This window comes from Medicago sativa, chromosome 4, assembly GCF_051527215.1.
Source record: "Medicago sativa cultivar Bolivia chromosome 4, Bolivia_mono, whole genome shotgun sequence".
Lineage (NCBI taxonomy): Eukaryota > Viridiplantae > Streptophyta > Magnoliopsida > Fabales > Fabaceae > Medicago > Medicago sativa.
Window position 1 is genome coordinate 18,562,947 of NC_140752.1, and position 144,179 is coordinate 18,707,125.

General features: G+C 34.0%; 6 protein-coding genes, 1 long non-coding RNA gene and 4 pseudogenes across 7 annotated transcripts; 7 read left to right on the forward strand and 4 right to left on the reverse strand.

Annotated features, from left to right (window-relative positions):
• The first annotated feature begins 8,586 nt into the window (after positions 1–8,586).
• Positions 8,587–9,972, forward strand: LOC146926927 (F-box/kelch-repeat protein At1g74510 pseudogene; annotated as a pseudogene).
• Positions 9,973–30,086: 20,114 nt separating this feature from the next.
• On the forward strand, positions 30,087–31,471 carry LOC146926928 (F-box/kelch-repeat protein SKIP11 pseudogene; annotated as a pseudogene).
• A 12,104-nt stretch (positions 31,472–43,575) lies between these two features.
• LOC146926929 (F-box/kelch-repeat protein SKIP11 pseudogene) lies at positions 43,576–45,130 on the forward strand (annotated as a pseudogene).
• Positions 45,131–57,968: 12,838 nt separating this feature from the next.
• LOC146926930 (uncharacterized) lies at positions 57,969–59,194 on the reverse strand. Its single transcript, XM_085706994.1, has one exon. The coding sequence runs from the start codon at positions 59,037–59,039 to the stop codon at positions 57,969–57,971; it is 1,071 nt and encodes a 356-aa protein (XP_085563120.1). The 5' UTR covers positions 59,040–59,194.
• Positions 59,195–60,132: 938 nt separating this feature from the next.
• Positions 60,133–61,545, reverse strand: LOC146926931 (uncharacterized). The gene has a single exon (XM_085706995.1). It carries the CDS (start codon positions 61,543–61,545, stop codon positions 60,133–60,135), a length of 1,413 nt encoding a protein of 470 aa, XP_085563121.1.
• Positions 61,546–67,737: 6,192 nt separating this feature from the next.
• On the reverse strand, positions 67,738–69,100 carry LOC146926932 (uncharacterized). The gene is made up of 6 exons (XM_085706996.1): positions 68,951–69,100; positions 68,582–68,846; positions 68,363–68,459; positions 68,198–68,271; positions 67,957–68,041; positions 67,738–67,867 (listed from the first exon to the last, which is right to left on the reverse strand). Exons 1-6 carry the CDS (start codon positions 69,098–69,100, stop codon positions 67,738–67,740), a joined length of 801 nt encoding a protein of 266 aa, XP_085563122.1.
• A 4,989-nt stretch (positions 69,101–74,089) lies between these two features.
• On the forward strand, positions 74,090–83,572 carry LOC146926933 (Core-2/I-branching beta-1,6-N-acetylglucosaminyltransferase family protein). Its single transcript, XM_085700362.1, has 5 exons — positions 74,090–74,205; positions 74,829–78,105; positions 82,041–82,116; positions 82,225–82,340; positions 82,947–83,572. The coding sequence occupies exons 2-5, from the start codon at positions 77,556–77,558 to the stop codon at positions 83,459–83,461; spliced, it is 1,257 nt and encodes a 418-aa protein (XP_085556488.1). The 5' UTR covers positions 74,090–74,205; positions 74,829–77,555; the 3' UTR covers positions 83,462–83,572.
• Positions 83,573–86,981: 3,409 nt separating this feature from the next.
• Positions 86,982–87,446, reverse strand: LOC146926934 (uncharacterized). The gene is made up of 2 exons (XM_085706997.1): positions 87,330–87,446; positions 86,982–87,233 (listed from the first exon to the last, which is right to left on the reverse strand). Exons 1-2 carry the CDS (start codon positions 87,444–87,446, stop codon positions 86,982–86,984), a joined length of 369 nt encoding a protein of 122 aa, XP_085563123.1.
• Positions 87,447–95,979: 8,533 nt separating this feature from the next.
• Positions 95,980–98,052, forward strand: DOF2.4 (DNA binding with one finger 2.4). Its single transcript, XM_085700363.1, has 2 exons — positions 95,980–96,449; positions 96,696–98,052. Exons 1-2 carry the CDS (start codon positions 96,393–96,395, stop codon positions 97,737–97,739), a joined length of 1,101 nt encoding a protein of 366 aa, XP_085556489.1. The 5' UTR covers positions 95,980–96,392; the 3' UTR covers positions 97,740–98,052.
• A 10,892-nt stretch (positions 98,053–108,944) lies between these two features.
• Positions 108,945–114,388, forward strand: LOC146926936 (uncharacterized; annotated as a pseudogene).
• Positions 114,389–119,526: 5,138 nt separating this feature from the next.
• Positions 119,527–122,464, forward strand: LOC146926937 (uncharacterized). The gene is made up of 2 exons (XR_015008154.1): positions 119,527–121,298; positions 121,340–122,464. It is a non-coding gene; the product is annotated as an uncharacterized LOC146926937 (long non-coding RNA).
• The last annotated feature ends 21,715 nt before the right edge of the window (positions 122,465–144,179 follow it).

Genomic DNA, 144,179 nt, shown 5'->3' on the forward strand with positions numbered 1-144,179 from the left:
ATCAAACAAAGTGTGACCCTAACCGCGACCTGCCAGTAGAACCAACACTATAAAAGTTCTTGACACATGAACAAAGGAAAAGCTCTCACAATGGAGAAAACTCTAATACATTAATCTTCCAATTGTGATTTGTGAATTACATGAGCTTCTTATTTATAGCCTAGGCTTGGAATACTAAAGATAAATTCCCACTACCATGCATTTACCAAATACATTGATAAGTGCATGTTTATTACCTAGAAAATGGGCACTAACATGCTTAAAATTCCCACTAGCCATTATAATAACTTAGAGCACTACTTTGAAGCATTTGGAGAGGCTAGGAGAATACAAAAGACCATCTAAAAATTCACCCAAAATAAAAAACGAAAATTACATATTAAAATGATGAAAATTGGACTTTTAATGCTTCTTGTCATGTGAATTTTTTATAGGTTTCCTTCCACATGCTTAGTGAACTCTTGATCTCATCATTAATCAAGAGTTAAATTGCATGCGCATATGCATGTGTCAATTGCATGCGCATCATCATTATGAAATATGCTTATAATTCACCCTTATATGGAAAGTCTTGACATCTTGTAAAAGCAAGGAAAATCTGAGATGTTATATATACATCTAAGCCAACTTACACCTCTAGTTAAAACATATAGCATGTGCCTCTAGAATGAGCCATACCTTTATAATTATTTTCCATTCAGAAGTTTTCATTTCAAACACAAGTCAAGCCTTCAATGGTACCAATGAATTTGATTTCTTCACCCTCTGGTAAGAGTAGTCAGCTTCATCATGCATTGGATACTTTGCATGTAACTTATCTAATCACTGGACTTAAAAGAAATATTATTTTGTGACTCATCATTCTCAGTTGATTCAATTCCTCTAATACAACATGACCAAACCAGAAGAATTAAAAGAATACTATTGCTAGATTAAGTCATTATCTGTAGTGAGGCATAATATCTCTGTTTGGGAAGGACTAGATGTAGCAACAAGTTGTTGCGAACTAGTATAAAAATTACTTTGCATATTTTTCTTCTCTTTATTCTCTTGATTTTGTTTAACTTCACTATGGTTTAACTTCAGCCTCTCATAAACTACTTTAAATAGAAGTTAAATGTTTTGATTGGAAGTAAATTTTAATTTAATTATTATTTTTTTAAAATGGTCAACACAATTAAAAATCTCTTTTTTGTATTTATAAAAAAAATCTCTTTAAATTCATATATATATTTATATTTTATTTTACTGTGAGGTGGCTTTATCTAGAACAATTCTGGAGACCACCATTAATGTACTATTATGTTAGCATTATTATATAATTTATATTATATCTAGATTTGCAATATAAGAGTGTTACAATGCCAATGAAACATAAACAATCTTTCACAAAAAATAAGTAATGTATATAGAAAAACATAATGAGTAACTTTAAAAAAAACTATATATAGAATCAAAATTCACTTGGAAAATAAAAACTATATCGTCAAAGTATAGATTTTGCACTGATGTCATGTGCTCTAAACCAAGCATGAAATCCAAGTACGATTGCACACCAATGAAATATCAGCAAACTACCACAAAGAAAATACACCATATGCATGAATTTGAAGTGAACCCATACACCAATGAAACATTGACAACAAAATGCAACCACATATCAATAGATAACTCTAAAGTTAGAAATATAAGACAAGTGTACCTACACAACTCATTAATAGACCAAACATTGACAACACTTGTATAAAAATAAAAATAAAAAATAAAAAAAGGCCAAACATGAGAACGAAATGTACTTACATACAAGTGAAACACAAATAATCACATTAAAAGAAGGGTTAATTATGTTTCTAGTCCCTATAAAATAGCGACCTTGTAAGTTTAGTCTCTACTTAATTTTAATAGCATTTTTAGTCCCTAATTTTGTTTTTCTGCACTGAGTATTAGTCCCTACTCAATTCAAATTTGTTTAATTTATGCTTAAACTCTTAAATTTTTGAACAATTTTTAGCAGACATGTTTAGAACATTACTAAAAGTTCGTCCGCAAAAAATTATTGCAAAATTTGATTTCTACATCCAGATTTTATTACTTTTTATCTTTAACTTTTGTCGTTTTAAAAAATTCATATTTAATTCATTTCATGTCAGAAAATTCTAAATTTCAGTAAATGAACCTTTCATAGTGTTCTAATCTTGTCTCAAAAAAATCGTTCAAAAATTTAAGAGTTTAAGGATAATTAATCAAACTTTGTTTTAGCAGGGACTAAAATTATAAGTAAATTTTTTTTTATAGGGACTAAAAATGCTATTAAAATTAAGTAGGGACTAAACTTACAAGGTCGCTATTTTATAGGGACTAGAAACATAATTAACCCTTAAAAGAAATATAGATCAAGAAAAACTCATCTGTTTATGAAAAACATCGCATAGAAAACAAATGGATTTCGAACCCATCACTTAAAAATATTTATACATGAACTAAAAGTGAATATTTTAGATAGTTAGGGAATAAAAGCGAGAAAATGAATAAAGAAATAAAACTAAAATTTTTTAATACTGCATTTACCAAAAAAAGTTTTTTTTTTTTTTGAAACTACACAAAAAAAGTTGTTAAAAAATATCATAGAACTTCACACAGTTTAATAGGTTTTGTCACTTTAAATTTTCCTCTTAGCATGTACCTCTGTTTATGCTCCATTTAAAAATAAAAAAATTGGGGAAGGAGGAATTTTTACTAATTAACATGGAACTAATGGTCATTTTACAACCATCGTCAATGAGGTTTAAAATTTGTGGCTTGAGATTACAAGATTAAGCTCTTACCATTGGGCTAACATCTCAAGTGTAGTTTATGCTCTTTATTTTAATTCACTAATATTATTTACATATTTAAGCAATTTACGTTATAAGTGTAGTTTATGCTCTTTACGTTTGCAAAACAAAATTAGCTCCTATTTATTTTTTGTTTTTAAAGTTCAATGTAATATTAGCTATTTTTTTTCATTAATAACATCCTTAATTATTTATTACAGGGAAAAATAAGTGGAATGGTATAAGATAAGCGTGTTAGAGACAAATAATTTTCTGAAAAGTATCAAAATTTAGTAATTTCATTATATTTGTAAATAATCTTAAAATGAAACTAAAAATGTATAGAGTAGTAGTTATCAACTAGTGTGGTTAAAATAATTTTTTTATATGATATCTTTTTAATAAAATTTTCAATACAAAATATTACATGGATTATGACTTAAATTGAAATATTTTTTTTCTTGAAAATATTTTATTTTTTATTTATTAAAAAATAAAGAATCATACGATAATTTAGTCATAATTACATTAATGTTTCATATATACATCATACAGTTTATTATAGGAGATTTTAACGAAATTATGCTCCCAAGTGAACAAAAGGGGGGAAATTTTAATCAAACCAGGGCTGATGTTCTGCTTCGAACTATGGATACGTGCAATGACTGAATGTTTTTACAACTGGTGGAAAGTTCACATGGTACAAGGAATTGTGTAGGCCAAAGAAGAGTGTTGAAGCAGCTTGATAGAGGTGTGGCGAATATGTCATGGCGGCTTGCTTTTCCAGATGCTTATATTGAAGTGCTAAATAAGTTTCATTCGGATCATCATCCTCTGTTCCTACGGTGCAGCTTTATGAATCCAAGGTCTGGCCGAAGGCCCTTCAGATTTGAAGCCCCCTGGATCACTCATCCAGATTATCAAACTGTGGTGGAAAGAGCCTGGAATAATAACAATCCTTGTCCAGTTACGGCTTTGATTCATGTAAGAAATGACTCCTTAATATTTTATTCGTAAGCATTTGGGAATATACAAACGAGGAAGATTATTCTTGAGAAAAGAATTAAAGAAATTCAATTATCTCTTGAGATGGTTGATTCTGCCAGATTAGCGTACCTTGAGCAGGAACTTCAACAAGAATATGATAGAGTAGTTTTCCAAGAGAAACTCCATTGGTACCAACGGTCTAAGGAAAAATGGATCAAGTGTGAGGATTAAAATACCAAATATTTTCACGCTCAGACGGTTATTTGAAGAAAACGTAATAGAATTCATGTGCTTCACCTTCCTAACGACATATGGTGTCCGGATGATGATTTGCTGAAAGATGAGGCGTAGAAATATTTCAAGCAATTGTTTTGCAGATCTTCACAACAGACAAATAGTGTTCGACCTAGTGATGGATTGCATGTTCCCAAACTTTCTAAGGAAGCTACTAGTATTTTGACTAAAGTGGTATCTAGAGAAGAGGCAACAAAGGCAATCAATCATATACATGTGTATAAGACCCCGGGACCAGATGGATTTCAATGTATTTTCTTCCAACAATATTGGCATATAGTGGGGGGAGATGTGACTACTGTTGTGACTCAAGCATTTGCTGCAGGTACTTTTGATATCCAGTTATTGCAGAAACTCTAATAGTTCTTATCCTTATAGTTGATTGTCCACAAAGCTTTAATGAGTTTCAACCAATAAGTTTATGCGATACCATATACAAACTTATCACAAAAGTGTTGGTGAACAAATTGAGGCCTTTCCTACACCGAATTGTTGGGTCGTATCAGAGTAGTTTTCTTCCTGGTATGGGTACAATGGATAATGCTATTATTTTGCAAGAAGTTATCCATTTGATGCGCAAATCGAAGAAAAAGAAGGCAAATGTGGTATATAACATTGATTTGGAGAAAGCTTATGACCATGTGAGTAGGTCTTTCCTACGGAGCTGTCTCCAACGATTTGGTTTTCCATCTATTACCATTGATTTAGTTATGCATTGTGTGTCTGCTTCAAGCCTCTCACTCATTTGGAATGACACAACATTACCTGCTTTTATTCCTACTTCTGGACTGCGTCAAGGAGATCCTCTCTCCCCTTATCTTTTTGTGATTTGTATGGAGTTTTTGTCCCATGATATTTTGAAGGCAATGTAGTTGAATCATTAGAAGGTGGTGAGCATATCTCGCAATGGGCCGACTCTATCCCACTTATTTTTTTGTGGATGATGTTCTTTTGTTTACTAAGGCTACGAGATCTCAAGTTTTCATGGTGGAAGGGAATTTGACAAATTTTGTAAATATGTTTGGGGTGAAAGTTAATATCTCAAAATCGAGAGCCTTTTTTTTTTCTTCAGCTACCACTATAAGAAGTAGGATTGAATCGTTGGTTGCTACAATTGGAATACGACAATCCTCTTGGCTGGAGAAGTATATTGGATTCCCTATGGTTCATGGGCGGTTGACTAAGAGTGGCTATGAGTTTTCCATTGATAAAATTCAAAGAAGATTAGCTTCCTAGAAGAACAGGCTCCTTAAAAAGGTGGGAATATTGGCCTTAGTACCGCCGATGTTGACTTCAATTCCAAGCTATTACATGCAAATTGCTTGGTTACCCTATTCTATTTGTGAGCAAATAGATAAGTATATGCACATAGTTTTGTGGAATAGGAACAAGGACCAGGGTGTCCATCTGGTGGGATGGTATAAGATCCTTAGGTCGCAGAAAGTTTGTGGCTTGGGTATTCGAAGGGCTTACAAATCAAATACGGTTATGCTGGGGAAGCAAGTTTGGAACATTAATTGTAATTCAAATAAGTTATGGGTCTGTCTGCTTCGACACAAGTTTGGTATGACAATTTCTTTCTTGAAATGCCCACAACCCTAGGTTCCACTGTATGGAATTCTATTATGAAAGCAAAGGCAACACTTTGAAATGGGTTCAATTATAGACTGGGAGATGGGTCTCTTCCTTTTGGTATGCGCCATGGACCAAATTTCGAAAGCTGCGTGAGAAAGTTTTTTATGGATGGCTTCACTTGGAAGGGTAATCTGGATGGTGTGTATTCAGTGAAAGTTGGGTATAAGTGGCTTATTAAGTGGAATTCTCACGTGAATGAGATAGGATTGTGGAAGTGGATTTGGCGTTTAGCTACTCCTGAAAAGATTAAGTTTCTATATTGGACAGTTTGCCTTGATGTATTCCTACGATGTTGTTGCTGTATAACAGAGGTATGCAAAACACTAACAACTGTCTGAGTTGCCTCAATAGTGATGAGAGTATCATGCATTATTTTTGAGACTGTACGTTTGTTAAGAATCTCTGACTTGCTCTTAGATTTGACAATATTAACTTCTATTGGGAGAATTCTATAGTCACATGGCTCAGACAAGGCGTGTTTAGTGCAACTCTTTGGTGGATTTGGTGCGCACTAAACTCACTTTGTATGGAGAATGAGATAATTTCTATTTTTTCCTTGAAGGTAAAAATTTACAATTTTGCAACCCTTCTCCGTTATGTTTTCTCCCTGGCTTTATCCACGAATATTTGAGGTCTTTATATGACTTGGCACTCAGATGAAAGTATGGTCGTTGTCGTTGGGAAAGAGGATATATGGAGGTGAATCCTTGGCACCATTATGCATCAATCATCAGTAATGTGCAAGATTTGCCGCAAAGGAGATGGAGCGTTCAGTTACAACATTCTGTGAGGGAGTCGAATTCGTCTGCCGATTTCATGGCTAAACTAGGAGTTGCAAGTCCTGAGATTTGGCGTGAGTTTTTGAAGCCACGAGAGGGTTTGCTTCCACTGCTGCAAGCTGATGCCCGGCGAGAGATGTATCAAAGAAACTAGTTTTTAACTGATTTTTGTTTTGTTTTCTTTTTGTTAGCTTCTTATCCAAGAAAAAAAAAACATTAATCCCAATTTTGGTCGAATATTTTCTACTTTTGTTGCCATAAGTTTTTTTTTTTTTTTTTTTGCTGAATGGATTGCTATTACTTGTATGGTCAAAATTTATATTAAAGTAGTCAAAGGTTTTTGTTAACATAAAGTTAACTTATTATATTTAAATAATTTTTATAATATAATTATCTTAATTATATATAAAGAGGAAAATAGAGTTACTCCACGAATAACTATAAGTAAAATTACACTATATAATCACTCACTATTTTTTCTAAATTACCATACGAAGGAGTCAAGGATGATCATCTACTTAAGATGACCAAATCCTTTCACATTTAGACCAATTCATTTTTGAAGTAATATCTCTCTTTATAGTTTCTAGAATAACTTGATTTCTCATCACATAAAAAACTATACTAAATTCAATAACATATTAATTACGTATTATCTTTCGAATTAATAAATACACCTTCAGTTCTATCTCAATTCTCGATTTTCAGAAGAAAAAAAATTAATATTTGTTTGTCATTTTCAACATTCTATTAAACATTAACAAAGTCTACCCATAGAAAATTGTCGAATTAATAAAAAAAAATCATATTTGTATGTCATTTTCACACAATAAATGTAAATTTAAAGGTAAAATTAAATTTAATGGGATTTGAACAAAGTCTACCCATAGAAAACTTCAGTTTTTAAACTTCATAATTACTCTTATGTATATATAGTTGAAATTTTAAAATGAAACACCGACATGGTGTTGGGATTTGCTAAAAAAAAAAGCATAGTTTCGAGAGAGTTGGTAAATAGCACTTCCCAATGAAAAAAATCATTTAATAGGTAGTCTATCCCATGTGAAAAAGTGGATGTTCAATTGTCACCTCGAGGATTAGCCGCATAAAGGGATTTTACTGTTGGATACCTTAGACCACCTACTAGAGGTCAAAGATCCAAATTACGTTGGGTTAGGAAAAAGAAGTAGAAGGCGAGAAAAAGACAACAGTCTAAATAAAGTGAAACGAGATGATGTGGTGGAAAAGAAAGAAAAAACAAAAAATAAAGTAAATTAAAAGTGAAAAATTTCTATACAATGAACCAAGTTCACAATATTTTCAAGTAACGGACGTCAGTGGTTTGCACTATGTGGTTTTCGTACACCATAGGTGCATACGTTTCTTTGAAATATAACATAATATTATTTTTACTATAAATAGAGAATAATATCGACACATAAACAATATGATCTCTCATACACTCAGAAGAATAGAGAAGTTGTAGATAGAGAACTAACTTTCCAGTTCTTCCAAATTTGTAAGTTTTTCTTCTTGTGCTCTCATTTTAGTTTGATCTGATTTTCTTCAAGCGGCTTTTCCTTTTCCTACTTGGTAATCCTTTTGTTTCAATTTTTTAGTACAAATAATCTTGTACCAATAAGGGAGTGAGATTCATGCAAATTCTACTTACAAGGGATCCTTTCTCAAGATTTTTTTTGTTGATGGCCTTTTTTTTAAAGACTGTAGATGGAATCGTGTAGATCTTAAATTTGGATATGCTACATTTTAATTTATTTTAATTTATATTATAAGGTAACCAATGCGTATTTGACTTTGAAAATCATAAGTTTTTAGGACATTAAATCTTTATTTTTTATTATCATCTTTTATTAGATGGTATCATAAACTGGATACTCACTTCCACGTCTGTGATACTTGTGTCAAATTTTTGTATCCATAAAGCATCAATTTATGATTCAACATAAAATTTCTTCTTCATTTGAATTACAAACTGTTTGTTGATGGAAATTGTTTAGTATTTTTTGTTGATTGTACTTTACTATTTGACATTTGTATGCATGTTTACTCAGGTTTCTGTGTGGGCTTGTGTGTGTTTAATGCCAAGCTCATATAAGTAAGTGAACCAATTGGATTTTGAGGCTCATCATTTGATGGATCTTCCAAGCAATAATCAACTAGATGTAGCAGAAAAGCAAGCCATGTCAAAAAAGTTAGAAAATCAAGTACATGATCCCAAGGAAGAGGAAAATTCGAAGAAAGAAGAAGAGGATATGCAAAATAATGCCATTTTTTCTGTCCATTCCATAGACAACGGGAATGGAAAAAGGTATGCCATTATGGTTTCTGACTCAAATTTGCTTAGTGAGCATCTCGGTCGAGATATATCAATCCACTGTCTTCTTCGATTGGCAAGATCTGATTACGGTTCAATTGCTGCGTTGAACAAGAGCTTTCAATCACTAATTAGATCAGGAGAACTATATAAGTTAAGAAGAAAAGCGGGCATAGTAGAACATTGGGTGTACTTCTCTTGTGAAGCCCTTAAATGGGAGGCTTTTGATCCAAATCGTAATCGATGGATACATTTGCCTATAATGACTTGTGATCCATGTTTTATGTTGTCAGATAGGGAATCGCTGGCTGTTGGTACTGAGCTTCTAGTCTTTGGAAAGGAATTAATGGCTCCTATGATTCATAAGTATAGCCTTCTGACAAATATGTGGTCAGTTGGAAACATGATGAATACTCCGAGATTCTTGTTTGGTTCGGCCAGTCTTGGAGAAATTGCAATACTAGCTGGTGGTTGTGATCCATGTGGCAACATATTGAGCTCTGCTGAGCTCTATAACGCAGATACTGGAAATTGGGAGACCCTTCCAAACATGAATAAAGCAAGAAAAATGTGTTCAAGTGTATTTATGGATGGAAAATTTTATGTCCTTGGTGGGATAGCAGCTGACAAAAAAACACAGCTTACATGTGGTGAGGAGTTTGATATGAAGACGAAAAACTGGCGTGAAATACCGAACATGCTCCCAGTACAAACTGGAGAGACACCACCTTCTTTTGGTTCCCCTCCCTTGATTGCAGTTGTAAAAAATATATTGTATGCTGCAGATTATGGACAACAAGAAGTAAAGAAGTATGATAAAGACAATAACTCTTGGGCCATCATTGGAAGCTTTCCTGAGCAAGCTACCTCGGTGAATGGTTGGGGACTAGCATTTCGAGCATGTGGAGATAAATTATTATTTCTTGGAGGTCGCATGATGGAAATCAATGCTTGGATCCCAAAGGAAGGAAAACCACAATGGAATCGGCTTGCAGGAAAGGAATCCGGGAGCTATGTGCGTAACTGCACTGTAATGGGGTGTTGATGGAAGTAATTTTACTTATTTAGGTTATTTCATGTTTTCAATTTAGCTCAAAATATTGTTGTATAATAACTTTTGGTTTGTTGATGTGGGTGTTGCTTTTATAATATTGGATTTATGTGGTTTTTATTATATATTGTTGCTGTTGTTTTTAATTTCCATTTTCTTATCGGTGTTAGTGAGAAAGTATTTAGCTAGTTATTATTATGTAGGGTTGTCAAATGTTTTTATTTGATGGAATGAGAGATATACATTGGAATAGGGGTTTTATGTTTTGAAGACTAAAGCGGAAGTTTCACAAAAACAAGGGTTTAGATTTTAACATTTTTTTATTTATAACCTATAACTCAAAATGTTTGATGAAGTTAATAAGGTCAATTTGACACTAATGATAGCTTCTTGTGTTAGAAAGATTAAGTCATAATATGAAACTTATGAAATTTGATAATAAAATATGCAATAGGTTTTAGTCCTATATTTACATAGTTAAATGTGCATAATTTCTTACAAGTAAAATTCACCTGAAATAAGATACCTTTTTTTAGGCTAAAGTGCACTTTTTCCCCCGTAAGTTATAAAAAGTTGCGATTTTGGTCCCTTATGTACAAAAACTACAATTTTAGCCCTCTAAGATTTAACCCCTTGGCATCTTTGGTTTTTTTGACCAATTTTGACCGGTCAATGTCTACGTGGCACGCCACGTGTGTAATTATTGAATTAAAAAAAATTAAGATAAAAATAACCACAGATGACCTGTCATCATCAGATCGTTTAAATGGTAATAATAAATGCATGCTAACTTAATTGCACCTAGTAAGACTGTGGTTATATCTTGCATATAAAGAATGATGTAATTTATTTCAACTCCTAAGTTTGCATGTGTCAGTATCGAATTTAGTGTGACCAAGAGTATACGCATATGTCAATTGCATTCAAATCATCATTATGAAATATGCTTATAATTCACCCTTATTTGGAAAGTCTTAACATCTTGTAAAAGGTAGAAAAATCTAAGATGTTTTATATACATCTAAGCCAACTTACACCTTTAGATAAAACATATTGCATGTGCCTCTAGAATGAAGCCTTCAATCAGGCATAAACCATACCTTTATAATTATTTTCCATTCAGAAGCTTCCATTTCAACACAAGTCAAGCCTTCAATGTTAGGTGAGTTACATCTGGTTGTTCCCTTTGGTACCAATGAATTTGATTTCTTCACCCTCTGGTTATAAAGTAGTCAACTTCAACATGCATTGGATACTTTGCATGTAATTTATCTAATCACTGGACTTTACTCAAATTAAATCTTCACCATCCTCCAAGTCTAATATGGTTGACAAACTCAGAAAATAGATCATCTGTTTAGTGCCTCTGTTGTTTACAATAACCAAAATATTATCTTGCGACTCATCATTCTCAGTTGATTCAATTCCTTCTTCGCTGCAGCGAAGAGATAATATAATGCATCCTATGAGTAAAGTGCTCATAGTAATTTAGGATGATCATTGTTTGCTGCAACGAAGAGATAATGCACCATATTAGTAAAATTCTCATAGTAATTTAGGATGATCATCGTTCGTTGCAACGAAGAGATAATGCAACCTATGAGTAAAGTTTTCATAGTAATTTAACATGGTTACCGTTCACTACAAGAAAGATATAATGCAGTCTACACGCTAAATGCCCGTAGTCTCTTTAAGACTGTTTGCTGCAATGAAGAGATAACACAGTCTACATGCTAAATGCTCATAGCCCCTTTAAGACCATTGGCCACAATGAAGAGATAATATTGTGGTCTATATGCACATAGTAGGATTGGTAAATTATATTGATATGAAAAGCTAACTAATATTAATTGTAGATGTGTTTGAAAATTTAAGTGTATGACTAACTATTGGTTCATGTTGTGCATTTTATCGAACAATGTTATCTTGAATGGTGGTCATTGTTTGATGTCAATATGATGCAACTATATAAGTGAGAAATGTTTTTCTCTTCTTAGTGGTCCAAACGAGAATATAGATTTTATATATTTTTTTGATAATTAAATTGCATTATGAGATTTAACCAAAAAAAAAAAAAATTGCATTATGAGACACCGTCAAATTTCAACGGCTTTGTATTTTTAGAAGAGGGTCTTGTTTTAGTGGATTAGGATTGCCAGACCAAATATATGATGAGTTGCTGTTAGTCTGTTCGCCGATCATGATTTGAAATTGGGTCGTGACAAAGATGGTATGTGTCCAACACAACCTAAGTTTAACTTATTATTTCTAACAAATATTTGTACAAACTGCAAATATGGAATGAAACTTCCAACAACTATAATTTCTTTTCCAGTATAAAAATAAGTTCACTTGAATTGAAGAAGTTAACAATCCCGTTGTGGAGGTCCATACAAGCAGACTGGCATTATTCACCATGAGATGGTTCTTATGAACATTCATGGAAGATAGAAAATAAAAAGAGATATTTAAATAAAATGGCTTATTCTCAAATAAAAAGAAATATTCTGAAGAAGAAAAAAAAACTGTGAACACATCTACAGCTTATATGTATATCCTCTCAGTATGAGAGTTATTAGATATTTTGTAATTCAACAAAGTTGCATTTATACACTTGAGTTTATATGAAACTTACTCAAATATCCTCTTTATGAAAGTAACTTTGCTCGACTTTGTATAAATTCATATACAAGTTACTTGATATACACCACCCAGTAGTGGCACCCTTCCTTTTGCTATAAGGAAAGTGTAGAGAAATACTATTGGTAAATTAAGTCATTATCTATAGTGAAGCATAATATCTCTGTTTGGGAAGGACTAGATGTAACCACAAGTTGTTGCAAACTAATATAAAAATAACATTGTATATTCTTGTTCTCTTTATTCTCTTGATTTTGTTTATGTTCACTATGGTTTAACTTCAGCCTCTCATAAACTACTTTAAATAGAAGTTAAATGTTTTGATTGAAAGTATATTTTAATTTAAAAGAATTTTTTTTTTAAAATGGTCAACACAATTCAAACTCTCTTTTTTGTATCTAATATACTTTCAAGAATATTGCATGTAAATTCATATATGTACGTATACCTTATTATATTATTATATCTAGATTTGCAATATAAGAGTGTTACAATGCCAATGAAACATAAACAATCTTTCACAAAAAATAAGTGATGTATATAGGAAAACATAATGAGTAACTTTAAAAAAAACCATATATAGAATCAAAATTCACTTGGAAAATAAAAACTATATCGTCAAAGTATAGATTTTGCACTGATGTCATGTGCTCTAAACCAAGCATGAAATCCAAGTACGATTGCACACCAATGAAATATCAGCAAACTACCACAATGAAAATACACCATGCATGAATTTGAAGTGAACCCATACACCAATGAAACATTGACAACAAAATGCAACCACATATCAATAGATAACTCTAAATTAGAAATATAAGACAAGGGCACCTACACAACTCATTAATTAATAGACCAAACATTGACAACACTTGTATAAAAATAAAAATAAAAAATAAAAAAAAGACCAAACATGAGAACGAAATGTACCTACATACAAATGAAACACAAATAATCACATTAAAAGAAATATAAATCAAGAAAGCTCATCTGTTTATGAAAAACATCGCATAGAAAACAAATGGATTTTCGAACCCATCACTTAAAAATATTTATACATGAACTAAAACTGAATATTTTACATAGTTAGGGAATAAAAGCGAGAAAATGATTAAAGAAATAAAACTAAAATGTTTTAATACTGCATTTACCAAAAAAAGTTGTTTTTTTTAAACTACACAAAAAAAAGTTGTTAAAAAATATCATAGAACTTCACACAGTTTAATAGGTTTTGTCACTTTAAATTTTCCTCTTAGCATGTACCTCTGTTTATGCTCCATTTAAAAATAAAAAAATTGGGGAAGGAGGAATTTTTACTAATTAACATGGAACTAATGGTCATTTTACAACCATCGTCAATGAGGTTTAAAATTTGTGGCTTGAGATTACAAGATTAAGCTCTTACCATTGGGCTAACATCTCAAGTGTAGTTTATGCTCTTTATTTTAATTCACTAATATTATTTAAATATTTAAGCAGTATTTATGTTATAAGTGTAGTTTATGCTCTTTACGTTTGCAAAACAAAATTAGCTCCTATTTATTTTTTGTTTTTAAAGTTCAATGTAATATTAGCTATTTTTTTTCATTAATAACATCCTTAATTATTTATTACAGGGAAAAATAAGTGGAATGGTATAAGATAAGCGTGTTAGAGACAAATAATATTCTGAAAAGTATCAAAATTTAGTAATTTCATTATATTTGTAAATAATCTTAAAATGAAACTAAAAATGTATAGAGTAGTAGTTATCAACTAGTGTGGTTAAAATAAATTTTTTATATGATATCTTTTTAATAAAATTTTTAATGCAAAATATTACATGGATTATGACTTAAATTGAAATATCTTTTTTTTCTTGAAAATATTTTATTTTTTATTTATTAAAAAATAAAGAATCATACGATAATTTAGTCATAATTACATTAATGTTTCATATATACATCATACAGTTTATTATAGGAGATTTTAACGAAAGTATGCTCCCAAGTGAACAAAGGGGAGGAAATTTTAATCAAACCAATGGCTGATGTTCTGCTTCGAACTGTGGATACGTGTCAATGACTGAATGTTTCTACAACTGGTGGAAAGTTCGCATGGTACAAGGAATTGTGTAGGCCAAAGAAGAGTGTTGAAGCAGCTTGATAGAGGTGTGGCGAATATGTCATGGCGGCTTGCTTTTCCAAATGCTTATATTGAAGTGCTAAATAAGTTTCATTCGGATCATCATCCTCTGTTCCTACGGTGCAGCTCTTTGAATCCAAGGTCTGGCCGAAGGCCCTTCAGATTTGAAGCCCCCTGGATCACTCATCCAGATTATCAAACTGTGGTGGAAAGAGCCTGGAATAATAACAATCCTTGTCCAGTTACGGCTTTGATTCAAGTAAGAAATGACTCCTTAATATTTTATTCGTAAGCGTTTGGGAATATACAAACGAGGAAGATTATTCTTGAGAAAAGAATTAAAGAAATTCAATTATCTCTTGAGATGGTTGATTCTGCCAGATTAGTGTACCTTGAGCAGGAACTTCAACAAGAATATGATAGAGTAGTTTTCCAAGAGAAACTCCATTGGTACCAACGGTCTAAGGAAAAATGGATCAAGTGTGAGGATTAAAATACCAAATATTTTCACGCTCAGACGGTTATTTGAAGAAAACGTAATAGAATCCACGTGCTTCACCTTCCTAACGACATATGGTGTCTGGATGATGATTTGCTGAAAGATGAGGCGTAGAAATATTACAAGCAATTGTTTTGCAGATCTTCACAACAGAAAAATAGTGTTCCACCTAGTGATGGATTGCATGTTCCCAAACTTTCTAAGGAAGCTACTAGTATTTTGACTAAAGTGGTATCTAGAGAAGAGGTAACAAAGGCAATCAATCATATGCATGTGTATAAGACCCTGGGACCAGATGGATTTCATTGTATTTTCTTCCAACAATATTGGCATATAGTGGGGGGAGATGTGACTACTGTTGTGACTCAAGCATTTGCTGCAGGTACTTTTGATATCCAGTTATTGCAGAAACTCTAATAGTTCTTATCCTTATAGTTGATTGTCCACAAAGCTTTAATGAGTTTCAACCAATAAGTTTATGCAATACCATATACAAACTTATCACAAAAGTGTTGGTGAACAAATTGAGGCCTTTCCTACACCGAATTGTTGGGTCGTATCAGAGTAGTTTTCTTCCTAGTATGGGTTCAATGGATAATGCTATTATTTTGCAAGAAGTTATTCATTTGATGCGCAAATCGAAGAAAAAGAAGGCAAATGTGGTATATGACATTGATTTGGAGAAAGCTTATGACCATGTGAGTAGGTTTTTCCTACGGAGCTGTCTCCAACGATTTGGTTTTCCATCTATTACCATTGATTTAGTTATGCATTGTGTGTCTACTTCAAGCCTCTCACTCATTTGGAATGGCACAACGTTACCTGCTTTTATTCCTACTTCTGGACTGCGTCAAGGAGATCCTCTCTCCCCTTATCTTTTTGTGATTTGTATGGAGTTTTTGTCCCATGATATTTTGAAGGCAATGGAGTTGAATCATTAGAAGGTGGTGAGCATATCTCGCAATGGGCCGACTCTATCCCACTTATTTTTTATGGATGATGTTCTTTTGTTTACTAAGGCTACGAGATCTCAAGTTTTCATGGTGGAAGGAAATTTGACAAATTTTGTAAATATGTTAGGGTTGAAAGTTAATATCTCAAAATCGAGAGCCTTTTTTTTTTCTTCAGCTACCACTATAAGAAGTAGGATTGAATCGTTGGTTGCTACAATTGGAATACGACAATCCTCTTGGCTGGAGAAGTATATTGGATTCCCTATGGTTCATGGGTGGTTGACTAAGAGTGGCTATGAGTTTTCCATTGATAAAATTCAAAGAAAATTAGCTTCCTAGAAGAACAGGCTCCTTAAAAAGGTGGGAATATTGGCCTTAGTACCGCTGATGTTGACTTCAATTCGAAGCTATTACATGCAAGTTGCTTGGTTACCCTATTCAATTTGTGAGCAAATAGATAAATATATGCACATAGTTTTGTGGAATAGGAACAAGGACCAGGGTGTCCATCTGGTGGGATGGTATAAGATCCTTAGGTCGCGGAATGTTTGTGGCTTGGGTATTCGAAGGGCTTACAAATCAAATACGGTTATGCTGGGGAAGCAAGTTTGGAACATTAATTGTAATTCAGATAAGTTATGGGTCTGTCTGCTTCGACACAAGTTTGGTATGACAAGTTCTTTCTTGAAATGCCCACAACCCTAGGTTCCACTGTATGGAATTCTATTATGAAAGCAAAGGCAACACTTTGAAATGGGTTCAATTATAGACTGGGAGATGGGTCTCTTCCTTTTGGTATGCGCCATGTGTAACAGCCCGATTTTTCGCTAGATTTATTTTATTTATTATTTATGTGTGCTATACGTGCTGATGTGTGATTATTTTCCTCTGTGTGTATTTTTGGTTGGGATTCGTAGAATTCGGTGTTAGAAGGGTATTTTAGACATTTTGGACTTAGGGGTATTTTGGTCATTTTGAGGGCAGGGGTAATTTTGTAATTTTTGGTGAAAGTTATTTTTAGTGCTTAGTGAGGGTTTTATTTTACTAAGTGTTGGAGAGTGTAGTAATTATTTTAATAACCATTAAGTGACCGTTAGTGTTATAATTTACCATTAAGTGAGTAGTGACATTTTGAGTGTTAGAATAGAAATGGGTTAGGCCCATTAAGGTTTAAGAGATAAGCCCAATTGAGTAGAGCTAGTATATAAACTCTAGTTGTTGGTGAAACTAGGTTTTACAAACATTTATCATTTCATTTCATTTGAGAGAAGAGATAGAGATAGAGAGAAGAAAGGGTTTGAAGAGATTGAAGAGGAAGGTTAGAGCTAGAAGAGGGATTCATCATCTAGGAGCTAAATTGAAGCTTGGGTTAGAGATTCTTGGTGTTAGAGGTAAGAGGGTTAGATTTCAACCATAATTCATATCTTTTTCTCTTTACCCATTTTGTTAAATTGATGAATTGAATCTAATTGTTGTAAAATTCATGCATAATTGTTGTTGTTATGTTTGGGAACATGATTTATATGATAATTGCATGTTAGTATGTGAATTAACATGTTTAAATGCATAGTTGTTGGTGCTTTGTGTTCTTGAGCAAGTTTGATGAGAAATGAAGTTGTGATAATGAATTGTGCATGAATTTGTGTTCATTAGTTGTTGTTATTGATTTGAAACATGTTGTTGTTGGATTGGTGCTTTGGGTATTAAGATTGATGATTTGATGAAGAGATTTTGGGTTGTTGTTGAAAGTTGAGGAAGTGATGATATTTTGGTGAATTTGGTTATGTTGATGAATTTGATGTGTTGATGTGTTAATATCAAAACTTATGCAAGTTTAAGTGCTTTGAAGTGTATGTGACCTATGAACATCTTTGGGATTGAGTTTTGGGGTTGGGATGATCAAAATTGGGATTTTGGGGTAAAAAGGGGTTGGAACCGTCACATTTTGAACTGCTGCAAAGCCCAGAATCGGCCACCGATTTCTGGGTTTATTTTCCAGTTTTGACTCCGGAAAAATCGGCCACCGATTTCCCAAAATCGGCCACCGATTTTGTCAGGCAAATCTGGGAAATATTCACGTTTTTCACCCTTTTTCGTTTTGAATTGGCTTTTGGTGTAAACATGAAAGTTGTAGATAATTTTGTTAGCTTTCCAATGGCTTTGGTTAGACTTGAAAATGATTTTTGGTTTTTGAGTTATGATGAAAATACTCCAAGGAGGTCTTAGAGACATTTTACGAAAAATCCGCATAACTATTTCTAAGTCGACCCAAACCTTATGGATTGCTTCTAAACTTCGAAACTTGAGTTTTATGAGTTCAATAAAGGTGTTTAATGGTATTTAAACTATGATGTGGTGAATCTAACTTGTTTTGATTTGAAAATGGAAATTTTTTTGAAAAGTGATAAAGGGAGACGAACCTTGTGATTTTCGTGAATTAATCGTATTTGGCCGATGAAATGCTTATGTAACCTCTACTGCACACATATGTGAATTGTGAGAATACAAGGCATAGGCAATTGAGCTTGTTTACTTGGTTTTGACTCAAATGTTCAATTAATTCATTGTTGCGATTTTGAGAGACGAACTTGACTAAAGATGACTTTTGTGAATCAATTGATCGTGAATCCTTTATGGAGAGTTATTATATGTTGATTTATGTGGAGATGATTGATGATGTATATATGTGACAATTATATGTTGGTTGGATTGTGGATGTTGTTGGTGATTGTATAAATGTCAAGTGGTGGTGAATTGTTGTCGATGCATATATACTAATTGAATGGTGATGAACATGTTTATGTTATATTGTTTGTTGAACATGTTAAATATTGATTGTTGGTGGTATAATTATGTGACAACTTCATGTTGTGTGATTTTTGATGATTGTTGGTGATTGTATATATATTAAATTGGTGGTGACTTGTTGATGATTGCATATATACATGTATTGGTGATGGTGAGGTGATTATTGTTTGTGTGAACATATGCATTTGTAGTTGAGTCATATGTTCATGCATTCATGACTGATGGTGGTGGATTTTATATCCAAGACTGATGGTGGCGGATTTTATATCCAATTGAGGTGAGTACGATGTTTTTGTTGCATCGAAGGTGACGACCTTGAGGTGTTTTGGTACCACATGCATCTAGAGAAGAGTCTAGAACATTGCATGCATTTGAATAATTGATGAGTTGTGTCATAATTGAATATATGACTTGGTGAATTTGTGTATTGGTGAAATTTGGCGAATGTTGTGATTATGTGGATTGGTGTATATGTACATTGGTGAATTTTGTGGATGGTTGTGACTAATTGTATTATGCTCTAATTGCATGTCTTAATTGTTTGTGCTTATACACTTGGTGAATCAATTGATGATGGTTATTTTAATAATAATGATGAGGTGAGATTTGTATATGTATATATACATATATGATGTGGTGATGTTCTTTGATAATGATGATGGCTTGCGTATAACTTCGATATGATGAATTGTACTTGTTGAGATAAGCATGCTAGATGAGTAATGAAGTGAGTAATGTTTTCATTGATTGATGTTGATAAATGATGAGCTTTTGTTGATGACTTGATTAGAGGTTGAATATGCATGCTATGCTATGATAATTATGTGATAGCTTGAAATGTAAGTGATGAGGGATAATAATGATCATGTGATGCTAGTGTTCTAGGAGGGAGGGTTATGTATATGTGATACGTGTATGATACACTTGTTGATATGAACTTGGAATGATTGTATGGAATGGTTTGAATGGTATGAGAATCATGAATACTTGTGAATACATGTATGATTTGTTATTCTGTATTCTTGAATATATCTTTCATTTCCAATGTTCTTGTTTAAATCTTTTATGGATTATGATGATGTAATGCTAATCCTCAGTGGTCTGTGGTGGACCGCCTACCTTTCTGTATGGACGGGCAGACGGCGTGCAGGATGCTTAGTTGTTGCTTGTTGATGCCGAGGAGTGGAGTTCCTCTTTTTCATGCAAGTGTCTAGATTAGGGCTCTGATCTAGGATAGTCTTTGCATGATGTTTATTTGACTTGGTATTTCGGAGTTGTTGAGATATTCTGTTATTTGAGATTTGGATGATACATTTGTATTTAGTTTGGAGATCCAGAGATTGTTTATGAATTATATGTTGTCCGCTGCTATGTTGTGTAACATGATCTTTATGCATGTATTGTATTTTTGTGGTTTATTCGAAGACGTAGCATCTATTTCTAGAATATGTTATATATATATTCGCGCGTTTTACCGCTTATTAGAAATAGGGTGTTACAAGTTGGTATCAGAGCCCTGGTCGGTCTTGTCCAGACCAAAACCCGTTGATTTTCCTGTTTGTATGCGACATGTATGGAAGTACTGTCGGTACTTGTTGTGTTGTTCCGTTTTTTTAGGTGGGCTTGAGCTTAGTGGGGGAGTAGCAGGTTGCTTAAGGTTTGTTGGTTTGGCAAGGGAAGGTATCTTTGGCTGCAGAGGCTCAGTTGGTTGTGATTTGTGTTAAGGTTCTTGTTGATTTTGAGTTGAATCTTGTGTGTCTTCTGTTGAAGCATATGGACGTTATTTTTGGTATGGATTGGATGTTGACTTTTGGTGTTAACATCAATTGTTTGACCAAGAGTGTAACGTTTTTTAAGCCGGTAGCTGAGGAAGGTAGGAAGTTCTTGACCGCGGAGCAAGGGAAGAAGTCCTTGGATGGCGAAGCTAGTGTGTTCATGATGTTTGCTTCCTTGAAGGAAAATAGTGAGAAAGGAGTTGGTGATTTGCCGGTAGTGCAAGAGTTTCCAGAAGTTTTTCCGGACGACATTACCGAATTACCGCCGGAGAGGGAAGTTGAGTTTGCAATTGATTTGGTTCTGGGAACGAGTCCTATTTCGATTGCGCCTTATCGGATGTCTGCATTAGAGTTGGGGGAGTTGAAGAAGCAGTTGGAAGAGTTGCTCGAGAAACAGTTTATCAGGCCGGGTGTTTCTCCGTGGGGTGCTCCTGTGTTGTTGGTAAAGAAGAAAGATGGAAGCATGAGGTTGTGCGTGGATTATCGACAATTGAACAAGGTGACAATCAAGAATCGGTATCCGCTTCCGAGGATTGATGATTTGATGGATCAGTTGGTTGGTGCAGAAGTGTTCAGTAAGATTGATTTGAGGTCAGGATATCATCATATTAGAGTAAAGGCGGAAGATATATCCAAAGCTACGTTCAGAACGAGGTATGGACACTATGAGTATTCTGTGATGCCATTTGGAGTATCTAATGCGCCAGGTGTCTTCATGGAGTATATGAATAGAATATTTCATCCTTTTTTGGATCGTTTTGTGGTGGTGTTTATAGATGATATTTTGGTGTATTCTAAGTCTGAAGAAGAGCATGCTGAGCATTTGAGGATTGTGTTGGGAGTTTTGAAAGAGAATAAGCTGTTTGCTAAGTTGTCGAAGTGTGAGTTTTGGTTGCGGGAAGTGAGTTTCCTTGGTCATGTGATTTCTAAAGGTGGCATTGTCGTGGATCCGTCGAAGGTTGATGCAGTGTTGCAGTGGGAATCACCTAAGTCCGTATTTGAGGTTAGAAGCTTTCTTGGATTGGCAGGTTACTATCGGAGGTTCATTGAGGGATTCTCTAAGTTGGCGTTGCCATTGACGCAGTTGACTCGGAAAGGACAAGCTTATGTTTGGGATGCTAAGTGTGAGAAGAGTTTCCAAGAGTTGAAGAAGAGGTTGACTTCAGCCCCAGTGTTGATTTTGCCGAATCCGAAGGAATCTTTTGTTGTGTATTGTGATGCTTCTAATATGGGTCTTGGTGGTGTGCTTATGCAGAATCGTCAGGTTGTGGCTTATGCTTCCAGGCAGTTGAAAGTGCATGAGAAGAATTATCCAACTCATGACTTAGAATTAGCGGTTGTCGTGTATGTGTTGAAGATTTGGAGGCATTATATGTATGGTTCTAAGTTTGAGGTGATCAGTGATCACAAGAGTTTGAAGTATTTGTTTGACCAGAAGGAGTTGAATATGAGGCAGAGGAGATGGTTGGAGTATCTTAAGGATTTTGATTTCCAGTTGAGTTATCATCCTGGAAAGGCCAATGTTGTTGCTGATGCTTTGAGTAGGAAGTCGTTGCATATGTCTGCTTTGATGGTGAAAGAGTTAGAGTTGATTGAGCAGTTTCGAGATTTGAGCTTGGTTAGTGAATTGACACCAGATGGTGTGAGGTAGGGAATGTTGAAACTGACGAGTAATATTCTGGAAGAGATCAAGAATGGTTAGAAGGGAGATTTGGAACTTGTAGATCGAGTAGTGTTGGTTAACCAAGGCAAAGGTGGGGATTTCAGGTTGGATGAGAACGGTGTTTTGATGTTTCGTGATCGTGTTCGTGTACCAAGTGTTCTTGAGCTTAAGAGGCAGATTTTGGAAGAAGGTCACAGAAGTAGTTTGAGTATTCATCCCGGAGCGACTAAGATGTATCAGGATTTGAAGAAGTTGTTTTGGTGGCCTGGAATGAAGAAGGAGATTGCAGAGTTTGTGTATGCTTGTTTGGTTTGTCAGAAGTCTAAGATTGAACATCAGAAGCCATCAGGTTTGATGCAACCGTTGTTTGTGCCAGAGTGGAAGTGGGACAGTATCTCTATGGACTTTGTTGGAGCGTTACCGAAGAATGTTAAGGGTTTTGATTCGATTTGGGTGATTGTTGATCGGTTGACGAAGTCGGCACATTTTATTCCTATCAAGACCGGTATGTCTGTGGCGAAGTTGGCCGAGGTCTAAATTGAGCAGATTGTTAGATTGCATGGTGTTCCTTCTAGTATTGTATCGGATCGGGATCCGAGGTTTACTTCTAAGTTTTGGGAGAGTTTGCAAGTTGCTTTGGGAACTAAGTTGAGGTTGAGTTCTGCTTATCATCCTCAGACTGATGGTCAGACGGAGAGGACTATTCAGAGTTTGGAAGATTTGTTGAGAGCTTGTGTGTTGGAGCAAGGTGTCAGTTGGATTGAATGTTTACCGTTGATTGAGTTTACTTACAACAACAATTTTCATTCTAGTATTGGAATGGCACCGTTCGAAGCTTTGTATGGTCGAAGATGTAGGACGCCGTTGTGTTGGTATGAGTCAGGAGAGAGTGCTTTGTTAGGACCGGAAGTTGTGCAAGAGACGACCGAGAAGGTTAAGATGATTCAAGAGAAGATGAAAGCGTCTCAGAGTAGACAGAAGAGTTATCATGATAAGAGGAAGAAGGATATTGAGTTTCAGGTTGGTGATCATGTGTTTTTGAGAGTGAATCCTGTAACTGGTGTTGGACGTGCTTTGAAGTGTCGGAAGTTGACTCCTCGTTTTGTTGGACCTTTTGAGATTGTTGAGAAGGTTGGGGTTGTAGCGTATAGGATTGCGTTACCGCCATCTTTGTCGAATCTTCATGATGTGTTTCATGTGTCTCAGTTGCGGAAGTATGTTTATGATGCGTCCCATGTGATTCAAGTGGATGATTTGGAAGTAAGGGATAATTTGACCGTTGAGACTTGGCCAGTTAGGATTGAGGATCGTGAAGTGAAGCGTTTGCGTGGCAAGGAGGTCGTTTTGGTTAAAGTGATTTGGGTTGGACCAACCGGTGAGAGTGCCACTTGGGAATCGAAAAGTAGGATGAAGGTTTCGTATCCGGAGTTGTTTCCTTCAGGTAATTTTCGAGGGCGAAAATTCTTTTTAGTGGGGGAGAGTTGTAACAGCCCGATTTTTCGCTAGATTTATTTTATTTATTATTTATGTGTGCTATACGTGCTGATGTATGATTATTTGCCTCTGTGTGTATTTTTGGTTGGGATTCGTAGAATTCGATGTTAGAAGGGTATTTTAGACATTTTGGACTTAGGGGTATTTTGGGCATTTTGAGGGCAGGGGTAATTTTGTAATTTTTTGTGAAAGTTATTTTTAGTGCTTAGTGAGGGTTTTATTTTACTAAGTGTTGGAGAGTGTAGTAATTATTTTAATAACCATTAAGTGACCGTTAGTGTTATAATTTACCATTAAGTGAGTAGTGACATTTTGAGTGTTAGAATAGAAATGGGTTAGGCCCATTAAGGTTTAAGAGATAAGCCCAATTGAGTAGAGCTAGTATATAAACTCTAGTTGTTGGTGAAACTAGGTTTTACAAACATTTATCATTTCATTTCATTTGAGAGAAGAGATAGAGATAGAGAGAAGAAAGGGTTTGAAGAGATTGAAGAGGAAGGTTAGAGCTAGAAGAGGGGTTCATCATCTAGGAGCTAAATTGAAGCTTGGGTTAGAGATTCTTGGTGTTAGAGGTAAGAGGGTTAGATTTCAACCATAATTCATATCTTTTTCTCTTTACCCATTTTGTTAAATTGATGAATTGAATCTAATTGTTGTAAAATTCGTGCATAATTGTTGTTGTTATGTTTGGGAACATGATTTATATGATAATTGCATGTTAGATGTGAATTAACATGTTTAAATGCATAGTTGTTGGTGCTTTGTGTTCTTGAGCAAGTTTGATGAGAAATGAAGTTGTGATAATGAATTGTGCATGAATTTGTGTTCATTAGTTGTTGTTATTGATTTGAAACATGTTGTTGTTGGATTGGTGCTTTGGGTATTAAGATTGATGATTTGATGAAGAGATTTTGGGTTGTTGTTGAAAGTTGAGGAAGTGATGATATTTTGGTGAATTTGGTTATGTTGATGAATTTGATGTGTTGATGTGTTAATCTCAAAACTTATGCAAGTTTAAGTGCTTTGAAGTGTATGTGACCTATGAACATCTTTGGGATTGAGTTTTGGGGTTGGGATGATCAAAATTGGGATTTTGGGGTAAAAAGGGGAAGGAACCGTCACATTTTGAACTGCTGCGAAGCCCAGAATCGGCCACCGATTTGCCAAAATCGGCCACCGATTTCTGGGTTGATTTTCCAGTTTTGACTCGGGAAAAATCTGCCACCGATTTCCCAAAATTGGCCACCGATTTTGTCAGGCAAATCTGGGAAATATTCACGTTTTTCACCCTTTTTCGTTTTGAATTGGCTTTTGGTGTAAACATGAAAGTTGTAGATAATTTTGTTAGCTTTCCAATGGCTTTGGTTTGACTTGAAAATGATTTTTGGTTTTTGAGTTATGATGAAAATACTCCAAGGAGGTCTTAGAGACATTTTACTAAAAATCCGCATAACTATTTCTAAGTCGACCCAAACCTTATGGATTGCTTCTAAACTTCGAAACTTGAGTTTTATGAGTTCAATAAAGGTGTTTAATGGTATTTAAACTATGATGTGGTGAATCTAACTTGTTTTGATTTGAAAATGGAAATTTTTGTGAAAAGTGATAAAGGGAGACGAACCTTGTGATTTTCGTAAATTAATCGTATTTGGCCGATGAAATGCTTATGTAACCTCTACTGCACACATATGTGAATTGTGAGAATACAAGGCATAGGCAATTGAGCTTGTTTACTTGGTTTTGACTCAAATGTTCAATTAATTCATTGTTGCGATTTTAAGAGACGAACTTGACTAAAGATGACTTTTGTGAATCAATTGATCGTGAATCCTTTATGGAGAGTTATTATATGTTGATTTATGTGGAGATGATTGATGATGTATATATGTGACAATTATATGTTGATTGAATTGTGGATGTTGTTGGTGATTGTATAAATGTCAAGTGGTGGTGAATTGTTGTCGATGCATATATACTAATTGAATGGTGATGAACATGTTTATGTTATGTTGTTTGTTGAACATGTTAAATGTTGATTGTTGGTGGTATAATTATGTGACAACTTCATGTTGTGTGATTTTTGATGATTGTTGGTGATTGTATATATATTAAATTGGTGGTGACTTGTTGATGATTGCATATATACATGTATTGGTGATGGTGAGGTGATTATTGTTTGTGTGAACATATGCATTTGTAGTTGAGTCATATGTTCATGCATTCATGACTGATGGTGGTGGATTTTATATCCAAGACTGATGGTGGCGGATTTTATATCCAATTGAGGTGAGTACGATGTTTTTGTTGCATCGAAGGTGACGACCTTGAGGTGTTTTGGTACCACATGCATCTAGAGAAGAGTCTAGAACATTGCATGCATTTGAATAATTGATGAGTTGTGTCATAATTGAATATATGACTTGGTGAATTTGTGTATTGGTGAAATTTGGCGAATGTTGTGATTATGTGGATTGGTGTATATGTACATTGGTGAATTTTGTGGATGGTTGTGACTAATTGTATTATGCTCTAATTGCATGTCTTAATTGTTTGTGCTTATACACTTGGTGAATCAATTGATGATGGTTATTTTAATAATAATGATGAGGTGAGATTTGTATATGTATATATACATATATGATGTGGTGATGTTCTTTGATAATGATGATGGCTTGCGTATAACTTCGATATGATGAATTGTACTTGTTGAGATAAGCATGCTAGATGAGTAATGAAGTGAGTAATGTTTTCATTGATTGATGTTGATAAATGATGAGCTTTTGTTGATGACTTGATTAGAGGTTGAATATGCATGTTATGCTATGATAATCATGTGACAGCTTGAAATGTAAGTGATGGGGGATAATAATGATCATGTGATGCTAGTGTTCTAGGAGGGAGGGTTATGTATATGTGATACGTGTATGATACACTTGTTGATATGAACTTGGAATGATTGTATGGAATGGTTTGAATGGTATGAGAATCATGAATACTTGTGAATACATGTATGATTTGTTATTCTGTATTCTTGAATATATCTTTCATTTCCAATGTTCTTGTTTAAATCTTTTATGGATTATGATGATGTAATGCTAACCCTCAGTGGTCTGTGGTGGACCGCCTACCTTTCTGTATGGACGGGTAGACGGCGTGCAGGATGCTTAGTTGTTGCTTGTTGATGCCGAGGAGTGGAGTTCCTCTTTTTCATGCAAGTGTCTAGATTAGGGCTCTGATCTAGGATAGTCTTTGCATGATGTTTATTTGACTTGGTATTTCGGAGTTGTTGAGATATTCTGTTATTTGAGATTTGGATGATACATTTGTATTTAGTTTGGAGATCCAGAGATTGTTTATGAATTATATGTTGTCCGCTGCTATGTTGTGTAACATGATCTTTATGCATGTATTGTATTTTTGTGGTTTATTCGAAGACGTAGCATCTATTTCTAGAATATGTTATATATATATTCGCGCGTTTTACCGCTTATTAGAAATAGGGTGTTACACCATGGACCAAATTTCGGAAGCTGCGTGAGAAAGTTTTTTATGGAGGGCTTCACTTGGAAGGGTAATCTGGATGGTGTGTATTCAATGAAAGTTGGGTATAAGTGGCTTATTAAGTGGAATTCTCACGTGAATGAGATAGGATTATGGAAGTGGATTTGGTGTTTAGCTACTCCTGAAAAGATTAAGTTTCTATATTGGACAGTTTGCCATGATGTATTCCTATGATGTTGCTGCTGTATAACAGAGGTATGCAAAACACTAACAACTGTCTGAGTTGCCTCAATAGTGATGAGAGTATCATGCATTATTTTTGAGACTGTGCGTTTGTTAAGAATCTCTAACTTGCTCTTAGATTTGACAATATTAACTTCTATTGGGAGAATTCTATAGTCACATGGCTCAGACAAGGCGTGTTTAGTGCAACTCTTTGATGGATTTGGTGCGCACTAAACTCACTTTGTATGGAGAATGAGATAATTTCTATTTTTTCCTTGAAGGTAAAAATTTACAATTTTGCAGCCCTTATCCGTTATGTTTTCTCCCTGGCTTTATCCACGAATATTGGAGGTCGTTATATGACTTGGCACTCAGATGAAAGTATGGTCGTTGTCGTTGGGAAAGAGGATATATGGAGGTGAATCCTTGGCACCATTATGCATCAATCATCAGTAATGTGCAGGATTTGCTGCAAAGGAGATGGAGCGTTCAGTTACAACATTCTGTGAGGGAGTCGAATTCGTCTGCCGATTTCATGGCTAAACTAGGAGCTGCAAGTCCTGAGATTTGGCGTGAGTTTTTGGAGCCATGAGAGAGTTTGCTTCCACTGCTGCAAGCTGATGCCCGGCGAGAGATGTATCGAAGAGACTAGTTTTTAACTGATTTTTGTTTTGTTTTCTTTTTGTTAGCTTCTTATCCAAGAAAAAAAAACATTAATCCCAATTTTGGTCGAACATTTTCGACTTTTGTTGCCATAAGTTTTTTTTTTTTTGTTGAATGGATTGCTATTACTTGTATGGTCAAAATTTATATTAAAGTAGTCAAAGGTTTTTGTTAACATAAAGTTAACTTATTATATTTAAATAATTTTTATAATATAATTATCTTAATTATATATAAAGAGGAAAATAGAGTACTCCACGAATAACTATAAGTAAAATTACACTATATAATCACTCACTATTTTTTCTAAAGTCAACTTGATTTCTCATCACATAAAAAAATATAATAAATTCAATAACATATTAATTACGTATTATCTTTCGAATTAATAAATACTCCTTCAGTTCTATCTTAATTCTCGATTTTTAGAAGAAAAAAAATTAATATTTGTTTGTCATTTTCAACATTCTATTAAACATTAACAAAGTCTACCCATAGAAAATTGTCGAATTAATAAAAAGATATCATATTTGTATGTCATTTTCACACAATAAATGTAAATTTAAAGGTAAAATTAAATTTAATGGGATTTGAACAAAGTCTACCCATAGAAAATTTCAGTTTTTAAACTTCATAATTACTCTTATGTATATATGGTTGAAATTTTAAAATGAAACACCGACATGGTGTTGGGATTTGCTAAAAAAAAAAAGCATAGTTTCGAGAGAGTTGGTAAATAGCACTTCCCAATAAAAAAAATCATTTAATAGGTAGTCTATCCCATGTGAAAAAGTGGATGTTCAATTGTCACCTCGAGGATTAGCCGCATAAAGGGATTTTACTGTAGGATACCTTAGACCACCTACTAGAGGTCAAAGATCCAAATTACGTTGGGTTAGGAAAAAGAAGTAGAAGGCGAGAAAAAGACAACAGTCTAAATAAAGTGAAACGAGATGATGTGGTGGAAAAGAAAGAAAAAACAAAAAATAAAGTAAATTAAAAGTGAAAAATTTCTATACAATGAACCAAGTTCACAATATTTTCAAGTAACGGACGTCAGTGGTTTGCACTATGTGGTTTTCGTACACCATAGGTGCATACGTTTCTTTGAAATATAACATAATATTATTTTTAGTATAAATAAAGAATAATATCGACACATAAACAATATGATCTCTCATACACTCAGAAGAATAGAGAAGTTGTAGATAGAGAACTAACTTTCCAGTTCTTCCAAATTTGTAAGTTTTTCTTCTTGTGCTCTCATTTTAGTTTGATCTGATTTTCTTCAAGCGACTTTTCCTTTTCCTACTTGGTAATCCTTTTGTTTCAATTTTTTAGTACAAATAATCTTGTACCAATAGGGGAGTGAGATTCATGCAAATTCTACTTACAAGGGATCCTTTCTCAAGAGTTTTTTTGTTGATGGACTTTTTTTTTAAAGACTGTAGATGGAATCGTGTAGATCTTAAATTTGGATATGCTACATTTTAATTTATTTTAATTTATATTATAAGGTAACCAATGCGTATTTGACTTTGAAAATCATAAGTTTTTAGGACATTAAATCTTTATTTTTTATTATCATCTTTTATAAGATGGTATCATAAACTGGATATTCACTTCCAAGTCTGTGATCCTTGTGTCAAATTTTTGTATCCATAAAGCATCAATTTATGATTCAACATAAAATTTCTTCTTCATTTGAATTACAAACTGTTTGTTGATGGAAATTGTTTAGTATTTTTTGTTGATTGTACTTTACTATTTGACATTTGTATGCATGTTTACTCAGGTTTCTGTGTGGGCTTGTGTGTGTTTAATGCCAAACTCATATAAGTAAGTGAACCAGTTGGATTTTGAGGCTCATCATTTGATGGATCTTCCAAGCAACAATCAACTAGATGTAGCAGAAAAGCAAGCCATGTCAAAAAAGTTAGAAAATCAAGTACATGATCCCAAGGAAGAGGAAAATTCGAAGAATGAAGAAGAGGATATGCAAAATAATGTCATTTTTCCTGTCCATTCCATAGACAACGGGAATGGAAAAAGTTATGCCATTATGGTTTCTGACTCAAATTTGCTTAGTGAGCATCTCGGTCGAGATATATCAATCCATTGTCTTCTTCGATTGTCAAGATCTGATTACGGTTCAATTGCTGCGTTGAACAAGAGCTTTCAATCGCTAATTAGATCAGGAGAACTATATAAGTTAAGAAGAAAAGCAGGCATAGTAGAACAGTGGGTGTACTTCTCTTGTGAAGCCCTTAAATGGGAGGCTTTTGATCCAAATCGTAATCGATGGATACATTTGCCTATAATGACTTGTGATCCATGTTTTATGTTGTCAGATAGGGAATCGCTGGCTGTTGGTACTGAGCTTCTAGTCTTTGGAAAGGAATTAATGGCTCCTATGATTCATAAGTATAGCCTTCTGAAAAATATGTGGTCAGATGGAAACATGATGAATACTCCAAGATTCTTGTTTGGTTCGGCTAGTCTTGGAGAAATTGCAATACTAGCTGGTGGTTGTGATCCATGTGGCAACATATTGAGCTCTGCTGAGCTCTATAACGCAGATACTGAAAATTGGGAGACCCTTCCAAACATGAATAAAGCAAGAAAAATGTGTTCAAGTGTATTTATGGATGGAAAATTTTATGTCCTTGGTGGGATAGCAGCTGACAAAAAAACACAGCTTACATGTGGTGAGGAGTTTGATATGAAGACAAAAAAATGGAGTGAAATACCCAACATGCTCCCAGTACAAACTGGAGAGACACCACCTTCTTTTGGGTCCCCTCCCTTGATTGCAGTTGTAAAAAATATTTTGTATGCTGCAGATTATGGACAACAAGAAGTAAAGAAGTATGATAAAGACAATAACTCTTGGGCCATCATTGGAAGCTTTCCTGAGCAAGCTACCTCGGTGAATGGTTGGGGACTAGCATTTCGAGCATGTGGAGATAAATTATTATTTCTTGGAGGTCGCACGATGGAAATCAATGCTTGGATCCCAAATGAAGGAGAAGCACAATGGAATCGGCTTGCAGGAAAGGAATCCGGGAGCTATGTGCGTAACTGCACTGTAATGGGGTGTTGATGGAAGTAATTTTACTTATTTAGGTTATTTCATGTTTTCAATTTAGCTCAAAATATTGTTGTATAATAACTTTTGGTTTGTTGATGTGGGTGTTGCTTTTATAATATTGGATTTATGTGGTTTTTATTATATATTGTTGTTGTTGTTGTTTTTAATTTCCATTTTCTTATCGATGTTAGTGAGAATGTATTTAGCTAGTTATTATTATGTAGGGTTGTCAAATGTTTTTATTTGATGGAATGAGAGATATACATTGCAATAGGGGTTTTATGTTTTGAAGACTAAAGCGGAAGTTTCACAAAAACAAGGGTTTAGATTTTAACATTTTTTTATTTATAACCTATAACTCAAAATGTTTGATGAAGTTAATAAGGTCAATTTGACACTAATGATAGCTTCTTGTGTTAGAAAGATTAAGTCATAATATGAAACTTATGAAATTTGATAATAAAATATGCAATAGGTTTTAGTCCTATATTTACATAGTTAAATGTGCATAATTTCTTACAAGTAAAATTCACCTGAAATAAGATACCTTTTTTTAGGCTAAAGTGCACTTTTCCCCCGTAAGTTATAAAAAGTTGCGATTTTTGTCCCTTATGTACAAAAACTACAATTTTAGCCCCCTAAGATTTAGCCCCTTGACATCTTTGGTTCTTTTGACCAATTTTGACCGGTCAATGTCTACGTGGCACGTCACGTGTGTAATTATTGAATTAAAAAAATTAAGATAAAAATAACCACAGATGACCAATTTTGCATGCTAACTTAATTGCACCTAGTAAGACTGTGGTTATATCTTTTGCATATAAAGAATGATGTAATCTATTTCAACTCCTAAGTTTGCATGTGTCAGTATCGAATTTAGTGTGACCAAGAGTATACGCATATGTCAATTGCATTCAAATCATCATTATGAAATATGCTTACAATTCACCCTTATTTGGAAAGTCTTAACATCTTGTAAAAGGTAGAAAAATCTAAGATGTTTTATATACATCTAAGCCAACTTACACCTTTAGATAAAACATATTGCATGTGCCTCTAGAATGAAGCCTTCAATCAGGCATAAACCATACCTTTATAATTATTTTCCATTCAGAAGCTTCCATTTCAACACAAGTCAAGCCTTCAATGTTAGATGAGTTAAGTGCACATCTGGTTGTTCCCTTTGGTACCAATGAATTTGATTTCTTCACCCTCTGGTTATAAAGTAGTCAACTTCAACATGCATTGGATACTTTGCATGTAATTTATCTAATCACTGGACTTTACTCAAATTAAATCTTCACCATCCTCCAAGTCTAATATGGTTGACAAACTCAGAAAATAGATCATCTGTTTAGTGCCTCTGTTGTTTATAATAACCAAAATATTATCTTGCGACTCATCATTCTCAGTTGATTCAATTCCTTCTTCGCTGCAGTGAAGAGATAATATAATGCATCCTATGAGTAAAGTGCTCATAGTAATTTAGGATGATCATTGTTCGCTGCAACGAAGAGATAATGCACCATATTAGTAAAATTCTCATAGTAATTTAGGATGATCATCGTTCGTTGCAACGAAGAGATAATGCAACCTATGAGTAAAGTTTTCATAGTAATTTAGCATGGTTACCGTTCACTACAAGAAAGATATAATGCAGTCTACACGCTAAATGCTCGTAGTCCCTTTAAGACTGTTTGCTGCAATGAAGAGATAACACAGTCTACATGCTAAATGCTCATAGCCCCTTTAAGACCGTTAGCCACAATGAAGAGATAATATTGTGGTCTATTTTTTTTTTTTGAGAGAATAATATTGTGGTCTATATGCACATAGTAGGATTGGTAAATTATATTGATATGAAAAGCTAACTAATATTAATTGTAGATGTGTTTGAAAATTTCAGTGTATGACTAACTATTGGTTCATGTTGTGCATTTTATCGAACAATGTTATCTTGAATGGTGGTCATTGTTTGATGTCAATATGATGCAACTATATAAGTGAGAAATGTTTTTCTCTTCTTAGTGGTCCAAACGAGAATATAGATTTTATATATTTTTTTGATAATTAAATTGCATTATGAGATTTAACCAAAAAAAAAATTGCATTATGAGACACCGTCAAATTTCAACGGCTTTGTATTTTTAGAAGAGGGTCTTGTTTTAGTGGATTAGGATTGCCAGACCAAATATATGATGAGTTGCTGTTAGTCTGTTCGCCGATCATGATTTGAAATTGGGTCGTGACAAAGATGGTATGTGTCCAACACAACCTAAGTTTAACTTATTATTTCTAACAAATATTTGTACAAACTGCAAATATGGAATGAAACTTCCAACAACTATAATTTCTTTCCAGTATAAAAATAAGTTCACTTGAATTGAAGAAGTTAACAATCCCGTTGTGGAGGTCCATACAAGCAGACTGGCATTATTCACCATGAGATGGTTCTTATGAACATTCATGGAAGATAGAAAATAAAAAGAGATATTTAAATAAAATGGCTTATTCTCAAATAAAAAGAAATATTCTGAAGAAGAAAAAAAAACTGTGAACACATCTAGAGAATTTTTTTTAATTTAAAAGAATTTAAAAGATTTTTTTTTTAAAATGGTCAACACAATTCAAACTCTCTTTTTTGTATCTAACATACCTTCAAGAATATTGCATGTAAACTCATATATGTACGTATACCTTATTTTACTGTGAGGTGGCTTTATCTAGAACAATTATGGAGACCACCATTGATGTACTATTATTTCTTTATTTATTTTTTTTAAAGATGATGTACTATTATGTTAACATTGTTATATTATATCAAGATTTGCAATATAAGAGTACAATGCCAATGCCAATGAAACATTAACATTCTATCACAAAAATAAGTAATGAATATAGAAAAACTCAATGACTAACTTTAAAAAATAAAAAATAAAAAACATATGTAGAATCAAAATTCACTGGGAAAATAAAAACTATGTTGTCAAAGTATAGATCTGGCACTGATGTCATGTGCTCTAAACCAAGCATATAATCCAAGTACGATTGCACACCAATGAAATATCTACAAACTACCACAAAGAAAATACACCATGCATGAAGTTGAAGTGAACCCATACACCAATGAAAACATTGACAACAAAATGAAACTACATAACTCAAAAGTTAGAAATATAAGACAAGTGCACCTACAAAACTCATTAATAGAACACTTACTAGGAAAAGCAAAATTAGGGAGGGAAACTAGTGACAGAAAAAATAAAATCCCTCACAAATTCCTTGGTCGCAAAATTTAGTGATGGAATTAGAGAGGGATTTCATGTTTTCCCTCGCTAAATTTTCCTCACTAATTTTTGTTTTTTTAGTAATGATATAAAAGTACAAAAAAAGAAAATATAAATCAAAAAAAAAGTGCACCTATAAAAATACAAAAAAAAAAAAAAAACACACATGAGAACGAAAAGTACCTACATACAAGTGAAACGCTATCAACAAATCACATCAAAAGAAATATAAATCAAGATCCACAAGTCCTAGCTCAACTGGCAAATTGCCGAAATTTTTAGGCCGGATGCCATGATCGGGGTTCGAACCCCGGTACCTCCACTTGTGTGTGTGAGTTTATAATGGCTTTGCCATTTCGTCTACCTACCTAAAAAAATATATATAAATCAAGAAAAACTCATCTGTTTAAGAAAAACATCGCATAAAAAACAAATGGATTTTCGAACTCATCACTTAAAAATAGTTATACATGAACTAAAAGTGAATATTTTAGATATTAGGGAATAAAAGCGAGAAAATGATTTAAGGAATAAAACTAAATTTTTCTAATACTACATTGGCCAAAAAAGCCATTAAAAAAAAATAGCATAGAACTTCACACAGTTTAATAGGTTTTGTGACTTTAAATCTTTCTCTTAGCATATATCTCCGTTTATGGTCCACTTAAAAAAAAATGGGGAAGGAGGAATTTTTACTAATTAAAATGGTACTAATGGTCATTTTACAACTTGTTAAGGGGGTTTAAAATTTGTGGCTTGAGATTACAAGATAAGATCTTACCATTGGGCTAACATCTCAAGTGTAGTTTATGCTCTTTATTTTAATTCATTAATATTATTTAAATATTTAAGCAGTATTTTCTCTCAATAATATTATTCCAACTTTTTCCTTTTGAAAAACAAAATTAGCTCTTATTTATTTTTTGCTTTTAAATTTCAATGTAAGATTAGCTTTTTTTTTAATGAACAACATCCTTAATTATTTATTACAGGGAAAAATAAGTGGAATGGGATAAGATAAGCGTGTTAGAGACAAATAATTTTCTGAAAAGTATCAAAATTTTTAATTTCATAATATATGTAAATAATCTTAAAATGAAAATAAAAATGTATAGAGTAGTAGTTATCAACTATTGCGGTTAAAATAAATCTTTTATATGATATCTTTATAATAAAATATTTAATACAGAATATTACATGGATTATGACTTAAATTGAAATATCTTTTTTTCTTGAAAATATTTTATTTTTTATTTATTAAAAAATAAAGATTCATACGATAATTTAGTTTAGTCATAATTACATTAATGTTTTATATATACATCATACGGTTTATTATAGGCGATTTTAACGAAATTATCCTCCCAAGTAAACAAAGGAGAGGAAATTTTAATCAAACCAGGACTGATGTTATGCTTCGAACTATGTGTCAGTTACTAGATGTCTCTACGACTGGTGGAAAGTTCACGTGGGCGTGGAATTGTGTAGGCCAAAGAAGTGTGATGAAGCGGCTTGATAGAGGTGTGGTGAATAAGTCCTAGCAGCTTGCTCTCCAGATGCTTCTATTGAAGTGCTAAATAAATTCCATTCGGATCATCATCCTCTGTTCCTACGGTTCAACTCTTTGATTCCAAGGTCTGACCCAAGACCCTTCATATTTGAAGCCTCCTGGATCACTCATCCAGGATATCAAAGTGTGGTGGAAAGAGCCTGGGAGAATAACAATCCTTGTCCAGTTAAGACTTTCAATCAGGTAAGAAATGACTTCTTAATATTTAATTTGGAAGTGTTTCAGAATATACAAAAGAGGAAGACTATTCTTGAGAAAATAATCAAAGGAATTCAATTATCTCTTGAGATGGTTGATTCTTCCAGATTAGTGTACCTTTCGCAGGAACTTCAACAAAAATATGATAGAGTACTTTTCCAAGAGAAACTCCATTGGTACCAACGATCTAAGGAAAAATGGATCAAGTGTGAGGATAGAAATACCAAATATTTTCATACTCAGAAGGTTATTCGAAGAAAACGTAATGGAATCCATGGGCTTCACCTTCCTAACTACATATAGTGTACAAATTATAATTTGCTGAAAGATGAGACGCAAAGATATTTCAAGCAATTGTTTTGTAGCTCTTCACATAAGATAGCTCTTCAAATAAGATAAATAGTGTTCCACCTAGTGATGGATTGCATGTTCCCAAACTTTGTGAGGAAGCTACTAGTATTTTGACTCAAGTGGTAACCAGAGAAGAGGCAACTAAGGCACTCAATCAGATGCATGTATATAAGTCTCCGGGACCAGATGTGTAACGCCCACTTTGATAGTGTCTAGAATAATCAAAAGTGCGTTAAAACTGATATTATATACATTAATTTTTACAATACGACATTGTCATCAAGACAAAAGTTCAACAACTACAACAACCAAAGTCTTATGATACATTATTCCACATAGAGATTTGTCGTACAAGTCTACATAAACAACCATTGCTACTACATCTATAATTATACATATGCATCAACTACTTCCACACCAAGATGAAGTCCTTGCAAGCATAATCAATCCAGAACCTTTTCTTTACCTTTACCACGTGAAACCTGAGAACCTGAACAAATAAGGAGAGGAATGAGACATAATGCCTAAGTGAGTTCTATCTAACCCTAGCTAGTGATAACCTGGGGGAACACCTATGGTTACCACGTGTCTACAATACAACCTGACGGTTGATTATACGTGTGTGGTCATGATGCATAGACGTCAGTGCATGCTAGATCCGTCTTGGATTTCTTCAAAACTTGTTATAGGCTTAATATCTCTATGTGTGACATCGCGGTTAAGGGAAAAGTCTAAGGCCGCTATACCAAGACACACTCTAAGTATTGAGGTCTACACATATGTCACATTACTAAGTCGGACGATTAGGGGAAAACCTAAGATCGTCATCGACATGACTATCCTTAACTATTCTAATCATAAGCTTGAACGTATCTAACGTCGTTGCATAACCAGAAATAATTAAGTTAGGAGTTAGCGTTGAACAATAACCATATCTGAATTCATTTTACGGAAAGCCCCGGGGTGGAGTAAACCCGAGCGCAAACCCTATCTAACCGATGGGAACCTTACTAAGGTAAACCAATGGAACTCCCTAAGTGATGTGTGGGTCCCTTACGGCTAATCTCGTTTCACCTAATGGAAACCTCTTGAGACCAACCTAGTGTGATCGCAAGAGACACAACACTTATGTGTTGTTAAAATATTCTTAGTGAAAAGATATCTAATCATATCACATTCTATCATACATCGCCTCTAAGATGTTATTCTATTCTCGACAAACTATGTCGAGTCTCTATGTTTCTTCCCTTGATGAAAATATTACTTTCCTCTTCACATTTAAGTGAAACTCTCATAAGTCGTTCTTGATGATTATGTTATGATTGCCATGATTTTTAATTCAAGAATCGTTACGTGTTTTGTTCATTTCCTAGATGTCGTTTTGGGGTTATAAAGTTGTAAAACGATGAAAGAAAAGCTTCGAAACGCACCACCGATCCTAGAATGGGCCAACAGGCCAAAAGCACATTGGCAAGGTCAGAGGCCTGCGCTATTAGCGCACCTGGGGCGTGGCCTGCCTGAAGAATTTCGCTATTAGCGAAATTTTCGCTAATAGCGTGATTCTTCGGGTCTGTGGTACCAAATCTGCAATTTTGACCCCAAAACACATCTTAATGGTTCCTGCAATGCACCAAAACATCCAGTAACATACAAGAGCAATAATCAACATATTCCATGGCAATTTTATCGAATAATCATCATGAATTAGCTTTAGAGTACCATAAGCACAACTAGCAAAAACTAGCACAATTCATAGCTTACACACTAAGAAAGCTCAAACCAAAGGAAGGTTTTCTATCTAAGAACTCACCTTGCACCAAGGAAGTATTACACAAGTATTCTTAAGCTCTAACCAAAACCCTAAAGATGAAAAGATCAAAAGGAGAAGCTTGCATCCAAGAATACTAAGTTGTTTCCTTCACTAGCTTATCATTCCTTTCATGTTTGCTTGCTTGCTTGAAAGAAAATCACTTGTTGATGATGGTTAAGGGAGGATGGGCATCGATTTTCTAGAGAGGGAAGAGAGCAAAGTTTGTAAGAAAAACCTAGAGAGAGAAAGTTGCAAGACAAATGAATATTTTGGGACCTTTTGTCCTTAAATACCCCTAAAGCTCAAATTCCAAATTCGCCCCTGAACTCAAACGCGCGCATTCTATTGTTAACTGATATTATTCACAACATAAACGAACGGGGTATTACCAGATGAATTTCAATGTATCTTCTTCAAACAATATTGGCATATAGCGGGGGGAGATGTGACTAATCTTGTGACTCAAGCATTTGTTACAGGTACTTTTGATTCATTTATTACAGAAACTTTAATAACTTTTATCCCTAAAGTTGACTGTCCACAAAGCTTTAAGGAGTTACGACCAATAAGTTTATGCAATACCATATACAAACTAATAACAAAAGTGTTGGTGAACAAATTGAGGCCTTTCCAAGATCAAATAGTTGGAAGTATCAGAGTAGTTTTCTCCCTGGTATGGGTACAACGGATAATATGCTATTATTTTGAAAGAAGTTGTTCATTCAATGCGCAAATCGAAGTAGAAGAAGGGAGATGTGGTATATAAAATTGATTTAGAGAAATATCTTACTCATTGATTTAGATAAGGTCTTTCCTACGGATTTGTCTCCAACAATTTGGTTTCCCATCCATTACTATTGATTTAGTTATTCATTGTGTGACTGCTTCAAGCCTCTTACTCATTTGGAATGGCACAATGTTACCTGATTTTACTCCTACTCATGGATTGCGTTAAGGGGATCCTCTCTCCCCTTATCTTTTTGTGATTTGTATGGAGTTTTTATCCCATGATATTTTGAAGGTAGTGGAGTTGAATCATTGGAAGGCGGTGAGCATATCTCGCAATGGGTCGACTCTATCCCACTTATTTTTTGCGGATGATGTTCTTTTGTTTACCAAGGCTACAAGATCTCAAGTTATCACGGTGGAAGGATTTTAACAAATTTTGCGAATATGTTGCGGTTGAAAGTTAATATCTTAAAACCGAGAGCCTTTTTTTCAGCTACCACTAGAAGAAGTAGGGTTAAATCAATGGTTCCTACAACTAGAATACGGTAAATCTCTTCGCTAGAAAAGTATCTTGGATTCCTTATGGTTCGTGGGTGGTTGACTATGAGTGGCTATGAGTTTTTGAATGATAAAATTCAAAGGAGATTAGCTTCCTGGAAGAACAAGCTCCTTAACAAGGCGGGAATATTAGCCTTAGCCGGTGTTGACTTCAATTCCCAGCTATTACATGAAGATTTCTTGGTTACCCTCTTCTATTTGTGAGGAAATAGATAAGTATGCACATAGTTTTTGTGGAAAGGGAACAAGGACAAGGTTGTCAATCTGGTGGGATGGGATAAGATCCCTATGCCATGGAAAGTTGGTGGTTGGGTATTCCAAGGGCTCGTGAATAAAATATAGCTATGCTGGGGAAGCTGGTTTGGGAAATTCATTGTAATTCAGATAAGTTATGGGTCTCTTTGCTTTGACACTGATTTTTTTAATGACAAGTTCTTTCTTTATATGCCACAACTCTAGGTTCCTCTGTATCGAATTCTATTATGAAAGAAAAAGCAGTTCTTCGAAATGGGTTCAACTAGAAGATGGGTTTTCTTCCTTTTGGTATGCGTCATGGACCAAATTTGGCTGTGTGAGAAAGTTTTATATATTGATACTCATGATGTCCACTTGACAATAGTTGATGTAGTTCAAGATGATACTTTAGTGTTGGATTGTTTGTCCACCCAACTTCATTCTCTTGTATCTGAGGCTATTTGTGGCATCCTAGCGTGTTTGAATGATCGGATTATGGATGACTTCACTTGGAAGGGTAATCTGGATGATGTGTATTCAGTGAAAGTTGAGTATAAGTTACAAGTGGAATGCTCATAAGGATGAGATCGGATTGTGGAAGTGGATTTGGCGTTTAGCTGCTCCTGAAAATATTAAGTTTCTATGTTGGACGGTTTGCCGAGTTGCCTCAATAGTGGTGAAAGTATCATGCACTATTTTCGAAACTATACGTTTGTTAAGAATCTCTGGCTTGCTCTCGGATTTAACAATATCAACTTATATTGGGAGCATTTTATAGTCACATGACTTAGACAAGGCGCGTTTAGTGAATCATTTAATCTATGCAGCTCTTTGGTGGATTTGGTGCACACTAAACTCACTTTGTATGGAGAATGAGATAATTTTTAATTTCTCCTTGAAGGTAAAAATTTACAATTTGACAGCCCTTCTCCATTCTGTTTCTCCCTGGCTTTATCCACGAAATTTAGGAGGTCGTTTTGTAACTTGGCACCCCGATGAAAGTAAGATCGTTGTCTTGAATTTGAATGCCAGCAGTCTTGAAAATCCCGAAATATCTAGTTTTTGTGGTGTTATTCGTAGGAGTGATGGCATGGCTTTATGGGTTTGCAGGTAATGTTGGTATTTCTACCATCATACACGTAGAGCTATTATTTATGTATCATGGCTTGAAAGCATTTTGGGAAAGAGGATATATGGAGGTGACTTGCTACTCTTATTCGACGTTGGCTCTTCAGTCGGTTTCAACCATGGTGAATCCTTGGCACCATTATGCGGCAATCATTAGTAATGTGCGAGATTTGCCGCATAGAAGCTAGAGCGTTCAACTACAACATTATGTGAGGGAGTTGAATTCATCCGTGGATTTCATGGCTAAACTAGGAGCTGCAAGTTCTGAGATTTGGCGTGAGTTTTTGGAGCCACCAGATAGTTTAATTCCGCTGCTGCAGGTTGATGCCTGACGTGAGATGTATCACAAAGACTAGTTTTTAACTGATTTTTGTTTTCTTTTCTTTTTGTTAGCTTCTTATCCCAAAAAAATACATTAATGTCCAGTTTTGGTCGAATATTTTATATTTTTATTGCTATAAGTTTTTTTTAATGGATTGCTATTATTTGTATGGTCAAAATTTATATTGAAGTAGTCAAAGGTTTTTTATAAATTAAAATTAACTTATTACATCTAAGTAATTTTTATAATATAATTATCTTAATTATGTATAAAGAGGAAAATAGAGTTACTCCACGAGTAACTATAAGTAAAGTTACACTATATAATGCCTCACTATTTTTTTAAAATTACCATACGCATGAGTCAAGGATCAAATATCTGATCATTTACTTAAGTTGACAAAATCTATTCACATTTAGTCCAATTCATTTTTGAAGTAATAACTCTCTTTATAGTTTCTAGAATAACTTGATTCAACACATAAAGAATATACTAAATTCTATAACAATATTAATTAAGTATTATCTTTTGAATTAATAAATACTCCCTCTGTTATATCTTAATTGACAATTTTCAGAAGAAAATAAAATCATATTCGTTTGTCATTTTCAACATTCTATTAAACATTAACAAAGTCTACACATAGAAATTAAAGTTGTCAAATTAATAAATAAAAAAATCATATTTGTTTATCATTTTCACACAATAAATGTAAATTTCAAGGTAAAATTAAAATTAATGGGATTTGATCAAAGTCTACCTATAGAAAACTTCAGTTTTTAAACTTCATAATTACTCTTATTTTTTTATAGTTTAAATTTAAAAACAAAACACCGACATGGTGTTGGAAGTTGCTCAAAAAAAGTATAGTTTCGAGAGAGTTGGTAAAATAGCACTTCCCAATGAAAAAAAATCATTTAATAGGTTGTCTATCCCATGTGAAAAAAGTGGATATTCCTTTGTCACATCGCAGATTAGTCGCATAAAGGGATTTTACTATTGGATACCTTAGACCACCTACTAGAGGTCAAATATTCAAATTACGGTGGGTTAGGGAAAAAAAGTAGAGGGCGAGAAAAAGACAAAAAAGTTTTAATAAAATTAAAAGAGATGATATGGTGGAAAAGAAAAAAAAACAACAAATAAAGTAAATTAAAGGAGAAATTTTTTTATACAATGAACCAAGTTCACAATATTTTCAAGTAACGAACATTAGGGGTTTGACTTTACTTAGACTCCAAACTCAAGTTGACAGTATTTTCAAGTAACGGACTTCAGTGGTTTGCACTATGTGGTTTTCGTACACCATAGGTGCACACATTTCTTTGAAATATAACTTAATATTATTTTCTCTATAAATAAAGAATAATATTGACCACAAACAATATGATCTCTCAAATATAAAATATTAACGAGAGAGTATATACACTCTGGACAATAGAGAAATTGTAGATATAGAACTAACTTTCCAATCCTTCCAAATTTGTAAGTTTTTCTTCTTGTTCTCTCCTTTTATTTTGATCTGATTTTTTTTCATGTGGTTTTTCTTTTTCCTACTTGGTAACCCTTTTGTTTCAATTTTTTAGCACAAATAATCGTGTAGCAAAAGGGGATTGAGATTCATGCAAATTCTACTTATAAGGGATCCTTTCTCAAAAGTTATTTTGTTGATGGATTATTTTTAAGGATTGTTGATAGAATGGTGTGGACCATAAATTTGGATATGCTACATTTTTATTTTATTATTTTATATTATAAGGTAACTTGTGCGTGTTTGACTTTGAAAATCATAAGTTTTTAGGACAATAAATCTTTATTTTTTATTATCATTTTTTATAAGATGGTATCGTAAACTGGATACTCACTTCCATGTTTGTGATCCTTGTGTGAAATTTTTGTTTCCATAAAGTATCAATTTATGATTCAACATGAAATTTCTTCTTCATTTGAATTAAAAACTTTTTATTGATGGAAATTGTTTAATATTTTTTATTGATTTTACTTTACTATTTGACATTTGTATGCATGTTTACTTAGGTATCTGTGTGGGCTTGTGTGTGTTTAATTTCAAACTCATATAAGTAAGAGAACCAGTGGGATATTGAGGCCCATCACTTGATGGATCTTCCAAGCAATAATCATCAACTAGATGTAGAGGAAAAGCAGACTGTGTCAAAAAAGTTAGAAAAGCAAGTAGTTGATCCAAAGGGAAAGGAAAAATTGAAGGATGAGGAAGAGGATATGCAAAATAATGTCATTGTTCCTGTCCATTCCATAGACAACGGGAATGGAAAAAAGTATGCCATTATGGTTTCTGACTCAAATTTGCTTAGTGAACATCTTGGTCGAGATATATCAATCCAGTGTCTTCTTTGGTTGTCAAGATCTGATTACGGTTCAATTGTTTCATTGAACAAGAGCTTTCAATCGCTAATTAGATCAGGAGAACTATATAAGTTAAGGAGAAAAGTGGGCATAGTAGAACATTGGGTGTACTTCTCTTGTGAAGCCCTTAAATGGGAGGCTTTTGATCCAAATCGTAATCGATGGATACATTTGCCTATAATGACCTGTGATGCATCTTTTATGTTGGCAGACAGGGAATCATTGGCTGTTGGTACTGAGCTTCTAGTCATTGGAAAGGAATTAATGGCTCCTATAATTCATAAGTATAGCCTTCTGACAACTATGTGGTCAGTTGGAAGAATGATGAATACTCCGAGATGCTTGTTTAGTTCGGCTAGTCTTGGAGAAATTGCAATACTAGGTGGTGGTTGTGATCCATGTGGCAACATATTGAGTTCTGCTGAGCTCTATAACGCAGACACTGGAAATTGGGAGATCCTTCCAAACATGAATAAAGCAAGAAAAATGTGTTCAAGTGTATTCATGGATGGAAAATTTTATGTCCTTGCTGGGATAGCAGCTGACAAAAAAACACAGCTTACATGTGGTGAGGAGTTTGATATGAAGACAAAAAAATGGCGTGAAATACCCAACATGTTCCCGGTACGAACTGGAGTTTTTGAGACACCGCCTTCTTTTGGGTCAACTCCTTTGATTGCAGTTGTAAAAAATGTATTGTATGCTGCAGATTATGGACAACAAGAAGTAAAGAAGTATGATAGAGACAACAACTGTTGGGTCATCATTGGAAGCTTTCCCGAGCAAGCTACTTCGATGAATGGTTGGGGATTAGCCTTTAAAGCATGTGGAGATCATCTATTATAACTTGGAGGTCCTGTTCTTCATGGTGGAAGCATGATGGAAATAAATGCTTGGATCCCAAATGAAGGAGAACCACAATGGAATCGGCTTGCAGGAAAGCAATCAGGGGGTTTTGTGCATAACTGCACTGTGATGGGGTGTTGATGGTAGTACTTTTACCTTTTTTTATTATTATTTTATGTTTTTAATTTAGCTCAAAATATTGTAGTATAATAACTTTTGGTTTGTTGTTATCATGTTGTTTTTATAATATTGGATTTTTCTGGTTTTTATTATATATTGTTGTTGTTGTTTTTTATTTCCATTTTCTTATTGGTGTTAGTGAGAAAATATTTAGCTAGTTGTTATGATGGGTTGTCAAAGGTTTTTATTTGATGGAATGATAGCTATATATATCAATAGGGTTTTTTGTTTTGAAGACTAAAGCAAAAGTGTCACAAAATGAAGGGCTGATATTTTAACACTTTTTAATTTACAACGTATAATTCAAAATGCTTAATGAAATTAGTAAGGTCAGTTTGACACTAATGAAAGCTTCTCATGTTGGGAAGATTAAGTCATAATATAAATCTTATGAAATTTGATAATAGAATATGCAATAGGTTTTGGCCTTATATTTACATTTAATTGTGCATAACATAAATTTTTTTAATAAAACTTCTTCATGTTTTTAATAATATGTCAGAAATTTTTTAATATGTCAGAAATAAGATACATTTTTTTAATAAAACTTCTTCATGTTTTACAACAACATGACCTTCTGATTCATAACATAATTTTTTCACTATGAACATCACTTGGGCTATGCAAAAATTAATTTATGTATAAAGCATACACAAGATAGAATAGTATTACACAATAATTTTATTGAATATACTTATTTATGTATCTATATTGATATGTGGCTTTTTAGAGATTAATATATGTTAGATTCTTGAATGGAAGTAAATATATGGAAACATAACATCAGTCCAAATGAAACTTTACAAAAACCACTAATGTTTAATAAATAATGATGTTTATTTAACATCATTTAAATTAGAGAAGAAGGTCTAGATATGACAGTATGAAGATAAGGATTTTATTTCTTGATCAAAATGTTAAAACAAATACCTTATTATATTTATAACTTTGTCAAACCAGAGATCAAGCATATGTGGGAGTCAACTTCACTAATAAACGGATACATCACATCAATCCCAACCTTTCACAATATAGTCCTCCTATAGCAATGAAACCTAAAGCACAAAAAATTTCAATAGACCTCCTATAATTAACACATCGCACATGTAACGCCTCTACTTGGTGGGCATGTAACGCTCGAGGCTGATGAGGGCAGAGAGTGGTCCGACTCCTGGCATGTATAAATATAAATAAATTTTAATTTGTGTATAAATATATTCGATATCAATTTTTCATAGTCAAATACAAATTAATTATAAATAAATTTGAAAAAATGTATTAAATACGTCCGGAAATTTTAAATAATAATTCTATTTGTACAATTTTGTTTCTTAAAAAATATGCTTATATATAAATATGAAGGAAGTATATGCATGCAATATTTTTTTGTATGAAATTTTGACATTAGTACATCAACATGATTAATGTTGTAGCTACCCCAACTTTTCTCTACTTTCCTCACAAAGTGAATCATTTTACAAAGTTATTTATAGTGTAGTTTATAAATTGACATATAATTTGAAGAAATAAACATTCTAGTTAAGAGGCTAAAGCGAGGGTAGAAGGTAGTGAATTATATAGGAGGTTGACTTCATCTTAGTTTCTAAAACAAATTAAAATTAGAAAAGTATTTTCATACAAAAGACATGAGAAAGATGAATCCTTAAAGGTAAGTATTGACATAGCACTATATAATTAAATCAATATATAGTTTTGGTATTAATTTTAATGTTTAGGCATTAAACTCATTTGATAAAATGGAAAAAATCAAATTATTATTTTATTAGATTAACTGGAAGAAAAAAAATTAACAAAAATATTTTATTGTTGTGTTTTTATTACTACTAATTCACTTTTGCAGGAGTGTAATCCTTCATATTTTGATATCTTAAAGAAGTGATGTTCATCATTGACATGGTGACATGATCGTTTGTGGTGAAACACAAGAGTTTTTTTTTTTTTTGAAGAGGATAAAATGAAATATATTACCGCTGCAAAAGGTCCTCCCTAGCACAAGGAATGCCAGTGAAGAACGCCAAAAGTTACATCAGTATTTACAACGAAAAATAAAAAGTAGCACAAAATAAAAACATGAGTTAAAGTGATAAAGATATCATATATTCAACTACCCACACGTCGACAAGAAGATTGTGTATCAAACTTCTAATTTAACGATGTGAGAGATGCATCAAAGTTGTTATATGAAAGTTTTATAGATTGAATTGATAGTCCTTTATAAATTACTTTGAGTCCATAATAAATGTTTTTGAGTAATATAAAATATTAACTTAAAACTACTCACCAATTAAATATATCTTTTAAGAATATCTACCATTAAATTATGAAGCAAAAAATATCTTTTAATTTTATGAACAACAATTTTATAATGCTTATATTTCATACGACATATTATCTTAATTAGTGACATTGCAACATTTCCTACACTAAAAGCAAAATACTTTTCAAAAAATAATTAGCATGATAATGTGAAAAACTGTAGCATTTTAAATGGTGCGGAACTTGGTAGCCGAAAATCCAACTTTTTACTGCAACATTTCATGAAAATTTAGGAACTAATATGTTTTAATTAAATATTTCATTTATATTCCTATGTTTTGTTTAAAAATGTTAAAAAGTTAGGTTTGGGTCCATTAATAAGTAGATAATACTTGATAATCATATAAAACATACTTATGAAAACTTCAATCCAAGCATGAGTTGTTTGTTCTAAACAAGTATATGAGACATAAAAATTATGTGAAAATATCATTTGAAACCTTCTATTGAACTAATAATTTAGCTCTTAGTATGACATGCATTTTCACTTAGCAAAGACATAATTTTGTAGCAATGTTTTAAACTATTTAATGTTATTCAGCACTACAACCTAAATTTCATTAATAAGCATGAATGTGTTAAACAAATTATCTCAACAAACATTGCAGAATGAAAGAAGTGTTTGTTTATTATAATATTTATTCAACAATTTAACATCCTTCAAGTGCGCAAATGGAATAATAAGGAAAAAGCAAACTCATTGTATTCTCAATCTATGTAGGCTAAACAAATTTCCACTATAAATGCTCATAAAAACTCAAATATAAGCATTTCGGGTATTATGTGTGCATTGAAACTATTATATTGTAATGTTATATATAGTGTTGTAACATGTGTCACAATTAAATTTAGTAATTTAATAAATATTGATTGTATTAAAGATATGTCTAGGACATAAATTAAATGAGTGGAGAAAATAGGCTTCTTGAAAAGATATTCCAATTGGTTGAGATATTACAAGTACATGAAGAGCCGTAAGACTAAGTGCCAATAACAATGAATATAGGCATTCACTCATAGGAGTTAAGGAACATAGAAAGCCTTAGGGAAATGGACATCCACATCATATTAATATTATTCATAACACTCCCCCTTGGATATCCATGAAGGATACGCCTCATTAAAACCTTACTAAGAAAAAAACCCAATGGAAGAAAATCTCAGTGAAGAAAAAAGATTACAATATCCGATATATCTGCCTCGTTAAAATCTTACTAGGTAAACCCAATGGGACAAAACCATGGTGAAGGGAAAAAGAGTGCATCATATATTTATTTCTCCCCCTCAACCAAACAATCATCTTTGATACGATGAACACTGTCGCGTCATTTTTCGGACGGTCAAAGGTCATTTGATTGGCGTTTGACCCACTAATTTTATTTCATGACTGAACATTTAATTCTTTTCAAAAGAAAGTGGAAAAAGGTTCAAATACCACATTTCTAGGGATTAAGGGTTCGGGGGTTGGTTATATTTAGGGAAGGTGTTAAGCACCCTAAATATTCGTAGTACTCTACGAGAACCTCTTGATTTTATTTAACTTTTGTGCTATAAACTTGCTTGCTTAAAAAATGGAATTTGAAATGATAAAAGAAAAGAAAGACCTAATTTATCTACATTTTTATTGATTTGGAAGGACGCGTGTCTTTTGCCTACGCACCCGTGAAGAATCAAAACCTCGTAGTTCGGGGTAGAAATTGACGTTTGATTTGTTTTGTGTTTTTTAATAGTTTTTTGAAAAGGTTTTAAAATGTAAAGCCAAGTGGCAAATTGGAATTTGTTTGTATTTTTGATATTTGAAAGAAAAGATGACTCAAAGTAGAATTAAATTGATTGATGATTTGATTAAGAAAGAAAATAAAATGAACGATCACTTGATTTAAGATCAAGGTTTGTTTATGAAAATATTTTTGTGATTTTTTTGTTATTTGAATGTTTTTGTTATTTTGAATATTGATATGAAAATTATATAAGCAGAATGAGAAAAATAATGTTAAGCTGAAATATGAAATTATTTTAACACGGACCAGAATACTCTGGAGAACAATTATATAAGCAGAAATATTAACAGTTGATTTAAGACCAGAGCACTCTGGATTAATTTAATTAACAAGGACCAGATCGTTCTGGAGAATAATATAATATTAACAGTTAATTTACGACCAGAGCACTCAGGATTAATTTAATTAACAAGGACCAGATCGTTCTAGAGAATAATATAATATTAACAGTTGATTTAGGACCAGAGCACTCTGGATTGAGGTGTGTATTTATTGACGAAATGTAAATATGCATATGATAATAGTAGATAATAAAATGTAATGCAAAATAAAATAAAATAAAAAGCATGAGAAGAAGATAAAAGAGATTAGACGAATAAAATAAATGCATCAGCAAGCAAAAATAAGATGATAAACGGAATTGAAATGCATGAATAAAATAAAATGCGATGCAGGGAAAGGGTGCAATAAATAAACAGGGGGGTGCAGGAATAAAATGAAGAGGATTGGGCCTGACAGGAAAGAGAGGCGCGTTGGGCCTCATGGGTCTGGTTCAGACTGGTTCAAGGGTTGAACCGGTTCGACCTGGTAATATATATATATATATATATATATATATATATATATGTATGTGGTGCTGGTTTTTTTCATCATTTTAACCACAAGTTTCTCTCTCTTCTCCCTCTATGCTCTCGTCTCTCTCTATCTTCTCTTGTCACCGGAGTGGCCTCCGGCGTGGTGGCCAACCACCGCAGGTGGTGGCGCCGCCGCTAGGGCCACTCCTCTTTTATTTATTTTTTTGCTTTTCTTCTTCTATTTCACTTCCTCTACTCGTTTTCAGACTAAAAAATCACGAAAGCTAAATCAAACAACCTAGATCTAAGAATTATAATACTACCTTTTGAAAGTTTCTTTTTCGGATTTGGTTTGTATATGTTATTTGTTTGAGTCTGCTGTGTCGGTTTAGGTGCTGGCCGATTGTAGTATTGGTTGTGACTGTTGCGTGAATTCATTCTTTGTGACTATGTCTGGATCGATTTTGAAAGGTGTTTTGGATGGTTTAATGGAACTGTTTGTTTGTGTTTGGGCTTGTTGGATCGATGGTTGTATGGTTTGACGGTTCACTGTTATGTATATATGGGTTTGATGCGTGATGATGGTGTAGGCTTGTGAGTATGGAAATAATGTGTAAACTTATGTGTTTGATAGTGGCGATAGGTTTGGTTTGATGAACAAAGGGTGATGTGTTTTGATTCTGTTACTGACTTTATAGTTTTGCAGATTCTTTTTGTGCGTTGAAATGATTATGCAGGTTTCTTGTGAATTTCGGCCTGTTTGTGTGTTGGCTGGAAAAATTGTTGTGTTGGATCGAAATTTGCCTCTTTGCTGGAAATTTTTCCTCTTCTGTTGGTTGCAGGTGTGCTTGTATTTATAGATTTGATTGAGACATTATGTCTGAACAAAGGGGCGACAGAAATTGGTTTAGGGAACATGACAGCTGCTTGGTGCTGGACCTTGGATATTTTTGGACAGATTTTGGACTTAAAATAAATAATAATAATAATAATAATAATAATAATAATAATAATAATAATAATAATAATAATAAATAAACTAAAAGTAATAATAAATAAACTAAAAGTAATAATAAATAAAAATTGAGAGAAGAGGGCCCGACTCGGAACCAAATATGAGGTATTTAAAATACCTCGCTGCCGAATTTTTCGCTGAAAATTCAAAGACTGATCAGGGTTAGAGGACACGTGTCGGTGTATGAATGGAGGATCCTTAGGTCAAAAATTGGGGTATGACAGATGCCCCTATTTAAGTTTTCTTCGTCCAGAGATTTGAAGATGGAATCTTTGATTTGACGGGCCGAAGAGACTTAAATACAAAAGTGCACCAATTTTGACCTAAGATGTTATGAATGCTCGTGATGTAATTATGAATGCAGGACGACAAAGATGATTTGACTGAGACGAGAAAACACAACGGGATACCCAAATTTATTGAAGAGAGGGATCCGACTCTGCTAGGGGAGTGTAGTTTCAGTGGGGAAGGAGATTGTACGTTATCGTATTAGTTTGAAACGATAGTTTAAAGGGGACAAAACTTTTTAGTGACACCTCTCGACCAGACACACTGGGGGATGACACTTTCGAGAATTTAAAATGTGATCTCAACCTGTTCATTGGTTGGAACTGGCTGTTTGAAATGTGATGAAAGGTAAACTCAAGCGGTCCGTTGGTGGACTGGTGGCCTGAAATGAGATAGAAAGGTAAACTCAAGCGGCCTGTTGGTGGACTGGTAGCTTGAAATGAGATAAAAAGGTAATTCAAGCGGTCCGTTGGTGGGTTAGCAGCTTGATACAGGACAGGTGACAATCTCTTGACCAGACATACTGGGGATGACACCTTCGAAAGGGTTCAAGTTGTTCGTTGGTTAGAACTTGTCACTTGAGATTGATTGATTGATTAGTGACATCTCTCAACCAGACACACTGGGGATGACACTTTTGAAAAGGGTTCAAGTTGTTCATTGGTTAGAACTTGCCACTTGAAAAGATGGATTAGTGACATCTCTTGACCAGACACACTGGGGATGACGCCATTTGAAATTGAAATTGATTAGTGACACCACTTGAACAGCTAAACTGGGGATGACACTTTTGAAATTGAAATTGATTGATTTGACTCAAGTTGTCCTTTTGTCGAAACTAGCCCCTTGAAATTGATTGAAGGCAGACTCAAGCTGTCCTTTTGTCGGAAACTAGCCACTTGAAACTGATTAATTTGACTCAGGTTGTCCTTTTGTCGGAACTAGCCACTTGAAATGATGAAATGATGACCGAATTGAAAGAATATTGTTAAACCAGACTTTGGATGACTGATGTAATCAATGTATGAATGATGCGATGTATATGATGTGTACTAATATGCGAAAATGTCGATGCATGGATGTATGGATGCATGAATGTATGAATGTGACTCCTTGTATGTGATAGATGGACTCAATGAAATGAGACAGGATTGGTAGGGAGGGAAGTGGACCGACGTTGCAGTACTGCACACTCGGCAAGCTTCCTTGGGGACAAAGTAACAACAGACGTCTTCTGGGGAGAGAAACCATTAAAAATATGGAAGAAGTCGCCATTTGTAAGCCTACACAGAATGTTCTTTCATCGACACACTTTAGTCGTCGTGTTTTTCCTTTGTTATTTTCTTTGCAGTGTTTAGCCATGCTTGTTTGACAAGGTTTAACCATTATTGAGGACAATGTTGAGGCATGCTTCTTTTACTCTCGAGTCCCAAAATGTGCTTGTTTGTTTATGCTTTTAAAAAGACATGAAAAAAAAAGTGTTATGAATTTTGCTTCAAAATATCATCATCAAAAAATATAAAGATTTTGGAAAATAGAACAAATGAGAATTTCAAGTAAAAGGGGCAAAGGCTCAAATTTTATTATTTGAATGGTGGCCTGCCAATGGCGCGACTCCATAGATTTACCAAGTTTGAAAAAATGGTAATTTGAAATGGAGAGGTATATTGAACTTCATAACCCTATCCTCCCTAACAACTTTGAATTCCACTGCTTTTTGATGCTTCGGATTGGAGATTCTTTGATAGCAGGTATGCCCCAAGTGGATGTGCCTGACTGAACGCAGTTACTTTGTCTTTTTCTTTTAATCCTTCATTTTTGCATAGACCGCCCTTTTGGGTTATGATGATTTCTGTTTAAATGTCTCTAATTTTTGCCTGGACCGCCCTTTCGGGTTTTCAGCCCACCGAGACGCTCATTTTTGCCTAAGCCGCCCTTTTCGGGTTTTCGACTTATCGAGCTGTTCTTATAATTTTTAGACAAAGTATTTCTTGACTGCATCTGTGTTTATAGGACGTGGAAGTTCTTCACCATCCATGGTTTGAAGAGTCATGGCACCGCCTGAGAAGGTTCTCTTGACAACATACGGGCCTTCATAGTTAGGCGTCCACTTGCCCCTGGAGTCTGGTTGGAAAGTTAGGATCTTTTTGAGCACAAGATCCCCTTCTTTGAATTCACGGGGACGAACTTTCTTGTCAAAAGCCTGTTTCATCCTCTTCTGATATAGTTGTCCATGACACAAGGCAGTCATGCGCTTCTCTTCAATCAGATTCAACTGGTCATATCTACTTTGAACCCATTCAGCCTCTGACAATTCAGCCTCCATTAAAACTCTCATCGAAGGAATCTCAACTTCTACGGGAAGTACCGCCTCCATGCCATATACCAAAGAGAAAGGGGTTGCCCCCGTTGATGTGCGTACCGAAGTACGATATCCGTGTAATGCGAATGGAAGCATCTCATGCCAATCTTTGTAAGTCACTACCATCTTCTGGACGATCTTCTTTATGTTCTTATTTGCGGCTTCGACAGCACCATTCATCTGAGTTCTGTAAGGCGAAGAATTACGATGCTCGATCTTGAAATCATCACATAGCTCTTTCATCATCTTGTTGTTCAGATTCGTCCCGTTGTCCGTAATGATCCGGTTAGGGACACCGTAGCGGCAGATAATTTGATTCTTGATAAACCTGACCACCACTTGCTTGGTCACATTAGCATAGGATGCGGCTTCAACCCACTTGGTGAAATAGTCAACAGCCACTAGAATGAAGCGGTGCCCATTTGAAGCTTTGGGTTCAATCCTTCCAATCATGTCAATGCCCCACATAGAGAACGGCCACGGAGAGGAAAGAACATTGAGTGCAGTTGGCGGCACATGAATCTTATCGGCATAGATCTGACACTTGTGACATTTTCTGGCGTGCTTATAACAATCAGCTTCCATTGTCATCCAGTAATAGCCTGCTCTTAATATCTTTTTAGCCATTGTATGTCCACTAGAATGAGTTCCGAAGGATCCTTCGCGTATTTCATGCATCAATAGATCCACTTCGTGCTTGTCTACACATCTGAGTAACATCATGTCAAAGTTTCTTTTATACAAAATGTCCCTGTTCAGGAAGTAATTGCCTGACAATCTTCTTAGAGTCTTCTTGTCTTTATTGGATGCTCCGAGTGGATACTCTTGACTTTGAAGAAAACACTTGATGTCATGGAACCATGGCTTGTCATCAGCAACTTCTTCAGTAGTGAATACACGAGCATGCCTCTCGAGACGTCTGATATGGATCAATGGCACTTCATTCCAACGATTTACTTGGTACATTGAAGACAAAGTAGCTAGAGCATCTGCCATTTGGTTCTCATCACGAGGTATGTGGTACAACTCAACTTTGTTGAAGAAGGTCAGTAATCGTCTTGCATAGTCTTTGTAGGGGATCAAGCCGGGGTGGCGAGTTTCCCATTCTCCTTTGATTTGATTGATTACGAGAGCTGAGTCACCGTAAATGTCGAGGTTCTTGATTCTCAGATCGATGGCTTCTTTGATACCCATAATACATGCTTCGTACTCTGCCATGTTGTTTGTACAGTCGAACGTTAGCCTGGCAGTGAAGGGGATGTGTGCACCCTTAGGAGTAATGATGATTGCCCCAATTCCGCTACCATAAGCATTAACAGCTCCGTCGAATATCAGACCCCATCTTGATTAAGGATCTGGACCTTCTTCGAGAAGTGGTTCATCACAATCCTTCATTTTCAAATACATAATCTCTTCATCGGGAAAGTCGAACTTGATTGGCTGATAATCTTCAATCGGTTGGTGAGCCAAGTGATCTGCAAGGATGCTACCTTTGATTGCCTTTTGAGAGTGGTACTCAATATCGTATTCAGATAATAACATCTTCCACCGGGCAATCCTTCCTGTCAAGGCGGGCTTCTCGAAGATGTACTTGATCGGATCCATTTTAGATATCAACCAAGTAGTATGACTAATCATATAGTGACGGAGGCGTTTGGCAGCCCAGGCTAGAGCACAACAAGTCTTCTCAAGCATGGAATATCGAGATTCGCAATCAGTAAACTTCTTGCTCAAATAATAGATGGCGTGCTCCTTTCTTCCGGTTTCATCTTGTTGTCCAAGCACACAACCCATGGAATCTTCTAACACAGTTAGGTACATAATCAGTGGTCTTCCTTCAACTGGAGGGATGAGAATCGGAGGTTCTAGCAAGTATTCTTTGATGTTGTCAAAGGCTTTCTGGCAATCTTCTGTCCATACAATACTTTGTTCTTTGTGGAGTAGCTTGAATATTGGTCCACATGTTGCAGTCATGTGAGAAATGAACCTAGAAATGTAGTTTAGTCGTCCGAGAAACCCTCTTACTTGCTTTTCCGTTTGTGGAGCGGGCATCTCTCTGATAGCTCTGACTTTGTCGGGATCGACTTCAATACCTTTATGACTGACAATGAAACCCAAAAGCTTTCCGGATCTGACACCAAAGGTGAACTTGTTAGGATTCAGACGAAGTTGATACTTCCTCAGTCGTTGGAACATCTTCAGCAAATACTCGACATGTTCCTCTTCAGTAATCGACTTGATGATCATATCATCCACATAAACCTCAATTTCTTCGTGCATCATGTCGTGGAATAGAGTAGTCATATCTCCTTGATAGGTAGCACCTGCATTGATCAAGCCGAACGGCATGACTCTGTAACAGAAAGTGCCCCAAGGTGTAATGAAAGATGTTTTCTCTCTGTCTTCTGGTGCCATCTTGATCTGATTGTAACCGGAGAAACCATCCATGAAGGAGAAAACCTTGGACTTTGCAGTACTGTCAACCAGTACATCAATATGAGGCAATGGGAAATCATCTTTGGGACTAGCTTTTTTTAAGTCACGGTAATCAACACACATTCTGACTTTACCATCCTTCTTTGGAACAGGCACTATGTTGGCAAGCCACTGAGGGTATTCTGATGTAACAAGGAAACCTGTATCAATCTGTTTCTGTACTTCCTCTTTAATCTTGAGGGCCATATCAGGGCGGGATCTTCTTAACTTCTGCTTAACCGGCGGGCATTCCGGCTTCAAAGGTAAATGGTGCACCACAATATCAGTATCTAGACCCGGCATATCTCGGTACGACCAAGCAAACACATCAACATATTCTTTGAGAAGTCATATCACTCGTTTCTTGACACTTGTTTCAAGTGATGCCCCAATCTTGATCTCTTTCTTGTCCTCTTCGGTACCCAAGTTGATTACCTCTGTGGCTTCCCCATAAGGTTGAATGGTCTTTTTTTCTCATTCAAGCAACCGAGAGATCTCGTCGGGAATCTCTTCATTCTCTTCTTCTTCCGCCTCGTACACAAAGGATTCAAAGTTGGGAGAGATCATAGGGTTATATTGTTCAACATGTTCATTGATGTTTAATCTGCACATATGATTGATGATTTTAGAAAATGAGTGAAATGCATATTTTTCGAAGGTGATTATATATTTTTTTTGGGTTTTTTGGTATTACCATTTTTTCATAAAATGCACAAAAGAAAAATAAAGCAAAAGTCGGGAACAAAACGACATTTTTATTTGATTGATGATAATTTCTTGAAACAAAAAGCCCTAGATAGATTCACTTTCACTTGGGGCGGGGCGAAAGGATTTTTTTGTTTTTTTTTTGAAAAAGCATAAAAAACAAGCAGATGCATTACTTGGACAAATGAGCAATAAAAGGAACGTCGACGGCCACCCAATTATGGCTAGTCCCTCCTTGTGTGACGAAAATAAGCGACACCTCTTCAGGATTGTCTTCAATAATAGCATTGGTCTCTGACGGGGGATGAATGAACCCGACACTGTCGAAAGCACCCTTGATAGTACTTTTGGCTGGCTAGATGACGACCCTTGTCTTGGGAACCTCTGTTGATGGAGAGAAACCGAGACCTTCTCGACGCTTGTTCTCTGGCAGGTTCAAAACTTGTCCCCAGCCTGCGGAGTCACCCTCTTGAACAACCCTTTGCGCATCCTTGAAGGAAGAGATGGATGCCCCAGGCTTCTTTGTCCTCTGATCTTCTATGGTTAGCCCTTGGAATGACGTTCCATCTGTAGTATCAGCGCCAATAAAAGAGAAAGACGACAAATGGCTCACTAGCAAAGCCTCCTCTCCTCTAACAGTCACTAGTTTCCCGTTCTTCACAAACTTTAGCCTCTGATGCAGCGTAGATGTTACTGCCCCAGCCGCATGAATCCAAGGCCGACCCAGTAGGCAACTGTATGCAGCCTGAATATCCATCACTTGGAAAGTAATCTGGAACACTTCTGGCCCAATTGTAACAGGCAAGTCTACTTCTCCTCGAACCGTCTTCTTCGAACCATCGAAAGCTTTTACCATCACCGAGCTTAGTCTCAGAGGTGTACCCTGGAGGAGAGTCGATCAAACGTTGTTTTGGACATCACATTCAGTGATGAGCCAGTGTCTATCAGCACATTTGTCAAAGCATCAACCCCACAATTCACGGATATATGCAGTGCCAAGCTATGATTCTTTCCTTGTTCTGGGAGCTCTTCGTCGTTGAAACTCAAATTGTGACATGCAGTGATATTCCCCACTTTCCCGCTGAACTGATCAATAGACACATCGTAATCCACAAAAGCTTGTTCTAACACTCTCATCAAAGCACCTCTATGAGCTTCAGAATTTAGCAATAAAGACAACCCCGTGGATTTAGGAGGCACACTTTGCAGACATCGTGATCATGTTCAAAGAGGTTTGCTTCGCATAACTTGGCATGTAGTGGGACCAAAGGTGTTCGGATGTGTTAAACGTCCAGAATGAGGTCAGTCTTTTGGCAATCTTCGACCATGTTGACTGCTGCAGCACCATGATTTGGCAATGGATTGTTTTGAACATTTGGCGCTGAGTCTGTAAAGGTTAATCTTTTGTCATTGATCAGCCTCTGGACCGCGTTCTTAAAGCCATAGCAGTTTTCAATATTATGTCCTCGGCCCCCCTGATGAATAGTACAAGTTTGGTCAAGTCTATACCATGTTGGTAGTTTTTCTGGTACTGGGGAAGGTGCTCTGGTTTGGACCAAATTCTTTCTGAGTAAACCTGGAAGTAACTCTGCATAGGTGATGGGGATCGGGTCAATTTGCAATCTTTGTCGAGGTTGTTGTTGTTGGTAGGGTTGTGGGAGATTTTGTTGATATGGTTGTTGTTGATATGGACGTTGTTGGTATGGTTGTTGGGGATATTGTTGAGGGTATTGTTGTTGGGGATATTGTGGGAATTGAGGCTGGCTATTTGGTGGTTGAATAGTATTGGCAGTAGGTGTGATGGCAGCAACATGTTGATATGCCGGATAGTGTTGTCGGGTTCTCTCGTTGGTCACCATATCGACTTCCTGTTCATTCCTCCTTGGGAAATTGTTACCATATTTCTTCGTACCATTAGTAGACGCACCATCTTTCACTATTCGTCCTTCTCGGACACCTTCCTCTACACTTACACCCACACCGACCATCTCCGCGAAGCTCCTGGATGCGTTCCCTACCATTTTTCCGTAGTAGAATGGACTGAGAGTTCTCAAGAATAACTTGGTCATCTCTTTTTCTTCCAACTGTGGGCTAACCTGTGCGGCAATATTCCTCCATCGATGAGCGTACTCCTTAAATGTTTCTCTATCCTTTTGAGTTTCAACCTGGAGGTCACCTCGATCTGGCGCCATGTCTACATTGTAATCATATTGTTGCACAAAGGCGTCACATAAATCCTGGAAACTTTGGATGGTTGTTTTGTCCAGGTTCATGTACCACTTCGAAGCGGGGTTAGCCAAACTTTCTTGGAAAAAGTAGATGAGGAACTTATCATCTTTAGCATACGCAGACATTTACCTTACGTACATCGTCAGGTGGTCCTTCGGGCAGGAGTCTCCCTTATACTTTTCAAAGTCAGGTACCTTGAATTTATGGGGTATCTGGACATCCGGTACCAAACAGAGGTCGTAAGCAGATCTCCTGTAAGCTTCTTTTCCCTTTAGGGCTCTCATTTCCCGATGCATCTCTTCATATTTTCTTGTAAGTCTTCAACCCTGTCATGCCCCCCCCCCCCACACTCTCGGAATAGAAGATGGGTTCTTCTTCTTGTGGTGTAGTATGAACAGCGGGTGCTGAATAAGTTACAGCAGTGGGAGGAACCATAGTAACTTGCTGAGGACCATGAACTGCATGTTGAAAAGTGGGCATTTGTACTTCACAGGCAATGGGGCGGAGGATTTCGTCAGCAGTCAGAGGTTGAAACCATGGTGTGGAACGTTGTGGAGCAGAGTATGTTGGAGTTTCAACACATACCGTCCAATCCGGGATAGCAGAGGTAGTAGCTTCGGCTTCGGTCCTGATAGGAGGAGGAGGTGGTGGAGTCTGTGCTACTGCCAACAGTTTTACCAGATTGGTTAATTCTTCCATCTTTGTTTTCATGTCAGCCAACTCATCCAATTTGGTGTTCATGGCTGTTACCTCTTCACGGAGTGCTAGATTCTCTTGCTCGAGAAGATCCATCTTTCTCTTTACGGTTGCTCGAGTGTAATGAGTACGCGTAGACTGGTGGAGAATACGTCGGGCCACTTTTGTAACGAGCTTACCTTTATGGAAAAGAAAAATTTGTGTGAGACTTTGAATTTTGAGACTATGAAATGCAAAATGATGCATGATATGTTTATACAAAAATAGACATGATTTTTTTTTATTTATCGAAGGACTTATAAAAGTAATTTTGGTAAACGTCATAATTGAAAATTTTATTGAATAGTTAAAGTATTACGAGATAATTCCCTTTCTAAACACAAAGCCAAGGGATAGACTTACAAATTGAAACAAGATAATTCCCTTTTTAACAAAACTGAGCCAAGGGATAGACTTCAAAGTATATAACAGAAAGCATAAAAAGATAAAACAACTGGGAAACTCTTGAGCTCCTGAAGCAGACTACCCCCCAAAGTCTGGGTGTGCCCCTGCGAAGAAATCCATGCATTCTTTCTTGCTGATAAATTGTGCAAGCCTCGCACTTTGAGCTTGAATATGAGCGTTTTTCTCGATCAATTGTCGCTCTTTGTTGAGGAGCTCATGCTTGGTCTGTAGTATTTCCACATCTTTATCCCCCACTATGGACATAGCTCCCTCGTACTTCCTTTTCCAGACTGCACACACACGGTTTAAATCAGCCACTTTCTTCTGGTACTTTTCTTGGGTACAAAAGGGTAGGGGTGAATGTATCGTTGGAGTGGTTGAGGATAGGCACCTCGGTAGAGTGTAGGGCATCCTATTCTGAACGGCTTTGGCAATGACCCATTGAGTGTAGGTTTCATAAGTGAGGTCCAATTTATCCCCCAATTGATTGTTGTTTTTCTTATGGATGGTATGCCAAGCTTTCACAAATTGTTCTCTCATGCCTTTGATGTCGGCATGCTTGTGATAGAATATGCTTCCGATCTCAATGTTGAGAGGTTTTTCTTTAAGGGGATACCCGAACTGGCGCCTAACAAGGATAGGGTTATAACTAATTCCTCCATGAATACCGAGGAGGGGTACATTACTGAATTCCCCACATTTGTCAATGATGGTTCCAGTGTCGTAAGCCGGGTTATACCAAACTACATTATCTGGGGCAAGGGACATGATTTTTTTTGAGTATGGATCTTTGTCTTTGGAGAGGTAGAATTGGGGTAAGTGTAAAACGTACCACTTATATAGTAAAGGTGCACAGCAAAGGATGGTTCCATCACCTTTCTTTGTCCTATGATGGATGGAGTGGTAAGTATTAGCAAGGAGGGTAGGGACCGGGTTATTGGTGAGGAAAATTTGGATGGCATTAGTATCGACAAAACCACTAATGTTGGGAAAAAGCACAAGGCCATAGATGAGCAGGGTTAGGATAGACTTGAAAGCGAGGGTATTTTTTGAGGCGGCGAAGATGTTGGCTTTGTTGATTAGGAATTTGGAAGTTAACCCCAGGATTTGCTCTTTCCCTTTGGTAGTGAGGTTATCAGTTATGTCGGATATCTTGAGATGAAGGGCAGTTGCGATGACTGATGCCCTGGGGTCCTCCTCGAGACCACTAAAAGGTACTCTATCAAGTATGGGTAGACCAATCAAATAGGAATACTCTTCAAGGGTGGGGACAAGCTGGTAGTCCGGGAAGGTGAAGCGGTGGAGGCGAGGATTGTAGAATTGGACCAAAGTCTTGAGGATCCCTTCGTCGAACTTTGCATTGAGAATCTTGAGCAACTTCCCACGGCGAGACTGAAAACCCGTCGGATCAGTAATGACATTTCCTAAACTCCTCAAACTTTCCAAATTTTGGCTTTGGAAGCTATACCTCTTAATACTTCTAGTAGCCATATCTACAATGTTTACAACAAAAACTTGTTTAAGTCCTTCGATATTTTTTTTTATGAGAAAAAGAGTTTGTTTATGAATGAATGCATGTATGCATGATTATGCAACACAAACGGTGAAAACATGGCGACGTTTAAGGTCCATGATGATGGAGTCAAGGGCGTGTATGCCATTTGGTAAGGACTATGGTTTTCATTTGCACATGTAACAAGGTTCTACCAAGTTCCCAAATTGCAACCCCCTTGTGAATATATTGGTGTATAGGAATGCTCCTAGTCCAATAACATCCATAAGGTAGTCTAGTTTGAGTGTAGTATCGTGTATCAACTAAAGACAAGAATGCTCTTGGTTTAGCCACCGCACTACATCCTAAAAAGACCAAGATGGGTTCAGGGTTACTAAGGTCCACGGGTTCGACGGACACTCACATTGAAAGTAATAACGTCAACACGAATGCTCATGTTAACAAGATTACTACCTTCTGTGAGGCCTCCACCGAGTAGGGTTATCACTTGTAAACATGGTCCAAGAATGCTCTTGGTATGTCACTATGATTTTACCCCATCCTATCTTATATTTCCCTCAAGTCCGGGTATATGACTTACTTTCTCACCACTCACGTTTAAGAAATGATAAAGAAGAAAAGAGAACAAATATACACGTAATTTCCATAAAAATTTAAGCAAGTTTATCGCACAAATTTTAAATAATGCCAAGTTAGGCTTAACCCTCTTACTTTTATCCCCAGTGAAGTCGCCATTTCTGTCGCGTCATTTTTTGGACGGTCAAAGGCCATTTGATTGGCGTTTGACCCACTAATTTTATTTCACGACTGAACATTTAATTCTTTTCAAAAGAAAGTGAAAAAAGGTTCAAATACCACATTTCTAGGGATTAAGGGTTCGGGGATTGGTTATATTTAGGGAAGGTGTTAAGCACCCTAAATATTCGTAGTACTCTACGAGAACCTCTTGATTTTATTTAGCTTTTGTGCTATAAACTTGCTTGCTTAAAAAATGGAATTTGAAATGATAAAAGAAAAGAAAGACCTAATTTATCTACATTTATATTGATTTGGAAGGACGCGTGTCCTTTGCCTACGTACCCGTGAAGGATCAAAACCTCGTAGTTCGGGGTAGAAATTGACGTTTGATTTGTTTTGTGTTTTTTAATAGTTTTTTGAAAAGGTTTTAAAATGTAAAGCCAAGTGGCAAATTGGAATTTGTTTGTATTTTTGATATTTGAAAGAAAAGATGACTCAAAGTAGAATTAAATTGATTGATGATTTGATTAAGAAAGAAAATAAAATGAACGATCACTTGATTTAAGATCAAGGTTTGTTTATGAAAATATTTTTGTGATTTTTTTGTTATTTGAATGTTTTTGTTATTTTGAATATTGATATGAAAATTATATAAGCAGAATGAGAAAAATAATGTTAAGCTGAAATATGAAATTATTTTAACACGGACCAAAATACTCTGGATAACAATTATATAAGCAGAAATATTAACAGTTGATTTAGGACCAGAGCACTCTGGATTAATTTAATTAACAAGGACCAGATCGTTCTGGAGAATAATATAATATTAACAGTTAATTTAGGACCAGAGCACTCTGGATTAATTTAATTAACAAGGACCAGATCGTTTTGGAGAATAATATAATATTAACAGTTGATTTAGGACCAGAGCACTCTGGATTGAGGTGTGTATTTAATGACGAAATGTAAATATGCATATGATAATAGTAGATAATAAAATGTAATGCAAAAAAAAAATGCATGAGAAGAAGATAAAAGAGATTAGACGAATAAAATAAATGCATGAGCAAGCAAAAATAAGACGATAAACGGAATTGAAATGCATGAATAAAATAAAATGCGATGCAGGGAAAGGGTGCAATAAATAAACAGGGGGTGCAGGAATAAAATGAAGAGGATTGGGCCTGACAGGAAAGAGAGGCGCGTTGGGCCTCATGGGTCTGGTTCAGACCGGTTCAAGGGTTGAACCGGTTCGGCCTGGTAATATATATATGTGGTGCTAGTTTTTTTCATCATTTTAACCACAAGTTTATCTCTCTTCTCCCTCTATGCTCTCGTCTCTCTCTATCTTCTCTTGTCACCGGAGTGGCCTCCGGCGAGGTGGCCAACCACCGCAGGTGGTGGCGCCGCCGCTAGGGCCACTCCTCTTTTATTTTTTTTTGCTTTTCTTCTTCTATTTCACTTCCTCTACTCGTTTTCAGACTAAAAAATCACGAAAGCTAAATCAAACAACCTAGATCTAAGAATTATAATACTACCTTTTGAAAGTTTCTTTTTCGAATTTGGTTTGTATATGTTATTTGTTTGAGTCTGCTGTGTCGGTTTAGGTGCTGGCCGATTGTAGTATTGGTTGTGACTGTTGTGTGAATTGATTCTTTGTGACTATGTCTGGATCGATTTTGAAAGGTGTTTTGGATGGTTTAATGGAACTGTTTGTTTGTGTTTGGGCTTGTTGGATCGATGGTTGTATGGTTTGACGGTTCACTGTTATGTATATATGGGTTTGATGCGTGATGATGGTGTAGGCTTGTGAGTATGGAAATAATGTGTAAACTTATGTGTCTGATAGTGGCGATAGGTTTGGTTTGATGAACAGAGGGTGATGTGTTTTGATTCTGTTACTGACTTTATAGTTTTGCAGATTCTTTTTGTGCGTTGAAATGATTATGCAGGTTTCTTGTGAATTTCGGCCTGTTTGTGTGTTGGCTGGAAAAATTGTTGTGTTGGATCGAAATTTGCCGCTTTGCTGGAAATTTTTCCTCTTCTGTTGGTTGCAGGTGTGCTTGTATTTATAGATTTGATTGCAACATTATGTCTGAACAAGGGGGCGACAGAAATTGGTTTAGGGAACATGACAGCTGCTTGGGGCTGGACCTTGGATATTTTTGGACAGATTTTGGACTTAAAATAAATAATAATAATAATAATAATAATAATAATAATAATAATAATAATAATAATAAATAAACTAAAAGTAATAATAAATAAAAATTGAGAGAAGAGGGCCCGACTCGGAACCAAATATGAGGTATTTTAAAATACCTCTCTGCCGAATTTTTCGCTGAAAAGTCAAAGACTGATCAGGGTTAGAGGACACGTGTCGGTGTATGAATGGAGGATCCTTAGGTCAAAAATTGGGGTATGACAAACACCAATATTTTGTACCAGTTGCTCAAACATTTTACTTGGGAGTTACTTTGTACCATTCTTCTGAAGATCATATGAGAAAAAAATATGCTTTTGTTCTATCGCCCGTAATATATCATCCTTTATACTATGCAATGCTCATGATATTATATTCATAAATGATTGTTGTGTTTCTTCTTCTCGAAGACAAACCAAAAGTTTCTTCTATGTGTTCGGTAATAGACCTCAATCAAACCTAATTAATGTTGAGGATTAGACAATTAATAATCTGCATATCTAAAATAACAAATAATATATATCTATACTATATCTATACCTATTAATACCTACTAGCACCTACACGTCTGTCCGCTTTTTCTGTTGCGCTAACGTATATAACTCATAAACAATATGTTTTGTTTAATGTTTGTTTACTTTTTCTTGATATATCCTGGACAAAATTATTAGAACTAAAAGAAAGATCATAAATGTACTTGATATAAAAAATTGAATTTGGTAAAAAACCGTAAAGATGATACATGTCTAGTGTCGAACATAGTAGAAATACACTATTATTTTAAAGGACATTGTAATGATACACTATTGAATATGATTAATCAACACTAAAAATATAGTGATTGATCAACACTTTCAATATTTTTCAGTGATGTTAATCATACTTTTGGCATTTTACCATATTGTGTCATGATAAATTAGGTACCTAGAAAAAAAGAGATGAAGAGATGGGGAGAGAAAGGGTTTACCCTCTATCTTTATCTTCACCCTTTATTTAAATTTTTCAATTTTTTGTTTTGCGTGGTTACTACTTTAATGATCATATGAACTTACATTTTTTGAATAGAATCATTGTATGCAATTGCATATTAATGTGTTGCTGTAATTGGTGTCAGTAAAGGGTAACCAAAGAACCACAAAGAGTGAAATCATAGTCTATAATTTTTAGCCAACAAATAGATGAAGCACAAAATCAAAGGGGAAATGAAAATTAGAAAACATAGCAAGAGAAAGGAACAAACAACAAAAGAAGATAGAATGGCAAAATATAAAAATTGAACCATAAAAGTGAAGAGGACATTAGTCTCCTCTCCTCTCTGAAAGAAGAAAAAAATAACCTTGAACCATGATCATTGAATCATCTTGCATAAAATAGAATGAAAGTGACAATAATACTTGCATTTAAAACAGTTGTAGTGTAAAAAACTGAAAAAATTGATATTATGGCGAGGAAGCAATTGATTATTGTGACACCGACTTATAACCGCGCTTTTCAGTCGTATTTTTTGAATAGGTTAGGGAAGGTTTTGAGGTTGGTGTCGCCGTTGATTTTACGGTGTGGTGTATAGGCATTTGGTGTGTACAAAGAATTCAACGGATGTGAAGGATTGAGGAGTTCATCAGAGGAATAAAGCGTTGGAGCATATTGAACATCAGAAACTTGATGGAATTGTTTACTTTGCAATTGCCTTCTCACAGCTCTCATTCTTTTATATTTTCACACGGGCAGATTTTTTTCAAAGAGAAAGCCTGCAGTTATGTTTTGGTGTGTGATTAGTGGGTAAGGCAGATTTTTTCTTTAATAACTGCAAACACCGTGTGTGATTATTAGTGGGTAAGACAGTTTTTTTTAATAACTACCATCAAGTAAGGGCATTTTAGGATTAAAAAAAAGCTACACCAAAAAATAGTATTGCCTTTATTAATAGGTTAGTTCCATATGATTTTCCACTAGAATTTAGATATTATTTCATCGTAATTTGCTTTTGCATAAACTAGACTCTAACCCGTGCGATGCACGGGTTTTGTAAAATTTCGTATATAAATATCATATTGATTATACATTCAATACTATGCTATGAAACGACTACAAAAAGCAACAAAAAATTGCAAAAATTACACCAATTTAAACTATTAATAGGAGAAACAAAGAGACCGGCAAAATTACAGAAAAAAATGAAGTTTCTAATTATAAAATTATCATCTAGATCAGTCAAATCATCTACAATTTTAAAGATGCAACTTTAATATCGTATAACGTAGTAAGCGTACACCAAAAAAAATGAAAAAGAACTACTATCAATAAAGGTACCGCTAATAATAAAAAATAACTGCTATGAGAGAGGAAACCGTTAAGGTTGTTGGGGCTTTAAAAAAAATGTATTAGTCATGTATTTCAATTTTGGAAGCAACAATATTTCAACAAAAATAGAAGTGGCATAGTGGTTATAGTTGTAAAGTGTAAGCATAGGGTACTTGATTCGATTCCTTGCAAACTCTTTTTTTTCATCAAAGTTACTCAGATCCACCAAAAAAGGCGGGATTAATTAGGGCAAACTTTATCCGAACTGTTTAACATTTATATATACTAGAACCATGACTCGTGCTGACGCACGGGTCTTATTTTCATGTAGAATAAGTCATATTTATGATACATTCCAAGCCATGAATCATAGGAATAGTATAACTTTAATTTTGGTAAATAATAGAAAGTACACAACCTAGGGAAAATTGACAGACATAAATAGTTTATCTCACATATACTAACATTTTCCATTTCATCAATTAGATCTTGCACATTACGCCCGACAATCTGAGTAACAATTCTATCAAACAACACAAAAGTTGTGGAGCCTGTATCGTCCTTGACTATAACATGCAGCTTGAACCTAAAATACAAAGACCATATTAACGCTTGCAATATTAATGATTTTATAAATTCAAATTCAGTTTAAATTACTAATGTATACCTCGGAACAGCGCTCTTGCACACACTACATTTTTTACAGCAGAGCTTCCCATCTACAACTGAGACTAACGAAGCACACTGGGTACAAGAACGAAAGTACCATTCCAAACTGGTCTCAGGTTCACATATAGTTGCAAGAACAAATCCTTGACATACCTGTATTATAATGACCATCAATTAGTAATGATCATTTGGTCCACTTGTTGAACTGTCTATAATAAATTGAAACTTATTAACAAATGAGCGGCATAAATAAACCACTTCAGATGATTTCAATCAAGTTTTCAATCGTCATCCTTTTCGTCTTAAGCAAATCCTTAGACAACGACACAGTGTTATGTGTGGACATCTGGCTCACACCTTGGCTTATATCTATATCAACAGATTTCAACCTTCAATAAAAAAACAATATGATCACTCCATGATCGATATTAAAATAAGACAATAGGAATAATCACTTAAGATTAAGGCAGAAAAATACTTTGTCATGTAAGCTTCCACCTCAGGTAGCTTGCCATTCAAAATAACATTTGTGTCGTAGAAGCAATTGGTAACACCCATAACACCTGATTTAAAATAGACGTTGGCTATAAGATGTTTTATTTTTTACTGGTTGTAATAATATATCTCAATTCCTAATACAATTGTTACATAATAGATATGCATACGCATGTATTTCCGTGTCTTGCAAAACTGAGGAAGGAGTATCACAGCGGACGTACCCTCATGAGCATTAAAAAAGCTAGTCACTTTGTCAGCAAACTCAGTACAAAGAGAGACGTGAATATGACTGCTCCTGTTAACAAAAGGTATTAACATTAATAACAACGATTATAGCGTAATGTAAACATAAAATTTGAACTAATAGCAAAACAACCAAACATTACTCTATATCTTCAAGAGCTAAATCAATGACCCTGCTCTTCTTGCCATTTTTCTCTGTTTCCTTTAAAGTATCCTTTGCAATTACATGACCAATGACATCTGATGGAAGAAGGAAAATTTCCAAGTAACTATGTAGACAAAACGTGGAAATTTGACGCTGACAGGAAATAGGTAGAAATATAACAATGTTTTATAATTTAATTAAAATTAAAAATCCCTACCAATAACCTTCTCCTCCTCTGTGCAACTCAATACGTCCTTGAGTGTCATGAACTCAAACACATTCATCGAAATTTCCGGAGCGTTGATTTTGGTGAATTTTGAGTGACCCATCATTGTCAACTTGTGCTTATGACTTATAAGCTTAAAAGGGCCATCATTGAAACCAACAACAGCACTGTCAAGAACGCATGCACATCCTTTTGTCACCATTTTCTGGAATTTGGACACCAAATCTCTTCGTACAGTTGCCTGCATCCGACCACCCTAGAAAAAACGAAAAAAACAAATTAAAGCACACTTAGCAAAAATGCTTATTGCAACAATTCAGGAGCGGTTTCATAACACTTGTAAGGAGACACAAAACTAACCTTGTCATCAACCAATAGGATGTTCATGAAAGTGATGTCGTTAGGATCCTTCTTAGATGGTATACACCATACATGAGCGACACGCACTTTCATCTTGAGATCTCTTTTCCCACCAGTTACAGCCAAAAGGTTTGTGTAAGCGTTGGCCATAGCTGCAGCAGACAAAAACAATATACTATTTCTTAATCTATAGAATGTTGCAATAGAGAATTCAGAAACAGAAGTTATTACTTATAGGAAATCAGCCACAACAATCACGTGAAAAATGAGAAGCAGCCAATAAATACAGGTTTCCTGAATTTGTAATGTTGACTTTGCATAATCAATGAAAATCGAAGGTGGCAGCATCAGTGGCGCATCAGAAGGGGAATGTGGAGTGTGTTATTTCAGGAAACAGATTTCGATGCACACAATGAAAATGTGTTATAGTGGCTTACAAAATATCTCTTATGGTGGGAGAATTATTTCAAACGATAAATTAATGAAAAATTAGGTACGTTGGAAATTTCCTCAAGAAATATGTTAGGATTAAATATGTTGAGTTAAACGGTAATTCCATTTAAATCATGGTCCCATCGAAAAAAAAGAAAATTGTGTTACAGTGCGAAGCCAATAATTCTTACAGTGGTATATTTATTTTTAAAGTTAACCATTATGAAAAATTACTTGCTCTTAAATTTAATTTAACACAGTGCTGTTTTTTTTTTATTATGCAATCTTGTGGCCTTTTTTTTTCTAAATAAATTTTCAACCGTGTGGTTTTAATACTATTTAATGTACAATTGATTGGTTTTAATACTAAAGAAATTGTGTTATAATGCTAATAAATATACAATTGATTGTGTGTTATTTTATTTCCATTATACAATTTTCTGTGTTATTTATTCACATTTCAAATTTGGGATGACAATTAATATGCAATCTTGTGTTATTCTATTTCAAAAATTAAATTAATATGCAATCGTCTTATAAATGGAAGTTTTCAGCCGTGTGTTTTTATAGCTAATAAATATACAATTGATTGTGTGTTATTTTATTTTCATTATACAATCAAAAATTAAATTAATATGCAATCGTCTTATAAATGGAAGTTTTCAACCGTGTGTTTTTATAGCTAATAAATATACAATTGATTTTTTGTTATTTTATTTCCATTATACAATTTTGTACGTAATTCACGGGTCTAATTTTCAAGCTCTTTTTTTTTCGTTTTAATGGTATCGTGTGTTATATTATTTTCAATGTACCTAATTCACATTTCAAATTTGGGATGACAATTAATATACAATCGTGTGTTATTTTTATAGACTAAAATTAAAATAATATGCAATCGTGTTATAAATGGCAGTTAAAATTTCCTACAATGAAATAAAATAATATGCAATTGTGTTATAATGGCGTGTATTAAGGGTGAGGAGGTCAAACCTACACATAAATGCTTGAGAAAGAGCGGGAAAAATCTAGGTTAGTTTTAGGGTTAGGGTTAGCTTGACCTGACAAGCTTTAGTAAGTAAGATTAAGATTAAGATAAGATTAAGATTAAGATTGTATTTGATATAATTTTTTATTTATTCAGTGATAGGGATTTTTTATGGTGTATTTTGTTGCTTAGAAATTCTTCAACAACCCTAAAATAAGACGTCATAGTAAATGGTTACTTAAAATTGTAGACATGGTTTTTTGAGATAGTTAATTTTGACTGAGAGAAAAGTGGACGTTTGATAGATATGAGATATTGACTACCCTTTAAACAAATTGAGGAACGGGTTGGTCAAATACATTTTTGGCTTTTTTATTTTCTTTTCTTCCTGTTGCAGTATGTAGCAGTTGGCGAGAACATGGAAGGGGCTGGAGGAAAGGTTATGCCAACGGCAAATAGAGATACAACGGTTTCCTTATTAGTTTCATGTAATTGTGCACAATTGTTTGGAAAGAAGTTGTGAATTTCTAATTCAAGTCTGCAATATTTTCAATGCAGGTTATTATATTTTTTTTTGGTTTAATGTGATTGATGGCTTAGGCATCACTAGATCTCATTAAATTAACCTACAATTAATAAAGCCTTTCAAAAGCATGCTAGTGGCAATACAGATTTTTTAAGATCGTTGTTTGAGAGATGTTTGCTTGTGATTTTGCCAAACGGGGGCTAGTTTTGATTATTACAAGCGAGATCGAACTAGAAATCTCAAGACCTTTGTGCAAAGGTTTTTATAGGAAAAAGAGTTTAAAAAAAAAGGCCATTAAATGCACTCAGGTTGCTTAGAGAGCAGAACAGGTTTGATAGTAAAAGGCACTGTCTCTCGACAGGTTTGAGATTGCAATTAAAAGCTTAAAACAAAGCAAATAAAAGAAAGACAAAAGTAAGTTTACTCACGTAAACTCAAAGAAAAGGGAAAATGCATTGCATTAAAATAAAAGGGGTGGTCTACAAATCAGTCTACATACATTATGTATAACTCGTTTCCCTAGACACTGGTAGTTTGAGTGTTGTAGAATTTTGTATATGATTTGCAACCCATTTTCCGGCTTGGAAACTCTTAATTATACTAAAACCTAGATGGCAAACCACTAACTCCATGATCAGCACTTCCTTCATCTTGGACAACTGCCTGTCCAACGTCTCCACTACATGGAAACCGCTTCAATGCTTGAAATCGTGCTTTTCCCGCCTTTTACTTGACTTCGACTCGAGATTGCTCTTTCAGCCTTGCTTCGTCGAAATTCCGACTACGCGCCTTAGGCTTAACGTTTCGTCGAGATCTTCCAATTGAAATGAGAAAGTTATTCGATTCCTGCAAAGAGATGGATTTTTGAAAAAAGTTTTTGATTTTGAAAAAGTTTTTGAAAATCAATTGCACAAACTGGATCTCACTGGGCGTACCAATTTATTTGCCTGTGATTTTGGCAAACGGGGGCTAGTTCTGATTACTACAAGCGAGATCAAACTAGACATCTCAAGACTGTTGTGAAAAGGTTTTTATAGGAAAAAGAGTTTAAGAAAAAGTCCACGAAATGCACTCAGGTTGCTTAGAGAGAAGAACGAGTTTGATAGTAAAAGGTATTGTCTCTCAACAAGTTTGAGATTGCAATTAAAAGATTAAAACAAAGCAAATAAAAGAAAGATAAAAGTAAGTTTACGCACGCAAACTCAAAGAAAAGGTAAAATGCATTGCATTAAAATAAAAGGGATTGTTTACAAATCAGTCTACATACATTCTGTATAACTCGTTTCCCTAGACGCCGGTAGTTTGAGTGTTGTAGAATTTTGTATATGATTTGCGACCCATTTTCCGGCTTGGAAACTCTTATTTATACTAAAACCTAGATGAACCACTAACTCCATGATCAGCAATTCCTCCATCTTGGACAACTGCCTGTCCCACGTCACCACTACATGGAAACCGCTTCAATGCTTGAAATCGTGCTTTTCCCGCCTTTTACTTGACTTTGACGCGAGATTTCTCTTTCAGCCTTGCTTCGTCGAAATTCCGACTATGCGCCTTAGGCTTAACGTTTCGTCGAGATCTTCCAATTGAAATGAGAAAGATCTTCGATTCTTGCAAAGTAAAAAGATCTAACAAATGTTGACCATATTAAATGAGTCTGTCAAATTTACAGGCTAACAAGAGAATAGAAGAAGAAGACCAACTTGTGCAATACATTAAAGAAAGGAATTCTGCAGTAGTTAACTGCTGACGTGTCCTCAACGATAGTTAACTACCGTCAAGGGTATTTTAGGAATTTTCATGTGTTATTAGGAAATTATTGATGTCAGAAAAGCAATTTTCTAATTAAAAAGTTACTACTCACTTAACTCTTTAAACACCTCATTAATTACCATCTCGAAATAATTACCTCAAGTTACTTCTATCTTAGTAAAAAATAACTATTCACACTAAAAACACCAAAATACCCTTCCTTCTAAAATTACTAGTTTACCCTTGCTCCTCAAATGACCAAAATACCCTTAGTCCTAAAAATGACTAAAATACCCTTCTCTCCTCGAAATCCATTAATCCCAAGTCAATCACACAAACAAGCAAATAAACATATTTAATAAATAAATAAAATAACCCTAACGAAAAATGAGCTATTACAGGAGTAATATTTATGATGGATTTACCCACCATGAGAATAGTGCATAGTATGTTATGAAGATGTTATAAGCTATTACAAAAATGAATAAGTAACCGCCATCAAGGGTTTGACCAAAACAGTGTGTTTATTATTATTTTTGCGCTATAAATGAAGATTACTATTGCACAAGTAACATGGTCTCTCATATATAAAATATTAACGAGATGATATATATACTCAAAAACACAAAAGTTGTAGATATATAAAAATAGATGTTTCACTGGCAATTCGAGATTAGTCTCAAAACGGCCCTAAACTGTGCATATCTTGGGGCACCTAGATATTAAAGACTAATTATGAAAGGTCAGTACCACAATATTATTTAAAACAAAATATAAGTAAGGAAAGAAAAAGACAAATAACGTTAAATAAAATGACATACGATGATGAGGTAGGAAACTAAGAAAAAACAAAATATAAAGTAAATTAAAAAGATAAGAACAGTGATGCAATGAATCAAGATCACAAAAATGAATAAGTAACCGCAATCAAGGGTTTGACCAAAATAGTGTATTTATTATAATTTTTGCACTATAAATAAAGATTACCTTTGACACACAAGTAACATGGTCTCTCATCAAATATAAAATAGTAACGAGAGAATATATATACTCGAGAGCATAGAAGTTGTAGATGTATAAAAATATATGTTTTACTGGGAATTTGAGATTAGTCTCAAAACGGCCCTAAACTGTGGCATATCTTGGGGCACCTAGATATTAAAGACTAATTATGACAGGTCAGTACCACAATATTTTAAAAAAAAAATATAAGTAAGGAAAGAAAAAGACAAAAAACGTTAAATAAAATGACATACAATAATGAGGTGGGAAACTAAGAAAAAAACAAAATATAAAGTAAATTAAAAAGATAAGAACAGTGATGCAATGAATCAAGATCACAAAAATGAATAAGTAACCGCCATCAAGGGTTTGACCCAAATAGTGTGTTTATTATTATTTTTGCACTATAAATAAAGATTACCATTGACACACAAGTAATATGGTCTCTCAAATATAAAATATTAAGGAAAGGATATATATACTCAAGAGAGCATAGGAATTGTAGATAGAGAACTAACTTTGTAGTTATAATTCATATTTCTCTGTTCTAAATTTGTAAGTTTTTCTTCTTGTTCTCTCATTTATTTTGATATTTTTTTTTCTACTTGGGCATATTTTTCTACCTGAACATCATTTCCCCCAATTTCTTGGTAGAAATGATTGTGTAAAAAAAGGTATATGGTTTCGTGCAAATTCAAATTATTATTGTTTTATTTTTTTCAAAAACTATTTTATTGATGGAATGTTGCAGATCTTGAATTTGGATATGCATGTATTTCATTATTTTGACTTAATTCAACCTAAAAAAAAGACTAAATTTTTATTTATGTGATTAACTCTAGAAAAATCCTCACTTTTTTAATATGAATTTCTACTCTCTCGTAACATACGAGTATCTGTTTGAAATTATATTTTTTTAGGAAATTGACTCTTGATTTTTTATTATCTTTCGTGATACGATGATATTGACAATTGGATTTTTTTCATTATTATGTTTTGTGATCTTTGTGTTGATGTGGTGTATCCATAAAATTATTATGTGTGTGATTTTTCATCAAATTTCCGCCTCATATAAAATTTGTTAATTGACCGAAACTGTTCAATATTTTTTCTTCTTTTTTTAAAAAATAAAAATTCGCATGCACGTCTGATTATGATTTGATTGTTATATTTAACAGGAGTTTTGGATGACCAATTCAAAATAGGGGAACTGCATCAAATCAATTAAAAACTGGGTGGTGATGAGTTTGAAATGAAGGAGATTGGGAGTAGCCTTTTCGTGCATGTGGAGATCAACTAGTATTGTTTTGGAGGTTCTACTCTTCATGATGGAAGCATGATGAAAATTAATACTTGGTTCTATATGATGGCGCACCATAGTGGAACCGCTTGCGAGAAAGCAATTAGGAAGCTTTGTGCATAATTGCACTGTGCTGGGATGTTGACGTTGTTCTATATTGTATGACTTTTATTTATTGATGATATCATTTTAGTTCAAAATTTGTTGTTCGGTAACTTTATGATTTGTGGATGTGAATGTTGCTTTTACAATATTGAATTTCTTTTGTCAATGTAAAAGCAACACCCACATTAGCAAATCAAAAAGTCATTGTACAACAATATTTTAAGGTAAAATGAAAGCATTATAATAAATAATAGTCCTACAACATAGAAGAACAACATCAACACCCCATTACAGTGCAGTTATGCACAAAGCTCCGTGATTGCTTTCTTGCAAGCTGATTCCAATATGCTGCACCTTCATCTAGGACCTCAAACATTAATTTCCATCATGCTTCCACCATGAAGAGTGGAACCTCAAAGAACTAATAGTTGATCTCCACATGCTCGAAAAGCTAATCCTTATTCATGTATTGAAGTGGCTTGCTTAGGAAGTCTTCCAATGGTAAATACAAATAGAATTGTTCTCTAATAAGAGTGGTGGGTGGACTAGTTCTCCTCTTTGAGTTCATGGATTAGAATTTGTTTGAATTTTATCAATGAATATTTTTCCATTGTATTGATTTCTTATAGATTTATCAATCATCTTCTCTACCTGATTCATGTTTTTCTTTTTCATGTTATACTTTTTGACTTAACGTAATCCGAGACACACTCTAAAAATCTTAATCTTATCTTATTTTAATTATATATAAATAGGCTTAGGAAAATGGAATATTCTCTCAAGTCACAACCGCTTACAATCAAATCAACACAAAAGTAATATAAAAATATTAGGGTAAAATCTCTTTTTGATCCCTATAAAAATTCCAGCAATTCATTTTAGTTCCCTTAAACTTTTGCTTCCACTTTTAGTTTTTCAAAAGTATTTCATCATCATTTTTTTTGTCTCTACTTTTCTGTCAACTCACAAGTATCATTCGAAATTTCGAATGAATTTTTGCAAAAATTAAATATAAATTTTTAGAAAACTTGAATTAAATATAAAAAAAATTAAGCGTTAAAAACATACAAATTTATATTTAATCCAAAATCAACATTAAAATATTAATATTTTAATCTTAACGATATACAAATATCTTATCTTAATCTTGATCAAATACAATTAGAGCTCTCAAAAATCTTGTACCAAAAAAAAAAGTGCTCTCAAAAATCAAATCTCAATCTTATCTTTATTTAATTACATACAAATCGAGCTCACACTAACAACGTTTATATCTTAATCATAATCAAATCAAGCTAAAAAAAATTAATCTTAATCTCATCTTATCTAAATATATCGTAATAATACATATTAACCCCACAAAGAAAATTTGAATCGAATATCGTAATTATTCATCATAGATGTTTTTTTTATTCATCTTATCAATGCAAAAAGTAACATTAAAATAATTCCTCTAAAAAAGACATTAAAATATTCATCATGGATGTTTTTTTGCAATCAATATTATTTGTTAATATTTCTTTTGTTAATATTATTTTGGTGATATTATTTGTTAATATTAGTCTTCTGTTTTTTTTTTTTTATCTCTATGTAAATAAATAATTTTCAAATATCTCCTCATGCTTTGCAAGGATGAGAACAATGAAAATGAGTTTGAATTTGCTCCATTTATCCATCATCCATTTGAGCTAGATGGACACAAGTTTTAGATTAGTAGAACTCATTTAATAGTGGAATATATACTTGTGCCTCACTAATTTTCCACTTGTGTCTATCATAAGTGGACATTAAATAAAGGATGAATAAACATGTCAAACATGAATTCGTTGACAATCTTGACCATTGACCTCCACATTGTCAATGTTGAAGAACTATTATTGATTTTGACGATTAATAATTTAAAGATCAATCATCCAAATCCTCACATTATTTTCTCAAAGTTTTTTTTCCCCTTCAATGTAGAGAATCTTAATTTTTGCGATTTTACCAAACCGGATCATTCGGTTCAACCAATTGGTCCATGAACAGGCTGGTTTCGATCCAGATATCCTTAAATAATTAGTAATCACAAAAATTGAAAAAAATAACCGAACAACCCGGTCTTAATTTCTACAAACCGACATATCATAACCAAATTATCCGATTAAACCAGTTGAACCAAAACATGTAACTCTAACCAATTTGACCACCGATCGGGTTTTTAAAACATTAGATTGTACACCAAATCCCTATTCTCACGTTGAGATCTCTACTTCAACTGTCTATCCACAAGACACAAATATCAGTTAGCATGTTTTAATCAATATGTCTGTCAGTTACCAAAAATAAGGAAAGTTGTCGTTTCCCTCTTCACCTTCAATATGCAAAAAAAGTAACCCACAAAACAACATAACCAAACCAATCTCAAGAACAAACCAAAACCTTGTAACACCGACAACAACATAGGAAACTCAACAACAACGTTAACTAAATCAAATCTTAAAAAACATCACAAAATCCAATGAAACGAAACCATAGTTCCCACCACCACCAAAACCACCACAACAACCACCATAACCCACCAAGAAAATGGCTTATAATCCCAACCTTAACAATCTCACTTCTTCTCTTCTTCTTCATCATTCTTCTCCCTTATTCAAAACCATCTTCTTCATCTCTTTCTTCAGACAATCCAAGTTTCACAACTGATTTGATTCTTCCAAAACTACCAAAATTTGCATACTTGTTAACAGGGACAAAAGGTGAAGTTTCACAGCTCAAAAGGGTTCTTCAAGCAATATATCATCCAAGAAACTATTACCTGCTTCATCTTGATCTTGAAGCTTCTAGTGAAGAGAGGATTGAGTTGGCAAAGTATGTGAAATCTGAGAAGGTGTTTGGTGTTTTTGGGAATGTTATGGTTGTTGGTAAAGGTGATTTGGTTACTTATAAAGGTCCTACTATGATTGCTTCAACACTTCATTCTGTTGCTTTGTTTCTTAAAAGGGTTGGTGATTGGGATTGGTTTGTTAATCTTAGTGCTTCTGATTATCCTCTCTTCTCACAAGATGGTTAGTGTTTCTTTTATTCCTTTTTTAATTTATGTTTTTGAGTTTAATTAACCTCATTTAGGCTCAAATGTAGGCTTAATTAGATCAAGGTTTTAAATTACTGCCATGGTCTGGTCACAGATTTTAAAACGTAGTCATGATCTATGAATTATCGACATGGACACGAACACTAGACACGATATTGACATATAGACATTAGTAATAATTTGAGAAAATAGAAGTGGTTGAATGTAATTACATGTGTTGGTGTCGTGGTTGTGTTAGACACTAGACACACTTTCAAATTGAAGTATCGGTGCTAAATAGGTACAATTCTTGATATTCCTGAGAATTGCAGTTAAATGATTCTAATATTGTGGGGAGACATAAAAAAACTTTGATGTTGTGGCCCAGATCACACTTGCAGACATTTTTAGAAACCTTAGCTGTGGTTACACTGTGATCTTTGGTATTTTGCAAGAAGAAAAAAAAAAATAGAATACACATAGGGTTGATACGGCTGTAGTCACATTCGTTGACCTTAATTTGAAACACTTGGGAACTTCTTTGGCATATACTATGATCCATCGTTTTAAAAGAACTGTGCGCAGTGTGGTATTTAAAGTGATCCATTTTTCTAAAATCCATAGTCCCATCTGCTAATCCAGCCCCATTCTTTGGAACATTATCATCATAGAAATGCTTTCGAGGAATAGCCTTAAAAAAAATTGATTTCAGAACATACGGATATAAATATCAAAATCTCTAAAATGCAAAATGAATAAATAATGAAGTGACGGAAATCGGGTAGAGGAATCTTTGTTGTAATGATTAAATTACAATTGCATCTTCTGATCATATTATAGTACATTCGACGATTTCACTGTATTTTCTGCTGCATGGGGAACCTTGTCCTTCAATCGCTGCATTAGTCTTTGGTTTTCTTGCCAAGGCCTTTGGCAATGGCACCCTTGTGTACCCAAGAAACATGCCATTATTTTTAGCACTTCACCGTGTTATTGTATTGAACTGCATAGAGAGATTCAGTTTATATAGTTGTTTTGTTTTCAAAGTAGAACAGGACAGAAATGAATAAAAAGAAAAGATGATAGTTGTGGCGAATCTTCAATTCCCTTCATATCTGATATCAACATTGATTTCACCATGTTGAAAATTTATTTCTATTTGTGAATTTGCTTTCTATATTTGAGCAGGGGTACATATCGTAACCATAAAGGAGATATTTATAGATCTTTGTTTTCAGTATATGGATAGTTGGATACATCAGGAAGTTGGTATTTTTCAATTACATAAATATGTTGCAGAACTTTGAGGTTCTGCATCTCTTTTGTGCAAACGCCCCAGCTGTCTTAAATGACACTGATGTGATATCCTATCCCGTCACACTACCTGGGGCCAATAACTAACTAAGTTTATTGTAATCCAACAATACTCTGATGGGGACTTTGGTATTATGAGGTTCGCATGTCCCACATCGAGTAGTGTGGGATGCTTGGTGATGTAAAGTGGTTTGATTCTTCCTTATTGATAGTTAAGTTTTAAGGGAGGGTTCCAAAGTGCTTGGATACTTATCAATTGGTATAAGAGTTGGTTGCCAGTGAATCGGAAAGGACTACCTACAGAGGGGCTGGTTGGAAACGCCGAGTGAAGTATCGTAGAGGGCTGCTGTCGGGACATTGGCTCTAAGGGCAGGTGCTATGACAGGGAGTTGGGTATTATGGGGTGCCCAAATCCAACATCGAGTAGTATGGGATGATCCGTAGAGTATTTAAGTGGCTTAATTCTTCCCTATTGATAGCTATCTTTTAAGGGAGGGGTTCCCCGTGTGCTTAGATAACTTATTCGTAGAATTTGGGTTTGGCCTAACTCAACCGTTATAAAACGGACTTGTAAGGTGAGTGATATTCACCACTTATAAACATTTTTACAGGCCTTGTTGCACTTAAACAATTTAACAGTAATATAGATCTCACCATTTAACCAATCTGTAAAATTTTGTTTCTGTCCTAACACTTTTCTCCTCACCACCGGTGGTGCAACTTATATGAGGCGGTGAGCTGGTTATGCACCTATTTAGCAAACTGTTGCTTGTGTCTTAGTCATAGGGATCTCCTCAGCCACTACACCACAAGACGGGTCTGGAAGTTTTGTCGACGGAAGATGGGTCCACAAAAAAATTCAAATTTGGTGGCTTCGACGGTGGTGGTCAGGATCGTGATCTCTATGGCTTACACTTGACCTTTACCCATCTGTAGGAATGTATCAACCTAGTCTCTGACAAACGATATTTCAAAATGATCAACCTATGGCTTACACTGTAGGACTGTATCAACTTATGGCTTACACTTGACCTTTGCCCATCTGTAGGACTGTACCAACCTAGTCTCTGACATAAACAATATTTCAAAATGATCCTGAAATTGCGAAATGTTAATTAGATTCATTTCTCCGTTGGTATTTGTACGGACTATAGTAACATTAAATTTGTTATATTGAGGATGCATTTGAAACTAGTGAATAATGATGTTAGAGATGCATTTGATAATAGATTGAGACAAATGGATAAACTTGATTATCATTTTGCAATTCTAGTAATTATTTTGGAATATTGATAATGTAGAAGACTAGGTTGATACGATCCTACAATTTCAAAGACCAAGTGGGGTATTTACTTTTGTATTTTTTCTTTTTCTCTATTGTTGGGTGCTTTCTCTGCTTCTTCTCCACTGTAATGATTCTTGTTAGAAATTTTTTATGGGGAGGCCATATTTTCAGGATATAGATATGTTGTGTCGCAATAAATTATAACTAATGCTATAGATTAAGTTTAAGTGGTTCATTTGCTTTTATTTTGGTCCGCTAACCACGGTTCGATACTTGCGTTTTGCAATATTTTTTTGGCTTTTTTTGATTAAAAAATACAAAAAATACTAGTGAAATGTTAAAAATGAATTTCACATGATCAAAAGCTTGGAGGTGAGGCACTTAATCACTATGCTAGACTGTTAACGCATGATTTATAATGCAAGCGATATTCCATATAACATAACATTTAGCTAAAAATGTCGATATATACCTATTAAAAATGAAATTTTTGAGACTTTGGTGAGGCCATGGCCATCCCATGTCCCCCCGGCTCCGCCTCTGCTTGTTCTCCATTTTTGAAACTTCTTTGCTTTTGTTATTTGTATAACAATGAAGCACAAACACAGACACATACACCGGACACGACAGAAATACTGATACGTCAACACCGATAATAATTTAAGAAAGTAATATTATTCAGTGCAATCATAATTGTCGGTGTCCGACATCGACGTGAGTCCGACACCGGGACACGCCTAATCCGAGGAGTTTCTGTGCTTCATTACTCCCTTCTTGGGTTCTATTCCTAGATTTTTGCCTCTTTCAATTCTTGTTTCTCTTCTGTTTATGTAGGTTATTTACCCATCATCTTCATTACTTCCATTTTTTCTTCCCCTGAAAATTTCATATCAGCACCTCCATCATATCATTCAGAATTTTCAACCTGGATTATTGCATCTCGCGATCCCTTCACTTTTGGATTCTATCTTTTTCTTATCTCACCCAAGCTGCATACCCTGGTAAACGTCGTCTCTTTTGATTCTGTTATTCTTCCATGTTTTTCAACCAAGCTTCAAACCCTTTCTCCAGCCACTATATAGTTGCTTCCGTGCAGGTATTCACCATGATGAAAGTTTCAAAAATGATGTCAAATTGGTATATTATAAAAAAAAGGAGAAAACTACACCAACTACGTAGTGTTTTTATCATTCTCATTTAACATTGTGATTATATAAGTCAAATATAATACTTTCTTGTAGTTTTTTTTTATCCTAATAAACACTGTAATTTCATAAACATAGTTTTTTGTTTATTTTGCTGACTTTTTGCCATATACCTTCTTCCTTCAGATCTCTTGCATATATTTTCATTCATGCCTAGGGATATAAACTTCATTGAGCATACAAGCAATATGGGTTGGAAAGAGTGAGTATATTACTTATCCATTGATATCATTGTCTAAGTTTGTTACTGAACGTGAACAAATTCTATATATGATAATGATTTGTGTACTCTAATTGTGACTTTGATAAGGTTTCAAAGAGCCAGACCTATCATTATAGATCCAGGCTTGTATCATTCAAGGGTATCTAGTGTTTACTATGCTAAAGAGAGAAGATCCCTACCATCTTCGTTCAAGTTATTCACAGGTATTGGTTTTATGCTATCTATCACTTTTGTTTTCTTATTTACTCCTTAGTTGCTGGTCTATTCATGGTTCGGTTCTGGAAGAAAACCGAATCGAACTGAACCTCCAACTCAGTAAAACTGAACCAAACCGTTATATTTTTGTCCAGAAGCGAAATGGTATAAAGGTTCAGTGACCGGTTTTGTGATCTGAACCGAAGCAAAACTACCTTGACAGAAAACCAAGCTATACTTTTCGAACTGAAGTATACCAAAACAGAACCAAATAAAATATTTGGATTGTTTTAAAAAACAAAATACCAAAACAAATAGCACCAAACAAAACTGTGACAGATAGTTTATGAACTGAACCAAACGAACTTATTTAGTTCAGCTTGTGAATTTGTCATTCATAGTTCGGTTTTTTTGGGGGGCGGTTCAGTTTTTTAATTTTTAACAGCTGCAAGTATCTATACAGAAGTGACTCTTAGACTCTTACCTACCATTATTGTATAAGTTATAACCGAACATGTTCAAATTTCTGCTCTGTTGCTTGGTCCTTTACTTTACATGTACCATTTTCAAATGCTTTTCAAAATCATTTAGCTAACAACATTTTTGGTTTTCAGGCTCTGAATGGGTTGTCCTTACAAAACCGTTTCTCGAGTTCTGTGTATATGGTTGGGACAACCTTCCTCGAACTCTCCTCATGTACTACACGAACTTCCTTTCTTCGAACGAAGGCTATTTCCATACTGTCCTCTGCAATCACAAAGACTATCAAAACACAACTGTAAACCACGACTTGCGTTACTTAAGGTGGGACAACCCTCCAAAACAACAGCCTTTATCTTTGAAACTAGAACATTTCGAAGACATGGCGCATAGCGGCGCACCTTTTGCTCGTAGATTCGACAAGGACGATCCGGTTCTTGATAAAATTGACAAGGAACTGTTGGGAAGATTGGGTAGTCGCTTTACTCCTGGTGGTTGGTGTGTTGGTAGTCATCTTAAGGGAAATGATCCTTGTGATGTTTATGGAAATCCAGATGTTGTTAATCCTAGTGTAAGGTCTAAGATACTAGAGAAATTGATGTTGATACTATTGGATTCTGAAAATTTCAGACCAAAACAGTGTAAATAGTCTTTTTGTGGCATTTTTTGAATCTGTTCAAATTTAACATTATGAACAGTTGTTATTTCTTGTAACATTATATCTTCTTTTTTTATCAACCTCTTAATTTTAATGAGTTAATGAAATTGTAAATAGTTTAATGTTATTACTTAACCAAACAACTATATTAGGAAACAATGGAACATTTTTTATTATTTTCTTCATGTTTTTCACTGTTACTTAAATAATACACACTAGAAATAGTAATAAACAAATAAAAAAGGTGGTACTTTTTTAACTAAAAATAAAAGTAACAAATATTTTTCACCATGCAAACAAGTCATTATATTGGTTAAGACTTTACTTATCTTTCAACCGAACTCAGAATTACTAGAGTTCCCTTTTGATACGTTTATAATAAGTTTATCTAGGACATGAACCCTTAAGGTTCAGGATATACTGATATTTTATAGGTTGTTTGGTTCAACATCTAAACTTAATTTATCACGTCCCAATGCCTTTTTTACTGTGATTTGCTGAAGCTAGATATTCAAGTTTCTCACTAAACGTGCAACAACGTTCAAACAACCTCTAGTTCAAAAACATGCTTAGAAACATGAGATTCAAAACTAGGAGTTCAAAGCATGATATTTTTGCATAAGAAGGGTTCAAAGAATGTAAATATGCTATTTGGATCCTAAAATCCGAATGACTCGATATAATAATTCTCCCCATAATTTTTTGGTAGAAGAGGGGGTTCAAAATATGTAAAAAAGGTTCAGAGCATGTAAAAAGGGGTGTTTGGATTCTAAAATCCGAATTACTTTTGTTATGTTCGGATTCTAGAATCCAAAGGTGAAAAGTCCTAAAAAAACCGTTACCCGTGGTAGAACCATGGCTAAAACAATGGTGGCTAATCTTTTTCACTTTGTAAATAACAGAACACATTTTAGACTCTAGAATTCAAAAATCCATAGATGATTTTGGAGGGCGCGCAAGAAACATGGAGGTTACTATGAGAAATTATCAAATATGAGCTAGATTATTATGGGCCTTCATTTGAGTATCAATCCAAAGTAGTTTTGGAGCTACTTCCAGCACTTCGGTTGTTTCTAATACACCGCTAACTATTGAAGCCATAATTATCCTAAAATACTATTGTTCGAAAATAAACTTTCAATAGCAATATATTATCTTGTTGTTAATTTACCTTTTGAAAGTAAATTTTGAGGTTATACCTTTTATACATGTGGAATGCGTTATTAGTCTATAACTAGGTATTCAACCCGTGCATTGCACGGGTTTCATTAAAATACTGTTAAATATATTTATTTTTCATTACAATATTTTTATTGTTTGATTTTGTCACATAAACAATGATAAATCTCAATATTATTTCTTTATGAAATTGAAGAAAATTAACCTTTACATGCATCAACTTCTCACTATTAATCTCATATATCTTACTTAAGTTCTCGCATATTTATTCAAAATTTAATTTTGTGGCGATAATGTGGCGATAAATTTTCTTTTATGTTCCCTAAATAGTTGAAGTCATTTTCTTAATGACTTATATTTAGAGCTGATTGGTATAATTAAATATACTATTATTATATTTGGTTAATTTAAAAAAATATTGTTGAAGTCATTTTCTTAATAAATAATTGTGACATTTAGGTGTAATATACTATAAAGTTAGTTTTAGAATTTGAATAGTGGCTTTACATAAGGTACTCAACAAAATTTTAGTTAAAATATTTAGGTTTAATTGTAGTTTTAGTCCCTTATTTGTACTTAGTTTTAGTCCTTTAGTTTTAAAATCACTCAATTTGGTCTCACCTTAAGATTTTTGGATTTAAGTCCGCGATGTAGAATTGTTACCTTTAGATTATTGGATTTAAGTCAGCGATATAAAATTATTAAATGATAATAATGTCATAAAATTTCAAGAATATCTCCAAAAAAGTCAGACAATTATCAACAATCATTGAAGAATTATATTAGAAAATGCAAATCATACATTCAACGTAGATAGTTTAACATAAACTTCAATTCATTACTTCAACCGTTAACCGAATTTAACATAAAATCAATATGGGTTTGACTAAAATAATACTTGCAATATTTTTACAAATGAAGAAATAAAAAGTGTGATAAGTATTATCATATACAATTCAATGATTTATAATATTATTTTTTAAAGTAGTGTTATGATTACGTTCAGTATTAATTTATATTAAAATATGAGCGTTGTTTAAAAAATGAGAATTTGTATTGTAGGTTTATGTAATTACTCTAAGGACAATGAGTAAAAATATCACAACAAACTTAAAAAGTTGTTTTTTCCTTATAAATGTGATTGAAATGAGTATTTTTTGGTGTGCGCCCTATGATATTTTATAAGTTTAAAGACATGTCATATTTTATCCTAATAGTGTAATCATATAAGACCATTTCTTTTATTAGCTTTCATCTCGCTTGTCATAAGCTTTGCTAGCTGATGCTCTTGGGGTGTCCTTTGTAAAGATGTAATTCCCTTTTCATTTTTTTATTTTTTTTCTTTTCCTTTTCTGACCAAAAGAAATAGTGAGAATACAACACTATTATCTTATGATTAGATTTCTTTTAGCATTATTCAATCATATATAAATATTAATAGAATAAAAAAGGCGTTTACATGAGAGTGTAAGGAACAATTATATGTATATATAGGAGTATAAATGAATCATCATATGTTTAACTAAGACCAAGAAAAGGAAAAATTTCATACACAATTAAAGCAATACAATTAGAAATAAAGCTAAAAAATTAGACTAACAAATATTACATAAATAAATAACTGAGCTATAACATTTGGCCACTATTCTTAAATTTTACAAATCCCACATTAAATCCAGATAGTCTTTTTAACGGGTTTATATCTTGTTTTAATGTGGGATTTGTAAAATTTAACCATAGTTGTTTTGGATGTTTAATGAGAGATGAAAAATTTCTCTAAAGCATTAGTTAGAGATGAAATTAAGAGATTTGAGATATGATAGGAAGCTTTTCTAAAGTGCCACATCATCATAAAGCTTGCATAAGAACAACTCAAGTTTCCTTTACAAAGATGTTTATTAAAATATGCTTATAAGTATTTTTTTCATGCGCGTGAAAGTTATCAGAAAAACTGAAAATATGTGTATAGATTTCTCTTGTGTTATAATCCAAAACAAAAAACTTATCTTTATGAAAAGACATTTAAATGGATCAAAACACAATTCCTCGAATTCTCCAAACAATCGAATTTTTAAAATAAAATAATGTTGTCTCACAATGAGCGTAGAATAACTAAAACCATATTTAAACCATACATTCAATAGAAATAGTTTAACATAAACTTCAATTCATTAATTCAACTATTAACTAAATTTAACATAAAAAAAATTAAAATTTAACTTCAATAAACAGGACAATCATTTTTTTGATCAAACCTTCCACAACTTAAAATATTACATTAAAAATAGACAATCATACCAACAACCTTGAGCCACCACATTCGATCATAAAATTATCCCCAGTTAACGACGGTAGCATACATCCTATTAGGAGGATTATTGACGGTGAACAAAATAATGTCACCAACTTTTAGGCCCTTTTCAAGAACAAAGTCATACCATCCTCTCCCTATGTACTTCTGATGCATGCTTTTTGGCGCAATGTGAACATCACAGTCATAACATTTACCAGTTTCTTCGTCAAAAAGGAGAATTTTAGATTGATTGATATACAAAACATTCTCAGCAACACCTCGAGGAAAATGCTACAATAGATTTGTCAAGAAATCATAAAAATTATAATTAACCAACAACAACTTAACAACATAAAACAACAAAAATGCTTCGTAAATGGCACTAACCAAAACATTGTTTCCATCCAAAATAGAAGCAGTAACATTATACTTCCAATAATGAACATCGACATTTTGAACATTCCCTAATTTAGGATCATTGACTTCAACTCCAGTCTCATTCATTTTTCCTTCAATCCAAATGATATATATAACATAAACAAATAAATCATATTTTTCTGCCATTTAAAAAAAATAGGGACCAACAAAAAAGTTATGCAAAAACCCATGACATCTTTGTACTTATCTATACTTTACGAAAATTTTTGGTATTTATTTTTACAAAGCTTTTTATTCTCGAATTCCAGAATGAAAAACAAAGTAAACCGAAGCAATATATTGCTAGTTTGCCAAACACACCAATCAAAACATATAATTAAGACCAAACATAGTTCCTCTTGCAGCCTTGCACAAAGTACAATTATATATAATGAAATACACAACCAACACTAAATATTCCTCTCCAAACAAAATAAATACAAATTGTAACATACCTTGTATCATAAGTGTCAATTTTTACCTAAATCATTGAGTAAGAAACCATGTATAGTAGCAAGAGGTTGACTACACATCACATGCCACCGCAAAACAAAAGCTTGAAAAACAACCATATATATACACCATGAGCATGTGAAAATTCTTTGTTGAAAAGTTGTCAATTATGTCCTTATAAATATAGTGTAAATATATAGAAGATGAAGGATATGAAACCGATTGATAAAAGTAACCGTAGGATACTAAAAGGCTAGAGTTACAAATATTTGCAAATTTACTTTAAAAAATAAAAGAATACTTGCAAATTAATAAATTAAGAACTGCATTAGAGTTGACACGGTATTTTTGACATAGTAGTTCATATTATTTTACATTTAATAGTTGGTGGGCAAGGTAGCCATAATTTCATTTCTGATAAAATGAAGTTCCAAATTAATCATATTATGATTATGATATGATGATATGATAAATAAAAAATAATATTGCATCCCGATACAAAAATTGTATCCAAGTATATTTAATATTTTAATTTTTTTTTAGAAGGCTAGAACTTATTAATTAAAGTACCATTATCATTTTTAATATTAAAAATGGTGGGATTTAATTATCAATAACACTTGTACGTTTTTTTTCTTCTTATAAGTAGAAGGAGCCTTAAGTAGTTTAAGCAATTTGTCTAGAAATTTTGGAGTGGATATTAAATGAAGTTGTTATAGTTAAGAAACTCATGAATTTGAGATTTATTTAATTTAATTGTTATTGTAAGATAGAAAGCCAACTTGTTAATACTATGAGATGAGATGAGAAGCTTTTTTAGAAGTGCCACATAAGCACAATGGAAGCTTAAGAATAGTTCAAGTTTCTAATTCAAAGATATATAGATAGATGGTGAACTTTGGAAGAAAAAAAATAATTAATAAGCTTTAACTTGCAGCAAATAACACAAAGCGGCATACGCGAGTCACTTGTTTTTTGTTAAGCAGCTTAATTGGTAGAAATTCACATTTTTAAGGTGAATAACTCATGTACTTTTTCTTCAAAAAAAAAAAACTGATGTACTTTTGTTAAGTACCTAGTGCAAATAACACAAAAGAACAAAAATTCACATTTTTTTTGTTACCAACTCTTCGAATGGTGTTAGTGTATTGGATTAAGATTTTAAGGAATTTTAAAAGACTTTTTTATTATCAAAAAGTTTTGTGGTATTCAATCAAGACTCTTTGCAATTTAAAAAAAGTTTTGTGGTATTCAATCAAGACTCTTTGTCATTTAAAAAAAGTCTTGTGGTATTCAATCAAGACTCTTCATCACCTAAAAAAAGTCTTGTGGTATTCAAAATCATTCAAATTTATAAAGATTGTTTAACAAATTGGATTTTGATGGATTTTGTGGGATTTTCTAGTGAGCATAAAAAAGTCTCTCATAAAAACATGAGATTTCTTAGGATTTTTTTTTCTTTTAAGATTTTTTTATCTCTCTCCTCTATTCATCTCTCTCTCTCTCCCCCCTCTCCCTCTCTCTCTCTCTCTATCTCTTCTCTCTCTCTCTCTCTCTCTCTCCTATCTCTCTCCCCTCCTTCTCTCTTCTCTCTCTCTCCCTCCCCCCCACCCCCTCTCTGTAAAAGAGAGTGTGTTATAATCATTTCTTTCTAATGAATCCTTAAAAATCATAAATTCTTTTGAAATCTTATAAAATCCATAAAATCTTTTCAAATCCTTTAAAATCTTTTGATGTAAATCCGTTGAAATCCATTAAAATCATGAAAGTCATTAAAATCATGCAAAGTCTTTTAAAATCCTTAAAACTTTTTTAAACAAAAATTGTCTTTTAAAATCCTAATCCAATACATCCCATACTCCTGAGAGCAGATAAGTTGTAGATACAAAACAAACTTAAATTTTTGTTTCAAATTTGAAAGTTTTTCATTTCTTCTTGTTCACTCATTTTATTTTGATCATTTTTTTTTTCAATTTGGTCTTATATTTTTCTACCATGTCATAATTTTTTTTCTTCCAACTTCTAGGTAGAAATAATTGTGTAGATAAAGGTGAATGGGATTCATCAAATTCAAATTATAAGTGTTATTTTTTCAAAAACTATTTTATTGATGGAATCTTGCGACCTTGAATTTGGATATGCAAATTGGAAAGAGTCGTTGGGCCTAACCCAACCCTACAAAACCAAATTTTGAGGCGAGAATTTTCCTCACCTATAAATAAATACATGTTCATGCCATATTTTGTTTGATGTGGGACTCTTTAACACACCTCTCACGAACAACACTATTGAGCTTGGTTCGTGGACATAAATGATACATGAAATAGCGTCTGAAAATAAAGTTATAAACTCGTAAAATAAGCTATAAGCTCGTTATGAAACGAATGTTACCAAACAGAGCTTTTTTCATTAAATGAGCTTATAAGCTATCGCTTTCCGCTATAAGCTAACTTCTTGGTCTTACCAAACAGAGCATAAATCTAAATTTCAAGTTTAAAATATAAATTGTCCAACTTGTGCAGATGTAACTGAGTGCAATGTAGACACGTGCCCCACTTCACACAAACCTGATCACACTTCTCACCGTTGAGATCTATAATTTGTTGTCTATCAACATTGTAAGACACAAAAAGCAATCAACATGTTTGATGGTCGGATTAGACAAGTGTACCAAATCGTTTACCAAGTAATAAAGTGATAATTAGAGTATCATATCCACATGGATTGTCGTTTCGTCCTAACAATTTGTGTATCTTATTTGGGAACAAAATAAATTAACAAAGAGATAAGAGTTTAGATTTTTGCAATTTAATCTATTTGCGACAGAGCAAAGTTTACTTGTTTGATTGCAGAATGTTCATGTCGGTTAGGATTCTTTGAATCTCCTCTACTCATTTGTTGAAATTAATTAACAGTCAAGTCAAGTTCAATTATTCTAAGTAGACTATATAAGTACTGAGTTCATTGGGACGTGATAACCTAATCAGCTCTCAAGTTACATCTTCTGGTCGCACGATGATCCTTACGTTTGGGGTCTTACTCTCTCATAGATTTGGTCTATCCCTCTACCTATCAAGTTGCACCTGCTGATCCATGTGACGGTGCATGTCGGTCGTACTCGCTTAGGAGTAATTGAAACATAAACTTAAATTAGGGTTCCTAAATTTCCAAAGGTATGACTTCCCAGTGTTCATAAAGGTTCCCTCATCAATGAAACTTAGAAGTACATAACACACTCTCCCTCTCGATAGTTCTACAAGCGGACAGCCCTATCATCGTCTACCTTACCAAGGTGCAAAAAGAATGGAGTTACTAGGTTGATTTAAGTCGTGAAGTGACTTGTTTCCTTAATAACTAACTAGTTACTACCTGATTTCAGCAGATGTTCATCAATATTAGGTGTGTCACCTCCCTAAGTACTTACTATCAGGGTACACTTGCTTTCGGTTTGTTTCGCTAGTTACTAATTAATTACTTCCTGGTTAGACAGATATAAATATCATATATGAATATCAGCATTAGGCCCTGTCACTACCTATGCGCCTAAATCAGGGTTATGTTTCAAAGGTGACAAATCTTAAGCACTACAGTAAAATTAAAGAGCGAATAGAAAATAACTGAATAAAAAACTTTAAATTAAATAATTATCCAAAAAACAAATTAGAGGTTCAACTTAGAACCCTAGCCTAAAAAGATTTAGTTACCCGTGGTAACTAAAAACAAATTACAAAAGAAACAAAACATACCCTAGAAAAACCTTGTGTGAGGAGAGAGACTCCTCCCTTAAAGCTCTTAGTGATTGCCTTCCTCTTGATCCACTTCGTTCTAAATGAGAAATTGTGAATGAGAAATGCAGTAAAGTGAATAAACAGGGCTACGGCTAGAGCCGGCAAAATGGGCTAGCCATATGGGCTGGCTCGCTAACCCGAACAAAACATAGTTGACCTTAAAATTCTAGCAGAACCAAAAACCGTAACATATTATATATGTGGATTCTCTCACTTAAACTCACAACCACTTCTTCATCAAATGTGGGAGTCATACTTACACTTGAGCATACCAAGATGAATGGATGGACTCACAAGAAAAAGATTGTTATTATGTTAAGTGTGAGTAAGAATCTCACAATATTAGAAGAAAAACTAGATGTTGAACAATTATAAAAACGAAAATTATATTTAACCTTTCTAAATATTTAAATAATTTGTAATTAGGTTATTAACTTTAAATAAATTGTAATTAGATCTTTACATTCAAATCCTAATCACAAGTTTTCTTATAAGCAAATTTGTATTCAAACGAGTACATAGGTTACTCTAAACCCATTACAAAAGAATCAATTCAAACACATTGAATACATGAGAAAGGATTTGTCCACCAATCCGGTAAAAAGTAAGTTTTTATTTCTACCTTCTATACATACAAACTAAGACCAAGATAAACACTTAACTCGATTGTGAGAATTAACTTAAAATCAGATTCTGGAGAAATCGTGGCACGTTTGCAGGGTAAGGTGGCATGATTGGATGTTTCAGTTCTGAAGTAAGTCACTGGAAAAAACGTGGCGCGATGGAATCGCAACGTGGCACGATGGTGCACCGGAGGCGAAAAACAGGAACATATTTTTCAGTGCAGATTTATTCCAAATTTTAAGTGATACTTTTACTATAAATATCGACCTTGTATGAGAGTAAACCTTGAGATAGAGAGAGCTGAAAACAAGGGTTTAGAAGGCAACACAAAAACTAAGGTTTGTATATAGTTTGCTCTTGGTAACAAACACTGGGGTTAGGGTTGATTCACCTTGGGAAACACAATTAGGATTGAGTCTCTTGGTCACGGGAAGAGATTGAGACTTTAGGTAGAATTAGGCGGGAGACTTATTCTTGTAACTCATTGATATCTCTTTTGTAAAGTTACTCATCATTATAGTGGAATGGAGGGCTGCTCTCTCCCCCAGACTAGGTCAGTTTTGGACCGAACTAGGTAAACAAATTTCGTGTGATCTCTCTTTCTTTTCTGTCGCTGTTTTCTACTTTTGTTTGTGTTTATAACTTCCATACACTTTGTTTTGGTTGCGTGATTATTACTTGCTCCACACATCAAATATTTTATTGGTGTGATTTTCAACGAATTCACAACATCGATCAACCACCTCCATTGTATTACCCACTTTCCTATTAAAAATAACTTCATTCCGTTTCAACCAAATTAACAGGATGTCTTTATTCCATTCTAGCCTCTACCAACTATCCAAACCAATAAAAAACCGTTTTCCAAATTTCCTAAGCCTTTGGGCACATTGCAAATAAATGACTAGCTGATTTTGATGCCATTGAAACTAAACACACAATATTCTTGATGAATATCTCCAATTAATCCCGCAACAACTCCATTTTAGTATGAATCTTCTCTTGCATAAGTCTCCATCCACACAGGAACCCACGTTTTTCAAATTAAAAATTTTAGTTAGAAACTATGAGTCTTGATTAAAAACTTGTGTTGTGTTCAATATTGATTGATTTAGGACTCAATTGCAATTATTTTTTCAGTTCAATAACCTATTTAAAAAGCCTTAAATAATTCCCTTAGAAAATTAACTTCAATAATTTAAAACATCCGAAGTAATTCAAATATTAAATAAAAGCGTCTTATACAAGGTAATTTAGAGTTTAGACCACATTCACATTGGTCCATGGAAAAAGGTGGATTTTCAAATCAACTACTACTATGTAAATCTTTGGGATCACCTTTCAATGAGTAACAAACTGAAGGAATGAGAAACTTCAATCATAGGAATCCACAATTTCAGTTCAAATTCCTCCTTTTTAGGTGATAAAAAAATCATTTAGGTAATGATCATATAATCTACCATATATCTAAGATCAGACACACTTTGGCAAAAAAGAGTTATTCTTCTCTGTAAAATGTGTTGATGAATTTGACTAAGGTATTCAATATTCATGTGGTGGCGCGTGGGAGTGAGTGGAATGGATAAATAATATTCCCATGCAATGCAAAAGCAAACAATAGTGGGGAAGGGTACAGACCGGACCAAGAAAAAGTTTCATTTGGTCGGGACACTAATTCGACTATAGTCCATCAATAAAGCACCAATAGACACCTTTTTATTTAATTTAATATATTATACAATAATACTATAGGATAATATAAAAACATTCTTACATCACATTCTTTACCTTAAATTTATGATTGGGCGGTCCAATGCACGAGGTTCTCATCAAATGATGTTTGAGAATAGTAGATGTATACAGTTTACGGTCAATGTGACAAATTCAAAAAATTTAAATGGTAGGAGCAATATGGAGCATTAATATGCATATAGTTAAATTTATGATATCCAACATACAGTTAAAACTCTATAAATTAATAATGTCAGGACCAGAGAAATTTATTAATTTAGAGAGTTATTAATTTATCGATAAATTAATAATTATTAATTTAAAGAGTTTTTAAGTTATTATACTGTACATACCAAACAAAAAAGGCAAATTAGTCTATGCCTCTTAGAATTACGTTGCAGCGAACCTTGTGACTCAACGTAAATTAGTAACTACTGTGTTCATATGCATTGGAAATCAATAATGACTTTTGAAGTACAGTAAAAGTAAACAAGATGAACAAATGTGTTCAATGTATTCTTAATATATTTTTTTAGTTTCTATGAATTATTAATTTATGATTTTCTTGGGACTGAAAATTATAAAGGGATCTCCCGAAAAATTATTATCTTATTATTTTATCGTGTTTTTCAATTTTTTACATTGGCCCAAGTCGGGACCGGACAAATTTATTATTTTAGAGAGTTTATTAATTTACCGAGTATTAATTCAAAGAGTTTCTACTGTATATATGTATTTATCCTCTCAAAAGAAAAAACAAATGTGTACTCACATTTCCTAAATTACTCTTCCTCACATAATTAGCTCTGGTAGGGATATTGCATATTTATATGCAGGAGCGGGGTTCGAACCCCGAATACCCCACTTCTCCACAATTAAATTGTGTGAGCTCTAGCCACTAGGCTACTAGACAAAAAAAAAATTCACATTTAAAAAATAAATTCAAACAGTTGAACTTAACTTTTAATTTTCGATATGATATTTCATATTTTTTTCATTATTAATGATAACCTCTAATTAATATTATGAGCCTCAATATCAAATTATTGTTTTATATATTGCTTTTATGATAATGAGAATATATCAATGGTTGATAAAGATGATTTGATGTTCATTTTCTTCTTTCATTTATTATTTTGTGTAAAATGAAATATAAATACGCACCATAAATTGTTTTCTACGATTTGACCTATTTGTAAACATTAAATAAATAATTCTTTTATTTTGAATGTCACCAAAAATATATTTCTCCATATAATTGGTTAATCATTTATTTAATTTCACATGATTCTTCTTTTTAAGAAGTTAAAATGAAATATATTAACCCAAACTTAGTCTCTCAAGCACAAGGAGTGCCAGAGAAGAACTAAGGCAGAAGAAATATTTGTTACATAGGTTAACAATGAAAGAAAGCGATATAGGGCACGCTTAAAATACAGAGGCTAAAATAAATTAAGTGATAATTCCCAAATATAAAAGGGGATTAAGCCACCACATGTGATAATTAAAGGGGATTTCACATGATTCTTGATGATTTTTATAGCAAAAAAAAAAAAAAAACTCTTTAAATATACGAGACTCTCATTGGCTGAGTTCCAAGAATGATAGATATATGTACTCTACGGCCGTCACAAGCGTAGAGGCTGGTTTTATATACACGAGACTCGATTAATTCAAACTTTAAATGTTTGATATAGCGGTAAAAAGACGGGTTTTGAACTTGGAGGTTTCATGATCGAGCTCCACTAGTGTCTTTAAAGAAAGATAAATATGAATACATTTTTAAGTGCTCTTTAAAATCTAAGTTCTTCAATATACCTTGAACTGAAGTACCATTCCATCCTTTTAAATCTACCTAAACAAAAAATTCATCCATGACACTCAAACTTTATAAATTCTTAATCAAAAGAAACCAATGTAGACCATAAGGTACTGTATCATTCATTAAACAAACTTTACATTAGAATCACATGATAATTAAACTTCAAAATATTTATTGCCAATTACTAACAAACATAGACTGGTCAGCAGCTAGTACTGATCTCTCTGTCTTAGCACAGTACTTAAAATAGTCTCTAGCAGTGAGCATAAAAAACAGAAAGCTTACCGGTTAAGAAACACACCACCTTCTCAAAACCCTAGAAAGCAAAAAATAATAATAAAATAATGTTATGGAGGGAGAAGAAGAGAGAGTGAACAAGCAACATAGATTTTTTTTTATATATAAATACTCAAAACACCCCTCCTTTACTTTTGCTTCTCATTTCTACCTCTCAAACATTCATAACCACTTGTTAATTTCTTTCTTGCTTTCTCTCTTCTATCTTCAACTCATCACCAACACAAACACATAGACACTCTTTTCTTTTTCTACCTTGTTGATGTGATTCTCTTCACTATTATCACCTAAAGGAAAAAAAATTCAAAGAGAGAAAACATGGTTTTTACTTCCATACCAGCAGCTTATCTTGATGCAGCCAACTGGCAGCAACAGGTAAATATAATTAGCAAGGTTTCCATTTAATTTGGTTCTTGCTTTTGTTTCTTTGTCCAAAAGGCAAAATAATTCAAAAGATAAAAAGGAAAAACAATATTCTTGTTACTTTAATTTTATTTATACCTCTTCTTGAATATACCAAATATTTGATTTCTTTCTTATTCCCTTTCTTCCCTTATTCTCAATTCATATACTCTTTTTCTAATTTTTCTTCCTTTTTGTCTATTTATGTTGTTATTTCAGCAACAGAATCATCATCAGCAACCAGGAAACGGCGGCTCCGTCTCTCAACAACTGCTTCAGACACCACCACCACCACCACCACAGTCACAGTCTCAACCTCATGGAGGAGGATCCACCGGCTCAATTAGGCCAGGATCGATGTCCGATAGGGCAAGGATGGCGAACATGCCTATGCCGGAGGCAGCACTGAAATGTCCACGTTGTGAATCAACCAACACAAAATTTTGTTACTTCAACAACTACAGTCTCTCTCAGCCCAGACACTTCTGCAAGACTTGCAGAAGGTACTGGACAAGAGGCGGCGCTCTAAGGAATGTCCCGGTTGGTGGAGGCTTCCGGAGAAACAAGAGATCAAGCAAAAGTAGCAACAATGGAAACTCAACAAAGTCTCCGGCTAGCTCTGACCGCCAAACGGGGAGTGCTAGTTCAACAAACTCAATCACCTCCAATAACAATATCCACTCTTCCGCCGATATATTAGGCCTTACACCTCAAATGTCATCATTGAGGTTCATGACACCTTTACATCATAACTTCAGTAACCCTAATGATTTCGTCGTCGGAGGAGGAGGAGATTTAGGGTTAAACTATGGTTTTAGTTACATGGGAGGAGTAGGTGATTTGGGAAGTGCTTTAGGAGGTAATTCAATTTTATCTTCAAGTGGTTTGGAGCAATGGAGGATGCCAATGTCAATGACTCATCAACAGCATCAATTTCCTTTTTTGGCTAATTTGGAGGGTTCAAATAGTAATTTGTACCCTTTTGAAGGAAATGTTCAAAATCATGAAATGATAACTAGTGGTGGATATGTGAGGCCAAAAGTGATTTCAACTTCTGGAATTATGACTCAACTTGCTTCTGTGAAAATGGAAGATAGTATCAATAGGGGCTTTTTGGGAATTAGCACAGGAAACAATAACAGTAATCAAGGAAGTGAACAATTTTGGAATAGTGCTGTTGTTACTGGTAATTCTGCAGCTAATTGGACTGATCATGTTTCTGGTTTTAGCTCTTCTTCTAATACTACTAGTAACCAGATGTAGAATTTTATAGTGTTTTGTGTGAAGTGAAGCTTATGGTTTTGGTTAGTGGCTTCAATTTCAGAACTTAAAGAGATAAATTTCCATTCAAAATAGATGAATTGGTAAGGGATTTGAGGAGTGTTGAGTTTAGATCAACTGAAAACCCTAGGGATATTATATTTTATTTTTGTTTTTTAATATGTCTTTCTTTCATTTTAATATGTTACTTTTAATATAGGTTTAGGTTTCTTTGTATGAGAAGGTTGGATATATTTATATATATAGTAACATTGTGAGTTCAAAGGAATGGATATTATCAATATTTTGGGTTGAATGTTTGATTTAACTTGCTGGCATATTTTCACACTTTGAATTGGAGAGATATGATCATAAATTCGCATATATTTTTTTATTTTTATATATGTACAATTATATTGTAAGTAAATGATTTCAGTGCAGCTTCCTTAGCAATAGTTCTAATCAAAGTTTTAAATTATTATCTGCAACTATAATTGTTACTGCAATATAAAGATTTTAAAAGTCTCTGAATTTTATCACAAGGCATAACTACAATTTAGTATGAAACAGCATCTTTTATTAATCACACTTGCAAAGTTGCAATAGAGTTTAATTTGTAGTCAAAGTAGGCTTTGATTATGAGTTATACAGGAATTTCCGTTTGGGAAAAGAGTAAAGTTACCATAGAAAAAAGCTTACTAAAATACGGTTGTCTTTCTATCCCTGTATAAATTGTTGATCTAGACAGAATTTAAATAGTGTTTTCTTTTATTTTTTTTAATATTTTTTTGCTTTTTATTAAGTTTCTTTTTTGGGCATATGCCTTTTGTTAAGTTAAACCAATAGTTGTAGGACCTAACTTGATGTTTATACAACTATATATATGCCTTTTTAATATTCAACTCTAAAAATGTTTGCTTTATATTGTTAAGATCACATGTTGAATGAAACAGATGACGAAGTTTGATGTTCTAGAGATGAAAATGGTATTTGAATGTAAGAAAAAAAATTAAAAAATAGATTTTTCTTTGATAATTACCTCCAAATCATTAAGGGGTAATGTAGAAAAAACCCCTTTATTATATTCGAGATTATTATTAATTACTGTAAATTTTGTTTTGAAAGCTATATAACGATGGGTAAGGTTATGGATTCTCTCATCTCTATCCTTCAGCATTCATAAAAGAGAGGCAATTGGTGGATAGTGTTGTTGTGATTAATGAGATGGTTGATTTGGTAAAGAAGATTGATAGTTAAACACTCATTTATCGATCAATTTGGAGAGACAGAGGTAATAACATTTGTGATCAGTCTAAAGAGGGAGATGCAAGAATACTCATATCAGTTTGGAGAGGCAGAAGCAAGAACATCCGAGATCCGCCTGAAGAAGCGGATATAAGAATACTCAAAACCATCTGAGAGGCAGAGGCTACAAGTTGAAACTTGAAAGGCATAGTGGATGCAAGGGTTTGAAAGTTGCGATCGAGAAAACTCAGATTGAGGTGCCGCCTGAAGAGGCGGAGATAAGAATACTCAAAATCATCTGAGAGGCAGAGGCTACAAGTTGAAACTCGAAAGGCATAGTGGATACAAGGGTTTGAAAGTTGCGGTGGAGAAAACTCATCTTGAGATGAAGAAAACTCGGACTGAGGTGGAGTTTTCCATTAGTAGGACTAGAAGAAGATAACCAATGATGACTCCTAGCTATAGTCTATCCATTTCAAAATACATGTCGCAGTCAATCACTGCACACATGTCAATACACAACTTTGACCATTAATATCTTTAAAAAATACTCATTGAGACAAATCAAACAACATATTACATGTTAACATTTGTATTTATATATTAGTTAAAAAATATAGTCAAAGTAAACTATGTGAATAGTGGACATTGTAAAATTGCAACATATATTTTGAAACAGAAGGATTATTTTTTTGGAGAATGTTAACTAGTGCCCCTGGGGCATTGGTTAAGCAGCTAAAAGAGGTAAGATTTTATTAAAAAGTGGTGCAATAATTAGTTAGTCAAAAATAACAGTTTATATTTCCAAGATAATTTTTTTACTTTTGGATTCCTTAACCAGTGCTCCGGGGGTAATGGTTAACAAAACCCTATTTTTTTTTAGGAATGACTCTCTATATCTGGTAAGAGATTGAGAAACGAGAGATATTACATCGACCCAATCAGAGGTTGTGCATAGTCCACTTAAAAAGGTTGTGATTGTCATGTTTATTACAAATTGATGAAAAACGAGGACATTTCTGTTGGGGAAAGTAAAAATATTCAAGACAATATCTTTAGTTCCAAAATTCATGACATTGTGTTGAATAATGGATAAAAACAAATTATTGAGATGTGGAATCTTGCGCAGCAAAACCTCATTAGAGGTATCTTCACTAAAAATTCGTCGTAGTTCGAGAAATTATGCTCTATGCATGAATTCGCTCTCAAATTATAAGGGAAAAAAAACCAACTTTTATCTGATTTAATGATATAATTTATAAGAAAAAATCTTTTTTTTTAAAAGTCTTTTGTTTATTTTTATGAAATTAAATTTAAATTACATTCAATTTTTCTCCCTCCTATTTTCTTCATAACCAATAATCAATAAAAGTTGAGTTTACATGTTCCTATTTTCTAAAATGAACACAAAAAGTATACTCCAAATTATTATGTTTTAGTTTTCGTAATAAGTCTAAAATGGTATTTTTTTTGCTTATAATTTGGGATGGAGGGAGTATATTTCCAATGGAGGAGATACATATGACATATCTATAAGTTCCCTTCAATTTTTTTAATTATTTTAATTGCAAAATAAATTTTATTTGATATAAAAAGAGTACAATTCGTACTTGACTCACCAAACATGGAGAAGTATACGTGATACTCCGACGCAACAAAACACAAAACTAGCTCCTAAAAAAGAAGACAATAAAGGTGGTTCGAAAACCATTCATAATACACACACGATCCAACTTTATTTCAATTTTGTGATTTCTTTTAACTTATTGCCTGTTTGGAACTGCGACGGGGGCTCTACAAACTCAGGTTTTTTCAAAGCTACAAATACTAGCTTTACAATTTTAACAGTGAGAGACATGGTAGATGTGCGTCTGTTGTGATAGATGTGCGTCTGTTGTGATAGAATTGGAAACAAACACATACTTAGTAGAAGCGAAATTAAGATGGGTTCACCGAATTCTTGTTCAGTTGTGAAAAAATCCAGAAGTCGCTACATTTGAATTTGATTTTGAGCTAAAATTGGCTTTTTTTTTCTCCACTAAAAAAACATAAGTGAAATTGGATTAGACATCTTCACTCAAAATTTTAAAGTGTTGATGTATATGAATATACTCATGATTAGGGGTGTGCAAAGTTAAAACCAAACTAAAACCAAAACCAATATTTGGTTTTTGTTTGGTTCTTGAAACCACTTCTCTAAAAACCGGTTTTTAAGTACAACTAGTTCGGATATGGTTCAGAACCGGTTCAAAACCGGTTTGTCGTAAAAACCAATATTTTTACTTTGGTTCGGATATGGTTCGGATATGCCCTTGAAACATCGGTTTTTACTTCTTCTTTTTCTTCTTTAGTGTCTCTGAAAAACAAACCACAATTACAAAATTCAATTCGAAAGAATTCTCAAACAGAAAAACAAGAGTGAATTCGCAAAATTACATGTGATTTGAAACATCAGCTACCGCCGCATCGTTTTGTAGATTATCGGCGCCGTCGCTGGAAGAAACCACCGGTGGTTGCTGCATATTTTCCTGTGGTTGCGTCTCCATCATAATCCCTCTACAACCGCATTAAATTAAATCGCAGAAACGGTCAATTTCCACTTTGAACAGTGTATGTATACTCTATAGATATAGTGGAAGAAGAATTACCTATAAACGTTGTCGTTTTGGTGATTTGAAAGCGAATACCGATGATCGACATAACGGACAGGTTTGATTCGATGATAACCAAGCATTCCGTATGGAATGCGTGACAGCAGAGAGGTAGAAGACGGAGGAGATCGTTTTGGTCGAACTTTGATAAGCAAACGACGCAGTCGCCGGAGATGACGGTGGAGGAGCGGCGTTTGATGGAGGGGAATGTGAAAATCGGAAGAGAATCAACGACGGAAGATGAAGTTGATGAAGTAGGCGTCACCAGAGAAACTCTAACAGTGGAGGACGATGACAGAGAGAAACGGCGGCGACGGAGGATGAAGTAGGGAATGAAGAGAAAACATACAGAGAGAAATCGAGAGTTAGAGCGTCCAGAGAGTGTGCCAGAATTTGGGTTAAAATCCCGATCCGAATTTTAATTGGTTTGGATATCCAACCCATTTAAAATGGGTTGGTTAATAACCATTTACAAAAAATCCGGATATTTTAAAGTGGATCTGGATATGGTTATGGTTTGGGCCTTAAACTGGTTATTATGCACACCCCTACTCATGATCATTTATATATTCCTCAACGTTCGCTTTTCATTTACGCGTCAAACTCTTGCTTACACCAACCGCTCTAACTACATATACCCTAAACCCTAGGAAGTCAGCACAACTATTGTCGAAGTGTGTGAGCAATAAAAAACTAGCCGGTCAAGATCGTTGAGATCCTTAATGTCTTGTATCAATGTAGCATTCTTGTCGAATATGAGAGTTAGCTCTAATATAACTTGGCTCATTCAAAATGTATATATAAATGTGAATGTAACACATAGATTTTTGCATACTATCAAGTACAAAAACAGAGAGTAATAATTTGTATTCTAACGTTGTCAAAGAATGTCTATGAGTTGGAAGCATAGTCAAAGCACAGAGATTTTAGCAAATACTTACAAATCTGCTAACAGTATTTCTGCCACAAACACAGCAACACAAACTGTAACATGTCTTGCCATGGAATACTAGAATGTACTGTCACAACAACACACTCTCACTTCAACCATAGTTACAACAACTTCACGCGTCTAAGCGCGTGAGAATTCATATCTATTCAAAAGAAGACAAGTTATTGCTTTGTCAGTATGTTTTGGACCATAGGTATCACAATTTACAACTTTGGTTATAGTGATTGGATCCTTCGTTGCACGCGCCTCAATGTAGCATTGGAATTTGTAGCTTTGAACATTCTAAATTCAGATATGCATGCTTTTAATTCATATGGTGTGTCACACTGCTTTTTATACTAGTTTGTGTTCAAAAAAAGAATGTAAGATACCTTGTTCATTCTTCTGAAGATGATACTATTACTGCGGTTTCCTTTTTCTTTATTTGTCACAAAATGTATTATACACTCCATTTATTTAAGGGTATGGTAACTGAAATAGATTCCCTATTAAGAAGATCTTATCTACCAAATTTTTATCAATGATAAATCAAGTAAGTAATTGGACTCAAACATTAATCAGTTTTATTATAGGACGAATCATTTGGTAGAACCCCAAGACCTTTTTCTCCCAGAATCAGATGGTTAGCACAAAAAAAATCAATGACTTGGTTTTTACAATGTTTTATTGACTCATTGAACTGAAAGGTTTTTTATTTCAATCAAACGGACTCCAATATATTGATTGTATGACTTTAAGATTTAATCACCATAGAATTCAGGTGTTAACCAACGGGGTTGGATTTAGCATAATAAATTAGACTTTCACAACTTAGCAAGTAATCTTTGTCGAGAGGCATAGCTTCAATTATGTCCGATAATTCTAAATAAGTGATTTTTTAAGGATAAAAAAAATGTTTGAACTAACGTTTTTTTTTATTGAACTAGATGTAGCATACTTGTTGAATATGAGAGTTGGCCCTAGATGTAACTTATAGCTCATTCAAAATGCATATAAAAATGTGTCTGTCTTTCCGCTCTTTTTATTGAACTAACGTTTGAAAATTATCAATGATGTTTTTTTTATGAAATTTTGATTTGGATTAAAACTAAAAATATAATTGTTTGTTCCTTTCAAGTTATAACAAATCAAATTAAACATGATTATTTATTTCAATGACACCAAAAATATAACAAAAAAATATATAATCTAATTTTTTTTAATGACACCAACAACTATCTTTATTATAGAAAGAGTTGTTTAAGTGTATAACTATGATAATGAATAAGTAAGTATAAATACACTCATCTAGTTTGTTTTTAAACGCTAAAGAAAGAAAAAATAGACATATTCATATCGTGTTTGTTACATTTTTTTAATATTTGTACATGTGTTATTTATATTCAAAATTGAGGACTTTTTTTGGAAGACAAAAAGCCAGCCCAAAAGAACTGGAGGGGGTTATTTTCTTTATACATAGTATAGATTTAAGGGAAGGGCGAGGTACTTACTCTTATAGTTTTATAGTAGGGCTGTCAAAATAGGATACTTATCACTATTGAATTGGATTGTAAAATTTTGGTATAAGGAGAGCTAATTAAATATGAGCTCCATAATTAGTGTCAACGGTGAAACTAGCAATATTTTCAGAATAATGCTGAATGTCCCGAAAACATGCTTCCCGACATTTTCCCGACCATTATAAAACAACCCTTGAATTGTTGTGTCATTCTTTTTTTTTTGGTTGCATCAATAAAATTTACAAACCTACTATAATTGTTAATAAATAATAATATATACTACAATTTATGGAAGAGTTTTTCTCTCTATAATTTAGCCACGTGTTGACACATAAGGTGGTTCTAAAACATGCAGTGGTGAAATTTATGGCTGTAGAAACATGGTGGCTGATAGGTGTGGTTTATCTTTATCATGTGTTGAATTGAAGGTAGTTGAACGGTGGAAAATTTAGACTAAAATACATGCAGTATGTGAGAAATCAATCCATTCGTGAAAGCCTCAGGATGATTTCTCTCGCGATGAATAGCATCGCGCATATTTTCATGAGGTGACCACATATAAAGAAAAGTAAAATATTTTTTAAAACTTATAGTAAAATTAACCAATAAAAATCACAATATCTATTACTTATATAAAATGTACTTCATAAAATACACTTAAAACAACAAGAATAAATTTATAAAGGGTTAGTAAAGGGTATAATTTACTAATTACTTATTTTTTAGCTATAAGAAAAAAGAAGCAAAGCATTAATAAAAGATTTTTTTAGAATAATAAGGATTAATAAAGCATCATTTCCTTTCCTTTTTCCAATTTACTAATAAATTAACAATAATAAAGAGGGACATTGTATTGTATACGTAGGGTCGAGGTTCGAACCCCAAATATCTTACTTATTTATCATAAAGGTTAATTTATAGTTATTAAGCTACTTGACAAAAAAATAAAATAAAATAAAATAACAGTAATACTAAACAAAAGGAGTGGGGGTGTGCCTTTATAATATTTGTTTGGACTAATAATAATAATAATAATAATAATAATAATAATAATAATAATAATAATAATAATAATAATAATAATAATAATAATAATAATAATAATAATAATAATAATAATAATAATAATAGGTTTTTGTTTAAAGATCTAATAATAATAGGTTTCATAACAATTGTTTTCACTTATTTTCAAAGTAAAATAGTTTTTATAACAATTGTTTTCACATATTTTCAAAGTAAAATAGTTTTTATAACAATTTTTTTATCAGTAACTAAACCATAGACCGTTTAATATGGATCTAATCCAACAATGGACCTCCTATATTTAGGTTTTTTTTTTTAGGGAAAGACCTCCTATATTTATTAAATTTTAATAAAATATTATTTATGGTCTTCATCTTTTATTATTGTAAAATTTATTTTTTATTAAAAATGATACAGTTTCACATTTAAACCATGTTTCAGAGATCTATACCAGACACTTAAAAAAAAACAATTTTCTACTTTTTCTTACAACAAATATTTGTTTTTAGGAATACTGACTAAAACTATTATTGTCTGCAGGATATAAGGGAAAAAAATTGGTATTAAAGTGCTTGTTTTTTTTTTTTGTTGAAAGAATTAAAGTACTTGGAATATTAACACTCATGGTACGAAACATAAGATGGTGGCTGTAGATTCCAATCTTTTTGAACTCTTGATTCACCTATATAGTAAATAACGACAAAAAATATAAAATTACAAAGTGTAAGTTTAGATAAAAGAGGAAAATATACTTTCTGTGCTTATAAAATTTGAAAATGGGATTGGCTACGTTGAAAGAAAGGAATCTTTGTCAAGGTGTTTGGGGGGTTGGTAGCTTTTGCTAGAACCAAGGATGTCTTACCAAGAAGGAATAAAGCATATTCAAAACCTAGAAAGAGATACTAACATCTCACCTTCACTCACAGTTGGTCGGTCTTTGAGTCATCACCTTATAGTTATAAGTGATTAGTAATAATATTATTTGATACTAATTCACTTCTTTTGTTGTTGATTCACTTGATTGTGTGGATATTTCATTGAACAATAATGGGAACATATAATGTGGGATTTGATGAACTTGATCCCGAAATTGTCGTTTTTTTTGAAATTCGGGTATCATGATCATTCCATGTTCTTTATGTGGTGAAAGAATTTGGAATTGGAGCGACAATTATCTATACCAAACAATAAATTAAAATGAAATATTTGTACTATCCGTAAGCTTAGTTCGGTTGACAAAGACATTTTAAACCTTAAATTCTCTACTTATTTATTTTAAAAGTGAATTTCTTGTCATTATGCTACTTGATAAAAAATAAAAAAAACTTGTACTAACGGAAAGAGTAGTAAATGAGCTTGAGTTAGTTGGCTAAACAATGATAAATGAATGAGTTAAATTTTTAATAGTGGTTAAGCAATGTTGAGTCGTAAAGTTGAACAACATTTCAGTCTATGTGTATTACGCACTTTTAAGGAAAAATGGGAAATTCTATGAGTTGTGATCTAAGCATCGGAGTAGGGATTTCTGTTTTTTTAACCTTTCAATTCTTTTTCTACGAAACTCCTTGATAATGGATTGTAGAGTTCTCTCTCTCCTAAACTCACATCATTGTTGGACCAAACGAAATAACCAATCTTAGTGTGTTTGTTCTTCTACTCTCTTTATCTTGTTGTTCTTGATTTGATTGTTGTTTTGTTTATCATTTAGTTCTTTGTTGCTTGGACTATTTTGAGGTTGGTTTTGTTCTACTCTCTTCCAATTGACAATAATTGGCACTCGCCGTTGGGTAAGGATTCATTTTTTCAAGTGAGCATCAAGGGTACCAAACGAACCATTGATAATTTTCTAGAGACAACCAATTATAGTTATGGAAAGTGAAGAAAGAAGTAATTTTGATTCAAGACAAGTGTGTAGAAGCTTTTAAAGGGAGAGGCGAGGATGCCCATAAATTTGAAACAATCACCAAAGACCGAGATGAGTGATAAGGAAAAAATTGTCACTATCTTGTGTTTCATAGATAAAGTGTCGAGGGAAGTCTAGAATAAGAAGATTGGGGCATCAATGTGGATCAAATTGGAGTCCTTGCATATGACAAACCCGTTGGCTCATAGACAATTCTTGAAAAGATAATTATACTTATTTAGAATGGTGGAGTCAAAATCTATTATGGATCAATTGATGGAATTCAACAAATCATTGATAATTTGGTGAATATTGAAGTGAATCTTGATGATGAAGATAATATTTTGCTCTTATTGTGTGCATTACATAGATCATTTGTGAATTTTAAGGATATTATGATTTATCCAAAGGAAGACAACGTCACCTTGGATGAGGTCCAATCGTCCCTTACAATCAAGGGGTTAACTAAGTTGAAGTACTTGAAGGTGAAAAGTAGTGAGGGAATCCTTGAATATATCAAAAGGAATAGTTTAGAGTAAAAGGAGAGTCTAAATAAAAGTCAAGTGGTGGTGAAAAATGAAGTGTATCGATTGCCGTAAGATAGTTCAATTATAAAGGGTTTGTGAAATTCTAGCGCACTTGTTTTAATATGTTCTGATGACACCCTGTCATCCTAGTTCATTAGGCTATTTTTATGTAATTTTTGGGTCATTTTTGATGTAATTATGGGAGCTAGAAGCCACAAAGGAGCAAAAATACAAGTTTAAGGGAATCAGAAATCGGCCACCGATTGCACCAATCAGCCACCGATTTTGCTGCTGAATTTCCATATTTCAAGACTGCAAAAATCGGCCACCGATCCTGTTAAATCGGCCACCGATCCTGAGCTTTGGATCGCATTTTTCTGGGCTTAAATTGTGGATCGGTTACCGATTGGATGCCATCGGTAACCGATTTTGACTGTGCTTATATAAAGAAACTCGGTCTCAGGTTAAAGGAAGAGGATTTTTGGAGATCAAAACACCTGGAAACACATAGGAGAGCGATTTGGAGCATCTTGGAACATCATTGAAGGAGTTTTAACAAGGTTTATTCATGAATTCATCTTGTAATTCTTCTTCTTTTGTTTATTGCTCAATTATGTGTAACTAAACCCTCCTTTGTTGGGGATGAGTAGACCTAGATGAACATCATTGTTATGACCTAGTTTAATATTATTGATTGAAATTCATATGATTGTTTCTCTTATCTCCGTTCTTAATGCTTTTTATTGATTGATCACCTTTAAATTGATTTATGGTTTATTTTGTGAAACGGAAGTGGAATTGATAAACGCTTTGAAATCAGAGATCCTTGCCTTTGTAATCTAGGAATAGATACAAACCCTTGGAATCATTGAAAGAATTCTTGTTCGTTAATGCTTAACCCTAATCTTCAAATTCACTAAGGAATTAGGTTTTTATTTTAGGTTTAAAGTTTTTGTCACTAAGGAATTAGGGCAAGAATAAATTAGATAATTCGGTGACAATCATACGAGTCGATTCAATAGTTAAGACTAGGTTATTAGCTTTTCATGGTCATCTAGCGAAACTCATCCCTGACATCTTTCTCTCATTAATCTTAATCACTTTAATTTCCGTTATTTTCAATATTGCGATAAAACAAACAACTTAACCTTTTGTTCAATTAAGTCATAAATACAATTCAACCGTATAACGCGATCCTCGAGTTCGACACTCGGTCTTACCGTTTTATTTACTACTTGAACGATTTCGTACACTTGCGAAATACGCCATCAAGTTTTTGGCGCCGTTGCCGGGGATTGCCAAATCACTGTTGAATTTTATTTTCTTAATTGAAATTTTTTGCTCTGCAACAAAATTATTGTTTTTATTTTTGTTTTAATATTAGTACTCACTCATTGTCTAACCTTATATGCGAGGCCAGCCCTCAGCTGAACTTACCTTTATTCCAGAAGTTGAAAAGTACTGCCGAGCAATCCGGAAAGAAACAAAACTCCGAAAACTTCGAGAAAAGGAAGGGACCAGCGGAGTAGAGGTTGACACGGACGAGCAGTTAGACGAAGAGATGGCGGAGGGACCAGGACCACAGCCACAGCCCCAACCTGAAGAAAGACTTCTAGGAGACTATGGGGCCCGGGACAGAAACCGAAACAGGCTAACCATCACTAATCAGCCTGTGACGGTAGACAAGTTTGAGATTAATTCCGGTCTGTTGCGGGAGTTGAAGGAGAATCAGTATGCGGGGAAGTACAATGAAGATGCCAACAAGCACTTGAAGAGTTTCTTGATACTTTGTGAGACAGCTAAGGTACAAGGACACTCTGAGGAAGCAAAAAGATTGAGACTGTTCCCGTTCACTTTAACCGATGATGCATATGAGTGGTTTGACTCCTTACCGGCTGGTAGCATAACAACTTGGAATGAGATGGAAGATAAGTTCTTGGAGCAATTCTTTCCTACAGCTCTATTTGTGAGGAGGCGTCAAGACATTTCCAGCTTCCAACAGAAAGAGGGAGAGTCCTTGGGAGAAGCTTATAAAAGGTACAAGAAGTTAATCTCAGCATGTCCCGAACACAACTTTGATACTACGGTTCAAATGCAGATGTTTTGTAATGGTCTACGTCTGGCTACTAGACAAGTTCTCGACACAGCTTCCGGTGGTTCCATCAATTTCAAAACCGCCTCTCAAATAATCAAAATCATTGAAGCTGTTGCACTTAATGAACAAATGGAGATGTATGATAGAACCGGTGGTACAAGGGGAGGACTCATAGATCTGAATCAACTTGAGCTCAAAAATGCTCAAAGCATACTAACTGGTAAGCAGATTCAAGATGCAGTAGCTGCTGAAGTATCAAAGAAAATGGCAGCACTTAACTTAACTCAACCCCAAGTTGCTCCGGTGAATCAAATGAACACTGTCAAATGTGATTGGTGTGCTGGCCCCCATTTCACTATGCATTGTGATGTACCCATGGATGCAACCCAAGTGGAGATGGTGAACTACCTCAGCAGTCAAGGGAACCAGGTTAGAAATAACCCTTTTGCAAATACATATAATCCAGGCTGGAGGAACCATCCAAATTTCTCGTGGAAAAATCAGCAAGGTGGTTCTCAAAATCAACAACAAGGGGGTTATCAAGGAGGTCCATCAAACCAAGCTCCAAAGAAGGCTGATTGGGAGTTAGCTATAGAAGCAATGGCATCAAACATGAATTCCTTAGCTCAAGAAACCAGAGAGGCTCAAAAGAATACAAGGGCTTCAATCAAAAATCTCGAAACTCAAGTTGGTCAAGTTGCTCAACAACTCACACAACGAGCACCAGGGACCCTTCCAAGCAACACTGTTATCAATCCAAGGGATCATGAAAATGTGAACATGGTTACCACAAGAAGCATGAAGAAAGATGAATCACTATCATCTCAAGCTAAACATGATGAAGGTGACTCATCTCCTGAACTAATTGAAGTGGAGGTTGAAGTGCGTGATTCTGGTGTTACTCAAGTTGTTGGAGAGCCTGAGAAGAAAAAGAAAGATGAAGTTCCAAAGCCACAAATCAAGCTGCCTTATCCTCAAAGGGTGAAGAAAGAAAAAGATGAGAAGTGCTTTGCAAAATTCATCGAGATGTTCAAAAAACTACAAATCAACATCCCATTTGCTGAAGCTCTCCAACAAATGCCTTCATATGCAAAATTCATGAAGGACATCCTTTCAAGGAAGAGAACAATTGATGATGAAGACGTGATGCTCACCGAGCAATGTAGTGCTGTTTTACAAAGAAAAATACCAAGGAAGCTAAAAGATCCTGGTAGTGTTACGATTCCTTGTACCATTGGAGATAGAACTTTTAAGAAGGCGTTGATTGATCTTGGAGCTAGTGTGAGCTTGATGCCTTTGTCTATTTATAAGAAGTTAGGCATTGGAAGAGTACGAGACACAAGGATGACTCTACAGTTTGCAGATAAGTCTTACAAATTTCCCTATGGCATAGTTGAAGATGTTCTTGTGAAAGTTGATAAATTCATCTTCCCGGTAGATTTTGTCGTTCTTGAGATGGAAGAAGATGACGATATTCCTTTGATACTAGGAAGACCGTTCTTGCAAACCGGAAGGTGTTTAATTGACATGGAAGATGGCACTTTAACGTTGAAATTCTTTGATGAGGTGGTGAAGTTGAATGTTCTAAAAGCTATGAAGCACCCCGAAGAAGAAAAATGCTATAGGGTCGACATGATCAAATCCTTTGTGAAAGAAAAACTCCAAAAAGAGATACCAGCCCTCCCACTTGAAAGAGTCCTAAGCTTGCCACCGGAAATTGCACAAGAAAGTGAGGATCCTAAAGAAGGTGAAGTCTTAGCTATGTTGGAGGCCTCTCCATCCCACAACCGTCGCACCCCTACTAGGTGGGAGGAACTTCATCCTCAAAACGAAGCTGTGGAGAAATCAAAGGAAGCGCCGGTAGTTGAACTCAAACAATTACCCTCTCACTTGAAGTATGTGTTCCTTGGTGAGAAAGAGAAGTACCCAGCAATCATTAGTTCTAACTTGAGCAAACTTGAGGAAGAAAAACTGTTAAGGGTGCTTAGAATGTACAAGGGTGCTCTAGGTTGGTCTATTGAGGACTTGAAAGGAATAAGTCCTACTTTCTGCATGCATAAAATATTAATGGAGGACAATTTCAAGCCGGTGGTGCAGCCACAACGAAGACTAAATCCAGCCATGAAAGAGGTGATTAGAAAGGAGGTAGTAAAGTTACTTGAAGCTGGTATCATCTATCCCATTTCAGACAGTTCGTGGGTGAGTCCCGTCCAAGTTGTTCCTAAAAAGGGTGGGACTACCGTGGTTACAAATGAGAAGAATGAGCTGATCCCAACACGTACAGTCACCGGGTGGAGAGTTTGTATTGACTATAGGAGGCTGAATACCGCAACAAGGAAGGATCACTTCCCACTACCTTTCATTGATCAAATGTTAGAGAGGTTAGCGGGTCATGAGTACTACTGTTTCTTGGACGGGTACTCTGGTTATAATCAAATTGCGGTGGCACCTGAAGATCAAGAGAAAACTGCTTTCACATGTCCTTATGGGATATTTGCCTACAGGAGAATGCCATTTGGGCTATGCAATGCCCCTGCCACGTTTCAAAGGTGTGTCATGTCCATATTCTCCGATATGCTTGAAAAACATATCGAAGTTTTTATGGATGATTTTTCTGTCTTTGGCTCTTCTTTTGATCATTGTTTGCATAATTTATCTCTTGTATTGGAAAGATGTCAAAAGCTAATTTAGTCCTAAACTGGGAAAAATGCCATTTCATGGTGAGAGAGGGAATTGTTTTGGGTCACCGAATCTCTCACAAGGGGATAGAGGTTGACCAAGCTAAAATTGAAGTAATTGAAAAACTTCCTCCTCCCACTAATGAGAAAGGCATTCGAAGCTTTTTAGGCCATGCAGGTTTTTATAGGAGGTTTATCAAAGATTTTTCAAAAATAGCAAAACCCCTTACTAACCTGCTTGTCAAAGACATTCCATTCCAATTCAATGATGAATGTCTGAATGCTTTTAATACTTTGAAACAAAAATTGATCACTGCCCCTATTGTCATTGCACCTGATTGGTCACTACCTTTTGAAATTATGTGTGATGCAAGTGACATAGATGTTGGGGTAGTACTTGGTCAAAGAAAAGATAAGTTGTTGCATGTTATCTATTATGCCAGCCATGTTTTGAATCCAGCACAACTTAACTATGCTACCACTGAAAAAGAACTTTTGGCTGTTGTTTATGCTTTTGATAAATTTAGATCTTACCTGTTAGGGTCTAAAGTCATTGTTTACACTGACCATGCTGCACTAAGGTATTTTTTTTCTAAGCAGGAATCTAAGCCAAGGCTTCTTAGGTGGATACTGTTGTTGCAGGAATTTGATTTAGAGATCCGTGACAAGAAAGGATCGGAGAACACGGTGGCTGACCATCTTTCTCGCCTGGAGAAGATGGATGAAACAGAGGAGGAGAGGCCTATCAAGGACCTCTTTGCTGATGAGCACATCTTAGCTTTTGCGATGGTGCCGTGGTTTGCGGACTATGCGAACTACATGGTGGGTAAGATTATTCCTCTTGACTTTAACTCCCAACAACGTAAGAAATTCCTACATGACTGCAAGTCATATGTGTGGGATGAACCATTTTTGTACAAAAGGGGGGTTGATGGTTTGTTAAGAAGATGTGTCCCCGAAGATGAACAAGAAAAGGTGTTGTGGCACTGCCATGACTCCAGCTATGGGGGACACTTTAGTGGGGATAGGACTGCTGCAAAGGTCCTTCAGTCAGGCCTGTTTTGGCCTACTCTTTTTAAAGATGCTTTCACCTATGTTCAGAAATGTGACCGCTGCCAACGCACAGGAAATATTTCAAAAAGAAACGAGATGCCACAAAATCCTGTGTTAGAAGTGGAAATCTTTGATGTGTGGGGAATTGACTTCATGGGACCATTCCCGTCCTCATACTCAAAGATGTACATTTTGGTGGCAGTGGATTACGTTTCTAAGTGGGTGGAAGCAATTGCCACGCAAACCAATGATGCTCAAGTAGTGGTGGCCTTCCTCAAGAAAAACATTTTCTCACGCTTTGGGGTTCCTAGAGCCTTAATTAGTGATGAAGGCACCCACTTCCTCAATCGAAAGATGGAGGCGTTGTTGAAAAAGTACAATGTGCATCATCGGATTGCCACACCCTACCACCCTCAAACTAGTGGACAAGTAGAAGTATCCAATAGGCAAATCAAGCAAATTTTAGAAAAAACTGTGAACTCGTCCCGAAAGGATTGGTCTCTTAAGCTTGATGATGCCTTATGGGCATACAGGACTGCCTTCAAAACACCTATAGGTATGTCCCCTTTTCAGATTGTTTATGGAAAATCTTGTCATTTGCCCTTGGAGCTCGAACACAAGGCTTTGTGGGCAACTAAGCTCCTTAATTTTGATCTTTTTAAAGCAGGTGAGTCTAGAATTCTTCAACTCCATGAGTTGGATGAGTTCCGGAACTATGCCTACGAGAATGCCAAAATTTATAAAGAAAAAACAAAGAAATGGCATGACAAAAAGATTCAAATTAGGGAGTTTAGAGAAGGGCAACTTGTTTTACTTTTTAATTCCAGGTTGAGGCTGTTCCCTGGAAAGCTGAAGTCAAGGTGGTCCGGGCCATTCAAAGTGGCGAAAGTTTACCCGTACGGTGCCATTGAGGTACAACACTTGGATTCTGACAAGACCTTTAAGGTCAATGGACAAAGGCTCAAACCATATTATGGGGGAGAGTCGGAGCGTTCAAGGGAGTCCATTTCGTTACAATCCACTTGAAGGAAGAAAAGTGGACCGTCAAGCTTAGGACGTTAAACCAGCGCTTGATGGGAGGCAACCCATCGTAGGTATATTTTTCTTTTCTTTAATCTTTGCATTTATCTTATGAAAATGTGGGCAGTACAGATTTTAAGTCCCACACAAAAAAATTTAGAAATTTCCTTTTGAAAATGTCAAAAATTGGTAGTCGTTTTTCACAACCGGTGACCAATTTTTGACACCAAAAATATTTTTTCCAAGTCTGGAAAAATCGGTAGCTGATTGAACAAATCGGTGACCGATTTTCTACGTTTTTTTTTGTACAGTAAAAAAAAAAAAAAAAAAAAAAAAAAAAATCGGTGGCCGATTCTCAAAATCGGTAGCCGATTTTGAGTAGGAAAAAATCGTTTTCCTTGCTGTTGTTTTCGGTAACCGATGGCTGTAAATCGGTAGCCGATTTTTGGTGTGGTGCCCATATATTCCACATTCCAACACTCTTCTTCTCCAAGTCCAAACATATGTGCGCCGCCCAACCTCCATAGGTACCGAAAATCTTCCCTTTCTTCTTCTTCTTCACCATTCAATCCAACCCAAACCTCAAATATTCACCAAATCTTCATCTTCAACATTTATAACCTTTTCACAAACCTCCACATCTCCATCTCTAACCTCACACACTAATAAACCCTCTTTCAACAACACCACTACCCATCACCATAAACCTTCATAAACCATTCACAACACCACAAATCCATCACAAAGCAAACCCACAAGCTTGTTATCAACGAATTCAACCCACATTACATCAATTTCACCAAACCCTAACTTTATTCCCAATTTCATAATCCAAATTCACATACCCATTCCCAATTTCATCAACACCCATGGCCCAAACTAGGAATCAAGGTCAACCACCACCACCACCCACACGAAAGAGGAAAGGAAAAGAGTCTTCCTCCTCTCAACCACCACCACCAACCCCTCCACCCCAACCACAACCCAATAACCCACCACCTTACCGACGGTTTGTCTCTGAGACGGCGGAGAAACGCTACCAGGAAATTAAGGGGAACACGTTTACTAAGGAGCGGGGATTTGATCTTGGGTCACTCACGAGGTATCCTATTTTTGCTGAGAGAATTGAGCAGAAGGGTTGGCACGGTATTGTGAATATGGTGACAGGTGAGAGCAACAAAACCATTGCTTTAGAATTTTTATCTAATGCATTTGCTGCGGGAGAAACGAGTAGACATGCTAAAGTTCGAGGCAAGAGGGTGGGGTACAGTTCTGATGATATTGCTAGGGTGTTGGGGCTTACTAGGCCGGACGAGTGTGGTGTTATCGAGCGGAGGAAGGAGTCTGGAGGAGGGGAGAGAAATGCGGATTATTGGGCTGGGTTACTTGCTGGTCTTGTTCGAGAGGGGGCTGGTTGGAAAGGAAAGGGCGGAGTACCGCAGCGAATTGATGTAGTGGATTTATTGCCAATATTCAAGGCTTGGTCGAACTTTCTTCTGACCACTATTGAGCGGACTTCCGCTAAGGCTGAGATGACCCGTGCTCGCTTTTATATTTTGCAGGCTGTGCTTTCTGATGATGACATTGATGTTGCTAGGCTGATGTATGCGAGTTTGAAGGACCTCATCAACACCACTGGGTCCACTGCTGGTCATTGCTGTTTGATTAACGCTCTTTGCCAGGAGGCACAGGTTCCTTCAGAACCTACTGATATCTATCTCACATCTCAGCTTCCAATTTCAGACAAGACCCTGGTAAAATATGAGAAAGAGCAAGAGAAGTTTGAGCGCGAACTCGCGCGACAAAGAGAGCAGCAGGGTCAGCCTCAGATGATGGAGGAGGATCAACCACACCAGATACCGCAGATGCCTCAGGTGCAGCCACCTATGATGCAGCAGCAGCAGGGATACATCCCTCCTCATTTTGCACACTACACTTATGCTATGGCCAACTGGGCCATGGATATCTCCTCCCGAGATCGGATTCCACCACCAGCCTTCCATGAAGAGTTTATTATTGCAGCTGATGCATATCGTCGTGGTCCTGATGCCATGACTAATGCATATCAAAGATTTGCGAGCCCCGAGGACATGGAGAGGTACTTTGCTGAGGAGAGGGCGAGGGGAGCCGCCAGAGAGGCTAGCATCAGAGAGGAGTACTACCGGATTCAGGCTGAGCAGCCTAATACCGAGGAGCATCCACATTACTATCCATTCCCACCATCTGGACCAGGAGGGTCGTCAGGAGCAGGAGGACCACATTGACTTGACTTGGGCACCTTGTCTAGCCCAAGCATTTTATCTTGTTTTTCAGTATTTATGTTTTTGCTATTTGATTCAGTACTTTGTTTCAGTTGTATTTTCATTTGAACTTGAGTAGTTTCCCATTTTTGTACTTGTTTTTGAACTTGTTTATTATCAATGAATTTGTTTGTTTCATGTGACCTATTCCAGTTTAGTAACAGTGATTTGATGAAATGATATTCTGAAAGTTCAAACAGGAGGAGTGACTTGGTTCTTCAAAAGGCGAAGTGTACGGCGTTGCTAGGTAGTCACAACTCCCAGAAATCTCAGCCATAAGGTTCATTGCCAAACTTTGTTTTTCAATTTACTTATATGATAGATTAGATTTCCATGCAACTACATTTCTAGAACTTGCATTGTTTCTCTACTGTCGATTGGTCTTTGTCATTTACACACTGAGGCAAAAGTGCTTGGTCCTGTGAGCCTTTTTGAAGCCTACCCTGTTTTCATTTTGTAAATTTATCCTTTCTTAGCCAATTTGAGCCGGTATGTTTAGAACTTTTTGTTCGGTGACAAACTACAAATGAAGCCTAGAGCCTTTTAGGATGATTAACCTGAAATATTATTTTTGAGTTAGGCTATGTAGAATGTTGCTAAATGATAAGTTTGGGGTTGCCTTTGGAATTTGCAACCCAATAAGTTTGGGGTGGGGTACTAGAGAACAAGAGAGAAAGAAAAAGAATGAAAAATACACACAAAATGGTGTATCAAAAAAAAAAAAAAAAAAGAAGAATGAAATTGAAAAAGGGACACACATTGCTATATCCGAGTAAAATTTCAAACTCGAAGTGTCCCAAATTTTGAAAATGTTCTCTAGGTACCTAAAATCGTTATTTCAAAGGGGAATTGGGGGATTGAATGCTGTTTATCACTTGTAGGAATGCCTAACTCAAATTTTGTGTAGCCTACTTATCCAAATGTATCCCACCTTTTACCTAAGCCCCGTTACAACCCTAAAGACCTCAAAAGTGTGTAATGACTTTGACTTTGATTGATGTTTAGAAACTTTTCAAGCGTATGGTAATATGTAGACCTGCATGTCGACTGGTAGAACCCTATTTCATAATTTTTGCGTGGAGTTGTGAATTGGTGGATGCGAACAAGTCAAACTAGCTCATCTTTAGCTAGAGGGAGATTGAACTTTTGGGTACTATCATTTCATCAGGTAACTGTTATTTTACTGTCATTTGTCACTGTTGCAAGTAAATTCCTTGAGGACAAGGAATAGTTCAAGTTTGGGGTTGTGATGACACCCTGTCATCCTAGTTCATTAGGCTATTTTTATGTAATTTTTGGGTCATTTTTGATGTAATTATGGGAGCTAGAAGCCACAAAGGAGCAAAAATACAAGTTTAAGGGAATCAGAAATCGGCCACCGATTGCACCAATCAGCCACCGATTTTGCTGCTGAATTTCCATATTTCAAGACTGCAAAAATCGGCCACCGATCCTGTTAAATCGGCCACCGATCCTGAGCTTTGGATCGCATTTTTCTGGGCTTAAATTGTGGATCGGTTACCGATTGGATGCCATCGGTAACCGATTTTGACTGTGCTTATATAAAGAAACTCGGTCTCAGGTTAAAGGAAGAGGATTTTTGGAGATCAAAACACCTGGAAACACATAGGAGAGCGATTTGGAGCATCTTGGAACATCATTGAAGGAGTTTTAACAAGGTTTATTCATGAATTCATCTTGTAATTCTTCTTCTTTTGTTTATTGCTCAATTATGTGTAACTAAACCCTCCTTTGTTGGGGATGAGTAGACCTAGATGAACATCATTGTTATGACCTAGTTTAATATTATTGATTGAAATTCATATGATTGTTTCTCTTATCTCCGTTCTTAATGCTTTTTATTGATTGATCACCTTTAAATTGATTTATGGTTTATTTTGTGAAACGGAAGTGGAATTGATAAACGCTTTGAAATCAGAGATCCTTGCCTTTGTAATCTAGGAATAGATACAAACCCTTGGAATCATTGAAAGAATTCTTGTTCGTTAATGCTTAACCCTAATCTTCAAATTCACTAAGGAATTAGGTTTTTATTTTAGGTTTAAAGTTTTTGTCACTAAGGAATTAGGGCAAGAATAAATTAGATAATTCGGTGACAATCATACGAGTCGATTCAATAGTTAAGACTAGGTTATTAGCTTTTCATGGTCATCTAGCGAAACTCATCCCTGACATCTTTCTCTCATTAATCTTAATCACTTTAATTTCCGTTATTTTCAATATTGCGATAAAACAAACAACTTAACCTTTTGTTCAATTAAGTCATAAATACAATTCAACCGTATAACGCGATCCTCGAGTTCGACACTCGGTCTTACCGTTTTATTTACTACTTGAACGATTTCGTACACTTGCAAAATACGCCATCATGTTCTGTCAGATGTTTTAACGTTTGCAATGTTCCGTTCAATGTTCCAACATCACGTAATAAACAGAAATAAAAACAAGAAAATAAATGACAGGAAAGTAACGAACACAATGAGTTTGTTGACCCAGTTCGGTGACAAACACACCTACGTCTGGAGGCTACCAAGCCAGGAAGGAAATCCACTAGTGTAGTCCTTATTCAAAACCTCTCAGCAAACTCCTCGTTTACATTTTATGACCTAGGACCTATCCGTATAGACTTCAACCTAGGAACTCCTAGATCTGAGATCCCATCTGTAACGCCCTCCTTTTATTTAATTATTTTATTTGTTTTAGAATATATTTATATGATTGGTATGATTTACATGATTTATGTGATATTTTGTTATGTTATATGTTGGTATTTACTAGCATAATATAATTGTTATTTGGTGTAGAAATATATTTGTTATTTGTTATATATATATTTGTTATTTGGTGTAGAAATATATTTGTTATTTGTTATAGATATATTTGTTATTTGGTGTAGAAATATATTTGTTATTTGTTAGAGATATATTTGTTATTGGTGTATTATTATTATTAAGTGGGGGAGAGATATATTTAATTTAGAAATAAATAAGATTATGAGGAATAGAGTAGTTTTGAGGTGTAAGAGAAATAAGAATGGTGGTTAGAATAGAAAGAAGAATAAGTTGTTGGGCCAAAATAGATTTAGGAAGAGCGTTTAGTATTATAAATAGAGAAGCTTAGGTTAGAAAGAGTTTACCGAAAACCGCTTTTTGGAAAAGAGGAGAACAAGAAAGAAGAGAAGAGGAGAAGACCTTAGGAAAGAAGAACGTTGCCGCTGATTCAGGAATTAATCTAAGGTGAGGGTGGGACTATCTTGCATTAATATTAAGTTGTTAAATCATTAGATTGCATCTAACAAGTTGGGGAAAGTTTGTGAGAATTTGAGAATTAGGGTTTTGAGAGAGATTTGATGATTAGATGATGAAAACTTGTTGAATTGATGTAGAAATTGTATACAGTCCTTAGATAACCCATATGACGATTATTGTATGTAGTTTTGAGGTTAGAACCATGGAATTGGATGAGATGTTGGTGAGTTTAAGAATTATGGTTTAATAATTGTAATAGGTTGTTAATAGATTTGAGAACCCTTTGAATTTGCATACAGTAAGTTGATGAATAATTAGTGTTCTAATGATAGGGTAATCATAGGGTAATGATTAGGGTCAAGTTTGGAGAGTATTGGATCGAATAAGAAGTGGAAAAGATTTCCCCAAAGCGAAATCGCAGCTGAACTGCGATTTTGCTGTCAATGTGCAAAACGCGTTTTTATTGTCTCAGTTTGACAAGTTTAAGTTCTGAACTGGGTTTAGGTGTAAACACGAAAGTTGTAGGTATGGATGTTAGCTTTCTAATGCCGTTGGTCTCACGTCAAAACAATATATAGAAATTGAGTTATGGTCAAATTACTGCACATAGGTCACAGTGAATTTTTATGGACTTTCAGCACAACTTTTCCGAATTTAAAATGAAAACTGGTATTGATCGGTACAGAATTGGTCTTAGGCGCAAACATGAAAGTTTTAGATAATTTTGTTAGTTTTCTAGTGGCTTTGGTTTGACTTGAAAATGATATTTGGTCTTTGAGTTATGATTAAAATACTACAGGGAGGTCTTTGCAAAATTGTACGGTGACAACATTCTCTGTTTCATGTTTTTGCGTTTTGTTCATATGTTTCTGTTTTGAATTGATCTTTGTTGTAAACATGAAAGTTGTTGATATTTGTGATATCTTTCCAGTAGCTTTTGTTTGACATGAAAATATGTTGTGCATAATTTATTATGTTTTTACAAAGATACATAGTGAATTATTGTTGATGTTTAAATACGATGTTATATGAAGTTGTTTATGATTGATGAATATGATATTTTAAGATGTTGTTTATTATCATTTGATATTGTTATATTATGATATGACATGAATTATTTATGTGATCCATATGTTGTCAAGATGCTAAGATGTTAAGACGTTAAGATGATAAGAGTTGTTAAGTCGTCGAGTCGTTATGAAGTCATCAAGTTGTTAAGATGTTATATTGTCAAGATGTTAGGATGTCATAGATGTTCATGAAGTTGTCTAAGTTGTACGAAAGTTATGTCGTTGCATTAAAGTTGTGTCGTTGCATAGTCAGAGATGGGGGCTTAATGCCCGACAGGTTCTTTATGGCCTTAGCGATGGGGGCTTAATGCCCGACAGGTTCTTTATGGCCTTAGCGATGGGGGCTTAATGCCCGACAGGTCCAAATATGACCTTAGCGAAGGGGGCTTAATGCCCTGGTGGTACCACATGCATGTTGAAGTTGTCTAAGTTGTTTTTGAAGTTGTCTAAGTTGTTGTTGAAGTTGTCTAAGTTGTTGTTGCATTGTAGAGTCGTCATAACTTATATTTAATTATGATTTAATGATGATGATGTTTGACGATGATGTTGTTCATGTTTGATGATGATGTTTGATTTTGATGATGATGTTTGACGATGATGTTGTTCATGTTTGACGATGATGTTGTTTAGGATTGATGATGATGTTGATTATGATTTGTTTATGAAGGTTGAATATGAAGTTGTTATGATAAGATGCTATGTGATTTATGATATGCTGATATGTGAATATGATAAGATGTTATACGTTTATTAATGATGATGTATGATGATTCCTCGTGATTGTATTTAAGATGGATTGTTTGTGATTATGTTTATGGTTGATATATAATGTTATGAGATGGTTATGATTAGTATTTGATGTTATATGATGTTGTTTATGTCTATGATTAAGATGCTATGATTAAAATGATATATGATAATGCTTATGACTAATATTTGTAGATATGTGATGATATTTATATGATGATATAATATGAAGTATATGACTAATGTAGGAAGAATAATGATACTAGTTAAGGAAGTTTAAGTTGCTAGATATGATTAATGAATTATAGGATGTTTAAGTTGTTGAATGTACTTTACATGATTTATATGCTTTATATTATTGTTTGAGAAATCTCACCCCTCTGCTTGGAAATGTTGCTCTTCGTATGGGTAACTTGCAGGTAACCAGGATTAGTTGCGGTCGTGAGTGGACTCCTCACAAGTGTGTCTTAGGTGCTCTGATACGTAACGGGATGGGATTATGTCTTTACTTTCTGTTCCTTACGTATTACTTTATGAATCTTTCAAGAATTGATGTTGAACTAAGTTTTATGAAATTTTATATTGAGGCCCTTGTGCCAAAGATTATTTAAGTTGTCAAACTATTCCGCTGCGAAGATTTAAAGATTATGTTGTTATATTTTTGAAGAATAAATTGTTATTTATTCCGTTTATAAATTTTTAAGAAGTGTAGCATTCCGTTTAAGGTTGAATTACTCTGATTTTTAATTATGAAATTTTTACGTTGGGAAAACGGGGTGTTACACCATCTCACTATCCTAATGGTCAGTCAAAGCCCCTGTGACCTATCAAACCTAAACACAAACTCAAGGATAAAGTTACCTTCAAACACAAACAACTTACACCTTGCTTCACAACTTCGGTGTAGTACACAAGAGTATCAAACTCACACAAACAGTCCTAAACAAGTATCACAGATGATACAAGAAAGACACATAATAAAGATTCTAAACTTGCATCAACATGATACACGAGTAGAATACATGTAGACTCAAAACCCTAAAAATCTAAACTTTTTAGTATGATGGCTTGAATAAGCAATTAGGTCTTGGAGTCTTGTTTATATACTGAAGCAGCTTGGGCTAAATACTTAGTTGGGCTTCAGAACAAAGCAGATCGGTTCAGCTAATCTGCAAAACAGAAATCAGAAACAAATCTGGAAAGTCCTAAAATGTCAGAACATTTATAAGATCATTCCAACCAATAACAAATATTTCCTAAAATATAAAATCTACTTTAGAAATATTCCACAGCTGATTCTGTATAGATATGCGCGTTGCTTGGACAATAAGATAAGGAAATATTGTTTCCTTAAACAACAAAGGGCGCGCGTACAAATAGCATGAACCCAGGCACACTGAACCGTGCCAGGATGTTGGAACATTGTATCCAACATCTTACAGAGATACCTAACCACATGTTGGATCATTGGTTCCAACTTGCATAAACAAGGATATTTGTTTTAGCAATAATGCAGCCAACACAAATACCCAACAATTTGTCTAGAGTTATGGAGCAATGATATTCCGCACAAGTTGCAGTTGGTTCAAAGAAGGTCTAGGAGGAACCGACCAATGATAGCACCAAAGTGGTATAACTATGCAGTCCATGTGTGTTATTATCTAGTTAAGAGCAAGAAAATATTCAAGATGATAAAGATGTGCAATCTGGAGGTTTGGTGCAACTTGTGAAGTTACCTAAAAATCCTAAGGTAAGTTGGATGAAATTTCTTTAAGAGGGCAGAAGGCATTCCAAATATTGAAGAGGTAAAGGTAAAATTTTGTAGAACGAAAAAGTGTGGTTGGAGGCAAGGACAAGAAGAAAGATGGTTGGTTGTTAAATTGACACTATCATCGATTTGAAGGAATAGTGGAGAATTTTTTTTATGCCTTAAAATTTTATGTTCAATTGATAGAAAAGTAGGTTTTTATTGTCCATAATGCAATACATGTGAAGGTAAAGCGTAAGGCATGTTTCTAAGTGTTTTTCACGCATTTTGAGGTTGTGGTGTGCGTCTAACGAATGTGACAATACACCAAGCTCCCTGATCTAGGTGCCTGTACCAGGGCGCTATGAACCCAATAATATGGATTTGGGGGTGATAGATGCCCGTCATGATTTCAACATCTTCTATTTAAGTTTTTTTCGACTCATTTGTTGTGTAATCTTATTTAACCAAAAGTGGAAACTTTTAGGAACTTTAGATGCTAAAAGTTGAGGGTCTTTAGGGTGAGATTATTGGGTTGGGAAACATTACAAACAGTCTGTGTAGTAAAAATCTTCGAGTCTCTTATTAATGGGAACCAAATCTTGGTTTGTTTGTTCCTCTACTCTCTTTATTTTGTTGTTCTTGCTTCGATTGGTTTGTTTTACACGTTGCTTGTTGACCAGCTGTCGCTTAGATTGTTTGATTGTTGGTTGTCATTGCTACTTACCCCACACATCTAATTTTATCGGTGTGACTTGAATTCGAATTCACAACACAAATTATTAGCTATTAAAATTAGACACTAAAATGAAAATCGTTTCTAAAATTTCACTATTGAATTTATTTTTGGTCAAGTCTGATAATTGAATTTAGTATCGAAATAAAAAACAAATTTCAAAATTTTCATCTTTAATTATTTCTTTGCGTCAAAAAATCTTTAAATATTTTTCATTAACATGTTATAGTAGTGAATTAGAATATGTTATAAAACTTCTCCCACTTCCTCATATCGCTATATATCTTTTCTCTACTTGTGTGTATGATGGTGATCTTCGTGGCATGGACCGAAAAGGAAATAAATTGTGATACCAACTAGGTTGTGGTTTGAGTTCTCACGTTCTCCCACATGTTCTCAATCATGCATGCACATATTGCTGGAATTAATTAGATTCCCCTTCCACTTTTATTAATTAATCAAATTCAATATACATTCATTTGCCAAACAAAAGAAAATAATTTAGAAGATATGGCCCAACTTGACATATTGCTTTTTCTTGATTGCTCAAGCTTGAGGTCTCCTATCAATTCTTCTTACTTAATATCCTAGAGCAAACCCTATACATAAAACGTTCATTAAAAAAAAAACTATACATAAAATAGAAATAAAAATAAAGTGTCTGTTAAATGGAGCTTTGAATGAGCCTATTCGATCCGATCGATTCTAACCCGACAAAATTGCTTGCGAAAATGAGCCTGATGAGACCAGCCCATTTGTAACTAGGTCGTAAATAGTAAAGAGATTTACTTTTCCCACCCTATGTCTTTCCTAGCTCGCCCTATTTTTTTTCCAATTTTACCCCTGGTCCGGATTTCGTTTTCCGGAATCGATTGTTAGAAATTTGCAGATGTATCTGGATTTTAAAATCCGGAATTGTTTTCTTCCAAAACTTTTACAATTTCAAGCTTTAAAATTCGTAAAATAAAATGCAAATAAAATAAAAAACATAAATAAAAAGACACAAACATAAAAACAACTCATTTTATTAATATATGAACAGTACATTACAATAATTTTCAAGCTTTCTAAGCTTATTACATTAGATCCTCAATCTATTTCTAATCTCCTAAGAGCGTAATTCTAATCTCCTAAGAGCCTAACCACTGCTATGTGATAGGACATAGCAGTAGTTTCCCTATTGGAGGGCAACTGGACGAGGAGGGAAGAGCAGGGCGGGAAGAAGAAACCAATGCCCCTGAGGGAGGTAGGGGGTTCTCAAACTTACGCCCAGACAGGCCAAGCTAAGAACCACACTGACCCACATGACCCCCAGATGAACCGCGCTTCTTTGCAGCGTGGTTCCATCCTCATTGACCGTTCATACAAACCCTGAAAGTTTTCAACGAGGCCCTTATCTATGAAAGGCCAATGATGGAAAACCATGGTTGTAGAAGGAAGAAGAGGAGGAGAGGGTGGGAGTGGATGGTGTGAGAAATGGTGGGGTTTGGAAGACTATTTATAGGGAGGGGGTCAAAAACGGTTGGAAGGTCATAAATGTAGTAAAAAAACGTGGTAAAATACGTTTTTTGAACTGGCCACCGAAAAAAACATGTGGTGCAGACCACCGGCCATGACACTGATGCAGTCCGGAAAATACAATCCGGAATGCACCTATGGTTTCCGGAATATATTTTCCGGATTAATACGATAATGGTGAACGAGGGAAAAGTTGGCACTTCTTGTAGGGTTAAGGATGTTCCGGATTGTATAATCCGGAAAGCTTCAGCATTGGATTCTTTTGAAAGAGAGTCATTAATGTAGGTTTGGACGGTTATGATGAGTCATTAATTAGTCTATTTTAATGCTTTATTTAGTTTAGTTTTATAAAGATTTGATTTGATTTTATTGCATATTTATTTCCTTTTTGAATATTTTACTTTAAATTGTTTTTTATTATATTTTAGGAACGAATATATGGTGGAAGGTGTCTTGGAGCAAAAGAAAGAGGACTGGAGCAAATACAGTACAAAAATACGAAGATACGAGACAAAAATATGTCTCTACCAAGTCAGAAACTTGGCACGGCCAGTGCCAACATGTGGCACGGCAGTGCCACCCTCCAGAGCTACTTTTGCTGCTTTTCTTCAAGCCCAAGTTACCCTGTTGCAGCTTTACTGATTTACCCTTTTAGTTGCTTAGTTTTTAAGTCAATTATAAAGCTATAAATAGAGTAGCTCTCCACCATAAACATTGACCTTGCTTAGAATATTTTAGTTACTATTTCAATAAAGTCTTTTATTCCTTTACTTTCTCTTTCGCAATTTATTTTTATTGTCTTCTCTCTTCTTCCCCCATGTCTACGATGAACATGAGTGAGTAGACTTCTTTGTCTTGGGATTGTTGGGAAAGTCTAATGACATAATCATAACGAACCAAGCTTTAACCCTAATTCTATGTAACCGTAATTTCTGATTTAGATTCACCGTTTTAACATGAATTAACAATTATCAAACTGTGGAAGCGAAAGCGGAGGGTTTGATAATTGTTAATCCATTATCCCAAACATCAATTCATAAAGCGAGAGCGGAGTTTTGATGTTGGAACAAGTGAATCTAGACAATAATTGCAAAGGCAGCGAAATAGTCTTTGCAATTATTGAGACACAAGTAGTTTCAATCCTTATAAGCATCCTCTAGTAATCAAGTCAGCGAAATAGGCTTGGTTACTAGAAGTAAACTCTCACCGGACTTTCATCGGAAAGGTGAGGGGCTAAAGGGAAATCGGTCTTAAGAAATTACGGTGTAAACCATGGAATTAGAAGTTAAAGCCTTGTCTAGTGAAAGATTTGTTATTATGACAAACCAATAATCCCAAGGCTATTTTTATTATTGTTATTTACTTTCAACAACTGAACTCTCAAACTTCTTATTTCTTTTCTCCTATAATCATTTTCTAAAAGTTAATTAGATTGACCAACTCCCTAGCGGAACGATACTTTTCTTACTACTATTACTTCGATAGGCCGTGCACTTGCCGTTTGGCCCTATCAGGTTACAACCACTAACACGTTTTCATTGACTGTACTAATGACCTAGGACTTGTTTTAAGCTATAAATAAGCTTCCATCTTCAACAAATACCTTCATTCTTCACTTCACCTCTTTTCTTCCATTTTCTTCAAATGTTTTTAGTTTTTTAGGAGTGTCAGTGGTGTCATGGTCATTGTTGACCGTTCATATGAACCCTGCAATTGCATTGCAGCGTGTGTGGGGTTCATATAACGGTCAACAGAGACCCTTGACATCAAAGAAAGACACAAAAAAGCACATAATAGTATGGTCTGGAGTTCGTTTTCCGAAAATATCTAACAATCTGGTCCGGATTATATAATCTGGACCAGGGGCATTTTAGAAAATTTGTAGGGCGTGCGAGAAGGCAGCAGGGTGGACAAAGTAAATCTCAATAGTAAATAACTAAGTATGATCTTACTATAATATATGGGCTATGCAAGCAATAGGTCGGGTCAGCCGACACATTTCATTTCATTTCATTTTATTTTTGTTTCATTCACTCGTTTAACTTTTTATGTCAACTTTGGTATATTAGTTTATTACGGTCATCGGTTTTGTGAGATATGATTTAAGGAAAATGCTACTTCTCAAGAAAAATAGCTTCAAGAATTTTTCAAGAAATAGTTGGCAAATTTTAATTGGATGATTTATTTGTCCACTTCCTATTTTTCAGCCACACCTCCTTGAATTGTGGCAAATAGTGCATTGTGATTGGCTATTCTTTATTCTTGAAGAATTCTTGATGTTATTTTTCTAGAGATATAGCATTGCTCATGATTTAATGTATGTGTATTTTTTTACATTAAAACTAAATGTCAATTAAGTTCAAGTTTTATTACTCACTTGAACCAAATTAATAGTTTATATTTTTATATACTTTAAAATTGTATAAGTTTAACTAAAAATATCTCTTTTATCAATTTTATATATTTAAATATTTTTTTGAGGGGGTATTTAAATATTTTTATTAATAATTTTTATGTTAGAGAATAGCTGTTAAGTGTTTTACTAATCATTTAAGTTCAATCTCTTGATTTAATCAACGTCCGACTTATAAGAAACAAATATTTCTTGAACATATTAAAATAGCTTACACAACTGTCTCTATAACTTTTAACTATAATTGGGTTTCGGACCTCTTGTACCAAAATAAAACTTTTAACAGTCAAAAACAAATAATTTATAAAAAAAATCATTAAGTTTAATTAGATATGATATGGTTTATTGATATAAATGTAAAAAAAAAAAGAGGATATTTTATACAGTAATATCATTTTATTTATGTACGTTAGACAATACCCTAATGAAACTCTAAACATATGTTAGGATCAAGTCGTTCCGTAACGGGTTGAAATTTATGTGTACCTTTTAAAGTGAGACCATTCATAACAAATTGGTTATGTGTACCTTTTAAAGTGAGACAATTCATAACAAATTGGAGGTCACGAGAGAAAATATATTTTGATAGCATGTGTCACTCTACCTTTCGCAAAGTGTATTGTCGTGTTGCTCATTCAAAACGAATCTATTTAGTGGTATTAATTAGTTGCGTGTGCCCATACCACGATATAGAGAACACAAGTTGAATTTGCCACCCTTGAAAAAAGATTTGAATAATACGGATTGAATTCTGAATTTATTCTGTATAAAAAGAAACTTGTTATGAATAATAAAGTTGGTGGATGTCCATTCTTGATCTTCCAAGTTCTATAACTCTCATTAGTGGAATGAATTATTAGTACTATTTAATTGCATGTGAACATTCACTTGCTTATTTGTATCCAATAAATAGGACTCATTTGTTGATGTAAAGACACACGTGTGTTAGGAAACATGGCATCCATGAAAATAGAGAGAGAAGCTTGGAAAACTATTGTATTGATGATAGTTGAAATGATACAAAAATGGAAAAAGATAGGTACAAATGAGTCAACCATGTGACTTATATAGTAACTAAGCTAGTATCCTAACTAACTACTCCATCCGGTCTCAAATATAAGAAAAGATTCCTTTTTTAGGTTCATTGAGTAGTTAATGTATCTAGTTTACATTGTAAAGCAAATACATTAATTATTCAATGAACCTAAAAAAGGAATCTTTTCTTATATTTGAGACCGGAAGGAGTATATTATTATTCTTAATAGCCTCCCTCAAACTCAAGGTAAGAGAACTCTTAACTTGAGTTTGGATTACAAAGCTAAAAGTCAAACAAAAAGAAATGCTACAGTCTTCAAATGGGAAACTTGTGAAACCAATTCCATGCCATTGTCTTCAAAAAATAACACTTCTGCAATGTTGACATATCCATAACAGTTGCAGCACAAAATCTGTACCCATTAGATGTGAAACACCAAGCATGAATAATAGAACCAGCATCAATAGAATAAAGTCTCTTTCCTTCAGCTATTGATCCCACAACAAAATCACTCCATCTTTTCCACCAGAAGTATAGAGAAAACCATCAGTACATATCCAGACAATGAGAGAAAATCTGAGCAAATCAGGAACCTATGAATCAAAATGCTTAACCATTGAGTAGAAGCCACAACACAGGCTTAACCACTTAATAGAAGCTACCATCATCAAAGCCATAAGGCCAAAACTTAATCATCAGGCAAAAGCCATAACTCAAGGCTTAATCACTTGAAGGAAACAACCATGCTTAACCACCATAAGGCAGAAGCTAACATAAATGCTTAACCATCTATGACAGAAGCATCAGGCTTAACCATCATAGACAGAAGCTCAACCATAAATGCTTAACCATCTATGACAGAAGCATCATGCTTAACCGTCATAGACAGAAGCTAAAGACAACAAGCCAATTAAGGCAAAAGCTTAACCACCTAACAAAGGCAGAAGCAACCATAAATGCTTAACCATCTATGACAGAAGCATCATGCTTAACCATCATAGACAGAAGCTCACCACAAAGCCAATAAAGCTAATCATCAACGAATCTACATGCTGGTATTAGACCATCATCAAATCATCAAACACAAAAAATTGCATCTCTTAAATACCCATATACACTAAACAAAGGCAACAAGGCCATATGCAGCCTTAAGTGGACAAGAACCAGAAAGCAGAAGCTTTAACGCCAAAGAAAAATATAATGGCAGCAGAGGCATATCAGAGAACTCAAATTGTCTTCAAAGTGAAATGTGTCTTCAACCCATAGACACCAATCAGTAACAACAAACCACCAAATTAAAACAACAAAGCACTAGAGACATTCCACTTGATTGAGAGCAACTAATGTGGTAACACCATCAGAGATAAAGCACCAAAAGAAGTGTTGTGAACATTTACACAACTAGAACAAAATAACTCCTGAAGCTTCACTGTGTAGTCTATCTCACACCACTTTGCCAATAGTATTTTTCTCAAAATTTCAACTCTGTAACTCTGCTATAGCCACATATTGGCTGCAACAAAACCTCATTCAAATAAAACCAACCTAAATTGTGAAACAAGCACTAATCTGTAAGTTTTCTTTATCCATATATTAGCACTTGCAGCAGCAAAATCAACCACAGTCATTATAAAAACCAACTCAAAAATGTCTTCTATCTTCATAAGAGAATATTGCTTGCAACCAAATCAAAAACTCTTCTATAAACAAGCAGCAGGTACACAATCCCAACAATACTCAACAATTCCAACATAAACAATGTGTAATCACACAGTTGAAGCAGATCAGAACCGAACTCATATTCTGCAAGCTACAGAATCAAAACCCTCAAGAATCATCATCCAAGCTCCACCAAACCACAATAGTGAACCAAGAAAACTGAACCTAAAACAACAACAACTCTCGCAACTACATTCTCATCAACAAGCCACCATCGACATCGTCAAACTCAAACCTTAAAGCAAATTGAAGGTGAAGAATCAAGATTGATTCAGATTAAACCGAAAACCAACCGCAACACTGAAATCAGTAAACAACATTCAGTTTTAGATCACGACTGAATCCGTAATCTTAGAACTCAATCAAGCACCCTAGGATTTGGGAATAACATGAGAAGAAAAATGAAATTGTGATGAGTGAATCACACAATAGACTTTGATCAAATTGAAAAATGAAATCTCACACATTGAAACAGAATTCAAAACACAAGATGAAGATGAAAGAGGAATCACAAAATGGAAACTCAAAACTGAACATGAAAGTGAACCAGAAATTGGATTTCAATCAAAAAAAAAACTCGAACAATAAAAAGGAAAAATCAAAACTGAATCCAGAAAAGGAAGAATGATCGATTGGAGAAGGAAAAAAAATGAAACCCTAGAAATTGAAATTGGGGAAAAGGTGAGAACAAAACATCGCGATCAAAATACAATCGCAAATTGAAAACCGAAACAAGAGAATCACAGTTGAAATTATGATACGGATCGATAACGAAAACAAAACCGACAGAGAACAAAGAAAGTGAAACAGAATATGAAACAATGAGAACTTGATTTTCTCGAGAAAATTAGAGATAAAGAAAAGAAATTGAATATGAGAAAATTAGATTTTCTCTAGAAAGTGCAGCGGAAAAAAAAATCAAGGTGGATACCAATGATGCTCTGATACCATGTTAGGAAACATGACATCCATGAAAATAGAGAGAGAAGCTTGGAAAACTATTGTATTGATGATAGTTGAAATGATACAAAAATGGAAAAAGATAGGTACAAATGAGTCAACCATGTGACTTATATAGTAACTAAGCTAGTATCCTAACTAACTATATTATTATTCTTAATAACATGTGAAGAGAATAATACAAAATCTTTCATCATCTTCTTCATCTTCTTCTTTGATCTTGTGCTTTTAGTTTATTTCAAAATACGTTATCAGTACGAAGCTCTGATCAAATTCGAAAGTTTGGAACTTATTAGAGTTTGGACTTGTGAGATATTTACATTTTATTTAAGAAGAATTGTCTCAAGTTTCAAGCAAATCAAATTCCTGGGTCTTTGTCAATACTCAGGTTTGCTAAAATATATTTTAGAATGATTGTATTTAATAGTTTAAATCTAACCTATTTTTTTTATCTATGTCTCCTGAACTATATGATTTGATTTATATGCTTGCCATTTGATTCTATAGTACGGAAAAAAATAATTGAGACATGTTGTGGCTTTCTCATCTTCTGTTGACAGATTTTAATTATTTATGGTTCTTGGTTTGTATGAAATTTTGATATGCATGCCTTTCATGTTATATAAGTATTTTTTATTTTCATGTCTATTATTTATCATATTTTTAAATTTCGATATGCATCATGTTCTTGACATTCTCTTTTTCTCTTCTCAATTAGATTTTATTTTGTATATAAATTTTGTTGAAAAGGTTCATTGACTTGTATAATCATCAAAATTTCTTTAACTTGTATAATTATCATGTGTTTCTTTATTATTTTTTTTAAAATTTCGGAAGAATTTAACATTGAAGCGTCCTTGAAGGATTGTTCAAACAATGAAGATATTTTATGATATAGTTCTCGAAGAACTGTTTTTTCCTTTTAATATGAAGATTTGGAATATAGTTCGTGAAGAACTAAATTTTAATATTAAATCATCCTTGAAGGATTGCAAAATTGTGATTTTATACCTCTTGAATGTGCTCCTGAAGTAGCAAAATTGAGAAAATAATATCAAGAAAATTTTGAAAGATTAATCACATTTGTGATTGAACATAAGAGTAGTCATTGATTGAAATGATGAAGTCTCGCTTGATAAATTAAACATTATTTTTAGGTTGAATCATCCATACTATTTGTTTCGTATAATCGATGTTGTGTTTATGGTAAATAATATAGTAGATATTTTCATCCATCTAGGCATTGAACATGTGAAGATAGTAAAATTCTATAATTATGATTATGATCTTTACTATATATGAGTTTCTGCAGGAAATAAAATTTAGAGGTAATGTCATCTCTTTATATATTCGATACTTATAATTTGTGCTCCACATTATTTTTTGGTAGAATGTTCCACATAATTGTTTTGCTAATGAAATTGTAATTATTGTGGTTGTGAATGTGATGTTATTACTTCTTTTGAAAAGATTAAGTTTAAGAATAATATTGTTTTGAATTGAGAATTTTGTTAGTTGACAAAAGAACTATAAATGAATTTTGTTTTATTGATTTCTTTTAAAAAATATGTCTATGATATTTTGAGGTCTCAAGCAAGTATTTCTCTTAGAACTTTGCCTCACTAAGGACCACATTAATTTTATGTATATTTTGTTGGATTTTGTTTGTGAATGAAAGATGTCTTTTGTAAAAGACTAAAAATGAGGTTATAATTATTGAAGGCTCGAGAAGAGCAAATATATTTTGTTTTGTGTAACCAAAAAAAAAAAAAAAACTAGTTTTAGTATTACATTTGACACTATAAATATTGAAGGCTCTAGAAGAGCAAATATATTGTTACATGAAAGAATAGAGTTACACGTTAAAAATGCATTATACTAATCTAAGTGTCATAATAATTTATTATGTTTCATGGACATCCTCCTACATGAATGCCATATTAAAATAAGAAATGAAGGATAGGTTGAATATGTCTATATTATGAGATACGTTTTTTGATAAATAAGTGTAGTGAAGAATTATATGTCTTTTCATCTATATTGACTACACATATATTAGTGAAATTGATGCACATATATTATTGTAAACCTGAAGTTTACATATTATATTATTAGTTCAATGGAAGCATGTATTATTGTAAACTAGAAGTTTAAAAATTATATTAAATTTATCATTGGCAAGACCGGTTGGGTTATCCCGGATCTATTATGATGCAGAAACTAGTTGGAAAAAAAAATTGAAGAGCTAGAATATTCTTCAATCTAGTAACTATTGTGTGTTACTAGTTCCCAGAGAAAATTGACAATTTAAAAGAACGAGTCTCTCACATATATAAGGTGATATTAAAATTAATGTGAGATTATTATGTCAACAAATTTGACAAAGAGTTTATTTTCTGAACTTTTCAGAAAGCATTTTATAAGTATCATTTGTCAATTGATATTGAAAACTGGTAGCATATGCTCATAAAAATGGACTTGAAGATTCATTCTTTAGACGTCTAAAGTTAATTGAATAATCGATACTTACGAGACCATACTTTATAAACTCTAGTTTGATTATGAGACCATGTCGTAAAAACTCTATTTTGGGAATCAATAATCTTGTATGTTGAGATATTGATCTGCATCAAGCCAACAAATGTTTTAGGATAATAACCTAATATTTCTCATTAAAGTGGATTTTTGGATGTGTTGTGTATATCACAATTGCTCCAATATAATGCACTAAGATAAATCTTGAAAGAATATTGGGAAAATATATTTGATATATATAAATCTCCATCTATCATTAATTGTGTTGAGCCAACTTATTTACAGCCTAGTAGGTTGATTATCAATTGATGGATTAGTTTTCCCAATATTAGGGGGAGATAATAAGCAGCTGGAAATGTGAACCTGAAGTTCAAATAAATTATTTGAAAGAAAATATTATTGTCTCGTCTTGATCCTCAATATATAACTCATTTGCAAAGGTAAATAAATCAAATATCAGCTGTTAATGCTCCAAACAAAATAGATGTCCATGTCGGATAATCTAGAAACTACAAATGAGTTTCAATCATGCCTGAAGCATGATAGATCAATCGGTTCCATGTATAAAAATCCTTGAATAAGAAAAGGAGCTTAAAGAAAAGATAACACAAACAAGGATACAGAAAATCTAAAAGAGTTTTATGACATAATTGATTTTTTCAGTTCCAGAAGAACTGATCAGGTACCTGAAACATATGAAATATTAATAAATTATGTCATGAATGAAAGATCTCAATGAAATGAGATGGAACCGAAATGAAGTCAACGTCGACGTGTTTTTGGATATAATATAGCACTATATGTGATAAGTAATAATGAGGATCATGAGTTAAAGTCTATTAAAGATTATAGAAAAAGAAAATATCTGCAGATAGAAAGAGACAATTTCAATGAAATCAAACTCGCTTTGTAAAACTGACCTTTTCGGACCTGTAGTCCGCACACTTGAAGATGTGAAGTTAATTAGATATATATGATTTTTCGAACGAAAAAAGAATTATATTAATAAAATACGTACATATAAAGTTTGATATATTCACCTGAAGTGAATTGGGAAATGTCTACCATTTATTTTTAAGAGACGTATATTTTTTAGACACATATTCACCTGAAGTGAATTCAAGAACTTTTTAATACTTGATTAAGTTCAGTAGCACATAAAGGCTCAAATTATATGAAAGATGTACTACAAAATACATTTGTATGGCTCACTTGATAGTGATATATGAAAATCCCTGAAGGATTTCATTTGCGTAATACAAACTATAAAAATAATTGAAAAGATGACATCATTTGTCCATTTTAAGGATTTGAAAATGAATTCGTAATAATTGATTTTATGATAATGGCATAAAATATTATTAGACATCTTGAAGAGATTCTAAAATTTGTTATTATATAAATGTTGATATGGACAAATCTAACTAATTATTTACTAGAATGATTGTGATGTCACTTGATGTAAGTAAAGATCATGTCCTCAAGAAAATTATGAACAAATTTGAATTGGTCATGTGATGACACTAAAGTATTTTGCTTATTTTATATATATATATATATATATATATATATATATATTTGTATTTTAGTTTTGTCAATACATACAATTTGTACCTTAGAGAAATAACAATATCACCCAACTGTTTGAAAATGCTAACACCACATCAATGGACTGGAGAATGCTCTTTATTAAAGATTGTGATTTTATACATACAAGAAACTTGCAGTTTTCTAGTTTTAAAAGGAGGTTCTTTCAACAACTCAATATGAAGATATCTCAAGAGCCGCTAATTTGGAGAAGAGTATGGAGATATATAATATCTTTCTACAAAGTCACCGCCAAGTAAAGATTTTGACTAACTAGTATAAAAGATTATTTAAACTTTTTCGTTGTCTTTACGAGGGGGAGACAAAAATGTGTTTTGCACTCTTTTTCCCTTAACCATGGTTTTATCCCACTGGGTTTTCCTGGTAAGGTTTTTAATGAGGCAGATTATGACACAAAATGATGTTGTACTCTTTTTCCTTCACTAGATTTTTTTTTTCCATTGGGTTTTCCTCTAGTAAGGTTTTAATGAGGCATATCCTTGATGGACATCCAAGGGGGAGTGTTATGAATAATAAAGTTGGTGGATGTCCATTCTTGATCTTCCAAGTTCTATAACTCCCATTAGTGGAATGAATTATTATTATTAGTGCTCTTTAATTGCATGTGAACATTCACTTGCTTATTTTTATCCTATAAATATGACTCATTTGTTGATGTAAAGACACACATGTGAAGAGAATAATACAAAAGCTTTCATCATCTTCTTCATATTCTTTTTTGATCTTGTGCTTTTAGTTATTTCATAACAAAACTAACGTTTTGTACTTAAAAAAAAAAAAACTATACGTTCAACTTTTTTTTTTAACAAATCAAATATATATATATATATATATATATATATATATATATATATATATATATAAGGCATATCAAGTGAGAGGAGTGGTTATAATGAGAGTGGTATTAATTTTATGTAAATTTTCACGATAAAAATGCGTTTTTGGTTTTAGTCCCTATACTAACCCCAGTCATCAACTAATGCCAAGTCATCAAGTGCCGCATAAGCCTCCGTTAGCCAGCTCAGCATTTTTTTTCTTCACGGAATTGGACGGCAGGGACGAATGTCAAAAAGTTTGGTAAATACAAGGGTTGTTTTATAACAAAATTTTTTACAGGGACAAAAACCAAAAATGCGCTAAATTGCAGGACCTTTTACATATTTAAGCCTTAATAAAAAGAGGGACCTTCCATGTATGGGTTTAGGGTTTAGAATCAAAACTTCCATTTAGATGCAGTAGTGTAAACCATATTTTAACTTCTCCAAATGCAGCCGTCTTTTTTTTTCCTTTTGAAACTTGAGTATCTAAATTTTGCACACTATTAAGTGAAGCCACTTGATTTTGTTGGAAGATCTTCCCTTGATTATTAGTTTCACATGACAAACAATAATCATGATTTAGAGCGGCTAACCTACTCTTGTGAAGGAACTCTCGTATCATATGTTTTTAAGCATTGGTAAGATAAAACCCCACATAAGAAGAGTCGCATGTGATTAAAAGAATTAGTATCAAATCCAACGATGCCTTAAATAATTCATGGACACATTGACACTTCATTATTTTCTTCGACAATCTAACTTTGGAACAACACCTTTTATAAATCAAGGATCGATACATTACATGTACAAAATAACCTTTGAAAATAAGCCTAAAAAACATTCATATAATCATGTTCTAATCAACAAAAAAAGAAATACACGTATTCGTGCTCTTTCTTGTTCTTTCATCCTACTCCAAACACTATCACCATCATATTATAGTGGATGTACCATTTATCAAGCAACTAAAAATGAACATAGAAGTTCTCCTCTCCACTGAGTCACCAAAACTACCAAATACACGCCATTTGAAAATTTAGGAGATTAACGAAAGAGAGTTGGAATTACACTATTGCAACTTATTAAAACATATGTAGAATACACGCTATGGGTACATAGCAACTTGTACAATGCACCGCAACAATGACACCAACGACACTATACACACTGCAGAAAAATCTACAAGAAAAAGAACTACACACAAATATCTTTTACAAAAATTCAAATCATTGTTTGCAAAAACTACTTGCTGTTGAATTTGCTCACTCGATCTTCTGAATGCAGGGACCTTATTTGATGTAGGGGAAAAAGTATAGTCTTTTCAGCATAATTTTGTCAATTGATGAATTAACATGGTACGTACATGAACAAATGATACATATCAAATACCTAAACTTTATATAATTTTTGGATTTTTCACCTCAAGTTTGTTAGTTGTTAACTAACTTGTTATATCCATCGCATTCACCATAGCTGGAATAAGCAAACCTAATCAAAAACTCAATTGGAATATTTACAAAATTTAAGGGATTGGATGAAAATGCAAACTTATTACTAATATGAGCCAAATCATTTTTTTAATCAACATTTGTGCTTTAAATTGTGCCAATGACGATACAACTACCATTTCAAGGAGTCTCGCTCCAAGACATAAGTTATTCTACCACTAATCCTCATTTCTCTTTCAAATACTAACTTAAGTGTCGGAGTGTCTGAAGGTTTACGCGCTTGTCATCCCAACTATAACTTCACAGCAAGATCACCGCATCGGACACCAATTCTTCTGATCAGTTCAGACCACTTAGAATATATAGATTATAAATATAACTTTATTTTCGAAGTTAGGTATCTATTTGGTTTAGTTTAATAAAAGAACATATATAGATACAAAAATAGGATGTAATTCTTTTTCCAAACTTGTACCCATAATTTCTTCTACCATACTTAGTAAAATCCAATGATTCTGATTTCTATTATGTAGATAAGTTTATCAACATTTCATAGAATTAAAATCTCATCAATATTATCTATATGGAGAAAGTTATGACAAATTTACCATTATTGTGTGTGTGTGTTTGTGTGAATTTCAAGTTGGTAGGAACAAACTTAGCTAAATTCCTACAATCTCGGAGTCTTTCAAAACCCCTAAACAAGTCCAAAAAAATCAGAGATCATGCAATACGAATCCTAAACAATCATTCATACACATTATGCTGCATACATCAATTCAACATGCATAACATCAAATACCTAAAACTCTATGCATGATTCATGATTTCCCCCATTCATAAAACAAAACCCCCATATTCCAATTAAACTTAGTACTCGATACATTAAAACTACAACATACAAATTTGTCTTAATAGAGTACAACGAATACAAGTATCGTACATCTGATAAAATACTACTGACGAGTACATATATACGCCATAACTCAATACTAAAGTACTACTAGCGAGTACATAATACATGACATATGACAAATATGATACTAGTACCAGATAGTGTAAACATAATTTATTCAGCTTCCTTTTGCTCACCCTTCTCGCGAGCAACCTGCGTATCTGAAAAGAAATAAAAAGGATTGGGGTGAGACATAAGGTCTCTGTAAGTTTCATCTATCCTAGAGTGATAGTGATATGGGGGAAACTAGGATCACTAACTGTCTGTAATTTGTCTAAGTTAAATAATCTGGCATGTCATCATATATTCATTTACTTATTATAAAGTTAGCGTGTAACAATCAATTAATATGAGTTGATTTTATGGAATGGTTGGGGTGAGTAGTCTTGAAACATTCCTCTTTCTATCCGGCTAAAATACCTATCAATCAGGCTAGAGCCGCCAGGACTCATCTTTTCAACGTGCAGGTTTTCCTAGAAAAGCCCTGCCAACTAACGTGGAACCTCGGAGATCAAACTAACGTGGAGTCTCGAAGGAAACGACTTATTAAATCAATTGTTTCTAAATAAATTACTAATTAATCATAACATGTCATGTGTAAATTAGTGTCATTCCCATTACCATGTCATATTTCTAAATCAATTATATGTATACATGTCATATTTCTCAATTTAATCTCTCGTATTAATACATTGGTCTTTAGATTTGTTTTGACCTTTTCAATAGTATAACATGGTAAACTATTATCACATACACGTGACCAATTACCATACTTATAGAAGGCAATTTTGAGGTTTTATCAATGTGTAACCGGTTACAACAAAGGGTGTAGCCGGTTACCATGTAAAAAATTTACGTTGTAGGCATTTTTCCATAGTTGGTAATCGGTTACCATTGGGGTGTAACCGGTTACCACCCCTCAAAAATTCATTTTCTATTTATGTAAAGATGGTAATCGGTTACCATGTTGATGTAACCGGTTACCATAAGCTGCAAAATCATTTATTCAGTTCAAAATTGGCCTAAAGTAATGCTTAAACATGGAGGAGAGGTCATTGTTGTGAAAATCCCGACTTAAATCCAAAAATCTAGAATTTTGCAACTTTATTCACCTTCAACGACTCAATCCATAGCAGATTCCTAATATAGGCAAAATCCTTGTAAAATCACTTCTAAATCACACAAAATCGTGAAATCAATACAAAATTGCAGGATTTTAAAGGGTTTTGAAAGATTTTGTCCATTTTTTTAGTCATTTATGTATAAGTGTTTTGTGGAATTTAATCTGAGTCATTTCTATATACAATTTATAACATATATTAAGCATGATTTTTGTTTTGACAAAATCCATCGATTTTGATTGTGCTTTTACGATTTCTTATATCGATTCTACAAAAGTAGTTGAGTAAATCCTTCGATTTTAATTGCGATGTTACGATTTTCGACTTTTCTCTTCCCTTTCAACCTGAAGCAAAATCCCAATTTTGACAACCTTGGAAAAGGTTACAATTGTTAAATAAATCAATTATCATTCACTTATCACTCACATAATCGTCAAAATTATACCAAGGAGGGTTCTACACTATTAGGAACTCACATTGTTCATTTTAGCCACTTTAATTAGTTTAATTTCAATTCCTCAGCCAAATATCAACTATAAGCTCATATCACAGCTTCAGCCTTCCATTTCAATCTTTGATCCTTGCACCCAAACATGCATACCAGCCCAAATTTTCACATATAAGTTCATCACAAAATCCTCACATGTATAACTTAAAATCATTTCTTCATCTGTAAGTCCTTGTCTCTATCAGCCATGATTCATTATGAGCAAATAACCCCTACATGCAACAACCCATAGCTGCGGAAGTGAAGAAACTGAATGAGAACAGTGTCAGGCTTGGTTTCAGCCAGAAGAAAGGAACGGAGAAGAAGTGGAGTTCCATTAAGTCTTCAATTCTAAAGGTTCATCAATATGTCATTGCATGGTGATTTGATGTAGAAATAATGAGGGTTTGGGGATGAAGGAGGGATGGTCGAGGGAGGAAGAAAGTGAGAGGAGGGAAATGTTGTTTTCTGACTTAGTAAAATGGAATGGAATAAGGGGAAACAAAGGAAGTTGTTTAAATTCCACCAATATAAACATAGAGAAAAGAATTTTATACCCTTATCTTACAAGAATTCTCTCCAACTATAAACATTCAACACTACCTGTATTAGATTATCACGTGGGTTATTACACTCTACCCCTTTAAGAAAATTTCGTACTTCCAGATCCCACGTACTTTCACCATTAGGTGATTCTCCCCATTGAACCCTGGCCGTTCAACCCTCGATTTACTACATGAATTGATTTGGCTGATATGTCGAGTCTGACATTTAAATCTATGGTTTTAAATTCTACAAGTTGAAAAGGATCTAGTATGAATTTCCTTAACCGAGAGACATGAAAAACATCATGTAAACCTGACATGGCTAAAGGTAAAACTAACTGATGGCTATTGAACCAATATATCTGAGTATCTGAAATGGTCCAATATACTTCGGACTGGGAATCTGAAATGGTCTAGTATACTTTAAAAAAATATAAATTTTGGAAATGTATATGCTCCTTATTTTCTTTCAATAATGTTATTTAAATACTTTTAATATATAAGTAGTACTCCATTTATACAACCACCTCTCTCCTTTCTCCTTCCCAAACCCTAATCGTCACCACTTTTCTTCTTCTTGATCCACCAAAGAGGGACGATTTAGGGTTAATTTTGACCTAAAATCACCCCTCAGGATTGTTTTTCTTTCTTTTTGAGTTATATAAGTTATTTACACATTTTTTCAATCTTATTTTGTTTGTTGTTATTTCATCTTCTTTGCACGACTCTGATTGTTTTGATTTTTTGTTTGTGTTGTGTGTTTTTTAATTTCCATTTTAGTGGTGTTTATTTGTTTCAAGTTGAAAAATTACCTTCAAGCGAGTGCTGATTCAATCAATAAATTTGGCATCATCAATGTTGCAGATCTCGAATAAAAGCTTAACTTTATAAGCCGAAACGATATGGATTTTTTGGTTGATATAAAAACTCAAGAGACATACCCTAAAAAAACCTCAAAAGACTTGGTTTAAATCCTTAATCTCAACATCAGTTGCATTATTTTAAATTTTTATTGCTATCAATGTTACGGTTAAAGTTTTTATTAAATATAATTTCCCAAAATATTTTTCAAATTAAAATTAATTTGTTATATTAAAATAATTTTGTAATATAATTATCATAATTATATAAAAATAGGAAAAATGGAGCTACTCCACGAGAAGTTACACTATATGATCACAATCACTCCCTATAAACATCGAAATTCACCAATTCAACTTTTACATATAGTCATATTATATATTATATTAATGAGTAAGTATAACAAAACTAATATCAATTTTTCATTTGTGACTTGTAATCTCATAATCAAAATTTACTTGTAATTTTAAAATGCATATTATATGTCTGGTTGAAGTCATATTATATTATAAATAAATCTAAACTCAAAAGTAAAATTTAATTTAATGTAATATGGACAAAGCCTACCTATAAAACTTCGATTTTTAAACTCTATTTATTCATATTTATTAGTAGTTGAAATTAAAAGAAAAAGTAAAATATCAACATAGTATTGAAAGAGTTGATAAAACGACTCTCTTAAAAAAAAAAAAACATTAGAGAATGGCCCAACCTGTTAAAAAAAGTCTAATTGTTACTTCGAGAATTAGGCTCAAAGAGGACAAAAATCGTGGGATATCATGGGAAGTATTATGAGTCAAAGACCCTTTCTTTTAGTCAAATAAGTCAAAGACCCTAATTATTGTTGGTTAGCAAAAAAAGAAAAATACCATTTTTAAAATAAAAGACAAAGAATGATAAATAAAATAAAACGGGTGATAATTAAAAATAAAATAACTAGTAAACAATCAACCAAGTTCATAGTATTTGAAGGTAACGGTCATTAAGGGTTTGACTTCAGTCATGCTACAATCCCAGATAATGAATCTGCACTGTGTAGTTTTAGTAGGCCATTGGTGCATGCGTTTTTTTATATTTTTTTTCTATATTGTTTAATATTTTTTCTCAACTATAAATAAAGAATACCATCGACACACAAACAACATAGTCTCTTAGACTATAATATAATATTAACGAGAGAGTAGACACAATTTAGAGAATAGAGGTTGGAGATAGAGAACTAACTTTATAGTTCTTTCAAATTCGTAAGTTTTTCTTCGTGTTCACTCTCTTTTTATTTTGATCGAGTATTTTTTCATCTAGTTTTTTTTTCTACTTAGTTGATTTTTTTTTTTCAATTTGTGAGTAGAAATAGTTGTGTAGAAAATTGTGAATGGGATTCTTGCAAATTCAAGTTCTAAGTGTTCTTTTTTCAAAAACGATTTTATTGATTGAATGTGGAAGACCTGAGTTTTGAATATGCATGTGCTGATTTTGATTAAATTATATTTATTTTATTAATTATCGAAAACTGCTCACTCCTTTATTTGAATTTTTACGATAAGGGTAGCATATGACTATCTGATTTTGAAAAACATAGTTTTTAGGACATTAAATCTTTATTTTTACTAGTGCTCAGACATGCACTTCGTGTCCGTCTTCTCTTTTTATTGCGGCAACGCGTGTAAATTGTGAACAATATTTTTTGTGAAATTAGTTAGCTTTTGTTTAAAATTATATGTATTTACGTTTATGATTTCAAATTATAATAACATGCTTATCTTTTTAAATTATAGTATTATTATAGAAAAAATTGTCTAAGTGTATAATTAAAATAATAAATAATTTAACCCAAAATCTCATTCTTTCTTTATACATTGTGATAGATAATATTGTTGAGGTTTTTTATATTTTAATGGAATGTG

Excerpts from the sequence above, each read along its gene's own strand:
- LOC146926932 (XM_085706996.1), bottom strand. The coding sequence starts at position 69,100 with ATGGCCAACGCTTACACAAACCTTTTGGCTGTAACTGGTGGGAAAAGA. Across the intron at positions 68,042-68,197 it reads CTTTTTTAATGCTCATGAGG|GTGTTATGGGTGTTACCAAT; the intron begins GTACGTCCGCTG and ends ATTTTAAATCAG. Across the intron at positions 67,868-67,956 it reads GTGGAAGCTTACATGACAAA|GTTGAAATCTGTTGATATAG; the intron begins GTATTTTTCTGC and ends TTTTTATTGAAG.
- LOC146926931 (XM_085706995.1), bottom strand. The coding sequence starts at position 61,545 with ATGGCTACTAGAAGTATTAAGAGGTATAGCTTCCAAAGCCAAAATTTG.
- LOC146926930 (XM_085706994.1), bottom strand. The coding sequence starts at position 59,039 with ATGTCTGCGTATGCTAAAGATGATAAGTTCCTCATCTACTTTTTCCAA.
- DOF2.4 (XM_085700363.1), top strand. The coding sequence starts at position 96,393 with ATGGTTTTTACTTCCATACCAGCAGCTTATCTTGATGCAGCCAACTGG. Across the intron at positions 96,450-96,695 it reads CAGCCAACTGGCAGCAACAG|CAACAGAATCATCATCAGCA; the intron begins GTAAATATAATT and ends TTGTTATTTCAG.
- LOC146926934 (XM_085706997.1), bottom strand. The coding sequence starts at position 87,446 with ATGAATGAGACTGGAGTTGAAGTCAATGATCCTAAATTAGGGAATGTT. Across the intron at positions 87,234-87,329 it reads TGGATGGAAACAATGTTTTG|CATTTTCCTCGAGGTGTTGC; the intron begins GTTAGTGCCATT and ends AATCTATTGTAG.
- LOC146926933 (XM_085700362.1), top strand. The coding sequence starts at position 77,556 with ATGAAACGAAACCATAGTTCCCACCACCACCAAAACCACCACAACAAC. Across the intron at positions 78,106-82,040 it reads TCCTCTCTTCTCACAAGATG|ATCTCTTGCATATATTTTCA; the intron begins GTTAGTGTTTCT and ends TTCTTCCTTCAG. Across the intron at positions 82,117-82,224 it reads AGCAATATGGGTTGGAAAGA|GTTTCAAAGAGCCAGACCTA; the intron begins GTGAGTATATTA and ends GACTTTGATAAG.